Raw genomic sequence first — 120,361 nt, 5'->3', positions numbered from 1 at the left:
TTTGAACATGAAAAGGCCTAAAGCCCTAAACAAAGTAATATGTCCAGGAGATTTCCGCGTGGCTTCGTTATTTTTTGCACAGGCGTTTTGTTCTTTCTATATGTAAATTTCGAAAAGAAACATCATATTCACGAGCCTACTAGTCAAAAAACAGTTGATCAATTCCGTTGCAAATTTGATTTTTGTACAACTTGAGAGGGTCTTCTTTGCACATGAAAAGGCTTAAAGCCCTAACCCAAGGAACACGTCCATGGGATCTCCGCATGACTAGGTCATTTGCCAGCGATTTGCTTTTTCTGTATATAAATGTCGGAAAAAAAACACCAATTTTACGAGCCTACCGTTGAAAAGCCATTTGACCAATTCCAATGCAATTTCGATTTTGTACAACTAGAGATGGTCTTTTTTGCACATGAAAAGGCCTAAAGCCCTAACCCAAGTAATATGTCCAGGAGATGTCCGTATGGCTTGGTCATTTTTTGCACCGGCGATTTGTTCTTTCTCTATGTAAATTTCGGGAAGAAAAATCATATTCACGAGCCTACCATTCAAAAATCATTTGATCAATTCCGTTGCAAATTTGATTTTGTACAACTTGAGAGGGACTTCTTTGCACATGATAAAGCTTAAAGCCTTAACCCAAGGAATATGTCCATGAGATCTCCGCATGGCTCGGTCATTTGTCAGCGATTTGGTTTTTCTGTATATAAATTTAGGAAAAAACATCAATTTTGCAAGCCTACCGTTTAAAAGCCATTTGACCAATTCCAATGCAAATTCGATTTTGTACAACAAGAGAGGGTCTTCTTTGCACATGAAAAGGCCTAAAGCCCTAACCCAAGTAATATGTCAAGGAGATTTCCGCGGGGCTTCGTTATTTTTTGCACCGGCGATTTGTTCTCTCTCTATGTAAATTTCGAAAAGAAACATCATATTCACGAGCCTACCATTCAAAAACCATTTGATCAATTCCGTTGCAAATTTGATTTTGTACAACTTGAGAGGGTCTTCTTTGCACATTATAAGGTTTAGAGCCCTAACCAAAGGAACACGTCAATGAGATCTCCGCATTTTGCCAGCGATTTGCTTTCCAGTATATAAATTTCGGAAAAAAACGTCAATTTTACGAGCCTACCGTTCAAAAGCCATTTCACCCATTCCAATTCAAATTCAATTTTGTACAACTAGAGAGGGTCTTCTTTGCACATGATAAGGCTTAAAGCCTTAACCCAATGACTCAAGGGACACGTCCATGGGATTTCTGCATGGCTAGGTCACATGCCAGCGATTTGCTTTTACTTTATATAAATTTCGGAAAAAAAAAACATCAATTTTACGAGCCTACTGTTCAAAAGCCATTGACCAATTCCAATGCAAATTCGATTTTGTACTGGTAAAAAGGGTCTTCTTTGCACATAAAAAGGCCTTAAGCCCTAACCCAACTAATATTTCCAGGAGATTTCCGCGTGTCTTGGTCATTTTTTTGCACCGGCGATTTGTTCTTTCCCTATATAAATTTCGGGAAGAAACATCTTTTTCACGAGCCTACCATTCAAAAACCATTTGATCAATTCCGTTGCAAATTTAATTTTGTACAATTTGAGAGGGTTTCCTTGGCAAATGATAACGCTTAAACCCCTAAACCAAGGAACACGTCCATGAGATCTCCGCATGGCTAGGTCACTTGCCAGCGATTTGCTTCTTCTGTATATGAATTTTGGGGAAAAAAAACATTAATTTTACGAGCCTACCGTTCAAAAGCCATTTGACCAATTCCAATGCAAATCGATTTTGTACCACTAGAGAGGGTTTTCTTTGGACATGAAAAGGCCTAATGCCCTAACCCCAGTAATATGTCTAGGAGATTTCCGCGTAGATTGGTCATTTTTTGCATCGGCGATTTGTTTATTCTCTATGTAAATTTCGGAAAAGAACACTATATTCACGAGCCAACAATTAAAAAAGCATTGATCAATTCCGCTGCAATTTTGATTTTGTACAACTTGAGAAGGTCTTCTTTGCACTTGATAAGGTTTAAAGCCCTAACCCAAGGAACACGTCCATGAGAACTCCGCATGGCTAGGTCACTTGCCAGCGATTTGCTTTTTCTGTATAATAATTCATAAATAACAGAAAATTACGAGCCTACCGTTCAAAAGCAATTTGACCAATTCCAATGCAAATCGATTTTGTACCATTAGAGAGGGTCTTCTTTGGATATGAAAAGGCTCAATGCCCTAACCCAAGTAATATGTCCGGGAGATTTTCGCGAGGATTGGTCATTTTTTGCATCGGCGGTTTGTTTTTTCTCTATGTAAATTTCGAGAAAAACATCATATTCACGAGCCTACCATTCAAAAAGCCTTAGATTTATTCCGTTGCAAATTTGATTTTGTACAACTTGAGACGATCTTTGAACATGAAAAGGCCTAAAGCCCTAACCAAAGTAATATGTCCAGGAGAATTCCGCGTGTCTTGGTCATTTTTACACCTGTGATTTGTTCTTTCTCTATGTGAATGTTGGGAAGAAACATCATATTCACGAGCCTACCATTCAAACACCGTTTGAGCAATTCCGTTGCAATTTGATTTTGAACAACTTGAGAGGGTCTTCTTTGCACGTGATAAGGCTTAAAGCCCTAACCCAAGGGACACGTCCATGAGATCTCTGCATGGCTAGGTCACTTGCCAGCCATTTGCTTTTTCTGTATATAAATTTTGGACACATGAAAAAGCTTAAAGCCCTTACCCAAGAAATATGTCCAGGAGATTTCCGCGTTGCTTGGTCTTTTTTTTGCACCGGCGATTTGTTCTCTCTCTATGTAAATTTCGAAAAGAAACATCATATTCACGAGCCTACCATTCAAAAACCATTTGATCAATTCCGTTTCAAATCAATTTTATTTTGTACAACTTGAGAGGGTCTTCTTTGCACATGATAAAGCTTAAGGCCCTAACTCAAAGAACACGTCCATGAGATCTCTGCATGGTTAGGTCACTTGCCAGCTATTTGCTTTTTCTGTATATAAATTTCGGAAGAAACATCAATTTTACTAGCTAACCGTTCAAAAGGCATTTGACCAATTCAAATGCAAATTCGATTTTGTATAACTAGAGAGGGTCTTCTTTTACACATGAAAATGCCTAAAGCCCTAACCCAAGTAATATGTCCAGGAGATTTCCGCGTGGCTTGGTCATTTTTTGCACCGGCGATTTGTTTTTTCTCTATGTAATTTTCGGGAAGAAACATCATATTTACGAGCCAACCATTCAAAAACCATTTGATCATTTCCGTTGCAAATTTAATTTTGTACAACTTGAGAGGGTCTCCTTTGAGCATGAAAAGGCCTAAAGCCCTAACCCAAGTTATATGTGCAGGAGATTTCCGCGTGGCTTGGTCATTTTTTGTACCGGCGATTTGTTCTTTCTCTATGTAAATTTCGGGAAGAAACATCATATTCACGAGCCTACCATTCAAAATACCATTTGATCATTTCCGTTGCAAATTAGATTTTGTATTACTAGAGAGGGTCTTCTTTGAACATGATAAGGGCTAAAGCCCTAACCCAAAGAACACGTCCATGAGATCTCCGCATGACTAGGCCACTTGCCAGCTATTTATTGATTGGCTAAATAATGCTAAATCTAGTTATAGATATGGTACCTGATATGTTCAAAGCGTAATAAAATCAAAACAAGACGGTAAAAGTATGTAATATTTTAGAAGATCAACCAATATACTTTTTTGAAAATTTAGGAAAACTTTGAAAACAGGCACTCATTCGGGTAATTTTTAAGGAATTTGTTGGCTCCCTAAGTAGGAAAATAAATAATAAAAAATAAACACTTTTTTCTACCCAAAATGGATGGAAAGAAACATAAATAATGTTAAAAGAAAAAAAAGAAAGAAAAAGTTGACCCATTAGAGGTTTGAACCCATGGCCCTCATTTTCAATGTAGTTAACAGTAGTTCTAACCTATTTGAATACTCTTCAAAGTGGAGGTAAGGCATTAGGATGGTAATACCTTAATTCAAAATAATATTTTAAACATTCTCACGGCCATTTAAATAATTACTTATCAAATTCAGTGAATCTTTTTTAACATTCTCACGGACATTCCAATTTTTCTAATCAAATTAATGGACTCTCAATAATAGTTTGGAAAGCTCGTAACTTGTAAAATCTGTTTTTCTCATTCGATTAGATTACCTGTTGTGAAGGACTGACATAATTATAGAAACAATGACTTTGATACTGACACTCATATGATAAAACTAATTTTTCAATTTTAGAATTGTATGCATGTATACTATGTAGCATATGACTAAAATTACAACACAATGTATTGACCGAGGCATTAAGTCATTTCTATATTTTGAAGATAAAAAAATCCTTTCCAATTTTAGATCGTATACTTTAAAATCGTATACTAGTGATTTAAAACTACGTCGCATTCACTTATATATGCAAGACATACTACATGCCACTGACCTCATTTCGTATCTATATGTGAACACAATATTGTAATTTTAGCAATTTTTATGAAGTATTGCTCTAATGAAAATAGAAGAGAAAATGTTTCTGGTGTATATAATACTCAGTGTTATTCTATTTGGGATGGCAAAGACTGAAACTGGTAAGAAACAAAAAAGAATTTTATCGAAAGGAAGTATAATGATAAAAATTATTTAAAGTTTAATTAAGGAATGTGATATGTTTTTGCCCTTCTCACAAGACTCGAAGCCAAATATGTGTACATTTTATTAGTTGTAATTGAAATAATCATTTTTACGTTTAACTCATCAATTTATTTATTTATTTATTTATTTATAGAAACAGAAGCTGCTATTCTAAAACGGTTGGATATATATGAAGGTGTAATTCAAGAGCTTCTGCTTAAAGTGGATACATTAAGTTCACAAGACCAACTTCAAAAGGTGCAAATTGCCAGCTTGGAAAATAAGATGCAAGTCCAACATAAACGTACCATCCATTTGGAAAATCTAATTAGGCGACTGACTGTGAACCATAGAAAGAGAATGCAAAGAAGAGGAGAAAAGGCAACAACAGTTGAAGCCGAAGTGGAGACCGATGCCAACAGAGAAAATGGTATATTTTCTACATTTTTGTCAGGATAAATTGCAATAAAAAGGTAAAATTATGTCTATATAAGTATTGTTTTTTTGTTATTCAACGTAATCATAAGTTGCAACACATTGAAAGTGTAATTGAAGCACTTTTTTGTTTATTTTTAGTGACATTTGCATCGAACTAAGTCTATATTTAATCAAGTTAAATAAGATTAAGGTCGAAATGAAATGTTTCTTTTTAATTCTTTATAGGCCAACACATAAATAGGATAAGGAGACAAGAACCTGAAACACAAGTCGCCTTTTTCGCCAAGATGGAAAATCATTTAGAACATGCTGGCGTTCATCAACCTTTTATTTTTGAAAATGTCGTGACAAATATTGGAAATGGGTACAATCCGCATCTAGGATCATTCGTTGCTCCAGTGTCAGGAACATACGTGTTCTCTACGACGCTTGTTTCATTCTTCCATGTCAGTGGCAATGCTCAATTTGTCAAAAATGGAAAAGCAATCACAACAATGTACGTAAGTGGTGTAGAGTCCGGAAATGATACCACAGGCCAAACTATTGTTCTTCAGCTTCAAAAAGGAGATGATGTTACAGTACAAAACCTGGTGTCTGACAAGTCGTTCTATGGTCATGGACATAGCATCTTTTCTGGATTTTTGTTGTATGAAAACTATACAAGTCCTATTGTTGGGAAATAATATAATGAATACAATATATATGTAAGCAAGTAATAAAGTGCCTTATCCTTTTATCCACACTCTATTAAAATGATGCTAAATACTCCAAAAAAATTGTATGTAGACCAAGAGAAAATATGCATGAAATTTATATGTTATCTTTCCGTCTTTAAATATTTATTCAACACACACTTTATAAATATATGCAGATATGCACATTTGCAATATTTGTTTACTGCAACTGACGGAGTATCTCTAATACTTAATTTAAGAACCACCATTTTCAATGGTTTATGAACATATGTGTAAAAGTGTTCCATCTTGCATAACAAGGGAACCAAAATTTTATATACGTGATATTTCAGTGGTTACACTACTACGAGGCTGTAGGCCCTCCTAACGCGCTTCTAGCAGTTGTTTTTTAGGAAATAAATCAAAATATGATGGATTTGACTCAATTTCAGAGAGGGTATGGCAAACTTTCCATGTTATGTTACGTCAAATGTGACAAACTCATCCAGGTTTTTTAATGCGGTGTTGTCATGCGATATTAATTGAATAGTAAGTTTTTATTTTTATTGGCGATGATCACCTTTATATTCAAATATCTTTTTTTCGTCTAATTATAATAAGGCCCATGTGTTCCATTTTGTCGTTTCAGTTCGGGGTCATATCAAAATCTCATCTATTGAAACTTCCGTGTTAAGAAACAGATCATTGTCATTTTGGTTTATTTTCGGTAACCTTTTAGCAACATTCATTTTGCATGTTTCTGCTCAGGATTCAGAGCAGGGGGTATCCACCTATTGTAAATACCTTTACTGGACAAGCGGTTAAAGAGATATTTTGTGAGTCTGTCTTGATTTGAAATAACCTATGTTAAAGAATCATGCTTTTTTTCATGTTTTATAAGAAGTAACAAAATAAAGCAAAAGATAAAATAAATAAAAGACGTTCACTGCGGTTTTCTCCGAAAAAAATCTGTGGAAAAGTCTTGATATGAAACCAACATAGAAACTTAATCTTATTTTATAAAACAGATCTACCTGATGAAATATTGGTTTATACTTGATGTTTCTTGAGTAAAGTAAATATTATGTTTTTAATTATCATGACGCCTTATATTGTCCAATATTTTGAAAGTTGGATTGCAGAATTTTCAATTTTGAATCAGTAACATTGTTCTTCTGGTCAGATAACATTGACATTTTAGCTATCTGTGAAAATAAAAACGAAAATAAACGCGGAAACAAGTTCAGAAAAATCTTGAGTGAATCATCTTTCATCATATTTTAATTAGAATAATATTACTTTCTTAACGTTTTAAGCCACGGAGCTCACAATCAATGTTTCACTTAGACTTATATGGCCGTTAACCTTATTCATATATGTCTTATATGTAATCAAAATCAATATTTCATCAAGATAACAAATGTGTTTGTTGAAAACAAGGAATCCCTATAGACTTATAATTCTGGAAATTCCATTACGTGAAATGCTCTCCATTTATTGTCGTACGTTATCTACAACAAGGTTAACAGTACTATGAGTAATATCTGATTGGAAAGAGGTTATAGTATTGCAGAAAATGTCACTTTAATTGTTATTTGAAATGCTCAATTTTTCATTTACAAATATGTATAAAATATGTAAGAACACGAAGATGTATTTGAGACTTTTTTTCAAAAGCATGAGGCAATGATGCTGAATCAATTTTTAAATTGACGTCTTGTTCTCATAACATATATCTACTTATGAAATTCAAGATAATATCTTTAAATAAATATTTTTATAGTTTTTGGTTAATCGCCGGCCAAATGAAAGACAGAAGAGGGCATTTTGTGCATTGCTCTTTTCTTCAATGATTTATTTCAACTGATGAAGTTTTGATTTAGCATAAATAGCTTATTTCTAATCAAGTTTTTTTTCAATTATTTTTAAGGATGTTATTTTGACGCTTTTATCCTAATCTTTTACCTTATGTATAATAAAAAGGCAACTGACGAGTTTATGAAATAGAACAGAGAACATGAGTTTTACCAATACCACTTGTGGAGGTCCGAAGAAGACTCAGCTAAATAACAACTCGAACCACTGCATTGCTCGATTGACATATCCAACTTGCTTCAACGTCGAATTCTTGGTTTTGATTTTACGTCTAAATTCAAAATAAGGCCCTTAATGTTTATTTGTTTTATTTGTCAGCGTTATACGAGAACCTGAACCATATGTGATAAACAATTACAATATTCATATTTAGAATTAGACGAGGAGTTACAAAACATCAAATATATAAAGAATTTATAAAATTATATATTTGATTAAACGCAGTCAAAAAGATAATTAGTTTTAAAGATTTTATGACATAACATCGGACGCTTTTTACAGAAAATAAACGTACAAAATAAATTGAGTAAAGTATCGTATTTAAGGACTTGAAACGGACATGTATATATGCATTTATATGACTATAAATCTTTATCTTTGAATTTTTAGTTGTATCAAATGAAACAAATAATCTAATTTATGTTTAAAAACAGGCATAGCTAGTATAATTATTGCATGATATCTCAAATAAATATATTTAGGAGATTGTTAAAAATGAAATGGCAGGAGATTAATGACAAAAATTCTATTATCATAGTAAAGGTTAAGAAATATTGTTTTCTTAAAAATGCAAGTTATGTATAATTACAGCAGCCGTAGACATATAATAAAATTAATGTAAAGTACATGATGTTTTTTTATTTATTTATTTGCGGTATTAATTGAACCATAAGTTCTGATGGTAACCTTATACATATGATATATGTCTTACATGTCATCAGAATCAATATTTCATCAAGACAACTAATGTATTTGTTGGAAACAAGAACTCCCAATGGACTTACGATCCTAGAAATTTCATTAAGTTGAAACTCTTCGTTCATTGTTGTAAATTATCTACAGCAAGGCTTACAGAATTGTGAGCATTATTTGATTGTGTTGAGATTACATTTTCATCGTAAATGTCACATTCTCTGTAATTTGAAAACACTCAATCTGATAGCCAAGTGTAAATATTGGAAAGAAATTGTTTTGCAATACAACAGACATGTACAATTCATGACAGTTCAAATAAGAAAAAAATATATTTATCATGGTTTGCAATCAGTTTTAACTTAAATATGTGTGAGACATGTATATATATATCAAGTATATCGCTATATACGGGTATATTTTGAAAATTCTGATATCATTTATTTTTTCAAGTTTGTTAACTGATATATGCGCGTTTTTTTAGAATTGGTAAGATTAAGTTCTTTCTGCTATTCTATGAATCATGAATTGAAATGTTTGTTTAAATTACAATGTTGACCTTTTGGTTGTTTGTTTGTTTTGGGTTTTACGTCACATCGACACAGTATAGGTCATATCGCGACGTTCCAGCTTTACTGATGGAGGAAGACCTCAGGTGCACTTCCGTGCATTATTTCAGGCACGAACGGGCACCTGAGTAGAACCATCGACGTTCCGTAAGCTAGCTGGATAGCTTCCTCACATGAAAAAATCCAAAGTCCCTGTCAGGATTCGAACCCATAGCGGTGAGGGGCAAGTGGTTTGAATTGACCTTTTGAAGGCCAAGTCATATATAATACTGACTAGCCTGAGGATGCGTTTATCAATTAAAATAGTATTCCTCATGTTTATATCAATAAAAAAAACGTATATTTCATTTTTTAACAACGAAATGACATACTTCATTTTTATATCAATAGAAAAAGTATACATCATTCTTATATCATTAAAAATGGTATATATCATTTTTTAATATCAATGAAAATTATATTCTTCATTTTCATATTAATAGAAATAGTATACTTCATTCTTATATCAATAAAATGGTATATTCCATTTTTTATATCAATAAAAATGGTATATTTCATTTTTATGTGTATCTTAAATCCCGTTTGTTATAATTATTTAACATCACCTATTAATGGCATGCCACCAATGTACCACGTTATTCTCAAACTTAATGTATAACATTATGTATAAATATCAAGACCCTTGCAGACTTATTTATGTCAACGGGGTATTCGAACTATTACAAATTGACTTCCAGTGTATGGCTTGGCGGCAGCATTTCAAAATAGCCCATATTATTTGTTCCATTTATGATTTGCTATTTCAAAGTTCACTGATGCTTAAGCTATATTTTCTGTTGTAGCACGCTTGGTTCTTTAAAACGAAATGGTCAGGTTAGATTGAACGAATGCTTACAACATGCACCTTTCTCTGTATTTGAAATTTGCAAAAGGTTTAACGCTTGTCGAGTGTAAAATACGACACAACACTTTACTTAACTATTGAACAATCAAACGTCACAAGAAATACCAAACGAAGAAAACATTGCAGCATTAGAACTGACCAGAATAACAATATTCCTGATTCGAAATTTCATAAAACAATGGACTAATGTAAGGTTGACCTTTCACTTAACTAAATGAACGCCGGTACATCAATGTTGCAATTTGCTTTCTGTACTCTCATATATTTCATACATTCACAATGTATGTCTCACGTTCTGGCTCTTTATATTGTGATTATTAATAAATATTTCTGTTCCATCATTATGAATTGAGCTTTATAAATACAAGCTATATAAATGCAAATGTTTTGTCTGGGTACAAATTAAGACATTTGTTTCTAATCGGTTAAGGCAAAAATCAATATGCGCTGTAAACTTATTTTTAAAGACGCATTTGACAGTTAATCAATGTATGCGGTTCAATTATTTTCAAAAAGTCAAGAAATTAACGAATAACATATACATAAGAAGTATGCTAGTACTTAGAAACTATTTTGTCCGTTTTAGAGATAAAGATTCTGATAGAGGAAAGCACGGTTATCAATAAAACATTATAACTGACCAGAATAATGATGTTCCTGATTTGAAATTTAAAGAACAAATTTGTGGATCTCAATAAACTAAATGAAGAAAGAAAAACAAATCGTCCAGCAATGTTTCACTCTCTTTAACCTTAGTTAGTTCCTTCATTCATCACGAAAATCTCCAATCTTATTATTTTTTTCATCGCAGATGATATGTTCAGGATACTACGATGCGACTATAATTATCTTCAAAATTAAGCTTAGAGTCGTTTAATTTATTAGGATAAATTATAACGTTACACTGCTTAACTTATAACAGTATGCATGTATATTCGTAAGTCGAAGTTTCGATGTGACGAAGTTTCTACTCAAGTACCTTCAACTTCGACATGCTAAAGTTTTCCTTTCTATGAGACAATAGAGGGTATATGGCTAGAATTATCGATCCTCCAAGCATCTTACTAATTTCTAATGGATTCGGATCCATATTTGTAATAGTTTATTGACAAATACCTATTCATATCAGTATCAAATTCAAACTGCACATAAGATAAAGCTGAACTTTTATATATTATGTAGCTTATCATTATTGCTGTTATTTTCACAATAAACAAGTCAAAGAATGATTGATTATATTGATGATTGGCAGAAAACATAAATTCATTAAAATATGATCATCATTTTCTTTCTACAAATCTGCAAATTTACATTTAATTATATTTAAAAATATTCAATGAATGTTTTAGATTTTCATCATTCTGAAACTTTTAAAGATAGACCTTTAATCAATGTGGTTTAATTTTAAAGACACCTCATCTGGAGCATTATCTCTTGAGATAAAGCTACAATTTAACACTCATAGGATATGGGTTCAAACATTTAAAATAACACTGCAATTTAGACAACGTAGATGCATTAAAATTGTTTAATACCATTTGATCTTAAGTCGAATATACCGAAAGTTATTCCACTGATACACTTATATATATATATATATATATATATACATTTATAAATGTGGGACTATTGTTTATCATTTTAGAGTCGCATTTTCACACGGGGTTAAGTTATCTATGAGTACTCATGCACGAAGACTAATTTTGACTAGTAAGTATTGAACGCAAAGCAATGACAGCGTACATTGACAGATACTCAACAGTATTTTTTTTTAGCTATACTCGTACTTTATTTTTTTGTGATTCTTCTGGTTTCTTTTATTATCTTTTGAAGAAAATGATTGTGACATTGGAGATTTTTATATCACAGCAAACAAAAAGCATTAGAGATTGTGTTATTTAGTTTATTATTATTTATTTTATTTTTTATCTAGTATATATTCAGATTTTAAGAATATATATTCATCAACTTAAATCGGTATTTCATCAAGTTTTACTTTTTAAGATGAATTGCTACATTCAAGTGTCTGTCAATTTTTTACTCAGAGCGATAACACATTTAAAGGCACAATATGCCTCAGAAATGAATAATTTTTTCCTTTATAGAAAAGGCAAATATAAATTTCATAACATTGAAATCATAGTTTAGAGCTAGCTAGATGCTTATAAAATTTCAAAAATTAGCAAATTAAGTAGTAAATTGTAAACAAAGTAGTATTTTGACTTCCATACAAAATACTACGCTCCCTTCGCAGCTCACTGAATACACTCACGTTACTTGAGCGATAGTGGAACATTCGACCGATGCGCAGGAGAGTAACAAAATACTAAATCACTATACTGTAGTAATGGCCAAAAAGGTAACAGAAGCAAAAAAGGTTCAGGTTATTGGCTAATGAGTAACTAATTGAGGACATCAATAATCATAAGCTTTCGAGAAACAAAAGTATTACTGGGGCATAACGGGCCTTTAAGGACGAATCAGTCTCGTACAAGTACATTATCTAACGTGGCAATCTTCAAAATAAGTCCTGCGTAATATAAATTATTAATATAATATAAGGTCATAAATTGCGTAAATTATGATGATAACGTCCTCATTCTTGTGCTATAGCCGTATGTAGAAAATTCCTTATCATATTTCTATTTGATGTTACATGAAGAATATGGTTTAAAGAACCAATGATGCATCAAGTTTTAATTCTAATATGTTTAGCTGTGTCTGGAATGGTGACAGCTGAGTCAGGTAAGTAATGTGTGAAGATATGATTTTAAAATTATCAATTATATAATTTGTTTTAGAATAAGCATTTATATCTTCTTCCTTTTACTTGTGCTCGCAACCATATGCTCAAGTCGGTATAATTATTTTGATTCACCAACATTCTTCCTTAAAAACTTTACATCTTCTTCGACAATTTGATTAGACCTTTGAATAACGATTGTTATTCAATTCAATTCACATGAAACAAAATTTGCATTAGTAACATAACTTTCTAATCATACCCAGGTCGGATGAACACAGATTGAATCTTTGGAGACTTAAATACAAACTTGAGCGAGTACACAGCTGATTAGCATATATTTGACAATGACACGCTTCACATATACACACATATTCGTTGCTTTATATGTTATATTTGACATAACTAATACTAGCTTTAGGGATTTTATCTGCATTCATGTTCCAAAATAATAAAAAAATAATCAAGAAATTCAAACGTGTCTTCGCTATCTCTTATTAGAAACAGAGTCCGCTATTCTAAAAAGGCTGGAAGCAACAGAAAGACTCGTTCAAAATCTTTTCGATGAAGTGGCAAGCTTGAAAGCGCAGGACCAAATCCATAAAGAGCAAATTGTCGGCTTGAAGAAACAGTTGCACTGGCAGCGACAACGTAACAGTTACCTTGGAAAACTTAACAGGCTAAGTACCAGTAAACTAAAGACGGGTCCCGTGGAAGATAGTTTGCCAGTTAGCATTAGAAATCCGGATCATGTTGAAACCAAACATGGTAAGAGCATTTCTTGTTTTATTGATGACATTATAGGATTCCTGAGATTTTGAAAATGAAGTTTATTTATGCCATTGATAATTTTTTTATTACATGAAATTTTGAATTGTTGCAAGCATTTTCTTACTGATAAACATTAACTTTCAACTTAGGTTTTAGGAACATTGTATACATTTCTGAAAAATCGTTTGAAGTATAAAGAAAATTGAATTGATGCAATTTACAGATGCACAAGTAAACAGAATAAGGAGAGCCGAAAATGAAACTCCTGTGGCTTTTTTCGCAAAAATGGACAAAAACCTGGAACATGCTGGAATCCACCAGAATATCATCTTCGAAACTGTTGTCACTAATGTAGGAAATGGTTATCACAGTCATGTAGGAACATTCATAGCTCCGGTGTCAGGAACATACGCATTCTCCGCAACTCTTCTGTCATTCTACCATGTAAATGCACATGTAGCGTTTGTAAAGAACGGCCAACTCATCACAACAATGTTTGTTAGTGGAGGTGAAGCCGGTTATGATACAACAAGCCAAACAATAGTTCTTCAGCTGCAAAAAGGAGATGACGTAGTCGTTCAAAATAAAGAACTTGACAAGTCGTTCTATGGCACAGGTCAAGGTACTTTCTCTGGGTTTCTTTTGTTTGAGGATTTCTCCAAGTCCAAGTGTCGTTGGAAAATGAAATGAAATGTAAAGATTCAAGAAAGAATAAATAATTCTGAGATCAGTTTTATTATTTGTTTTCTTTAAGTTTTTCATGCAATATTATTACAAAATTATAATAATATCGCATTGATGTTGTTACAGACATAGTTTATATGTCAGCTGTTAAAAGTGATTTCCTCGAAAACAGAAGTTATTTTTAAAGTTAAAGAGTTTTGAGTTGAGCAAAAAGATTTGATTAAACTTTAAATCTCATAAAGCCTTAGAAATACTATCATTTATCATTTTTTCTTTTTTGTCTGCAACCTTTACGACACATAACTAAATGTTCAGTGCTACTCTCTTCAGTTGTTTAACCTCTTAAATGCTCTAAATCCATTATTAAGGCATTATTGAACAAATTTGACATCTCTAAAGAATTTAAAAATATTTGTTTTCTGAGGCATAATCAGTCTTTAAACATATCAATAGTGCTTGATATATATGGTAACAGTATGTTAAAGAATTATATATAAAATATTAGTGTATCATACGTTTAGAAATAAAAAATGAAAATGCATTTTAACCGTTGTCTACAACATACAAGTAATTATTGCTTAATTTTTAGGGATAAAAGTCTACCGAAGAAAAAAAAAACATCGTTACAGCTGAAATAATAAATAATCAACACATTCGAACATGTGATGTTAAGAGGTAATTTGCCAGTAAACAACTATGATACGATTTACAATTAAAACTTCAACGACCTTTTACAGTGCAACTTCATACTCGTACTTGTAAAAGATGATACATTTATACCAGATAGTTTTCTTAAAGTATTTCAAATTTTGATAAAAGAGAATAGAAATGTATCATTTGAAAAATCCTTCACAATATTTCTTGAAAAAAAATGACAAAGTTTTAAGGGATTTATTATGAACATTTATATGTTAACAAATAACACATTTTAATTATGTTATGGAGCTAACCATTTAGGTACATTAGATGGGTAATGTAGACAATTTTAGTACCAACAAGGTGTTCAATAATCATTTGATCCCAATTGACATCCAGTCTAATCTATACTTCAAATTTACTTATGAAAACGAATTATTTGATAATATATAAGTCTTAGAAGTTGGCATTTCGCATAGTTTGATAAACTTTTTTGTGGGTCAATCACAAATATAGGTCATTAACTCCGTGAAAGAATCGTGACGTATTCGTTATCGTATACATGTATAAATAGAACCTCATTCCGTTTCACTTTTAACCTGGATGTTAAAAGTAGGTGCTTTGTTTCGAGTTTCAATGATGTATCAAATTTTAACTTTAATTTGTGTGACTGTGTCTGGAATGGCATTAGCTGATTCTGGTAAGTAATGATTGAGGAAATACTTTTTTGATCTTATCTACAATTGATCTATTTAAGAAATAGATATTTTATAAAAAAAAAATATGTTTTTTACTTAGGCCTGACACATTCATAACAGTCTCCGTTAAACTTCATTCCTAACAACAAGCATCTTTCTCCCCTAATTGAGATAGGAATTTACATAATGATCATGATTTAATATCTTTCACAAAATATATGCAAGTCTTTTGATTCTTTTTTTATATATATTTTCTGGCGTAACTTGTCCAAGAAATGTTTCAAAGCTGGTTTATGCCTAGGTACGCTTCATAAAATTCCAGTCCATATCTATTGTTTTATTAAAACTCACCTGAAATATATACATGTATTAAAATTAAAGTATTATATGACGTCAGACGTTGTAAAAATGGTAACATAATGTTTTGGTCAGCTGAAATAACCAAACGGTACTCACACATATTATACACGGTTGTCGGATTTTAGTTACGTTATCCGTATCGGTTATCTCCTTTTAAGTTCGGTACATGATACATGATAACATGAATATCCCGTTTTATCTCTCTCAGTGGAATCTGATATTTGTACAATATATCGAATATTAGACCTATAATATAAAAGCTTTAAATACTTTACATGCAAGAACATTTCCAAACATTTCATTAAAAAATTAAAACATTTTTTCCTTTTTTAGAAACAGAGTCCACCATTCTAAAACGACTAGAAGCTACAGAAAAGCTCGTTCAAAATCTTTTCAATGAAGTGGCAAGCCTAAAAGCTCAGGACCAAATCCATAGAGAGCAGATTGTCGACTTGAAGAAACAGTTACACTTGCAGCGACAACATAACAGTCACCTTGGAAAACTTAACAGAAGATTAACAGACAGAAAACTAAAGATAGGATTTGTTGAAGATGAAAGTTTACCAGAAATCAAGAGACAGCCGAGCCACACCAACATCAAGCCAGGTCAGATATTAACTTGTTACATCAATGAAATACCTTTATAATGAAATTTTGTCTAATTTAAAATAGATTATCAAAGTAGCAAAACTGAGGTCAACAACAATTTTAAATTCTGACATATATCAAATATGACACTAAAAACGGAACATTTTTGCGAAAAGATAAGAAAATGATATGACCAGAATAAAATTCAAAATCAAATTTTTAAGTCATGACTCATCATAGCCTGATAATAGATTTTGCACACAATTTATTGTTCAACACTTATTTGAAGAAGAAAAAATCTCGGACAATAATATCAAGTCACGTCATGTCCGAATTTTCGAATAAAATAATGTATTTCTCAAACTGTTTTGGGTTTCTTCGGTGTTCATAAATTACCATATAGATCTACTGTAAAGTGTTATTTTGTGTTCTTGATGTTGATTATTTTCTTTTGTTTTTGGTTGTTCTTTTTTTTATTTGTTTTTGTTCTTTGGGGCGTTTTTTTGCTGTTTGTTATTTATCATTTGCGTGTATTTTCGTGTTTTTTTTTTCTTTTTGTAGTTGTTGCTGTTAGTTTTGTTTTGTATATAAAAAATATCTGTGTTCATTTTATTTTAAGATGCAAACAAAAACAGAATTAGGAGATTTGGAAATGGAACTCCCGTGGCCTTTTTCGCAAAAATGGACAAAAATCTGGAAAATGCTGGGGTCCACCAGAATTTCATCTTCGAAACTGTGGTCACCAATATAGGAAATGGTTACAACAATAATTCAGGAGCATTTGTAGCTCCAGTCTCAGGAACATATGTGTTCTCCGCAACACTTCTTTCTTTCTATAATACAAATGCATATGTGCAGTTTATATGGAATGGTCAGCCCGTCACACAGATGTACGTCAGCAACGCGTATCAATCGGGTCAGGATACGATAAGCCAAACCATTGTTCTTCATCTGCGAAAAGGGGATGTCGTTACGATCCAAAATGTTGATTCAGATAAATCCTTCATTGGCGGGGCCCGAAGTATATTCTCAGGATTTCTTCTGTTTTAGGATTCTACAAATCCTAGTTTTACTGGAAAATAAAATGTAAATTGAAAAGATAAATGAAAAGAAAATGATAGATCAGTTTTAAGTTGTGGTATTGATTGTTTCTGATAAACAATGTGCCTTTCCTTCCTAATGTTAAACTTATCCCAAATCTTTAAATTAGTTAAAGCTATATAAAAGGCCAATTTAACTTAATATACTACATGTATACAAGCATGATTATGCATTTGCTCAAAATACCGTGAACTCAAAAGTTTATCGGAAATGTTTTTAAGTTTATCAATCTTATTGGCATATGCTATATTATATGCCCAAAGTGAATAAATTGCACTTAATTGTGAACTATAATTGAACAGTTCATCGTGCTAATAAATAACTTACGATAAAGCGAAGTGAAAAATTAAATGAATACTATGATCAAGGTAAAATCTATACCTCCGACATTTTATTCAAGATTGTCACTGTCGAAACCTCTGAGTTGTTTCAAACAACTTGACTCTTGGTTGCTCTACGTACTCAGGTACCTGTTCTTGTCTGAAATAATGCACGGTAGGGCACCTGAGGTCTCACTCTACCACTAGCTTTAAAATCGCTATATTACCTATGCTATGTAAGTGTGACGTAAAACCCAAACAAGAAAAGTACTAAGACAAGAAAATAAGACAAAAATTGTAAATAAAAATGAATTTGAAATTCACGACAATACTATTATCTCATAGATATATCTGTCAAAGAGTCAATGAGCTGCGAGGTTCAGATCACATTGTGTCCTTTGTATTGAACTAAGGTATAAACCCCCCCCCCCTAGATTTGAAGAGTATTCAAATAAGCTAGAATTATTATCAACTGCATTGAAACTGGGTTCGTAGGTTCAAACTTCAGAAGAGTGGCCGATATCAGTTTAAACAGTTATCTACAACGTAATAATTGTTTGACCGGGACTTTTTAGGCATGGGAGTCTTTAGCCTAATTTTTTTTTAAAATCAACAAATTCGAACATATGGTATTTAGAAGTAATTGGCCAGTACATAAAAATGATACTATTTACAATTAAAACTGCAACGACCTTTCAAAGCTCCATGCCTTAGGATAAGGTAAAATAATTCAAGAAAATCAAAAAAGTAAAAAGATTCAATATTGAAGAGATAATTTACATGTTATTTGCGAATTATGGCTCATTTTGCAGTATTTATCAACATTTTTCTACAGTGTAACACACGCAGCAAGGGCTATTTTTCAAATTGTGATAATATAAGTGGTTGTAAGTGCCATTTGCAATGTGTAAATAACTTGATTCGTTCACTTCATTCTATCTTTTACTTTTAAATACATTTTTTAAATGTATTTCCCTCACATAACACTTAAAACAATGATACACTTAATTGTGAGTTTTAATCGGACATACGTTCGGATGGTAACCTTTTACAGTTATGTTTTACTTTACGTGTCATCAGAATCAAAATTTTATCAAGACAACTAATGTATTTGTTGGAAACAAGAACTCCAATGGACTTATGATCCTAGAAATTTTATTCAGTGGAAACTCTTCGTTTATTGTTGTAAATTATCTACAACAAGGATTACAGAAATGTGAGCATTATTTGATTGTGTTGAGATTACATTATCGTCGTAAATGTCACATTCGCTGTAATTCGAAAACACTCAATCCGATAGCCAAGTGTAAATATTGGAAAAAAATTGTTGGTTTTGCAATACAAACAAGTACAATTCATAAAAGTTCAAATCAGAATGGAATAGGTTTATGGTTTGTCATCAGTTTTTACTGTGCGCGACAAACATAAATCAAGTATATCACTATATACGGGTATATTTTGAAAATTTTGATATCATTTATTTTTTCTAGTTTGTTAACTGATATATGCGCGTTTTTTAGAATTGGTAAGATTAAGTTCTTTCTGCTATTCTATGAATCATAAAATGTGTGTTTAAATTACAATGTTGACCTTTTAAAAGCCACACATAATACTGACTCAACTTGGCATGTGTTTATCAATAAAACTGGTATTCTTCATGTTTTTATCAATTAAAATAGTGTACTTCATTTTTGTATCAGTTAAAATAGTATACTTCATTTTCATATCAATTAAATTGGTGTACTTCATTTTTATATCAATTAAAATTGTATACTTCATTTTTTACACCAATGAAAATGATATACTTCATTTATTGTGTGTATCTTAAATCTCGTTTGTTATAATTAAACTAACCACATTCCTCTCTAACTAAATGTATAACATTATGTATAAACTTATAGACTTATTTATGTTAACGGGGTATTCGAGCTACAACAAATTGACTTCCAATGTATGACTTTGCGGTAGCATTTCGAAATAGCTCATATCCTTTGTTCAATATATGATTTGATAGCTATATTTTCTGTTTGAGCACGCTTGATTCTTTTAAATGAAATGTTAAGGTTGGATTGAACGAATGCTTACAGCATCCACTTTGCATTTCAAATGCAAAGGGTTTAACGTTTGTCGGGTGTAAAATGCGACACACAACACTTTGCTTAACTATTGAACAATGAAGCGTCGCAAGATATACCAAATGAAGAAAACAATGAGTGTCATTGCAGCATTAGAACTGACCAGTATAACAACATTCCTAATTCGAAATTACATTAAACAATGGACCAATGTAAGGTTGACCTTTCACTTAACTAAATGAACGCCAGTACAGTGTTGCAATTTGCTTTCTGTACTCTCATAAATTTCATACATTCACAATGTATGTCTCACGTTCTGGCTCTTTATTAAATCCATATATATTTGATTCGTAAGATATATTGCGATTATTAATAAATATTTCTGTAGCATCATTATTCATTATGAATTGAGCTTTATAAATACAAGCTATATCAATGCAAATGTTTTGTCTGGGTACAAATTAAGACATTTGTTTTTAATCGGATAAGGAAAAAATCAATATGCGCTGTAAACTTATTTTTTAAGACGCATTTTACAGTTAATCAATGTATGCAGTTAAATTATTATCAAAGAATCAAGAAATTAACGAATAACATATACATAAGAATTTTTCTAGTACTAAGAAACTATTTTTGTCCGTTTTAGAGATAAAGATTCTAATAGAGTAAAGCATGGTTATCAATAAAACATTATAACTGACCAGAATAATGATGTTCCTGATTTGAAATTGAAATAACAAATTTGTGGATTTCAATTAACTACATGAAGAAAGAAAAACAAATCGTCCAGCAATGCTTCACTCTCTTTAACATTAATTAGTTCCTACATTCATGACGAGAATCTCCAATCTTATTATTTTTGTCATCGCAGTTGATATTTTCAGGATACTACGATGCGACTATAATTATCTTCAAAATAAAGCTTAGAGTCATTTAATTAATTAGGATAAATTTGAACGTCACACTGCTTAACTTATAACAATATGCATGTATATTCATAAGTCGAAGACCCGATGTGTCGAAGTTTCTACGCAAGTATCTCAACTTCGACTCACTGAAGTGTTCCTTTATTTGAGACAATAGAAGGTATATGGCTAAAATCGCCGATCCTTCAAGCATGTAACTAATTTCAAATGGAGTTGGATTCATATTTGTAAAAGTTTATTGACAAATACATATTCATATCAATATAAGATTCAAACTGCACATAAGATAAAACTGAAATTTTATGTACCTTATCATTATTGCTGTTTTTTTTTTCAAATAATCAAGTCAAAGGTGATTAGCAGAAAACATAAATTCATTAAAATATGATCATCATTTTCTTTTTACAAATCTGCAAATTTACATTTAATTATATTTATAAATATTCAATGAATGTTTTAGATTTTCATCATTCTGAAACTTTAAAGATAGACCTTTAATCAATGTGGTTTAATTTTAAAGACACCTCATCTGGAGTATTATCTCTTGAGATAAAGCTACAATTTAACACTCATAGGATATGGGTTTAAACTTTTAAAATAACAGTGCAATTTAGACAACGCAGATGCATTAGAATTGTTTAAAACCATTTGATCTTAAGTCGAATATACCGAAAGTTATTCCACTGATACACTTACTGGAAGTTAACAAGGATTACATGGAATATTCAAAAATGCCATGACTAAAATATGTTTCGCATCATGTCAGATTGAAGAAATTGTTTCATGTAAATGGCATATTCACAAACTTATATAAAACATTATATCATTATAAATATGTCATCATTTTTCTGCAATGTTTATGGTTTATTTCATCTTATAAAAATATAAATACCATAATTTTGTATAGGAATAAATATAACGTATAATGCTTACTGCTTAAGTGTTGTAAACACATGACAGGTGTAGCATTGAAAGATTAGATATGGTTTATTAACCTCATTTAATATTCATGATGATGTATTTGATGCACGGACTGTATTTTTCTACCAACGAAAGAAGCACACACCAAAATAAATACAAGTCAGTAAAATATGTTTTATCATACCAGAATTTAAGTTGTACGTAAAAAAACATAGCTCAGCTTTTTGTTTGCCATAAAAACTAAATTACAAAAATAATATAAATATTGAAGTACATATACCTTCTTATTGATTGGTTTTGGATTGAAAATGCACTAGTATGTGGAATGTCTCAATAATGAAATACATTTCTACCATTATGTTTAATTTTAACACTTATAGGCTTTTTTAAACAACACATTTGCTATAAATTTATATTTGACATTTCTAAATAAAAAAAATGAAATACGAGTATAATACAAAACAGTTCTGTGGTAAAGTGATTAAATGTCCTGTGGGTTTTTTGCTGTTTTAAATATATAATCAGAATTGTCTTAAAGAATAAACATTTATAAATATGGGACTATTGTTTATCAATTTTGGAGTCGCATTTTCACGCGGGGTTAAGTAAGCTATGAGTACTCATGCACTAAGACTAGTTTGTAATTATTGAACGAAAAACAATGACAGCGTATATTTTAAGATACTCAACATTATTTGTTAGCATTACTTTTTTCTGGTTTCTTAGATTACCTTTTGAAGGAAATGATTGTGAAATTGGAGATTTTTACATCACTGCAAACAAAAAGTCTTTGAGGTTATTGTTATTTGTTTATTTATTTATATATTTATTTATCTATCTATCTATTTTAATTTTCATCTAGTTTATACTAAAACATATTCATTACCTTTAAGTTATTTCATCAAGTATTACATATTATAGATGCATTGTTACGTTCAAGCCTCTGTCTATTTTTTATTCAGAATAATAACGCATTTAAAGACACAATATGCCTCAGAAATGGATAATGTGTTCCTTCTCTACAAAAGGTAAACATTAATTTTATAACATTGAAATAATAGTTCAGAGCTAGCTAGATGCTTATCACATTAAAAAAATTAGCGTTAAATATTAAATTATTTGTCATAAAAGTATTAAAATGTAAACGCAGTAGTATTTTGACTTCCATATAAAAAACAAAATCACTATACTGCAGTAATTGTCAAAAGACTACAGAAGCAAAAGATGGTTCAGGTAATTGATCAATGAATAACTTTTGGAAACTTTAAGAGGACATCAATAATAATAAGCTTTTGAAAAATAAAAACAAAAGTATTACTGGGCATAATTGGACTTTAAGGACGAATCAGTCTCGTACACATGGTGTCTACAAGTACATTATCTAACGTGTCAATCTTCATAATAAGTCCTGATTACAATATAGGTCATGAATTGCTTAAATTATGATGATAACGTGCTCATTCTTGTGCTATAGTCTTATATAGAAAAGAAATAATTCCTTGTCATATTTAAATTTAATGTTAAACGAAGAATTTGGTTTACAAAACCAATGATGCATCAAGTTTTAATTCTAATATGTTTAACTGTGTCTGGAATGGCGACAGCTGAGTCAGGTAAGTAATGTGTGAAGACATGATTTTGAATTTATCAATTATATAATTTGTTTTAGAATAAGCATTTTTTAGTGTTAACTTTTACTTATGCTTGCCACCATATGCTCAAGTCGGTTATAATATTTTGATTGTTCTTCCTTAAACACTTTACATTTTCTTCACCAATTTAATTAGACCTTTTAATAACGATTGTTATTCAAATCACATGAAACAAAATTTGCATTAGTAACATAACTTTCTAATCATACCTAGGTCGGATGAACACAGATTGAATCTTTGGAGACAAAAATACAAACTTGAGCCTGTAAACAGCTGTTTAGCCTATATTTGTCAATGACACCAGTCACATATACATATTGATATGTTATATTTGACATAACTCATACAACCTTTAGAGATTTTATTCGCAAGCATGTTCCAAAATAATAAAAAATAATCAAGAAATTCAAACGTGTCTTCACTATCTCTTATTAGAAACAGAGTCCGCTATTCTAAAAAGGCTGGAAGCAACAGAAAGGCTCGTTCAAAATCTTTGTGATGAAGTGGCAAGCTTGAAAGAGCAAGACCAAATCCATAAAGAGCAAATTGTCGGCTTGAAGAAACAGTTACACTGGCAGCGACAACGTAACAGTTACCTTGGAAAACTTAACAGGCTAAGTACCAGTAAACTAAAGATAGGTCCCGTGGAAGATAGTCTGCCAGTTAACAATAGAAATCCGGATCATGTTGAAACCAAACATGGTATGAGCATTTCTTGTTTTATTGATGACATTATAGGATTCCTGAGATTTTGAACATGAAGTTTATTTATGTCATTGATAATCATTCTATTACATGAAATTTTGAATTTTTGCAAGGATTTTCTAATATCATCGATAACATTAGTTTTTTCTACTTAGGTTTAAGGAACATTGTAAACATTTCTGAAAAATCGTTTGAAGTATAAAGAAAATTGAATTAATATTTAATATATATTAATTTATATTAATTTACAGATGCACAGGTAAACAGAATAAGGAGAGCCGAAAATGAAACTCCCGTGGCTTTCTTCGCAAAAATGGACAAACACCTTGAACATGCTGGAATTCATCAGAATATCATCTTTGAAACTGTTGTCACTAATGTAGGAAATGGTTACCACAGTCATGTAGGAACATTCATAGCTCCGGTGTCAGGAACATACGTATTCTCCACAACTCTTGTTTCATTCTACCATGTAAATGCACATGCAGAGTTTGTAAAGAACGGCCAACTCGTCACAACAATGTATGTTAGCGGGGGAGAAGCTGCTTGGGATACAACAAGCCAAACTATAGTTCTTCAGCTGCAAAAAGGGGATGACGTAGTGGTTCAAAATAAAGACCCCGACAAGTCGTTTTATGGCTCAGGTCTAAGTACTTTCTCTGGGTTTCTTTTGTTTGAAGATTTATCAAGTCCAAGTATCGTAGGAAAATGAAATGAAATGCAAAGATACAAGAAGGAATAAATTATTCTGATAGCAGTTTTATTATTTCTTAAAGTTTTTCATGCACTTTTATTTAAAGTAAAAGAGTTTTGAGTTGGGCAATATAATTTGATGAAACGCATAGGCTAGTGAAGCCTTAGAAATACTATCATTTATATTTTTCTGTTTTATTTATCTTGTTACAGTTTCCAAACAGTTACTCATTGGTTATATTCTGTTCCCATTTTCTGTTCCTATTCTCTTTAGCAATTTGTGTAATTATATTAATTAAGTATTTTGTATGGAAGTCGAAATACTACTTTTTTACATTTTACTACCTTTACTACACATAAATTCACATTCAGCGTTACTTTCTTCAGAAATTAAACATCTTACATGCTCTGAATCTATTATTAGAACATTATTAAACACATGTTTGATATTTCTTAAGAACTTATTGAATATGCATTTCCGAGGCTATATGTGCCTTCAAATTATCAAGGAGTCAACGAACGACATTTGGTTGCGACGCCAATTAATTCGGATCATTATAAAACTCCAACATGTGTCCCTTGCATTCTATATTGCTGACATATTTCCGAAAATCCAATATATAGTAATATAGTTAAGCAGAAGAAAAAGTTATTTTTATATTATTCCATTGATAACGTTACTAAGGCAAACCAAGTTAAATGAAGCAGTATTTTACCATTATTTTAAGTTTTCAACAAATTTCTTGCTCACGATATTGACAGTTATTAGTTGTCATTCTCAAACTCACTCTATTATCTTCCTTCATATAACAAATAATACAAAGATTTTATAAATAATTGAATGTACATAAAAAAGTTCAATTGCGACCTAAACATTTTACATACTTTGAGGCACAGCAAAACAGCTAGATCTAAGTTATTGTTAATTCTATCAAATGATGACAATAAGCCTTTAATGTAAAAAATATATAATTTTGGTGTAGCTATAAAAAATGAACTAAGTATTTTTTATTTAACAGAATATGTGACAAAATAAATGTAAATACCATCCACATGGTAACCTAAGAATGTATTGTATATATATATATATATATATATATATATATATATATATATATATATATATATATATATATATATATATATATATATATATATATATATATATATATATTCACACATATCTTCACTTACGGGGCCTATTTATAAGACCGAGTTGAGTGGCATTATTTCATGCAGTCAGTTTTTATATATGCCACTATGTAGGCATATAATGACATTTCCAAACAACAGAACTAAGGGGTACTAAGTTATATATATCAACTATATATTTAATTTTACCATAGGTGAAAACATATTGACCAATAACATAAAACCCCATTAAAAATATATACATTTGTGGGACATATATCATTTACTACTAAAACCGGCCTACAGGCACTATGTAAGAAGGGTAGCCTACGCCCCCATACATCGTTTTAAACATGCCAGAGTTGCGAGGCCTTATGTATGCCCCACATTAAATATACACATATTGTGTGTTCAAAATCGTTTGATCCCCATTGACTTTCAGTCTTATTTATACCAATAATATACTTATGAAAATTAACTGTTTTATACTAGAAACAAAGTCGGCATTTCAATTTTTTAATCACTTTAATTAACTATTTTATGTGCTAATCTTTGTCAAAAATATAGGTCATTAACGCCGTATAACAATATTGACTTGTCCGCAAAATCGTATATAAATAGAACCTTATTCCGTATCACTTTTAACCCTAATGTTAAAAGTAAGTGTTTCGTTTCGAGTTTCAATGATGTATCAAGTTTTAATTTTAATAAGTGCGACTGTGTCTGGAATGGCATTGACTGATTCTGGTAAGTAATGTTTGAAGAAATACTTTTTTGATCTTATCTACAAACTGATCTATTTTTAGAAATAGATATTTTATGAATAAATTACTTTACTTAGGAGTGTCACGCTTATGCTTAAGTCTTTTTGTTCTGGTTGGTTACCAACAGTCTCCGTTATATGATTGGTGATGTGTGCCATGTTGTCAGAGGGTATCATTTCGTAATGTAAAATCATCGTTTTTTTTGTTTTGGTCCGCTGAAATTCCAAAATGATATTCACGCATTAGCCTGAGTTCAAGTCTGTCAACTGTTTTATGTTCGGCAAATCGACACTATCAAAAACTCGTGTTAAGTTCGGCAAATCGACACTATCAAAAACACGAAGGAACACGAAATGGCGAACATATGTATAAGCAAAAACTATCAACGCCTGAACCTCAGGGTACTCACGCATGTTCTTATTTATGCCATTCGTATCGGCTATCTCCCTTAGATGCTTTAACATTTTCAAAAATTTCATCAAAAATTCAAAACATTGTGTGTATTTTGTTTGTTGTGCTTTTTGTAGTTGTTGCTGTTAGTTTTGTTTTGTGTATAAAAAATATCTGTGTTGATTTTATTTTAAGATGCAAACAAAAACAGAATAAGGAGATTTGGAAATGGAACTCCCGTGGCTTTTTTCGCAAAAATGGACAAAAATCTGCAACATGCTGGGGTCCACCAGAATTTCATATTCAAAACTTGGTCACCAATATTGGAATTGGTTACAACAATAATTCAGGAGTATTTGTAGCTCCAGTCTCAGGAACATATGTGTTCTCCGCAACACTTCTTTCTTTCTTTAATTCAAATGGAGATGTGCAGTTTATATGGAATGGTCACCCCGTCACAGTGATGCATGTCAGCAACGCGTATGGATCGGGTCAAGATACGATAAGTCAAACCATAGTTCTTCATCTGCGAAAAGGGGATATCGTTACGATCCAAAATATTGATTCAGATAAATCCTTCATTGGTGGGGCCCAAAGTATTTTCTTAGGATTTCTTCTGTTTGAAGATTCCTCAAATCCTAGTATTACTGGAAAATAAAATGTAAATTGAAAAGATAACTGAAAAGAAAATCATAGATCAGTTAAGGTTGTGGTATTGATTGTTTCTGATAGAAAACATGCCTTCCTTTCATGTTAGAATTATTTCAAATCTTTTCATTAGTTAAGTTATATAAAAAAAAAACAATTAAATTAAATATTCGTCGTGGTAAAAGATGGCCGGTAGCTGTTTAAACAGTTTAAACAGTTATCTACAACGTAATAATTGTTTGACCAGAACTTTTTAGGCATGGGAGTCTTTAGCTTCAATTTAAAAAAAATCATCAAATTCGAACATAATTATGATGTTAAGAAGTAATTGGTCAGTACATAAAAATGATACTATTTACAATTAAAACTGCAACGACCTTTTAAAGCTCCATGCCTTAGGAAAAGATAAAATAATTCAAGAAAATCAAAAAAAGTAAAAAAGGTTCAATATTGAAGAGATAACTAACATGTTGTTTACGAATTATGGCTGATTTTGCAGTATTTATCAACATTTTCTTACAGTGTTACAAACGCAGCAAGGGCTATTTGTCATATTTTGATAATATAAGTGGATTGTAAGTGCCGTTTGCAATGTGTAAATAACTTGATTTGTTCACTTCACACTTTTGTTTACTCTTAAACACATTTTTAAATGTATTTCCCTCGTTTAAAACAATAGTACACTTTATTGTGCGTTTTTAATTGAACCATACGTTCGGATGGTAACCTTTTACATTTATGTCTTACATGTCATCAGAATCAATATTTCATCAAAACAACTAATGTATTTGTTGGAAACAAGAACTCCCAATGGACTTACGATCCTAGAAATTTCATTAAGTGGAAACTCTTCGTTCATTGTTGTAAATTATCTACAACAAGGATTACAGAATTGTGAGCATTATTTGATTGTGTTGAGATTACATTATCGTCGTAAATGTCACATTCGCTGTAATTCGAAAACACTCAATCTGATAGCCAAGTGTAAATATTGGAAAGAAATTGTTGGTTTTGCAATACAACCGACATGTACAATTCATGACAGTTCAAATAAGAAAAGAATATATTTATCATGGTTTGCAATCAGTTTTAACTGAAATATGTGTGCGACATATATATATCAAGTATATCGCTATATAAAGGTATATTTTGAAAATTTTGTTATCATTTATTTATTTGTTCCAGATTGTTAACTAATATATGCGTGTTTTTAGGATTGGTAAGATTATGTTCATTATGCGTCTCTATGGTTCATGAAATGTTTGTTGAAATTACAATTTTGACTTTTAAAATGCAAGTCACACACAATACTGACTCAACTTGGCAAGTGTTTATCAATAGAAATGGTATTCTTTATGTTTATATCAATTAAAATTTTAAACTTCATTTTTTGTATCAATTAAAAAAGTATACTTCATTTTATATCAATGAAACTGGTAGACATCATTTTTATACCAATGAATTTGGTATACTTCATTTTCATATCAATTAAATGGGTATACTTCATTTTTATATCAATTAAAAATGTATACTTCATTTTTTACACCAATGAGAATGATATACTTCATTTCTTGTGTGTATCTTAAATCCTGTTTGTTATAATTATTTAACATCACGTATTACATTGTATTAATGGAATGCCACCAATGTACCACATTATTCTCTTACTAAATGTATAACATTATGTATAAACTTATAGACTTATTTATGTTAATGGGGTATTCGAGCTATAACAAATTGACTTCCAATGTATGACTTGACGTCAGCATTTCGTAATAGCTCATATCATTTGTTCAATATATGATTTGATATTTCAAAGTTCAAAGCTATATTTTCTATTAAAGCACGCTTGATTCTTAAAAATAAAATGTTAAGGTTAGATTGAACGAATGCTTACAACATGCACTTTTCTCTGTATTTGAAATGCAAAAGGTTTAACGCTTGTCGAGTGTAAAAAACGACACACAACACTTTGCTTAACTATTGAACAATCAAGCGTCGCAAGAAATACCAAATGAAGAAAACAATGAGTGTCATTGCAGCTTTAGAACTGATCGGAATAACAATATTCCTGATTCGAAATGTCATTAAACAATGGACTAATGTAAGGTTGACCTTTCACTTAACTAAATGAACGGCGGCACATCAATGTTGCAATTTGCTTTCTGTACTCTCATATATTTCATACATTCACAATGTATGTCTCACGTTCTTGCTCTCTATTAAATCCATATATATTTGATTCGTAAGATATATTGTGATTATCAATAAATATTTCTGTAGCATCATTATGAATTGAACTTTATAAATACAAGCTATATAGATACAAATGTTTTGTCTTGGTACAACTTAAGACATTTGTTTCTAATCGGTTAAGGCAAAAATCAATATGCGCTGTTTACTTATTATTAAAGACGCATTTTACGGTTAATCAATGTATGCAGTTAAATTATTATTAAAGAATCAAGAAATTAACGAATTATATATACAATGTACATAAGAAGATCTCTAGTACTTAGAAACTATTTTGTCCGTTTTAGAGATAAAGATTCTAATTAATAGAGAGAAGCATGGTTATCAATATAACATTATAACTGACCAGAATAATAATGTTCCTGATTTAAAATTTAAACAACAAATTTGTGGATCTCAATAAACTAAATGAAGAAAGTAACATAAATTGTCCAGCAATGCTTCACTCTCTTAAACCTTAATTAGTTCCTACATTCATGACGAGAATCTCTAATCTTATTATTTTTGTCATCGCAGTTGATATTTTCAGGATACTACGATGCGACTATAATTTTCTACAAAATTAAGCTTAGAGTCATTTAATTAATTAGAATAAATGTGAACGTCACACTGCTTAACTTATGACAATATGAATGTATATTCATAAGTCGAAGTCCCGATGTGTCGAAGTTTCTACGCAAGTATCTCAACTTCGACATACTGAAGTTTTCCTTTCTATGAGGCTGTAGAGAGGGTATATGGCTAAAATTGTCGATCCTTCAAGCATGTAACTAATTTTTGATAGAGTCGGATGCTAATTTGTAAGACAAATTTATTGACAAATACATATTCATATCTATGTCAGATTCAAACTGCACATTAGATAAAACTGAAATTTCATATATTATGTAGCTTATCATTTTTGTTGTTATTTTCGAAATAAACAAGTCGAATAAAGATAGAATTGATGTAATTGATTATTGGCAGAAAACATGAATTTATTACAATATGATCATCATTCCATTTGTGTTAATTTTTCTTTCTACAAATCTGCAAATTTATATTTGATTATATAGTATTTACTGATATATTTTATATGTTTATCATTCTGAAAATTTTAAAGATGGACGCTAAATCAAAGAGGTTAAATTTTGATAAAGACACCTGATCTGAAACTAACTATTCTTTAATTAAGATAAAGCTACAGTTTAATACTCATAGGATATAGGTTCAAACTTTTACAATAACATTTTCATTTAGATAACAGAGGTTTAAAACCATTTGATCTCAAGTCGAATATACCGAAAGTTATTCCACTGATACACTTAATGGAAGTTAACAAGGAAGACATGGAATATGCAAAAACGCCATGTCTAAAATATGTTTTGCATCATACCAGTTGAAGAATCTGTTTCATGTAAATGACACATATTCATAAACTTATATAAAACATTCTATCATTATAAATATGTCATCATTTTTCTGCAATGTTTATGTTTATAATATCTAATGCAAATATAAACAACATAAGTTTTTATAGTATAAATATTATGTATAAAGCTTACTATAGAAGTGCTGTAAACATATGGCAGGTGTAGCTTTGAAATATTTGGCATGGTATATTAACCTCGTTGAAAACTCATGATGATATATTTGATGAACGGACTGCATTTTTCTACAAAAATAAAAACTAGTCAGTAAAATATGTTTTATCATATCAGAATTATGTTTTACGTATTGATATTATTATTATTATTATTATTATTATTATTATTATTATTGTCTTAAAATAGAGAAAATCAGAATTCCTAAAGGAACCCGTAAAGGGCAAAATTGATAATGTTGCAGGCTCGGTTTGATTGAGCCTGTTCATTGACGATACTGGAAAAGTGCAACTTACCGTCACCGCCCGCTATCACCGGCTTAAGCAGAATTCTACATTTAAACACGAAAATGGTGACTAAACCTTTATAAAAATTAGACTTTTGTATCAATTTAGAGTCTCAATACTACGCGGGGTTAAGTTAACTATGAGTACTGATGCACTAAGTATAGATTGTAATTAAATAAACTGCAACAACAAAACAATGATAGCGTACATTTAAAGGTATTCAACAGTATTTGTTATCTACATGTATATGTAATTTACGTTTTTGTCATTCTTTGATTTCTTTGATTACCTTTTGAAGAAAATGATTGTGAAATTTGGGATTTTTAAAACATTGTTTGCACAATGATATACCAAAAATAACCCTTCTTTGATCTAGTAGATGTTTGTTTGTTTGTTTCATTTTACGCCTTTTCCCAACAGTATTTCAGTCATGTAGACAGGTAGTGTCCTAACCATCGTTCTTGGAGAGTAACACCAGTACTAGACTACCTTCCTCCGTGCTAAACTACCAAAACATCTCCCGGGGATTGATCCCACGCCAGAGAGGTAATTGGATTAGAAGTCATCGAAGTCATGGAAAGGCCTAAAGCCCTAACCCAAGTAATATGTCAGGAGATTTCCACGTGGCTTGGTCATTTTTTGCACCGGCGATTTGTTCTTTCCCTATGTAAATTTCGGGAAGAAAAAGCATATTCACGAGCCTACTATTTAAAAGTTCTTTGATCAATTCCGTTGCAAATTTGATTTTGTACAACTAGAGAGCGTCTTCTTTGCACATGAAAAGGCTTAACGCCCTAACCCAAGTCATATGTCCAGGAGATCTCCGCATGGCTAGGTCACTTGCCATCTATTTATTGATTGGCTAAATAATGCTTAATCTAGTAATTAATATGGTACCTGATATTTTCAAAGTGTAATAAAATCAAAACTAGACGGTGAAAGTATTTAATATTTTACAAGATCAACCAATATACTTTTTGGAAAAAGGGAAACTTTGAAAACAGGCACTCAATCGCGTAAATTTTAAGGATTTTTAGGCTCCCTAAGTAGGAAAATAATTAAATAATAAAAAATAAACATTTTTATACCCAAAATGGATGGAAAGAAACATAAATAATGTTAAAAGAAAAAAAAAGAAAGAAAAAAATGACCCATCTGAGGTTTGAACCCATGGCCCTCAGTTTTAATGTAGTTAACAGTAGTTAGCCTATTTGAATACTCTTCAAAGTGGAGGTAAGGCATTAGGATGGTAATACCTTAATTCAAAATAATATTTTAAACATTCTCACGGCCATTTAAATAACTACTTATCAAATTCAGTGAATCTTTTTTTTAAACATTCTCACGGGCATTCCAATTTTTCTTATCAAATTCATGGACTCTAAATAATAGTTTGGAAAGCAAATTCATGGACTTTAAACAATAGTTTGGAAAGCTCGTAACTTGTAAAATCTGTTTTTCTCACGAGTATGACATATGTACCATTCGATAAAATTACCCATCGTGAAGGACTGACCAAACTATAGCAACAAATACTTAGATACTGAGACTTATTTGATAAAACTATTTTTTCAATTTTAGAATTGTATGCATGTATTATATGTAGCATATGACTAAAATTACAACATTGACCTAGGCACCAAGTCATTTCAATATCTTGAAGATAAAAATATGCATTTCCAATTTTAGAAACGTATACATTAAAGTCGTATATTAGTACTTTAATCACTAATATATGCAAGACATACTACATGACACTGACCTCATTTCTTATCTATATGTGAACACAATATTATAATTTTAGCAATTTTTATGAAGTATTGCTCTAATGAGAATAGAAGAGAAAATGTTTCTGGTGTATATAATACTCAGTGTTATTCTATTTGGGATGGCAAAGACTGAAACTGGTAAGAAACAAAAACGAATTATATCGAAAGGAAGTATAATGATATAACATTTATTTAAAGATAAATTATACAATGTGATATGTGTTTGCCTTTCTCTTTGATTTTGATAACAAGACTCGAAGCCATATATGTGTACATTTTATTAGTTGTAATTGAAATAATCTTTTCTTCGCAAAACTCATCAATCTATTTATTTATTTATCTATAGAAACAGAAGCTGCTATTCTAAAACGGTTGGATGTGTATGAAGGTGTAATTCAAGAGCTTCTGCTTAAAGTGGATACTCTATCTTCACAAGACCAACTTCAGAAAATGCAAATTGCAAGCTTGGAGAATAAGATGCAGGTCCAACATGAACGTACCATCCATTTGGAAAATCTAATTAGGCGACTAAGTGTGAACCATAGAAAGAGAATGCAAATAAGAGGAAAAAAGGCAACTGTTCAAGCCGAAGTGGAAACCGATACCATCAGAGGAAGTGGTATATTTTCGACATTTTTCTTCAGGTTAAATTGCAATAGCAAGGTTAATTATGTCTTTAAAGTATTTTATTTGTCATTCAACGTTATCGTAAGTTGCAACACATTGAAAATAAGAATGAAGTACTATTTGGTTTATCTTTATAGACATTTGCAGCGCACTCAGTCTATATTTAATCAATTAAAATATATTTCATCCAAAATGAAAAGTTTCTATTAAATTGTTTTACAGGCCAACAAATAAATAGGATAAGGAGACAAGAACCTGAAACACAAGTCGCTTTTTTCGCAAAGATGGGCAAACATTTGGAACATGCTGGCATTCATCAACCATTTATTTTTGAAAATGCTGTTACAAATATTGGAAACGGATACAATCCGCATCTAGGATCATTTGTTGCTCCAGTATCAGGAACATACGTGTTCTCTACGACGCTTGTTTCATTATTCCATGTCAGTGGCTATGCTCAATTTGTAAAAAATGGAAAAGCAATCACAAATATGTACGTAAGTGGTGTAGAGTCCGGAAATGATACCACAGCCCAAACTATTGTTCTTCAGCTTCAAAAAGGAGATGATATAACAATACAAAACCTGATGTCTGACAAGTCGTTCTATGGTCATGGACATAGCATCTTTTCTGGATTTTTGTTGTATGAAAACTATTCTTCAAGTCCTATCGTTGGGAAATAATATAATGAGTACAATAAATGTAAGCAAGTAATAAGATGCCTTATCATTTTATCCACACTCTATAAAAATGATATTCAACATTCCAAAAAAATGGTTTGTAGAATAAATGAAAATATGCATAAAATTTATATGTTATCTTTCCGTCTTTTAACATTCATTCAACACACACTTTTACATATACATGTATGCAGATATGCACATTTTCAATATGTGTTTACTGCAACTGACTGAGTATCTAATGCTTAATTTAGGAACCAGCATTTTCATGAACATATGTGTGGAAGTGTTCGATCTTGCATAACAAGGGAACCAAAATTTTATATACGTCATATTTCAGTGGTTACACTACTACCCGACTGTAGGCCCTCCTAACGCGCTTATATCAGTTGTTCTTTAGGAAACAAATCAAAGTATGATGGATTTGACTCAATTTCAGAGAGGGTGTGGCAAAGTTTCCAAGTCATATTACGTCAAATGTGACACTCGTCCAGGTTTTTTAACTGCGGTGTTGTCATGCGATATAAATGCAATAATAAGTTTTTATTTTTATTGGCGATAACCATCATCATATTCAAATATCTTTTTCTTCGTCTTATTCTTATAAGGCCCATGTGTTCCATTTTGTCGTTTCAGTTCTGCGTCATAACAACGTTATCAAAATATCATCTATTGAAACGTCCGTGTTAAGAAACATATCACTCGCATTTTGGTATATTTTTGGTAACCAATTAAGATACATTCATTTTGCACGTTTCTGCTCAGGATGCAGAGCATTGGGTACCCACCTTTAGGCAATACATTAGAACGGGATAAACAGTGTAAGAGATATTGAGGCAGTCTTTCTTGATTTTGATTAACCTTTGTTAATGAATCATGTTCATTTGTCATATTTTATATGAAATAACAAAAGATAAAAAGAGATAACGGAAATAAAGGACCTAAATTTCACTTATGGAAAGAAATACTCTTGGAAAAAACGTCTTAGCATGAAACCAAAATAGCATGCTAAGCATCTTAGTCTTTTTTCATAAAAAAATGGACCTGATGAAAGATTTTTGATGTTTCTAGAGTAAAGTATATATTATGTTTTTAATTATCATGACGCCTTATAATGATGTCAAATATTTTGAAAGTTGTAGAATTTTCAATTTTGAATCATAAACATTGTTCTTTTCGTCAGATAACATTGACATGTTTGCTATATGTGAAAATAAAAACGAAAATAAACGCGGAAACAATTTCTGAAATCATCTTTCATCACATTTTAATTGGGATAAAATTACTTTCCTAATGTTTTAAGCCATGGAGTTCGTTGTCAACGTTTTTAACTTATATGGATGTTAACCTTATTCACATATGTCTTATATGTAATCAGAATCAATATTTCATCACGACAAACAATGTGTTTGTTGAAAACAAGGAATCCCTATAGACTTATGATTGTGGAAATTCCATTACGTGAAATGCTCTCCATTTCTTGCCGTACGTTATCTCCAACAAGGTTAACAGTTCTGTGAGTATTATCTGATTGGGAAGAGGTTATAGTATTGCAGAAAATATCACCTGAGTGTATTGTTATTCAAAAATGCCCAATATTCTATTAACACTTCTATGTAAAGTAGTGTAAGAACACGAATATGTATTTGAAACTTTTTTTCAAAAGCATGATGCTGAATCAATTTTTAAATTGACGTCTTGTTCTCATAACATATATCTACTTATGAAATGCAAGATTATATCTTTAAATAAATATTTTATAGCTCGGACAAATGAAAGACAGAAGAGGGTTTTTTGTGCACTGCTCTTTTCCTCCAGGATATATTTCAACTTGTAAAGTTTTGATTAAGTATAAATAGATTATTTCGATTTAAAATTTCAATTCCAATTATTTTTTTTATTTTAAATGATCTTATTTGTGTCGCTTTTATCCTAATCTCTTACCTTATATATAATTAAATGGCACCTGACGAGTTTATATGTTAGAACAGAGAAAATAAGTTTTATCAATAACACTTGTGGAGGTCCGAAGAAGACCCAGCTAAATGACAACTCGAGCCACTATATTGCCGATTTACATATATAACGTGCTCCATGTCGAATTCTTGGTTTTGATTTTGCGTCTAAATTCAAAAAGAGGCCCTTAATGTTCATTTGTTTTATTTTTCAGCGTTATATATCTGAACCATGTTTGATATACAATTACAGTATTCATATTTAGAATTTGACGAGGAGTTACAAAAACATCAAATATATAAAGAAGTTATAAAATTATATATTTGATGAATCACAATAAAAAAGATAATTTAGTTTTAAAGATTTTATGACATAACATCGGACTCGTTTTACAGAAAATAAACGTACAAAATAAATTTAGTAAAGTATCATATTTAAGGACTTGAAACGGACATGTATATACGCATTTATATGACTATAAACCTTTATCTTTGAATTTCTAGTTGTATCAAATGAAAAAATAATCTAATTTATGCTCAAAAACAGACATAGCTAGTAAAATTATTGCATGATATCTTAAAGAAATATCTTTAGGAGATTGTTGAAATGAAATGACAAAAATTCCATAATCATAGTTAAAGTTAAAAAATATTGTTTTGTTAAAGATGCAAGTTAAGTATAATATAGCAGCCGTAGACATCTAATAAAATGAATGTAAAGTACATGTTGTTCTTATTTATTTATTCATTTATTTATTTATATATTTATTGTATTTTATATTTTTCACTCAATTTGGTAAAATATTCGGCTCACAGAATTCATTTGAATGGAACATTTTAATAACAGAGAAAGCCTCTCTATAAAAACTAACCAGTTCCGCTTTATACATAAAATAGGTCAATTTTACATTACATTTATATTATCATTTATCATACAACATTTACAAAGTCACAATATCAACATTTGTTCAGTTTTAAATTTCCAACTTCCAAAGTGTGTTCGTTTTATAGACAATAAAATAAAGTTACTATAGTTACTAATTTTGACGATTTCCGTGGATATAAGATATCAAGAACACTTCATCTTCATAGTACACTTGTTTGACCTGATTTTGAAAATGAACGATAATGAAATGAATTATAATTATAAAGATTTCTTGCATATTACAAATTTAATTGATTTTGCAGTAGACGAAACATCCACATAATTAGCCTCTAAGTTTTCATTTTTTTATTCTGGAATTCAAAAAGATGTTTTTGTTTAAAAAGTTGTAATATGATTTATTACAGAATAAACTTTCTTAACAAAACGTTCCTCGCATTACACCTGGAATAATGGTTCACTTTATTGTGCGTTTTTAATTGAACCATAAGTTCGGATGGTAACCTTGTACAATTATGTCTTACATGTCATCAGAATCAATATTTCATCAAGATATCTAATGTATTTGTTGGAAACAAGAACTCCCAATGGACCTATGATCCTAGAAATTTCATTAAGCGGAAACTCTTCGTTCATTGTTGTAAATTATCTACAACAAGGCTAACAGAATTGTGAGCATTATTTGATTGTGTTGAGATTACATTATCGTCGTAAATGTCACATTCGCTGTAATTCGAAAACACTCAATCTGATAGCCAAGTGTAAATATTGGAAAGAAATTGCTGGTTTTGCAATACAACCAACATGTACAATTCAAGAAAGTTCAAATAAGGAAAGATTATAATTATGATATGTCATCAGTTTTTACTGAAGTATGTGCGCAACAAATATATATCAAGTTTATCATTTTATACAAATATATTTTGAAAACTGTGTTATCATTTATTTATTTTCTTCAGTTTATTAAGTAATATGTGCGTGTTTAAAGGATTGGTTAGATTAAGTTTTATATGCTATTCTATGAATCATATAGAGGATATTTGTTTGTTTGTGTGTAAGATGAAATTTTATTTCATCAAGTGGGCTTTAAAACAGTATTCTCACGAGTGGCGTAGCCACGAGTGAGAATATTGTTTTTAAAGTTCACGAGATGAAATAAAATTACATATTACACAACAAACAGACAAATTTTCTTTTTATTTTATGCTTTAAAACAAGTTAAAACGAAATCTCCATAATTTTAACTTTAATATTAAAATCTGTTTCCCCCATTGAGAGCCCCATTTAGAGGGAATTTCTCATTAAAAACAAGAAGTCTTGAGCTGAAAAATAAGTCCGCCAATCAAGGTTAAATGACGGTGATATTTATTCATTTTATTAAAAAAATATGAATGATCGCTTGTTTAAATAATAAAAACAAACATTTCTTGTAGGAGAAAAAGTCCAACCATCCATCCATATTTCTGTTACTTACTGCGAATTTATATTAGACCTGGCTTTGTAAAATGTAAGCGGCAGCCATTTTTTTAAAGTTGTGTATTTCATGGGAGGAAAATTATTGTGTAAGATTCAGAAGGATATAATTTGGATTTGTTAGTCATACACCTTTTTAAAAGAAAGAAAACTTATTTGAGGATTGTAACAGACAAAAAATAAGTGTTGACAGAAGTGAAAACATTCAGAAAAGGAGCTAGGAAAATGGAAAACTTGGAAGCTTGCTAAGGCATTGTAAGGAACGCTGGGTTGTTTTACTTATTTTACGAGTGATGGCTGTCAATGCTTTTCAATTTTTCATAAAGCATACGGCAGTTATTGCTCGTAGGATACTTTAATATGCCCAAATGTCATCAAGAGCAGTTTAGCATGGGGAAGGAATGTATTTTTCAAACTGTAAAAACGAAACAAAAAAATTAAGAGACGAAATTTTGTGATTGGAATTTGAAGGAATAGAAGTAAGTTTTCTCTCTTTATTACTTTTGACATTTAAGTTATTTATCTATTTCAGCTTTGCTATTTTTTTTAACAGCCATATATTGTCAGAATTGTTAGTAAAAATAAAATTGAGGTACCACATGGGGAAAATCTTAAAAAAGTAGTTTCGTCATTGAAAAAAGTGAAGTTATATTTTGATAATTTTCACTGTGAAATTATCATATATAATTTTCACGGATAAATCAGTAATCCACTGAAAAGCATAAAATAAGAAATGTTTGTTTAAAAATTACAATGTTGACCTTGAAAAGAAAGGCAAGTCACACATAATACTGACTCGACTGGGCATGTACATGTGTTTATCAATAAAATGGTATTCTTCATGATTATATCAATTAAAATGGTATACTTCATTTTTGTATCAATTAGAATGGTATACTACATTTTATATCAATGCAAATGGTATACACCATTTTTATACCACTAAAATTGGTATGCTTCATTTTTATATCAATTAAATGGTATACTTCATTTTTTTCATCAATAAAAATGGTATTAATCATTTCTTGTGTGTATCTTAAATCTCGTTTGCTATAATTATTTAACATCACTAATTAATGGAATGCCACCAGTAAACTTACCACATTACTCTCAAACAAAATGTATAATATTCTTTATAATTGTCAAGGCATTTGCAGACTTAGTTATGTTAACGGGGTATTCGAGCTATAAACAATTGACTTCCAATGGCGGCAACATTTCGGAAAAGCCATATTATTTGTTTCTATTATTTGTTCCATAATATGTGCTTTGATATTTAAAAGTTGACTGATGCTTAAGCAATATTTTTTGTTGCAGCAGTTTTATTCAAAATAAATAAAATGTTAAGGTTAGATTGAACGAATGCTTACAACATGCACTTTTCTCTGAACTTGAAATTTGCAAAAGGTTTAACGCTTAAGCAATACTTTACTTTACTCCTGAACAATCAAACGTCGCCAGAAATTAACCAAATGAAGAAAACAATGAGTGTCATTGCAGCATTAGGACTGACCGGAATAACAATATACCTGATTTATTTGAAATCTTGTTAATCAGTGGACCAATGTAAGGTTGACCTATCACTTAATTGAATGAACGCCGGTACATCAAAGATGCAATTTGCTTTATGTGCTCTCATACATTTAATACATTCATTAATGTGTGTCTCAAGTTTTGGTACTTCAATCTATATATAGATATGGATTAATTGATATATTTTGGTTATTACTAAATATTTCTGTAGCATCATTATGAATTGAGCTTTAAAAATACAAGCTATATAGATACAAATGCTTTGTCTGGGTAGAAATTAAGACATTTGTTCAAATCAATCAATATGTGCTGTTAACTTATTATTAAAGACGCATTTTACAGTTAATGAATGTATGCGGTTAAATTATTATCATAGAATCAATAAATAAACGCATAACATATACAAATACATAAGAAGTATTTTAGTACTGAGAAACTATTTTTGTCCTTTTTAGAGATAAAGATTCTAATAGAAGGAAGCATGGTTATCATTAAAACATTATAACTGACCAGAATAATGTTGTTCCTGATTTGCAATATAAACAACAAATTTGTAGATCTCAATAAACTAAATGAAGAAAGAAAAACAAACCGTCCAGCAATGCTTCACTCTTTTAACCTTAATTAGTTCCTACATTCATGACGAGAATCTCCAATCTATTATTTTTGTCATCGCAGTTGATATTTTCAGGATAAAACGATGTAACTATAATTATCTTCAAAATTAAGATTAGGGTCATTTAGTTAAATAGGATACATTTGAACGTCACACTGCTTACTTATAACAATATGCATGTATATTCATAAGTCGAAGTCCCGATGTGACGAAGTTTCTACTTAAGTATCTCAACTTCGACTTACTGAAGTTTTCCTTTCTATGAGACAAAAGAGTGTATATGGCTAAAATCGTCGATCCTCCGAGCATGCTACTAATTTTTCTAATGAAGTCGGATTCATATTTGTAAGACTTTATTGACAAATACATATTCATATCAATGTCAGATTCAAACTGCACATAAGATAAAACTGAAATTGTATATATTATGTAGCTTATCAATATTGTTGTTATTTTCGAAATAAACAAGTCAAATAATGATTGACTAAATTAATTATTGGCAGAAAACATGATTTTATTAAAATATGATCATCATTTTATTTGCGTTTATTTTTCTTATTTAGATTTGATCATATAGTATTTAAAAATATATTTAGACGTTCATCATTTTGAAAACTTTGAAGATGGACGCTAAATCAAAGGGGTTTAATTGAAATAAAGACACCTTATCTGGAATTAACTATTCTTTAATTGTCTGTTGAGATATAACTACAGTTAAGTATTCATAGGATATAGGTTCAAACTTTTTAAATAACAGCGGGATTTAGATAACGGAGGTGCATTTAAATTGTTTAAAACCATTTGATCTCAAGTCCAATATACCGAAAATTATTCCATTGATACACTTAATGGAAGTGAACATAGAATACATGGACTATTAACAATGCCATGTCTAAAATATGTTTTGCATCATGCCATGTTGAAGAATCTGATTCATGTAAATGACAAATTCACAAACTTATCTGAAACAATCTATCATGATTATAAATATGTCATCATTTTTCTGCAATGTTTATGTTTATAATATCTTATGCAAATATTAACACAATAAGTTTGTATAGTATAAATACTGCTTAAGTGTTGCAAACATATGGCAGGTGTAGCATTGAATGATTTGACATGGTTTATTAACCTCGTTGAATATTCATGATGATATATTTGATGAACGGACTGCATTCTTCTACCAACGAAAGAAGCACACACAAAAATAAATATTTGTTGGTAAAATATGTCTTATCATATCCGAATTTAAGTATTACGTAAAACCCCTTAAGTTAGCCCGATCAGCTTTTTGTTTGCCAAAGAGCTGAATTACAAATATAAAATAAATATTGAAGTACATACTATACAATTATTGACTTGTGAGCCATTGAATATGATGTGATATTCACCGGCAGATGACATATTGACCGAGGCGATAGTCAATAATTGTTTTATTATATGAATAGGCTAAGAATTAAAAAAAATCACGAAAAAGTACATCCTTATATACATGTACAAATTTTGCCTCGTTGAAGCGCGGGAAAAAAGACGCACGTGTTAGGCGTGCAACGACTACGCGAACGCTGCGCATACAAAAGAAATTCAAGTTTATACTCATCGATACGGTTTAGCCTTTAAGTATAACAGTAAAGTAATGATATTTCAATCGAGAAATATGCCATAAAGAACAAAACGCAACAATTATTTTTTAATTAACACACGTAATTAACAGTCTACGGTGTATGGTCATTGAATATGAGTCTCAATCTATATTTAGACTTGGAAAATCCAATTCAGCCAGTTAATATGATACTACACCCAGTGAATATGTTTTTATAAAAAGTTATGTTGACTACAGTTTGGACCAATGAGATTGCAGCTATTTTTAGATCATATAATAAACATTCTTATTGATCGGTAAATGATTGAAAATGTACTAGTATGTGGAATGTCTCAAAAATGAATACATTTCTACCATCATATTAAATTTTAACACTTATAGGCTTTTTTAAACAACACATTTGCTATAAATTTATATTTGACATTTTTAAATGAAAAAATGAAATATAATACAAAACGGTTCCGTGGTAAAGGGATTATTATGTTCTGTTGGTTTTTTTGCTTTTTATATATTATCAGAATTGTCTTTAAGACTAAACATTTATAAATATGGGACTATTGTTTATCAATTTAGAGTCGCATTTTCACACGGGGTTAAGTTATCTATGAGTACTCATGCACTAAGACTAGTTTGTAAGTATTGAACGCAAAGCAATGACAGCGTACATTGACAGATACTAGCTATACTCGTACTTTACTTTTTTGTGATTCTTCTGGTTTTTTTTATTATCTTTTGAAGAAAATGATTGTGACATTGGACATTTTTATATCACTGCAAATAAAAAGCATTAGAGATTAGTGTTATTTATTTATTTATTTATTTATTTATTTATTTTATTTTTTATCTAGTATATATTCAGATTTTAAGAATATATATTCATCAACTTAAATCGGTATTTCATGAAGTATTACTTATTTAAGATGTATTGCTACATTCAAGTGTCTGCCAATTTTTTACTCAGAGCGATAACACATTTAAAGGCACAATATGCCTCAGAAATTAATTCTTTTTTTTTCCTTCATAGAAAAGGCAAACATAAATGTCATAACATTAAAATCATAGTTTAGAGCTAGCTAGATGCTTATCACATTTCAAAAATTAGCGCTAAATATGAAATTATTTGTCATAAATATAGTAAAGTGTAAACAAAGAAGTATTTTGACTTCCATACAAAATATCAAATCACTATACTGTAGTAATTACCAAAAAGGTAACAGAAGCAAAAGATGGTTCAGGTAATTGGCTAATGAGTAACTTATTGAGGACATCAAAAATAATAAGCTTTCGAGAAATAAAAATAAAAGTATTACTTGGGCATAATGGGCCTGTAAGGACGAATCAGTCTCGTACATATGGTGTCTACAAGTACATTATATAACGTGGCAATCCTGTTTACAATATAGGTCATAAATTGCGCAAGTTATGATGATAACGTGCTCATTCTTTGTGCTATAGTCGTATATAGAAATCAGATAATTCCTTATCATATTTAAATTTGATGTTACACGAAGGATTTGGTTTAAAGAACCAATTATGCATCAAGTTTTAATTCTAATATGTTTAGCTGTGTCTGGAATGGCGACAGCTGAGTCAGGTAAGTAATGTCTGAAGAAATGATTTTGAATTTATCAATTATATAATTTGTTTAAGAATAAGCATTTTTATCGTGTTTCCTTTCACTTGTGCTCGCAACCATATGCTCAAGGCGGTATAATTATTTTGATTGACCAACATTCTTCCTTTAAAACTTTGTATCTTCTTCGCCAATTTAATTAGACCTTTTAATAACGATTGTTATTCAATTCACATGAAACAAATTTTGCATTAGTAACATAACATTACTATGTAATCATACCCAGGTCGGATGAACACAGATTGAATCTTTGGAGAATAAAATACAAACTTGAGCGAGTACACGGCTATTTTGTCTATATTTGACAATAACACGCTTCACATATACAAGTCATATTCATTGCTTTATATGTTATACCTGACATAACTCAGCTTAAGGGATTGTATAATGCAAGCATGTTTCGAAATAATTAATCAAGGAGTTCAAATGTGTCTTCACTTTCTCTTATTAGAAACAGAGTCCGCTATTCTAAAAAGGCTGGAAGCAACAGAAAGGCTCGTTCAAAGTCTCTTTGATGAAGTGGAAAGCTTGAAAGTGCAGGACCAAATCCATAAAGAGCAAATTGTCGGCTTGAAGAAACAGTTACACTGGCAGCGACAACGTAACAGTTACCTTGGAAAACTTAACAGGCTAAGAACCGGTAAACTAAAGACGGGTCAAGTGGAAGATACTGTGCCAGTTAGCAATAAAAATCCGGATCATGTTGAAACCAAACATGGTAAGAGCATTTCTTGTTTTATTGATGACATTATAAGATTCCTGAGATTTTGAAAATGAAGTTTATTTATGCCATTGATAATTATTCTATTGCATGAAATTTTGAATTGTTGCAAGCATTTTCTAATATCCCTGTTAACATCAGTTTTTCAACTCAGGTTTTAGGAACAATGTTTACATTTTTTAACAATCGTTTGAAGTATAAAAAATTGAATTGATTTAATTTACAGATGCACAAGTAAACAGAATAAGGAGAGCCGAAAATGAAATTCACGTGGCTTTTTTCGCAAAAATGGACAAACATCTGGTACATGCTGGAATCCACCAGAATATCGTCTTCGATACTGTTGTCACTAATGTAGGAAATGGTTATCACAGTCATGTAGGAACATTCATAGCTCCGGTGTCTGGAACATACGTATTCTCTGCAACTCTTGTTTCATTCTACCATGTAAATGCACATGCAGAGTTTGTAAAAAACGGCCAGGTCCTCACAACAATGTTTGTTAATGGTGCTGAAGCTGGTTATGATACAACAAGCCAAACAATAGTTCTTCAGCTGCAAAAAGGGGATGACGTAGTTGTTCAAAATAAAGACGCTGACAAGTCGTTCTATGGCACAGGTCAAGGTACTTTCTCTGGGTTTCTTTTGTTTGAAGATTTCTCAAGTCCAAGTATCGTTGGAAAATGAAATGAAATATAAGGATACAAGAAAAAATAAATAGTTCTGAGTTCAGTTTTATAATTTGTTTTCTTTAAGTTTTTTTTTCAAATTTATTATAATATCGCATTGATGCTGTTATAGACATAGTTGATGGCTGTTTTAAGTGATTCCCTCGAAAAAAAATGTTATTTTAAAGTAAAGAGTTTTGAGTTGAGCAAAAAGATTTGATTAAACTTAAAGGCTCATAAATCTTTCGAAATACTGTCTTTTGCATTTTTTCATTTTGTCTGTTTTATTTATCTAGTTATAGCTCCCAAAGAGTACTTATTGAACAAACTATCTTCTGTTCCTTTACTTTTTGGCAGTTTGTGTAATTATAGTAATTCAGTATTTTTGTATGGAAGTCGAAATACTACTTCATTCATATTTGCAACCTTTACGACAGTTCAGTGCTACTCGCTTCAGTTAAAGATTTTTTTAAAAATATTGTTTTCTGAGGCATAATCAGTTTTTAAACATTCCAATAGTGCTTGATATATATGGTAACAGTATGTTAAAGAATTATATATTAAAATATTAGTGTACCATACCTTTAGAAATAAAAAAAATGCATGTTAACCGTTGTCTACAATATACAAGTATTTATTGCTTAATCGGCATTTTTAGGCATAAAAGTCTACCGAAGAATAACAATCGTTACGGCTAAAAAAATAAATCATCAACAAATTCGAACATTTGATGTTAAGAGGTAACGGATAGTACACAACCATAACACGATTTAGAATTGAAACTACAACGACCTTTTTCAGTGAATTTTCATAGTTTTACTTGTAAAAGATGATAATTTTACACCAGATTATTTTCTTTCAGTATTTCAAATTTCGATAAAAGAAAATAGAAATGTATCATTTGCATATTTCTTGAAATACAAAATGACTAAGTTTTAAGGAATTTAATATGAACATTTATATGTCAATATATAACACATAATTATGTTATGGAGCTAAACATATAGGTACATTAGATAGGCAATGAAGACAATTTCAGCGCCCACAATATGTTCAAAATCATGTGATCCTCATTGAATTCCAGTCTTATCTATAAACTACCAAAATATTTATCAAAACGAAATATTTGATAATACATAGGTCATGGAAACAAAGTCGGCGTTTCCAAATCAGTTTAATAAATTATTTTGTGGGTCAATCTTTGTCACAAATATAGGTCATTAACTCCGTATTAGAATTATGACGTATTCGCTATCGTGCCTGAAAAATCGTATATAAATAGAACCTCATTCCGAATCACTTTTAACCCTGCTGATGATAAAAGTAGGTGTTCCTCCAGAGTTTCAATGATGTATCAATTTTTGCGACTGTGTCTGGAATGGCATTAGATGATTCTGGTAAGTAATGTTTGAGGAAATACTTTTTTTTTTTTTATCTACAAAGTTATCTACATTTGGAAATAGATGTTTTATAAATAAGTTGTTATTTTTACTAAGGCTTGTCACCTTATTCTTAGGCCAGATATTTTTCTGGTTGATTAATACTTCATTCTAATATCAGTAAAAAATGGTATACATCATTTTTTAAAATCAAATAAAATTATATTCTTCATTTTAATATCAATAGAAATAGTATACTTCATTCTTATATCAATAAAATGGTAAAATTCATTTTTATACATCAATCAACAAAAGTGATATGCTTCATTTTACATCATTTAAAATGGTATATTCCATTTTTATATCAATAAAAATGGTATACTTTATTCTTTATATAAATAAAAATGGTATACTTCATTTTCATGTGTACCTTAAATCCAGTTTGTTAAAATTATTTAACATTATGTATTAATGGCATGCCACCAATGTACCACATTATTCTCAAACTAAATGTATAACATTATGTATAAATATAAAGACCCTTGCAGACTTATTTATGTTAACGGGGTATTCGAGTTATAACAAATTGACTTTCAATGTATGACTTGGCGGCAACATTTCGAAATAGCCCATATTATTTGTTCCATCGTGATTTGATATTTCAAAGTTGACTGATGCTTAAGCTAGCTATATTTTCTGTTGCAGCTCGCTTGATTCTTTAAAATGAAATTTTAAGGTTCGATTGAACGAATGCTTACAACATGCACTTTTCTCTGTATTTAAAATTTGCAAAAGGTTTAACACTTGTCGAGTTTATTATACGACACAACAACACTTTACTTAACTATTGAACAATAAACGTCGCAAGAAATACCAAATGAAGAAAACAATACGCATTAGATCTGAGCGGAATAACAATATTCCTGATTCGAAATTTCATTAAACAATGGACCAATGTAAGGTTGACCTTTCATTTAACTAAATGAACGCCGGTACATCATTGTTGCAATTTGCTTTCTGTACTCTCATTTATTTCATACATTCACAATGTATGTCTCACGTTCTGGCACTTTATTAAATCCATATATATTTGATTCGTAAGATATATTGTGATTATTTATAAATATTTCTGTACTATCAGTATGAATTGAGCTTTATAAATACAAGCTATATAGATACAAATGTTTGTCTGGGTATAAATTAAGATATTTGTTTCTAATCGGTTAAGGCAAAAATCAATATGCGCTGTAAATTTATTATTAAAATCTGGAAACAAAGTGATCCCTCGGAAGCATTATCACAACAAAATTACATAAGAATTGCAGACTCGGTTTGATTGAGTCTGTACATGAGGGATTATGAATAAGTGCAACATCCCTCACGCCCCCTAGCACCGGCTTGAGCGGTACTCAATTCTCAACACTTAATAGTGCTGGCATCAATGATCCCGAAGGACCAGAAAAATATAACAACACTGAAGTGAAGTACGGGGCAACTTTTTACAGCTGCCACAGAGCACTTGACACCTGCTGTTGTGAAGTATAAAAATCTGGAAACAAAGTGATCCCTCGGAAGCATTATCACAACAAAATTACATAAGAATTGCAGACTCGGTTTGATTGAGTCTGTACATGAGGGATTATGAATAAGTGCAACATCCCTCAAAGTCGCATTTCACAGTTAATCAATGTATGCGCTTAAATTATTATCAAAGAATCAAGAAATTAACGAATAACATATACATTAGAAGTATTCAAGTACTTAGAAACTATTTTTGTCCGTTTTAGAGACAAAGATTCTAATAAAGGGAAACATTGTTATCATTAAAACATAAAACCTGACCAGGATAAGAATTTTCCTGATTTGAAATATAAACAACAAATTGGTGGATCTCAATGAACTAAATAAAGAAAGGAAAAAACAAATTGTCCAGCAATGCTTCACTCTCTTTAACCTTAATTAGTTCCTACATTCATGACAAGAATCTCCAATCTTATTATTTTTGTCATCGCATTTGGTATTTTCAGGATACTACGATGCGACTATAATTATCTTCAAAATTAAGCTTAGAGTCATTTAATTAATTAGGATAAATTTGAACGCCACACTGCTTAACTTATAACAATATGCATGTATATTCATAAGTCGAAGACCCGATGTGTCGAAGTTTCTACGCAAGTATCTAACTTCGACATAATGAAGTTTTCCTTTCTATAAGACAATAGAGGGAATATCGCTAAAATCGCCGATCCTCCAAGCATGTAACTAATTTCTAATTGAGTCGGATTCATATTTGTAATAGTTTATTGACAAATACATATTCATATCAATGTCAGATGCAAACTGCACATAAGATAAAACTGAAATTTTATATATTAATATGTAGCTTATCATTATTGCTGTTATATTCCAAATAAATAAGTCAAAGAATGATTGATTATATTGAGGATTGGCAGAAAAAATGAATTTATTAAAATATAATCATCATTTTATTTGTGTTTATTTTTCTTTCTACAAATCTGCAAATTTAGATTTGATTATACAGTATTTAATAATTTATTTTATACATTTATCACTCTGAAAATTTTATAGATGGACGCTAAATCAAAGTGGTTTAATTTTAATAAAGACACCTGATCTGGAACTAAATATTATTTAATTATCTCTTGAGATATAGCTACAGTTAAGTATTCATATGATATTGGTTCAAACTTTTTTAATAACAGTGCGATTTAGATAATGGAGGTGCATTAAAATTGTTTAAAACCATTTGATCTCAAGTCCAGTATACCGAAAAGTATTCCACCGATACACTCAATGGAAGTGAACATAGAATACATGGAATATTCAAAAATGCCTTGTCTAAAATGTGTTTTGTATCATGCCAGATTGAAGAACCTGTTTCATGTAAATGACACATTCACAATTTTTTTTATATAAAACATTCTATCATTATAAATATGTCATCATTTTTCTGCAATGTTTATGTTTATAGTATATAATCCAAATTTAAACAACATAAGTTTGTATAGTATAAATATTATGTATAATTCTTACTGCTTAAGTGTTGTAAACATATGACAGGTGTAGCTTTGAAAGATTTGACATGGTCTATTAACCTCGTTGAATACTCATGATGATGTATTTGATGCACGGACTGCATTCTTCTACCAACGAAAGAAGCACACACAAAAGTAAATACTAGTCAGTAAAATATATTTTATCATACCAGAATTTAAGTTTTACTATTATCATTATTATCATTATTATTATTATTATTATTATTATTATTATTATCATTATTATTATTATTACTATCATCATTATTATTATTATTATTATTATTATTATTATTATTGTGTTTAAATCAGAATCCATAAAGGAACCCCTTAAAAGCAAAATTGATAATGTTGCAGGCTCGGTTTGATTGAGCCTGTTCATCGACGGAACTGGAAAGTGCAAGTTACCGTCACCGCCCGCTAGCACCGGTTTAAACAGAATTCAACATTTAAACACGAAAATTGTGACTAAACATTTATAAAGATGTCTATTGGTTATCAATTAAGAGTCTCAATGCCACGCGGGGTTAAGTTTACTATGAGTACTGATTCACTAAGTATAGTATGTAATTAAATACTATAGTAAATTGCAACAACAAAACAGCGTACATTTAAAGGTACTTAACAGTATTTGTCATCTATATATAATTTACGTTTTTGTCATTCTTTGATTTCTTTGGTAACCTTTTGAAGAAAATGATTGTGAAATTGAAGATTTTTAAATCATAGTTTGCAAAACGTTATTACAAATGAAAAATCTTTCTTTGATCTAACGAGTGAATAATCATATGTTTTGAAAAAAAATTATCACCTTAATCCGGTATTTCATCAAGTATTACTTCTCAGAGATGTTTTTGTGACGAAACGACTCAGGACGAATTAGCCGAGGACACATGGTGCCTACAAGTACATTTTCCAACGTGTCAATCTTCAAAATAAGTCCTGTGTCCAATATAGGTCATAAATAGCGTAAATTATGATGATAACATCTATGGTCGTATTTAGAAAACAAATGAGTCCTTGTCATATTCAAATTTGATTTTAAACAAAGAGTTTGGTTTAAAGAATCAATGATGCATCAAGTTTTAATTCTAATATGTTTAACTGTGTCTGGAATGGCAACAGCTGAGTCTGGTAAGTCATTTGTGAAGACATGATTTTGAATTTATCAAATATATAATTTGTTTTAGAAAAAGCATTATTTCGTGTTTCCTTTTACTTGTGCTTGTTACCATATGCTAAAGTCGGTTATATTATTTTTGTTGACCAACATTCTTCCTTAAACAATTTAATAAGACCTTTTTATTACGTTTGTTATTCAATTGACAAATTTATATTAGTAAAATAACTATCGAATCATACCCAGGCCGGTTGAACACCGATTGAATCTTTGGGGACTTTACAAACTTGAGCGAGTTCACAGCTGTTTTGCCTATATTTGTCAATGAAACCCTTCACATATACACATATACATATCCATTGCTTTATATGTTATATTTGACATAACTCATACAAGCTTAAGGGATTGTATAATGCAAGCAGGTTTCGAAATAATTAATCAAGAAGTTCAAATGTGTCTTCACTATCTCTTATTAGAAACAGAGTCCGCTATTCTAAAAAGGCTGGAAGCAACAGAAAGGCTCGTTCAAAATCTCTTTGATGAAGTGGCAAGCTTGAAAGTGCAGGACCAAATCCATAAAGAGCAAATTGTCGGCTTGAAGAAACAGTTACACTGGCAGGGACAACGTTGGAAAACTTAACAGGCTAAGTACCAGTAAACTAAAGACGGGTCCCGTGGAAGACAGTCTATCAGTCAGCAATAGAAATCCGGATCATGTTGAAACCAAACATGGTAACAGCATTTCTTGTTTTATCCATGACATAATAGGATTCCTTTGATTTTGAAATGAACTTTCTTTATGCAATATATAATTATTCTATTACATGAAATTTTGAATTGTTGCTAGCATTTATAATATCCCTGATAACATAAGTTTTTCAACTTAGATTTTAGGAATATTGTATACATTTCTGAACAATCGTTGAAGTTTAAAGAAAAAATGAATTGATGTAATTTATAGATGCACATGTAAACAGAATACGAAGAGCCGAAAATGAAACTCCCGTGGCTTTTTTCGCAAAAATGGACAAACATCTGGAACATGCTGGTATCCATCAGAATTTCATCTTTGAAACGGTTGTCACTTATGTAGGAAATGGTTACCACAGTCATGTAGGGACATTCATAGCTCCGATGTCAGGAACATACGTATTCTCCGCAACCCTTGTTTCATTCTATCATGTAAGTGCACATGCACAATTTGTAAAGAACGGCCAAGCTGTCACAACAATGTATGTTAGCGGTGCTGAAGCCGGTTATGATACAACAAGCCAAACAATAGTTCTTCAGCTGCAAAAGGGGGATGACGTGACGGTCCAAAATTCAGACACCGACAAGTCTTTCTATGGCGGGAGCCATAGTACCTTCTCTGGGTTTCTTCTGTTTGAGGATTTCTCAAGTCCAAGTGTCGTTGGAAAATGAAATGAAATGTAAAGATACAAGAAAGAATAAATAATTCTGAGATCAGTTTTATCATTTGTTTTCTTTAAGTTTTTCATGCAATATTATTACAAAATTATAATAATATCGCATTGATGTTGTTATAGACATAGTTGATAGCTGTTAAAAGTGATTTCCTCGAAAACAGAAGTTATTTTAAAGTAAAAGTGTTTTGAGTTGAGCAAAAAGATTTGATTAAACTTTAAGGCTCATAAAGCCTTAGAAATACTATCATTTATCATTTTTTCTTTTTTTTTCTGCAACCTTTACGGCACATAACTAAATGTTCAGTGCTACTCTCTTCAGTTGTTCAACCTCAAAAATGCTCTAAATCCATTATTATTAAGACATTATTGAACAAATTTAACATCTAAAGAATTAAAAAATATTGTTTTCTGAGGCATAATCAGTCTTTTAACATACCAATAGTGCTTGATATATATGGTAACAGTATGTAAAAGAATAATATATCAAAATATATGCGTATCATACCTTTTGAAATAAAAAATGAAAATGCATTTTAACCGTTGTCTACAGTTTACAAGTAATTATTGCTTAATCGGCAGTTTTAGGGATAAAAGTCTACCGCAGAAAAACCATCGTTACAGCTGAAATAATAAATAATCGACAAACTCAAACATGTGATGTTAAAAAGTAATTGGCCAGTAAACAACTATGATACGGTTTACAATAAAAACTACAGCGACCTTTTAAAGTGAAACTTCATACTTTTACTTGTAAAAGATGAATAATTTTATACCAGATTATTTTCTTAAAGTATTTCGAATTTTGGTTAAAAAAATAGAAATGTATCATTTGAATATAATTATACAATTTTTTTAAATAAAAAAATGATAATGTTTTAAGTGATTTAACATTGGTATGTCGGTATATAACACATATGTTATGGAGTAAAACATATAGGTACATTAGATGGGCAATGAAGACAATTTCAGTGTCAACAATATGTTCAAAATCATTTGATCTCAATTGACTTCCAGTCTTATCTATACATTTAATATACTTATGAAAATATATAGGTATGAGGAATAAAGTCGACATTATCAAAATTTGTTTAGCATCAATTAAATAAACTCTTGTATGTGCTAATCTTTGTCAAAAATATAGGTCATTAACTCCGTAAAAGAATTATGACGTATTCGTTATCGTGCCTACAAAATCGTATACAAAAAGAACCTCGTTCCGTATCACTTTTAACCCTGATGTTAAAAGTAGGTGTTTGGTCCAGAGTTTCAATGATGTATCAAGTTCTAATTTTGATTTGTGCGACTATGTCTGGAATGGCATTAGCTGATTCTGGTAAGTAATGTTTGAGGAAATTATTTCTTGATCTTAGATACAAACTAAACTGATCTTTTTGCAGAAATAGTTATATTATAAGTTGTAATTTTTACTTAAGCGTTGATTATGTTTCTTGTGATTTTTCTGGCGTTACCTGTGCCATAAATGTTTCAAAGCTGGATAATGCCTAGATACATTTCATATAAGTCTGTCATGTTAACTCATTTAAATTAAAGTATTATGTGACGTCAGAGGGTATCATTTCTTAATGTAAAATGGTAACATCGTATTTTGGTCCGCTGAAAGTCCAAAACGTTACACACGCATTAGCCTGAGTTCAGGTGTGTCAATTTTTTTATGTTCGGCAAATCGACACTATCAAAAACACGAACGAACACGAAATAACGCACATATGAATACGGAAAAACAATCAACGCCTGAATCCCGGGCTACTCACGCATATACCTATTTATCCTATTCATATCGGTTATCTTCCTTGCTTAGATGTTTTAACATTTCCAAAACTTTCATCAAAACATAACAACATCGAAACATTGTTTCCTTTTTTAGAAGCAGAGTCCGCCATTCTGAAAAGACTGGAAGCAACTGAAAAGCTCGTTCATGATCTTTTCGATGAAGTTGCAAGCCTTAAAGCTCAGGACCTAATCCATAGGGAGCAGATTGTCGAGTTAAAGAAACAGTTACACTCGCAGCGACAACATAACAACTTTGGAAAACATAACAGCTTAACAACCAGTAAACTAGAGACGGGGTCTTTGGAAGATGTAAATTCAGTAATCAAGAGACAGCCGAGTGACGTGAACATCAAGCAAGGTCATACATCAATGAAATAATTTTATACATTTTTAACGAAATTTTGCCTCATAAGTATATTAAAGTAGCTCCAATAAGGTTGACAACAATTTAAATGTCTAACATTGATCAAATATGACACTTAAAACGTAATATTTTACAAAAAGATAAGAAAAATGATATAACCAGAATCAAATTCAAAATAGATTTTTTGTATGATTCTTAGCCCGATTATATCATATTAAAAAGGTTCATTTTGCCGTCATTTTGAGCAATAATATGATATTTCTGGAAGAAATGAAGTGAGCAAGTAAGCATAAATTTTGTGCACACAATTTATTGTTCAAGATAATGAAAAAATGAAAAATATGAAAAAGAAATCTCGAACAAAAATATCATGTCACGTCATGTCCGAATTTTCGAATAATGTATTTATCAAACAGCATATGGTTTCTTCGGTGTTCATTAACCATATGCTGTAAAATGGTGTTTTGTTTTTGTGTTTTGTTGGGGTTTTTTTTGTTCTTGTGGTTGGTGATTTTCTTTTGCTGTTGGTTTTTTTATCTATTTTTTAATTGTTATCTTTTTCTTCTTTGGGGATGTTTTTGTTGTTTGTTATTTGTGTATTTTCGTCTGTTTTGCTTTTTACTTGTTGTTGTTGCTGTTGTTGTAGCTGTTGGTTTTGTTTTGTGTATAAAAATATCTTTGTTGATTTTATTTTAAGATGCAAACAAAATCAGAATAAGGAGATTTGGAAATGGAACTCCCGTGGCCTTTTTCGCGAAAATGGACGAAAACCTAGAACATGCTGGGGTCCACCAGAATTTCATCTTCGAAGTTGTAGCCATCAATATAGGAAATGGCTACAACAATAAATCAGGAGCATTTGTTGCCCCGGTTTCAGGAATATACGTGTTTTCTGCAACCCTTGTATCATTCTCTAATGTTAACGCACAGGTGCGTTTTATGTGGAATGGTCAGCCCATGACGGTGATGATTGTCAGCGGCGCAGGATCGGGTCAGGATACGATTAGCCAAACCATTGTTCTTCCCGTGCGGAAAGGGGATGTCTTCACAATCCAAAATATTGATTCAGATAAATCCTTCATCGGTGGAGCTCGGAGTATGTTCTCTGGATTTCTTCTGTTCGAAGATTCTTCAAGTCCTAGTGTTGTTGGAAAATAAAATGTAAATTGAAAAGATAAATGAAAACAAAATGATAGATCAGTTAGAAGTTGTGTTATTGTTTGTTTCTGAAAACAAAACGTGCCTTTTCTGATACTGTGTTGGTGTGACGTAAAACCCAACTTAGAAAAGCACTAAGAAAATAAGGAATAAGATTTGAAATAAAATGAAATTGAAATTCACGGCTATACTGTAATCTTAACAAAATCAATTTCTTCTGAAAGATTTGCCTGGCGCACTGTCAAATGACCAACTGAACGGATAAGTGAGTGAGTGAGTGAGTGATTGAGTGATTGAGTGAGTTGGTGAGTGAGTGAGTGAGTGAGTGAGTGAGTGAGTGAGTGAGTGAGTGAGTGAGCGAGCGAGCGAGCGAGCGAGCGAGCGAGCGAGCGAGCGAATTTCTTATAATACAATTCTATACGTGATATATGATATATAATAAGTCCACCATCATCAAGAGTATTTGCATTTTCAATAATAATTGAGGCGTTTTTTATTCACAGTAACAGCTGTTAAAATTTATATTTCAATAACTGGTTTCATTTGACAAGTTATTATATGTGGGTTGTTTATATAAATATCTGAAAACAGCCTCTACAATACTAAGTAACAATACATGTATTTGTAAAATTATATCTTGACGTTTAGCGCAACCTCTCAATATAATTGTCGTCAGCTGAATGAATTTCAGGACTGCCTGGCAACGGATCAGCATTATGATTGGGCGATGTCTAACACGCTGGTCTAAATTATCCCAAAATGTGTTCAATTGGTTTTTAGATCAGGGCTTTTGGCAGGCCAGTCTTTGATAAATTTAATGTTATTCGACCTGAGGAAACTCGCAGTGTCCCTAACCGTATGGCTTGTGGCATTATCATGATGTTGGCCTATTTTGAAACAGTGTGATAACATGCCTCGCGAGAATTTCATCTCGGTAGCGTTGGGCATTCAAATTCACTTCGATAACGACAAGATTAGTGCGAAAGCTACGTGCAATGCCTGCCCAGACCAAAACAAAACCCCCACACCAAAACGATCTCGTTCATGTACGCAGCAGTAAGCAAAACATTCATTTCTCCTACGGTATACCCGAACCCTGTCATCAGCTCGATGAATGGAAAACCTCGACTTGTCTGAGTTAAGAACGCTATTCAATTGTTGTCTAAGCCAGTGTTGGTTTGTACGTGCCAAATTAACACGGTTTACACGGTGATGTCGCCTCAAAACACAACAAACGTATGGTTCGCGTCCACGTTACCCGTCCTCGCGCTATGGATTGCGCGCACTTTGTGCAGATATACGATTATTGTGGGTACCAGGGATGTAAGCAGCAGAAGCTGTGGCAGTTTGGAAGCGATTGCACAGGTGGGTGTTCCGAATATAGCGGCCTTGGCGTCTAGTACACGGTCGATCTTCTGTAAGCCCTAATGCTTGAAAACGTTGCCTAAGGTGTCGTTTAGCAGGTGTAATAATATTTGTCATATGTTGCAGTTCAGATCGGAATATCCCTCCCGAGGGACCCCCCCTCCCCCCTCCATTTGGCTGTAACGAGGCTTGCCGAGTTACCGCCCATTGGCGCGTTCCCGAGGGACGGACATTCCAAACCAAACCGCAAGCATATGTCAGATATTTTTTCTTGCATATTCTGCCATACTATTTCATATTTAAAATCGTTTACCCCACTTGGAAATTAAACACAATAATAAAATACAATAGCGTATGAATTTACAACTTTAATAACAACGGCGAAATGACGTCATCCTAAGAACATAGTTCCCTTCTAAAATAACGTCATGTTAACGCGGTTCATTCATAAAATGACGTTGTTGTATGACACGCGACTCATCTGACACCCCCATGCCAGATGAGATTTTCTGCATGGGTAAAACTCACGGAAATACCAGTCTGCTATGCAAGAATCTACTGGTACGTGCATACACGTGAAAATTGTGTTCAGCGAGTTTTTCCACTTGTTTTGTCGGAGACATAATCGTTCGCCCGAATATATGTAGCCCATTTGACATTCTGATTGTTTTCAAATAGTACTATATCTCCGCTTAAACACGTTTTTTGTTCAGTTCAGTTTATATTTGACAACAGAATTGAGAAAGATACATTTTTTCAGTAATAACTCATTCACATATGCATCTGGAAATAAGTTGAATTTTAATTCAATAAAAAAAGAAATAAAAAAATATAAGATGAATTATTTTCACTCACGCGTTTTCATTGATTTTTCTTGTCTTAATTATAATCATCTAATTTATATATTCAGGAGCAGAAGATTCGTGACTGTGAAAAATTCAATTATACATTAAATTTAATTTATAATTATTATTTTTAGATTTCATTGTCAAATAAAGTTCATTTAAAATGCTCGATTTTTATTTTATGTTTTTTTTTTTGTTTGTTTCTCACATTGCACACACTAACAAATACCTCGATACTAATAGAATGCTCTTATTGATACATACATTTTTTATTTCAGCAACTTTGGAAAACAAATCAAGTTTTTAATCTAAGTTCATTTTTTATTGATTTTTTTTTTTTTTTTTTTTTTTTTTAGTTAACGAACGTGAAAGTAGCTTTTCATTCATGGCAATACATCGTAAAATATTGACACCGTCTAATTTAGTTCTTTTACTCTAGAATTAGAATTATAAATGCACCAAGACCGACAGTACGCTACAAGCAATGGCGTCTGATAATTATCAACACCATATTGATATAGAATGAGATGTCAAAGATTCCTTGACACCAGAAGAGGCTATACTGTATAGTGTCAACTGATATCAACTTAACATTCAACACTACATGTCACCTTCTTTCATTAAAATGAAAACAAATATCTGTTCATGAATTATTTTCTTTGGATATGTGAGAATTGATTTTCTTATGTCCGTCCGTCCATTCGAGCTATCATCTGGATACTTTTAAATGTGGCTTTAGGAACAATAGGTAACTGTACTTTCTCTTTGATGTCATTCATTATGTAAGGCTTTTATGTGGCTATTTTCCTTTATGTGATTAAAATGAACAAACGAGAGAACAAAGGAAAAGCAACAAAAGTATCGTCCCGTTAGAAATTCCATTCATACATCCTCACATCGTACAATCAAATGGGAAGCAACTGTTCAACGAGACAGCCGTACTAGTATATACTCGTACATGTCAGTATAAAACAATAATGGTGGTGGTGGTGATAGTTTTCACTCCAGATCACGGCAGTAAGCCACATTGAATTCACCAGAGCACAGTTCAGCCCACGCATCGTTCCTGGACAGGCTGTCAAGCAGTTTACTAGTACTAGTTGCCTTCACCTTCGCAAGGAACTGAAACTTCTGTTCATATCAGAGCAGAGGTACAGTGCGAATGACCGTAGAAAAGATTTCATGATCAATCGCAATGAATGTCACCTGCGTCGTCCGGGAATCGAACCCGGGTCGCTCGATTCACAGTCCAACGCTCTACCTATTGAGCTAACCGGACGGTTACATCTCTGGCCCTGTGCAAACATTACACTTTACGTGAATTTTTATTGAAAATTAGCACACTTTATACGACATGTAGCTTTTTTAGAAGTCACACAAACTTATATTTTCTCATGATAATAAATCATTCGTAAACGTCAACATTTTGTCATAAAATATTCCAAACCTTCCCTCAAATATGTTTTTTTAAAGATATAGGGTACTTAAGTTTGAATGTCTTCAAAATGTGAGTAACGTCATCAACCGTTTGCCTTTATTTAATGATAACATCGACATCTACTCATCAGCTAGAATGAATAAGGCTGAAAACCGTTAAACGAAAAAAATACGGCTTTTGTGCTAAAGTAACTAGGAAAGAGTAGAACTTTTTTTGCACAGTTGGTTATGTTAAAAATAGATTAATTCTTACCGTCCGTCAATTATTTCGTTATACCGAAAACTGAATACGGCTGTCATCGCGTTGAACGATTGTCTTCGAATTTAATTGTACGGTGTGGTCCTGCCATCCAGTCATCAATACATCACTCTTCGGGCATTATCTGTCTTTTTACAATTTAGAATAAATGCTGTTCACCTTTTAGAGATTATCAACCTTATAACTCTCCGTTTCAGTAATCAGTTACTGAGCTAATTAAATATACAGACGCATGCTTATTAATTTACTATGATGAATAATAATATGCAAAATTACATTTTAATTATAGTTGCTCTGTCATATGAATATAATGGAAACAACTATGATTCAATTCAATCTTCAAACTAAAAGTGACTCCACTGCGGTTTATTATTACTTTTTTTTTGTATGTGCAAATTTTCAGATCATTTTCTCATTTGGTTTTTCCATAATAAGTAGTCTTATTGTGAAAAATGACCAAAATTGAAAAGAGTTGCAACGCTTTTCACTCAAATAAAGTTAGAGATAGGACTCAAATACTGTTTTTACTTATTTTAAGCATATTTTGCAATTATCTTTTGCATATCTTTTTGATTTAAGGTGCCCCAGGTCATCTTTATAAGAAAATCAAACTTTATATTTTCAGACTTTCGTACCATTAGTGGAGTTCTTTTTTATATAGTTGCAACATTCTTTTTACTTTTTTCAATTAATGGGTAATTATGAAGGATAAGTTTCCGCCACCAAAATGGTTCTCAGCTGAAATGAACCTATATCAATTAACCTGAATATCACAAGGATAATAAAAAGTACATTTAAAAAAGCATAACACCCCAATCTATACAAATAAAATCGTTTCTAAAAGCATGTGTCTGCAGCTGGTATAATAATTATCAAATCGGTACAATTATTGAATGTGGTATTTAGTACATGTTGAAATTTTTATTCTATAAAAGAATATTAAATCTTGTGCATTTCGGAAACGCGTTAAACTAACTCATTTTTATACATGTATATTCAAATGTTAGTATTAGTTAAAACTATTTGAATGTTGTTCTATTCTTCTTATAATAAGGAGTATTCGATCTATTCTATCGCCAAAATGCACAAAAATTCATTCTTATCATGAATTCAAAATATCTAAACGCTTTCACAAAAACATATGATAACATTATCTTAACTTAACCACAGCGCACGATGTCAAAAATAGGCGAGGACACAGATATTTTTCTGTAAAATTATCGTGTCGGCGGGTAGAAATCTTCGTATCGCCGCCTTATATTCGGTGTTAAGGTTATGACTAGAATACCAGAATGCCTGGATAAGTTTAATTCGTAAAATGACAAGGATGGTTGCTAAATACATTGATGAGTAACGTACGTTGGTCTCCCTCCTATACAATTTAGCTGCTCAGTTGATATAATAATGACCCTAACTGTGTCAGTGTAACCAAACTAAATAAAGTTATTCGTCTTGTAGCGAATTTCAATTTTTTCATAATAGTATGTGTATGCATTTTATCAATACACATTAGTTTTCAAAGAAAACAAGATAAGTATAAAAACACAAAGAAAAATGAGAACACTGTAAATGACGATTAAATGTCATCAAAATTAGCATGTTGATATTTCATATGATAACCGATTTTATCTAACAATTAGAGTGCATCTGAACTATTTTATATCATAATTTGGAGACTTTTCTATTGCAAATGTGTCATAGTTAAATCGTATACCAATGCATGCACAGCGCATTTGACAGTGAACTAATAACATTACATGTTAATATATACATTAGAATTAAATAACTTTGACTTGTAAATATCTGTAGTTTATGTCACTTAATATATAACCGAAGTTTGACGGAAATGACCGAAAAGTTGCGATTGTGTCAGTGAAATTTAAGATTTAGTATCACGTGTTAGATTTATACTTATACCCCTAATGTCATCACAAGATAAAATTCGGAACAGACTTGAATTCACATTGTGTATTTACATACATGAGTCGGTAGTAAGATAAAATATTCGTGTATTGACCGGACAATTTATACAAAATGAGGTACTTAAAATTATGTTAAGTTGACGTTCTTTCATTTTTTCTCTATCTTAAAACATTTCATTCGCTCTGCATAATTTGCGTTAGGAAGATTTCTTGAGATTATTCAATTTTATGTCCGTCATTTCAGCAATTTCGTTTCAGGATATTGAATTGTAGCTGGTCTTTGTCAAATGTTGAAACCTACAGATTGAAAATGAGTTTTTCATCCCTTAAATCTCATAGTGACATCGTCGAAATTTTCAAAAACTTATTTCAATATTGGTTATTTTATCTGATACTAATAAGATGTTTAGTTTAACACAACTATGTACATTTTTATACAGTTTGGAGAATTTAATTCTGAAATATTTTACTTGTAAATATTTTTGTATATTGATATCGTAATAAGCCTTCAAGTAATTAAGCATGTACTAATTTCAGTCAATTGTGGAACCCAGCAAAATCTCAACTTGATGGCCTTCCTGAAGATATGGCCTCAAAACTTTCTATGGACACCAAGGCGACATCGACACGATTCGTACACCCTGGCACCGAGCCGCTTGTCCCGCCAATCACACATTCGAGCACCTACCTCATGAGTAGCGTAGACGACTACCTCAGAATTTTGAAAGAGTCTGGCTATATCTATGGTCGTCTTGGTAACCCGAATTCAGACGCCGCCGAGTGCGCGATCAATGCGCTTGAGGAAGGGGCCGGTACTTTGGTTTTTGGTTCCGGCATGGCTGCCATAAGCGCGGCTCTCATCTGCTTCTTAAAGGCTGGAGATCACGTGGTTTGTCAAAATCCTTGTTATAGTGCGACCTTTGATATGTTGGATAAAATCTTAGCCAAATATGGTGTAGAAACGTCTTGGGTGCCAGCCGGCTGTAACGTGGACGAATACAAGAACAAGATCAAACCGAACACAAAATTACTTTACGGAGAAACTCCATGCAATCCTATGCTGGCAATTCTTGACTTGCAAAAGTTTGGAGAACTTGGAACTTCTAAAGGAATTCTTACTATCGTCGATGGAACATTTGCTAGTCTGTTTTGTCAGCAAAGCATCAAGTTTGGAATTGATATTTCGATGCACAGCTGTACAAAGTATCTTGGAGGTCATAGCGATCTTACGGCAGGCTGTCTAACGTTCAAGAAATTAGAGCACTGGAAAATGATGAAGAGATACCAGAGCACACTGGGTATGCAATTATCTCCACACGACGCCAGTTTGCTGTTACGTGGTATCAAAACCATTCATGTGCGTATGCCACGTCATTCATCTAACGCGGCAAAAGTTGCGCAGTATCTTGAAAAACATCCAAAAGTGAAAGATGTTAGATTCCCGGGTCTCGAATCACATCCTCATCACGAATTAGCCAAGAAACAAATGAAAGGCTATAGCGGCATGATAGCTGTGGAAATAAAGGGCGGGATCGACGGTGGGAAGGCGTTTGTAGAGGTAATGCTAATATGCATATTTATTTGATACGTCATAAAATGTCATCAATGAGCACTTCCACCACGAGATATGTCGATATAAATCATTATTTGCCCCAGTCTAATATTATTAAGGTTCGTTTTCATTTATCGAGTCCAATATTACTATCAATTACATATTCTTTCCCATCTAGCGTCGTTTTCATTTTCCGAGTCCACAAAATCAATATCAAATCCTAGTGGAAAGTGCGTTTGTTTCTTTGCATGAGTGTTTAAGGTTGCTGACCTTGAGATGTTATGAAACTATTGTTTGATGTTGAAGTTACTTAACTAAGAATCAGGTATTATTTCAACAACTAGTTTAAATCTTAGTATGTTTACTATGTGAAGATTGTGTTGATATATATCTTTATACATTATATTGCTGTAATATGTTGCATCGCCCGCCGCTAATTGCATTGCACTATTACCGCTAAATGTCGCAACTACCGCGAAATGTCCTAACTACCGCCAAATGTCGCAAAATATTATGTCGTTAAATGTCGCAATGACAACGTTAAATGTCGCTAAATTTTCTCGTGCCGATTAATGTCCAAACAATACCGTTTAATGTCGCAAGATGTATATTCATGATACAATAAACATTGAGTAAATGTTTGTATATATTTAGTAACCTTGGGACATAAAGGAATGTCCCGGTCTATCTGCCAACTCTAGGTAAAAATGCTTTTTACAGAGGATTGTTATTCAAGAAATATTAGAACAATAGAAACTTATCATTCGGATATTCTTACAAAATATTTCTTGAACATAAGCTCTACATGATTTAATTAATATGACATTCATATCATGAATAACTGATATTTTGTTCTATCAACATCCACATATAATTGTTGCATGGTTACTTTGCATCAAATACCAATTCACTTGTATTGTCCTTTTTGTTTGCAAACCATTGATTAAAGTAGAGTCTGCAACTACGATACATGTTAGGTACATATGATTCCCATCTGTTGTTTATTGCTTAGCCTACTTTTGCAAATATATACACTAGACTAGTGTCCTGTATTTGTCCCTACCGCTGTGGGTTCGAATCCTGCCAGGGAATTAGGCTTCCAACTACCTTACGGAACGTCGGTGGTTCTACTCGGATTCCCTTCCGTGCACGGAGGGTTACATGAGGTCTTCCTCCACCAGTAAAGCTGGAAAGGTGCTATGTGACTTTACTGTGTTGTATGTCCTAATTAGAAGTTTGTAAAGCTAATTAGGAGGTATAAAATTATTGCTTGTCCTTTTTATAACAAACTTAATCAGAAGTTTCATAATTCAAATCAAGTATTTTATTATTTTGGCCTTTAAAGCTCCTCATTACTAAGAAAGTCCTAACCAAGACTTAGTTTCTTAACTCCTAATAATTTTCCATCTAATTAGGCTTTAGAACTCCTTATTTAGAGTTACAAAGTGACTATTACTAATTATGATTAAGCATTCCTAATTAGTTTGTAACAAGTTGTTATTAGGTGTTTTATCTCTCCTATACTTCTTATTCTAAGTGAAGAAGTCCTTATTAGGCTTTTTAAACTCCTAACCAGAAGTAATGAACTTGATGGCCTTGATTGGCTATTAATCTGGCTATTAAATCTTCTTATTAAGAGTTTGTTTTTTTTTTTTTTTGAAAGTTGCTCACCTTAATTGTTCTAAACATGTTATCATTATAATAGAGATTTTCGACCATGCGACCACATACATGCATCGAGGACATGTTAGAAGGAAAGTGACCGTGCGACCACATACACGCATCACAAGCTTCCCCTTCTCCAACGAAAAGGGGACAAAGAGTTGTCCGCCCTTTTATTAAAGGGCAGACTTTAAAAACATGCCATATCCTTATTGTTAAGGAGGCTATTTTCATAGATATGTTTTGAATGGCTTTATATACAACAATAGTAATGCAAAACAAGCGGGTATCAGTTTACATCCTTTTAAGTCCGCTTTGAAATTTTAAGAAGATAATATATAATTCCTTGGAAATTTTTGAGTTTGCAGTTAAATTTTTTTTTCGTTCAATGTATATAATTAAAAAGTTTTATTTTACAAAACATGAACGATTCAAAAACGTTTTATATGGGAGATAACTTTCGCAAACTATGTTAGCAAATGTTAACCTGGGGGGCATTTTTGCTTAAGTATGCATTTGATTTCTACATGTATATTCGACTTATCTTACTTGTCATAGAAAATAATGTGATGAGCTGTAAGAAAAAAAAGATTAAACTTGAGCAGCCGACAATTCTGACACTGGTAAAACTGCACATATTTGCAAGCCCAATCTATGAATGCTGATTTTGTAAAATGCACTTTTCTAAGGTACATTATACCTCAGAAACAAACAAGATTTTCTTCCCGTTACGATTTGTATAATGTTTAAATAATGGTTTTAGATCATGGAACATGCTAATCAACTAAAAAAAGAAGTGCTGAATATAAAAGTATCAGTCTTAAATGTGACACAATATAGACATAGAATTATTTTGTCTTCCATACAAAATACTAAATTCATATAACTGAATTAACTTTTAAAACACTAGAAGCAAAACATGGTTCCGGTAGTTGACCAACTTGTATCTTTTTGGAAACTAAAACAGGACACAACAAATTAGAAACAAAATACAATCTTTTTGACGCATAATGGGCATTTAAGCTTCCAATGTTTTAGGCTGTAAATATCAAGATAGAATTTCCAGTCAGTCAGCCATAAGTAGAAACTCTGTTCAGTCTGCAGGGATGTGCAGCCTTTCTTATACAATGTACTGGTAAATTTATTTCGGTTCATACAGTATGATGTTTGCATATCTACTAGAGATCTAAGCTCATTAAAAGTTTAAAATTTTGCTGTACAGTTTTCAGTATGCCTTTATGGCTATGTAACTTGGGCATTCATTTGCTATATTATCTCAAGATTGAAAAAAATCAAATCGAAGAAACAATTTTTAATGACACAAGGTCAAGGTTATTTGAATCAAACGTGTTCATCAATTCAATTTCATTTCACATAACATCAAACTATGAAGAATAGCCCTACACTTACTTCTAGTGACATGACTACGAAAGACAGTTGGGGACATTTGAACATCATGAATTTGACTTCATTAATTAATGTTTTGAACTTCGCGATTCATGAATAAATGAAAATGAAATTATTAATTCGTGAAGATGAAATTGTGAAGTTGAAATAGTGAAGTTCAAAACATGAGTTCATGAAGTTGAAATGGTGAATTCGGGAATTTATGAAGTTGAAATGTCTCCACCAGTCTTTCGTAAGATATGCCATTCTTACATACGTTATGAGAAAAATATTAGGAGTGAGCTTGATTTTCTGTCAGAATGTTGAGCCCCATTTACACTGTCCAGGTAATGGCCGTGGTGAGCCGGGACAAAGCGGGGGATCGCCACGGTTATATTAAAATGTTTAATACAGGCGGGGCTCACCGGCACTCGCCGGGAAGGAAGCCCAGAACAGTGTTCTTTCGGCACCGGGAATCGCCGTGGAACCACCGTATTTTTACCGCATCCATACCGTGACAAGCCGTAGTTAACCAGGATGCGTGATCAGTGTCCACACGGCTAAGGCCCGGTAAATACACGATGTCGCCACGGTAAAAACAGGCAGAGCTACAGTAGAGCCAGGGGTACATTGCGGTTATTGGCGAGAACGGTCCGGTGGACCCGGTAATGTCACGGATATTGCCAACGAGTTACGGTTATACAACGGTGATAGACGGTGGCGTAACGATTTCGTGACGATAACAGACAATTAAAGAGTTAAAGTTTATATACACTTGTACTGCTACTTTTGGTCATTTTCTTAAAGCCGTTAGATTTTAGTCAGTCAGCCATGACCTCTTCCTTCTCATCTGTGAGATGAAGAGGGGCCGTTCTCTGCTTTTTACTTCTGAGGCGAGCTTTCCTTACTGTCCGGCTGATTCGACCCTTCCCTGCTATCTAGGGGAGTTATTTCCAAAGGTACCTCAACCTCAGTAGGCGTTGTATGCACATTTTTTTTTCTAAATTTCTTCCCCTTCCTTTGGTATCTCTGCTGTTTTTACCAAATGACTGATGTCAACGTGGTCTAATAAACTTGAATTTAACAGCATCGGCGCATTACCGGCGCTGCATCGGGACAGTACCAGCATCACCCATAACCGTGTATATCCGGTGTTATATCGGGTACTGAACTGGGAAACACCTGGGCCCTGTCGGGGATGTGTAAACGCAATTTGATTTTTCAGAAAAACACCACGGAACACCCCGGTTCACCGGCACAAGACACCGTAGCGATACCATGGTCATTACCGAAACAGTGTATGGGGCTTTAAAGCAGTACGCCTCCAGATTCATGCTAATTTTCATGAAAATTTTGAAAATGTATTTGAATGGGTAATATTGTGAATTAACCAAAAAGGAAGCAATTTGAACATTATCAATGGCACTTCCAAACAACGGGAATTACCAAAAAAGGGTCATAATATGCATTAATAGTCTTTACTGCGTTAGTAAGGCAGTAGAAATATAGTTGTAAACACTGAAAAAAAAATCAGTCATTAATCGCACATAATCTGTAAAATATTTCTTGATTCTTGATTTCCTTACATCTAAGTATAATTTTTCTCTAGTTTGATTTTATTGAAATATTTTGACTAATCTTGAGGATGTAGCTTTAAGACACACAATGGGTTGATATTTTGCTTACCTTACATAAAGTGATGATTGCATCAATGACATTTGTATAAGCAAAAAATAATACATTCATGTATACTATTACCTGTAATATTGATAAAACCGCAGACAAACAAGCTTCTAGGTGAAAGGCCGACACAAAATATACACAAATATAAACAATTCTGATTAAATGAATCTTTCTAGAATGAACTTCTCTGTGTGTTAGATTTATCTCAAGCTGATGCAGATCCAATTCACGACACCTGGGTTGCTAAATGAAACATTGTACTACTATTAGATATACAAATGTTTTTTATCACCAAGTGGTTTTTTGGCATGCATTATAGTCGTCAATCTTTGATGACTTCAATTTCAACCTTTTAGTTTGTATATGACAGAAAATCCTTTCCTATTAGATTGAGATTGCTGGGCTCCATATCACTTACATAACGTTAATACTAGCTGTTTTACATAACGTTTGATGTTTTAAACTTTTAGTGTTATGACATTTTACGGTTTGTGAAAATGATGCGATATTGAACAGTTATCGTTGTGACATTTAACGGCAAAATATTTTGAGACATTTAGCGGTGGTTGCGACATTTAATGGCAACAGCGCGACATTTAGCAGCAAGTGCGACATATAACGGCGTCGCATACATGCTTTCTGTTGGTACTGGTAGACACTTTACGCTTTGAATGCTAAAATACTTCTCGTCTGTCTTAATAAGATGCCGTCTGCATATTTTTTTTCAAGTTTTTCGTCTGGTCTTGAAATCGCTTACAGCAGACTTTGTGATATTGGCTCGGTTTTTATTTATTTTTTCCCATTTTTTTAAAAATAAAGTATATGTTCTTTTCTAATTAGATAAGTTGATATATTTATTTTATTTTAGAACTTGCATTTAGCCCAACTGGCAGTTTCATTGGGCGGTGTGGAGACACTTGTCGAGCACCCAGCAACGATGACCCACGGTCCAATGATCATGTCAGACGAGGAACGTGAAGAGGCCGGGATAACGCCAGGATTTGTTAGAATCAGGTTGACCGTCTTATGTTGATAAATTTGTATTTTCTATATTAACAAACAAGTCACACAAACACAAACATTCAGTAATTATTTATTGCATATTGCAGACGTTGCGGCTAGATGCCTTCATAATAAAATCACAGAAAGCGACGTCACAACTAAATATTTCTTTTTAATATTCTCAAACGTGTTGTTATGTTTCAATAATATTTGAGATAAAAATCAAGGTTTTTATTGGATAAATTTAGACGTCACTCGTGTTAGTAAATTGAAACTGCTGGCTTAAATCTGAAACCTGGCAAACCAGCCTAAAAAACTTGGTTCAATGCCGTTAAACACTATTAATTTGCGAGGAAAATGATTTGCGAATATTATACAATTATTCCCTAGAGAGCCTTTGTATATTGTCGAATATTATCCGAAAGCGAATAAAACCAGTTCAACAGTAATAAAAAATATGATTTATTTGCATTGCAGATAGTTTCAATACTTGATATCTGTCGGCTACCTCTTGATTCAGGATGCAGAACTGCTCGGCTGCTTTCGTTACTAAAATTAACCAGCGAGCACTCATCACAAAAAAAAATGAAAATATATGAGAAACTACATCTGCCCGTATCATATTCAAGTTATACCCCTTATTTAGTACCTTTTTGAGCTCACAATGGCGTGTACACCCTACATTTGTTACTCTGCTTCCTTAGAAATATTGTTACTGTATGGGTACATACATACAGTTTTTACAGTGAAATCCTACATTAACATTTATTAAATAGAGAATTTACTAATATTTCGAATATAAACAAGCAGAAAATGCGTTGTATACGTTGTATTTTTTTAATTAAGCATAATTAACAATGACCAATTTCTTTTCAATTTTCAGTATCGGATTAGAGGACCCAGACGATTTGATAAGAGATTTTCAACAGGCCTTAGACAAAGTTCCAGCGTGATTGGCAGATCAGCATGACGTCAGTAGTCACGTGAACATGAAAAACATGTGTCGCCAACATTTTTATTTTATATACTCCAGTCCAACAAACGGCACTCGTTCTGTGACCATAATCGTATTCTTTGTGATATTATACTTAGGTACAATACTGAATTCTTTTTGACAAGTACATACTACACAGCAATATAGCTTTTGCAGCAATGTACGAGTCTATATGGAGTACAATATGCTTTCGATACGGATTTGTTGGACTCGGGAAATGATGATTTGTGCGGAAATATCACGTGATGAAATGCTGGAAGATTATTGGTTACATTTTATAAGGTGTGAAATAAATTTATATGAGCCGCGTCACGACAAAACCAACATTATGGGTTTGCGCCCAGCATTGGATCCAGACCAGCCTGCGCATCCGCGCAAGTCTGATCAGGAATCCATTGCTGTTCGCTATCAGTTTTCTTAACTTTTCATAGAGTTTGTAATCGAACAGCATGGATCCTGATCAGACTGCGCGGATGCGCAGGCTGGTCTGGATCCATGCTGGTCGCAAACCCATTATGTTGGTTTTGTCGTGACGCGGCTCATACATGTATATTGTCGTATAGGTATGTACATATATATTCACGGACGATTACTCTACACATATGAAAAAGAAATATTTCCATTGTTAAGTATGTGTTTATATATCTAATATTAATAAACAAATGTAAATATTATATATACAGAAGAATATCTAACTTAAACGAATTATTAATAAATTTTGCCACTAGCAGTAGTGTACCTATTTTCGGTCGAAGATCGTTTAAAATCAGTTCGACTTCCTGTAAAATTAACCGGGAAGAACTGAATAAAGTAGAATTTTCATTGGTCATTTCAAAGTTAAAAATTATTATCTGGGAATCTTATTGGCCATTCTAAATAGGTTTGAAAGATGTCCAAAATGCTTTACGTGTGTAATTGTTAAAAATTAATCTAAAGAGTTCTGGAAAAGAAATGGGTTCATAAGTTTGCTACATTTTTAAGTTCTTTCACTTTCTAGTTAAGCTTTTCCAGATATTCAAGTTTAAATATATCATTTCTACATGAATACAAAAATTCGAAATGATTTTAGCAAGTATAAGCAGTTTTACCTCGGCCGGGTATCTTTTTTTGTTTAAAGATACTTCTTGTTTATAATCAGACCATATGAAAATTACTAATCATCACAGTCTAGTCTGCTTTTCCAGTTTAAAGACACACGGCATTTGTTACATGTCAATTAACATGTATCATGTATGCACAGCACACATCAGGCCGGAGATGAAAAGATTTATGCGTTATTTAAACAAACATTGCCGAGATACGATGACGCGTTTATTATGATTGAGGGTTAGACTATTCTGTATTTTATCTACTATCAATATTTTATTCATTTTTTTTATTTCGCACAAGTAAAGTTGTACATGTAGAATATATAAATATTGTTTCCGACATGGAGAACAGTAGCATATGGATTAATCAAAGCGCTGAAAGCACCCGTGCTCAGTACAGTACAACCTCAGCAACGTCCTTTAAGAGACAAAGATTTTTGTTTTTGGTTGCTCCTGAGAAGTGGTGTTGCTCTAGAGAGGGTAAAATAATATACAAATCATCAGTATATAACAAAAGCAAATGGGATTGTCGACAAGTTCTTGCCATATTAGATTAAACCCTTCCATTCCTTACTTCAGAAAGAATAGAATCTTTTGTTGTAAAGTGGGGATTGTTCTACAGAGCGCCGTTTTGCGGGGGTTAAACAGTACTTCAAAATGTCTAAATATTAATTTTTGGATCGATTATTGTTAGTCCGAAAGAATTTAGGGCTATATGTATTTCAATGTAACGCTGAACTATTCTTAAGGTCGGAAGTTTACGGAATACACACAACAGCCATTCAGATTAAACGAAAATAGTTCTCGACTGGAATCTTTGTTATTCGCATCGAATAATAAAACTTAAATTACCAATAAAGGATAGGATTACACAGTTTAATCACCTCTAAATTATGCTTATTTCTTTAACATAATACGCAACGAAATTAAGAAAATGTAAGTACATTGTATTACTACTCATCGATACAGTCTTTACTTAAAGATAAAATATAGATACTTTATAGATACAAAATTGGGACTTCTTAGAAAATTAATGATGATTGTTTAATGCTGAATCTGCTGAAGTTATGCAATGGCTTTTGTACTTTGAACAGTCCGTCAAAAGTATTCGGAGGTTTTAATATAGAGTCTGGACCGACTGCACAAAAGTTTAGGCATGTGCTGGTTCAGGATAATAACTTTCGGCTTAAGCAGGAAAGGGGTTAGGATTCTCTGCTTATACATGTATAATATATTCTGTAAACGCATCTTATGACATAAAGTATATTGAAGACCTAGGTGTCTTTGTTGGTAGAAATTAATACGGATGTATTAATCGGACAAGCCAGCCAGCCAATTTGCATAAAACTATAAACACTGGAAAGGTTCATTAGGCCGCCATCCCCTAGAGTCGAATGTGATTCAGTGGTTCTCTTCTGTAAACTAACAATGCAGTATCTCTACTTCACTTTGAGTTTCCGTCATACCGACATTCAGTGCAGTTTTAGGTGTTCAGGATAAAACTTTCATACATGTATATTAGAAAACACGCATGTCATTAAAAACCTATGGAAGCCCGTAACTGACACAGCATCCATTCATTCGTTCCCCGTACATGTAATCATACGAAATCATAACAAATAACAAATACTTTACATTTACAATAGATTTATTTTACTGGCATTGTTCTGTATGACAATTTTAACAGCCAGTGAATTACAGTTACATGTTACATAACAGAAATGTTTTTGTTTTAAATCAAATATTTTTAGGCACATGCACTGTATGCATATAATTAACATGAATAATGATAAGAAATCAAATTAAGTCTTTCTAACGCAGAGGTAGTGTTATTATTGTGTTGCTTGAAACCTAGTGGAAGTTAAAAACAAGCTAAACATATTATGACTCAGTGATATGGCAAATTCAAGAAACGGGATACAATATGCAATAAATTATGAACATATTCAAGTTTAATACATCTAAAATATTCAAGAATCATAATAATTTTATTCATGAAATATTCTAAGTACAATAAATCATGAACAAATTCAAGTACATTTACAATAAATCATGAAATATTCAACAGCATAATTCATGAAATATCAAAAATGGTGAAATATTCAAAACTGATGATTAATGAAATATTTAAGTATGATAATTCGTGAAATATTCAAAGATCATAACTCATGAAATATTCAAGCATAATAATTATGCAAGCATCATAAATTTTGATATGCAAGCATCATAAATTTTGATAATATGCAAGTATAGTCAATGCAAGTCATACTTGTTATGCGAGTACCATAAAATGTAATAACAATCATAACATGTATCATAAATCATCATAAATGTAGTTATCATAAATCATAATGATAAATGTAGTTATCATAAATCATGATAGATGAAGCAATCATAAATCATGATAGATGTAGTCATCATAAATCATGAAAAAAGTAGTTATCTTAAATCATGATAATAATTTGTTCCCTCAATTTGAGGCATGAAGAGTATTTATGAACGCTTATTTTTAATCCTTACCATGTTCTACATATAAAAGTAAATTTAAATTTGGCCTAAACCATTTATTATTTCTTAATGAAATTTTTAAAAGAAGTACAGAATGAGCAGCAGTTTGTTCATGTATTATTAGTTATGATTGATGAAAAAAGGGTCACTTGAAACTGCTTGAACTATGCAACTTACAGTAAATATAATGTTTAACACATTAACAACAAAAACACAAAAAATATTTTAACTTATTGTTATAATATTAATACCCGTTTAAAATTATATTTGCAAAACAAAATACCTGCAATGACCAATGAATAGCAAACACTTTAAAGAACTCCACTGAGGTCAAATCACACATATATAATTTGAAATTCTTACTTAGTTCAAGTGTGGCACTAACAATTGTAAAGTTTACAAACCATAATAAATATACTGAAAATTAAACTTTAGGAATATTCTTAGCCCCTTTGAGTGAGAAGCATTCTTTTTGGGGTGATTTTGCACAAAACAAATGATTCTGATCTGGAAACGGATTAAGAGCATAATCTGAAACTTGGCGCCCAGACCTACATCAAATGGTACACAAGTGTTGAAAAAATAATTCTAGTGCCTTCAAGTAAAAAAAAAAAAACCTCAGTGGTGTCCCTTTAAGATTGAAAAAAACAAAACAAACATACCATTCAAAATGACCTATTAACAAAGCATCTATCTATGATTACACATGTATATACATAAGTAATATGTTTACATAAAGAAAACAATTTTTCAACATAAAAGACAAACTCCAGGAATGTACACAACAGATAATAAAACGACATTCAGAAATATTTCTCAAAGTGCTAAGCCTTTGCCAACAGTATAGAACCAGGCGAGCCTGCACATCCATGCAGTCTGACCAAACTCTAAACCAATGCTGGCTAAGTTTTCATATTTACATACTGAAATCCCTTTATTTCCATATGGACTGTTCCACATTAAAAGCAGCAGGGCAAATCCATTACACTTGCATGGTAAGTGGGTAAGTGTTAAGGTTTTGATTGTGACCAGTGGTTAACAAGGGGGAAATTTTAAAGGATCATCATAAAAACAATCTGGCATGGAGTCCATCTAAGTAATATCCAAATATAATTATATAATTCAACAACAATAGAACATTTGATTTCAAAGTACAATATTGTAATGTAAGAAGCGTTTTTAAAAGCATGCAGTGTGCTCCAAATACTGTGTTATTATTTAAATGAAAATGCTGTTCTATCTCGTCGTTAAACCATGTAATGAAACATGACTGTGGAATAAGTAAAAATTGTTCAAATACAAAACATGATGTGATAAGATACATACAAAATGCAATTAAGTGATATACATGAAGTATGATGGGATATTAAAAGTGATAAAATATGACGGGAAATCTAGTGATAAAACATGATGAGCAAAAAAGTGATATAATATTATGGTGTTATAATCCATTTAATCTGAATCAGCTGATAAAACAGGATGCAATAATGAATTAATAAGCATAAATCCAAAGATAAAACAGGATGTGGTAATGAATTAAATAAGAATAAATCAGTCACTAAAACAAGATCTGATGATGATTTAAATAATCAAAATAAAATCAGTGGATAAAACATGATGTGATAGTGAGCTTAATAAAAATAAATCAGCCAATAAAACAGGATATGATAATGAGTTTAATAAGAATAAGTCAAAAGATAAAATATGATGTTACAGCATTGTCAGAAAGATAAAACATGTTGTGATAGAACCATTTTTAATACAAATAAATCAGAAGATAAAACATGTTGTGATAGAACCATTTTTAATACAAATAAATCAGAAGATAAAACATGTTGTGATAGAACCATTTTTAATACAAATAAATCAGAAGATAAAACATGTTGCGATAGAACCATTTTTAATACAAATAAATCAGAAGATAAAACATGTTGCGATAGAACCATTTTTAATATGAATAAATCAGAAGATAAAACATTTTGCTATAGAACCATTTTAATACGAATAAATCAGTAGATAAAACATGTTGTAATAGAACCATTTTTAATGTGAATAAATCAGATGATAAAACATGTTGCGATAGAACCATTTTAATACGAATAAATCAGAAGATAAAACATGTTGTGATAGCATTTTAGGACAGCAAGCAATATAGAAAAAATACAGAACAGGATATAAAAGAATGCATATAATAAAAGTCAAAACAGCTAAATAGACAAAACATGATCTGATAATATATTCAGATTAAAACAAGCCATTTTAGGCTGTTTTGTAAAACATCTATTTCAAATAAGCACCTTTTTATCTCATTTTAAAAACATACACATTTAAACAAGTCTTTTTGCATTTAAAAAATGCTTATTATTTTCTACTTTAAAATGAACATTATTTTGAATGACTCAACTACCTATAAAGTGATGAACTTTTACGATGTTAAGATGAATGCTAAATAAGCTTATTATATCCTAACACATAAAAACTATTTACAATATTCGTTGGCAGTTTATAATGATTATCTTAAGTTCAGAGATTCAGAAGAGTATATAAAAACACTACCATTATTAAAACTTTAACCTCACAGTCATGTTGATGATGTACATTGAACATGCTATTTAATTTGGTATAAATCTATTGGCTATTTATTGCTATTTTTAAGATATATCAGTTTGATACTGTTTGAAAAAAAAATGATTGTCTTAAAATTTAAAATGTTCATTTCAGTAAAAAAAATTGCCTTTATTCTTATTTAATCTACATGTATGCATCTACAGAAAACACTAAACATGGATGTAAACCTTAGATAACTAAGCATTAGCAAAAACCTCCCATCTTTAACTTATGAAGGTTTTGTTTCTTGTTGGTTTGGTTTTGTATGCCAAATTTAATACATAATTTAGTCATACCATGGTGGTGAATCAACCTTACTTGCTTTCCTGGACAACTAAGCAGCAATTACAAATTGTGAGGTGTTTATCACCATTTATACTAAAATGACAATTTCAATTTTTTTTATTCAAGCTATTCTACAAGTATATACAATACGAAAACAAAAATATTCAAAACACTAAGGGTAGAGAAAGGAAAAAAAATTGCAAAGCTCTATTCTAATCATTTTGCATTGTCTAATCTACATTACTTGACAGTAGGACATTTATTTTATTTTTTATATAGCAGTTTCACTAGCACACTTAAGATTCATGTATATAATGTACATGTATAACAATATTTTCTGAGATGACAATGATTATATAACAAACATGTATAGCTGTTCACTAGGAGAATAAATTGGGCATGTGATGATGTTAAATGTGTAATACTGATGCATGCCACACTATCATGCTCTGCCTCATTTTGAATATTTTGGAACCATGTGACTTTTACTTGAAAGATAATTACGTTAATTGCGAAAAGGATCTACTGTTAATTGTATTGGCTAATACATGTGGAATAATGTACAAGATAATAGCAAATCAAGGAAAGTTAAAGGAACTCCACTAAGGTCCAAAGGCCTAAAAACATAAAACTGCAAAATCTAACAAATATTAAAACTGCAAAATCTAACAAATATCAAATAAAGCACTTAAAATGGAAAAATCGGTAATGGATAACAAAGAAATGTACTCAGAATTAAACAGGAAATTGACTTTTTTGTACAATTCTTTGGCAGTTTTGAGCTAAAAGCTAAAAATGATCATTCTCGAAAAAAAATGGAGAGAGGCAATGACTTTAAAATGTGCACATAAATAACTGGTCTTGAGCTACATCACTTGGTACAAAAATCTCGGAAAAATATTTCTAGTCCTGTCATGTCAAAAAACCTCAGTGGAGTCCCTTTAAAGTTGAAATTTGCCGAGACAAACACACTAAACAACAATAGCTGTAAGTATAAAACAGGTAAGCAACTTACTATAGAACTGAGATAAAAGATAATGGAATCATTCAATAAATACCCTGATTACCTCAAATAACAACACATAGTTTTGAATATAAACACAGATTTCAACATTTGTATGCATGTAAATTATTTGTTTTATTTCATGAGGTCAAGCCAAACAAAGTTTTTACACCAATATAAGAAAGAATTTATCTTATTTTATGTCAATATTTAAATATTCATATGAGATACTATAAACATTTTAATTGCATCCAATAGATGTTACCTAGAACTCGGCAAATGTGGGTTTTTCCAAACTCACAGTACAAATAAACTTTTACCATTGTAACTTCACAGAGCACTTCCGTTCACAATAGATAAGCCAGTCATTTGTGCTTATTTTTGAAGTTGTAGCTATAAAAGTTTGTTTGTACCTTGGAATTAGCTGGAAAAACCTAAAGTATTCTTAATTCCAGCAAAAGTCTATTTCTTGGGACCTTTACATTTAATCAAGTACTAAAGATGCATGTTTTCTCTCCTTTGTAAACAAATAAACATTGTCTCTTTTAATAAGGAATAATACAAGATTTGTTTTTAACAACATGAATGCAACCCATCCTCATTTTGATAATAAACAAAAACAATTTAACTTAATTTGATAATAAACAAAACAATATAGCTAAATTTTCCAAATTTGAAAGATTGACCTTCAAGGACAAGGTCACTCAGAGATCAAGGTCACATAATTATAAATCTATCAAAATGAAGCTCTTGACAATAGTTAAGTTCAAATATAAAAACTTTTGTTTATAGAATGAAAACTGTACAGCAAGATTTACAATTTTCCACAGACAGATGACAGACAGACAATAAACAAACAGCCTGTCTAAAAAACAAACAATATGTCCCAAGTTAAATCTAAAAATACGAGGGACATAGAAATTACATTCGCACTACTACTATTTTTTTTTTTTTAACAGTCATTCACATTTTAGAGAATTTAAACTTTATAAAATGAAACCATTCCAAGAATAGTATTTTGCTCAATCACAAATATTCTTACAAACTAGGATATATGCCTGTAAGTGGCAGAGTTTATCATAAAATATTCATATTCAAATACTTCCGACTGTCGAAACATTTCCATGTAGAAAAATATATGAGATTTATGGATAAAGTACTTACATTATCACAGAGAATAGTCAACAACCTTGGATAATTTTTTCTAAATTCTTCTATCAACATTTCATATTTAATTTCACAATTGTGCAAATATTATAGAAATAAATCTTTTCAACTATTTAAAAAAATAAACAATAGTTTCTTTCTTAATAAGATTGTTTTTTACTAAAATTAAATGGTATTTCTGTAGTAAACTTAAATGAATTACAAAAGAAAAACTTTTAAAATCCAGTTGATTAGCTTTGCTTAAAATGTGCAATTAGAAATTGAAAAAAAAAACAACATAATGTGACATTCTAGAACGTATAAAATACTTAAACTGTATTTATAAATGAGTAAAAATAAAATAAAAAATCGTAAATTTATGAAATAAAAAAGTTAGATCTCATAGAGTATCAACATATATTTGTAACCTAACTTAAACATAAAATATAACTTTGAGACATTTTAGTGTTCTAAAAAAATCTGCAACTTATTTTAATCAATAAAATTCTTACTTTTATTTTCAATACATATTTATAAAATTAAGATTAAACTTTGATTCAATTCTGACTCAATTGAATACTGAGATAGTCAACATAATAACAAAGACATAACATCATAAAATAAAAACACTTACTTAAAAAACTTTTTCCTCTTGTTAATTTCTTTTCATAAAACCTTTCATTAAAACATTATTAATTTGCTTAAAAGTAATATCTGATTTTAGACAAAACTATTACAATTAACTTTTTTCTAATATCTTTAACGCTTTGAGATATAACAGATTTTACGACATTTACCAGGGACATAATATAAAGGGGCATAAAACTAGAGATTAGAGTCATGTAATATTTTCGTCAAATCAATTGTCTTATATTAATCGTTGCAACAGGTATATTTTTGTTTGTTCGCGGTAATCGTGTAAATAAGAGAAATAGAAGTCAACTGTTTGTTTGTTCAGTTTTACGGTGCACTGACACAGTTTAGGCTATATGGTGGCGGAAGAGGGGTTACCTTGGGTCTTACAATATTCAAAGCAAAACCACGGGACAAAACCACATCACCTGCTGGAGCTAAGAGATACAAAGACTCCAGAAGATTTTAACAGTCCTTACATATCCAAATGGTGTTTACGTGATTTTATGAAAATTTTATTGATCTTTTTTATTTCATTTTTCTTTTTTTTTAAATAATGGCATAAATATAATGATTTAAACATTACCCCATTACAGATTGATCGGCTATTAATAGGGCATCAACAAGCATGTAAGATGTACAGACTCAATGAAACCAAATCTCCAAGTTTCATTTTTTGTTGTTGCTATTAATGCTCCTGAGGATTCACACACACTTTATCCAGATTTTTTTTTTCTAGTTAGTAGTTGCTTGTCCCTTTATATTAAGTCCCAGATTTTACTATATAACAAACAATGTAAAGAATATGCAAATAAATCTGCTGTATAACATTATACACATAAAAACAAGTTTTAGTATTATACTATATAACAAGTTAAGTAAAACCTAAAAGAAATTCTACTACTGTCAATGATTTTTATTCACAGCTTCTATACTGTTTAAATAAAGATTTTTTAAAAATAGTATTCAGAGGAAATTTTGGAAACTTTTAAAAGAACATTTTGTACAAAATGAAATACAACTTTTTCTTTCAGATGATGTCATGATATACAAGTATCAACCATATCTTTCCTTTTTTCTTTTTCTTTTTTTTAAGTCATATTTGACTATAAGTAGAAAATTGAGTTGGTCTTAAAGAAATCTTCACAATTTTAGGAATTTTCAAGATTAAATTGACAAGTTTAGAATTTCAATTTGGAAAAGGCTCACAGTTGGCCAATATTTTTTATCAATGACAAAAAGAATAACTTATATACAAAATAATCACTGTACATACAAACAATAAACGAGATTTACATACATGTACTACAACATGGAATATTTTTACATGAATGAAAACTGGCGCAGTTTGGATACACAGACATAAAGTGGACACCAACAAGTGTGAAGGAAATACCCTTTCCTTATAAATTTAGTAAAAAATTTATTCAAAATGGCGCTTTTACAAATCCTCTAACAAAATATTCTATAACATAAAATATGCCCCCCAAAAAGCACACCTGCTTAGCAATAATATCAACATTATAAGCCTTTGCTATAACTTATAAATCACAAAATAAAATGCATTGATTGAACTTCATGGTCGATAACTTATTGTTAATACTTCAAACTGCGTTGTATTTGCAATATTTACATTTCTTTTTTCATTTGATTCACTTCTAATGTAACCTTGTAAGAAATTCAGGCTGTTTGAAACCAAAACTTTTTTTTCTTCTTCATAAATATCATTAAGTCTTTCAATGAAGGATTGCAAATAAATACTTGAAACAAATCAATGTATCTCTCCAATCAGCAATCCCTAAATTTAATTATACTGGCTAGAACTAATGGGAAATAATTTTGTTTATTTGTTCCTCCTTGGTGAAAAACAACAAAATTATTCAAAACCAAAAAATTTGTTTTTCAAAACCTGCATGAACATTTTCAAATATATTAACATGTCCCTCAATATCTAATCTATATTTTCCCTTTGTAAATTAAGGTTTTGTTAATTTTTGCAATATTCCAAATTTTTTGGTTTTGTTCCACTTTGGCTATGGTGAAAATTTCCATCCTGAAAAGCGGCTTCGCTGTACGATGGCAAAATGGTTTTGTTCCTATAATAGGTGTACTATTTAATGATAAGCATCATGAATTCTGGCAGCCTCCTGTACTATCACAGATTCATTTCCAAACATCTTCACATATGGTGACACTTCCTTCCATTTTGCGCTCAATCCCTACAAGAAAAGGCAAAAAATATGTAGCAATGATGGATGATCCATAATACTGCTTTGACAAAGATAAAACCATAGCCTCTTTATGGGCAACATAAGAAAGACAATGGCTTCAGTATGTACAAATTAGAAAAACTATGGCCACACCATGTACAAAAGTAGAAAAACCATGGCCTCACTATGTACAAAAGTAGAAAAACTATGGTCTCACTTTGAATAAAAGTAGAAAAACTATGGCCACACCATGTACAAAAGTAGAAAAACCATGGCCTCACTATGTACAAAAGTAGAAAAACTATGGTCTCACTTTGAATAAAAGTAGAAAAACTATGGCCTCACTATGTACAAAAGTAGAAAAACTATGGCCTCACTATGTACAGAAGTAGAAAATCTATGGCCACACTACATACAAAAGTAGAAAAACTATGGCCACAATATGTACAAAAGTAAAAAAGGGCCATATTATGTACACAAATAGAAAAACTACAGCTTTAATATTAGTATACTTGGCTTTTTAACACTATATTTGTATATAACATAAATGACATCACATCAAAGTGTTATTATGCTAGCGTGATATTACTTTTATCAAATTACTTTATTACAGCCCTACATCCTGGCTTATGTGATAAATCAAATATACTTCTAATACTTTGAAGGTTTTTCAATTTCAAAACCACACCTTTTACAAAAGTACATAAATATAAATGAATTTCAACTTACCTCTGCAAGTCTTAGGTCAAAGGTGTCCCCAATGTCATAATGGAAGTTCCAGACCTCTGTTTCTACCCAGGCATTATCTGTGTTCCTTGGATCATCCAGGTAACCTTTGTACAACAGTGATGCACTGAAACAAAAACAAGAAGATTGAAAACAAAAACACTCATTCAGAAATTAATATAAATAAATTCCAAAACTTATGAATAAGACATATGTAAACCATAAAGTGATTCAATAAAAGATTCAGCATACAGTACACCAATGGTCATATATAGGCATGAAAGTCTGTCTGCAAGTTGACTACTACAGAAAACAATTGCTTTCTTATTTTCCAGCTAGAAGAATGAAGTTTAAATACATAGGTAAATGTACAACAGAAAGCATAATGGCTTATGTGGAACAAACAACAAATCAACAAAATCAGCAAAAAAGCCTGAAAAGAACAATGATCAATTAGCCAGCATATTGGCTTTCAGTTAGCCAGCATATTAGCTTAATAGGAAGAATCAACCATCCATAAGCCAATAGATTGGCTTACATGGTTCAACTAACTATCCACTTGAGAGCAGAATAGCTTAAATGGAACAATCAACCATACATTAGCCAGGAGAATGGCTGATATAGAACAATCAACCATACATTAGCCAGGAAAATGGCTGATGAAGAAAAATCAACCATTCATTAGTCAGCAATATGGCTAATGTCATGAATGTAGAACAATCAAGTCAAAGAACCATGTATCAACCATTTGAGTGCCAGCAGTAGGATAGGCCTATACCGTCAGTGTAAAGCCAGGCTAGCATAAACATCCATGTAGACTACTAATTTTTGCTGAAATAAATCATACAATATAAAAACCCCATTAATAAAAATTGGACAGTTCCAAATCCAAAGCATGACAAGTATTTATAACAAATTTAGCTTAGTAAGATTTAAGCATAAGAAAAAAAAATCAGGCAATACTATGACATCTTTTATCATATTACCAAAATCCTTGGGCATCTGCCTCGGCCTTAAGATTACTTTTACTCGCTGAAATAAATGGCTGCATTCCAATTTGTGGACCTGACCGCATAGAAGATGACGTAAGATCTGACACCTGGAACGATGATCTCGAACTCGAGCCTCCTGCCACGACACTGGCAAACTGGGCAAAGAACTGTCAACATAAAATTAAAATAGTCAAAAAACGGCTAAAAGATGAATGAACAAAAATGAAAAAAAAAAAAAAAAAACCCCAAATATAACTGAAACCACAGCCAGTTCAAACATAGGTGTACAAATGTGTCTTTTATAAAAAGGTGCTCCTTCTTTTTTATATCTTCAGTTTAATGTCTACAAACATTTTAACATTTGATTTATATGACGATTTATTTTCTATTGTAATATGGCCAGGGTGAGTGAGAAAAATACTTTTTATCTCATTGACATTGTTAAATTTGTATATTATTCTTGCATTTGAAAAATCTTGAAAAATCAGAGAAAAAAAATTCAGGCATACATTATGTCTTAGAAATCAATATTTTTTTTCTACATTCTTTAGTAAGGTGAAACATGTGTTTAATAATATTTTAATAATGTATGTAGAGCAATCTTGATGTTAAACAACTGAAGAGAATAGCCCTGAACAAGATGTCATGTGTTGTAAAAATATTGAAATGTAAACAAAGTTTCTGTACAAAACACTAAATAATTGTAATCATTTATTTGTACCTATTGTCAAAGGAATATTGATAGTCAAATTCAGGAGATTTAGAGTTAAAATATAAATATAAACAAAATCATGAGATAAATTCAGGTTTATTTATAAATATAAACAAATTCAGGAGAATTAGACTTAAAATGTACGTATAAACCAACCTGTATCATGTCACTCTGGTCATTATGTTGACCGGTATCCTGCTCATCAAATACCTGGCTCATAAATGATTTACACAGAATACTATAGGGATTACTCATTCCATGAAGAACATCCTGAAAATAAATCCATTACTGGCATGTATTTTAATTCTATCAATTCTGTCAATTTCATAATTTTCTGCTGGAAAGTCCCCAATAAATTTTAAGTATCATCATTTATCTTCAAGCATAGATATAAATTTGTTATACAAATTAAATTATGTTGTAGGAAATAAATAAAGTCACGACAGGTATTGTAAAATCTAGCAATACCTAGGTCAGGGTCTGTATGGTCAGGGTCGGTATGGTCAGGTCTGTCAGTCAAACAGTCAGTCAGTAAATAAATAGATTAATATCAAAAGATGAATATTAACACTTAATATGCTGGAACAAATAATAAAACGCCTTTCCCATAAGTATATAATCAGTCCAGTCTACACATCAGTGATAACACTCTTAACAGTTGACTGACCAACTATACTTAAATTCTGTAACACAATGTTTTTAAATTTGAACTTGTACTTGGTTCTCAGCATTAAGAAGGTAAAGGGGGATATTCTGATTTCACATCTTACCCCAGGTAGAGAATAGCTTGAATCCACAAAGTTATCTTTTTGTACAGCTATAAACTCAAGTACACGTTTTCCTTCAACATACAGATAGTCTGTCATTGTATTTAGGTCCGGCCCGTATTTACGCCTCCATCTCGTAACGACCACTTTGATCACATGATTTGGACCCCAACGCCACAAGATTCCTTTACCTTTCATTCCAGTTCTTCCCATAGGATTTCTGGAATAAAACAATACAAAATATATAATTTGATACATATTTTCTTTTCATTTCTATGGAAGTCGATAGGTTAAATATTGTAAGTAAGCCAAGCACTAGTTCCGACCCTTATCATTACAAAAACTAGAACTATCGCTGAATGCGATTCATACCCCTACTAATGTCCTTGACAGAAGACAACTTGGAAAGGTGGTTAAGGGAATAACTTAAGTGACACAAATACATAAAAAGAAATTATCTCTGGTGAAAAAAAAGACTAATTGTACAGGTAAAAGTAAAATATTATTATCAAAATCATGTTCGAAACAGTTACAAATAACCTTTCATTTTCCCAATATACTAAACTTTTTATAAGTCAATTTTTGACCTTCAAGTGTGGCCTTGACCTTCAGCTGGCAACAAGGGTAAGATGGGTTCTGCACATCGCCCAATTGGAGTTAACATTTGAGTAAAGTTTGAAGAAAATCCTTCCATTAGTATAGAATTTATAGAGCGGACACAACATATTGTCTAGTATTGATTGTATGTAAATTTAAAGACTTAAAAAGGGGCATAACTTTGTCAAAATCCAATACAGAGTTATGAAACTTGACCTGCATATTGTAATTGTGACACCTCATATATCTTTTAAGTTTAAAGCAAATACCTATGCTAGTTTCCGAAATATTCAAGAACATGTTTTAATCTAAGAACATTTTCTAAGTCAATTTTTGACCTTCAAGTCTGACCTTGACCTTTAGTCTGCACAAAGGTGACATAGATTCTGCACATAACCTTGTTAAGGTGAACATTTGAGAAAAGTTTGAAGAAAATTCTTCCATTAGTATAGGATTTATAGAGCGGACACAACATATTGTCTAATATGTGATTGTATGTAAATTTGAAGATTAAAAAGGGGCATAACTTTGTTAAAATGCAATACAGAGTTATGAAACTTGACCAGCATATCTTAATTGTGACACTTCATTTATATTTTAAGTTTCAAGCAAATACCTTTCCTAGATTCAGAAATATTCAGATATATGTTAAAATTAAAGAACATTTTCTAAGTCAATTTTTGACCTTCAAGTGTGACCTTGACCTGAAGCCGGCAAAAGAGTGACATGGGTTCTGCACATAACCTTGTTGAGGTGAACATTTGAGCCAAGTTTGAAGAAAATCTTTCCATAAGTGTAGGACTTACAGAGCTGACACGACATACTGTGTAATATTTGATTGTTTGATATTTGACCTTCAATTGTGACCTTGACCTTGAGCTGACACATGAGCAACATGGGTTCTGCACATCCCATTGTTGAAATGAACATTTGAGCCAAGTTTGAAGAAAATCTTTCAATTAGTGTAGGACTTACAGAGCGGACATGACATATTGTGTAATATTTGATTGTTTGAAATTTGACCTTCAATTGTGGCCTTGACCTTAAAATGACACATAGGCAACATGAGTTCTGCACATCCCCTTGTTGAGGTGAACATTTTAGCCAAGTTTGAAGAAAATCTTTCAATTATTGTAGGACCTACAGAGCGGACACGACATACTGTCTAATATATGATTGTGTTTGATATTTGACCTTCAATTGTGACCTTGACCTTGAGCTGACACATGGGCAACATGGGTTCTGCACATCCCCTTGTTGAGGTAAACATTTCAGCCAAGTTTGAAGAAAATCCTTCAATTGGTATTTATAGAGCGGACACGATAATGGAGACAGACGGACCGACCGACCGACCGACGCGACAAAGCGAATCCATTATAGCCCCCCCCACATTTTGTGGTGGGGGTATAACTAGTTTGAGAGGGGTAGACTGACTGACAAAATTAGGATTGTTTATTTATTAATGCATCTGCTTTTTATGCCCACATTAACATATTTTTGGTCACATCTTGGCGGTCGGCCCTCTTAACCAACTTGACTTGATAATTATCCAGTAATTACTGATCTCTCTGCATTTGACCAGCTACTTATCCTACATGATTTCTGAATCAGCTGTGAGAGACAAATGACCATAAGACTCAATGTCCGAGATCATTACAGTCATATAGAAAGTTCACCTCATCTTAGGATAGAACCAATACTATCGGGATTTCGAATCATATGCTTCCTTTAGTGAGCTTAGTGAGTAGCTATCTGGAAACGATAGTGTTGTAAAACTAGGTTAAATTGAAAATATTGTACACCCAGCTTGAATGAGCCTGATTATGTATTGTAGTGGTTTCTATAGTTACTATAAAAGCAAATACGCAATACAATTTTGATGGATGTTTTTTCCAAAATTTGAAGGAAATAATATATAACTTTTCTATACAAACATATACATGACTTTTTCTATAATCAGTGCATCACAAAGGATCAAACTATTTTACAACTCATACAGAAATTAATAAGTAAAAAAAAAAAAAATTAAAAATAGGAAAATATTAACTTACTGCGGTAGACCTAAAGAATCTATGGTATAACGTAATGGTTGGTTATCTACGTTAATCCACGATCTACGATCAATCTCTCGTCTTTCACCGTTCTCCTTGAATGTGGTCACGGTATTCCACTTAGCCGTGAACTCCGGTATAGGTGTCAGTCGATCTAACTCCTCGCACATTCCGGTACCGCCTGCTGCAGCGGCTGCTGCTGCTATAACTGCCTGCCTCTCCTCTTTACATCGTAAAATTCTTTAATGAAAAAAAATAGTCTTGAAAGTTTTAAAATATTCAATGAAAACAAGTTAATTATACAAACCATTTGAATAAATTTCAAACCTCCCTTTTATAATAACACAGAAAACAATTATCAATAATTTCTCAGACAATTAAAAACAATAACCCAGCAAAAAAGGCCACTGTGATAAAGACCAATTGGTGAACATAATAGAGTTTTTACTGCACTAATTCCTGTAAAGTGACCAAATTTTTATAGCGATCACACCTTTAAATAACAAAACATATGAAACAGATAAGTACAGATATAACAAAATGCATTCCTGTAACATAATTTTTAACTTATACCTGTTCACTTATATATATATATATAAGAAAGCCTGAAATTTTCTTAAGAGCACCCTAGTCAAAATGTATGTTGATCAAAGAATAAAGGTCCTTACTTACAAAGGGAAGATGTTACAGCCAAAATTCAAGTGACCTGTAGAGTGACAGACAGGTTCATAAACAACAATGACCTTCCTTCTACCCCCTCACCCCATAACTATTACTTTCCGAGTTTCGTTTATAAAGTATCTCTTTTATTATGATTGTGCAGGAGAAATAATAAGCTTTGACAAAACCATTAATCTCTTCCTGAATCAACTAGTAATAAGCAAGGATTTTAAATTTTCTTTCTCAAAATAATCAACGGCTTGTCCTCCACTCAATTTGAACCCGTGTGACTATGAACAATCCTTAGATTACTTCTGTGTTGTATTAACCATGCAGCAATGCCACTATATACATGTATATTGATATCAAGGTAGAAAAGGAACAAAAAGTTTCGGAACAGACTGTATAAAGGTATACTTACTCTAGAATGTCGTCATCGACATACATAATCTCATTCTCCGGGAATTTGTCCGGACTTAGTGTAAATGTCTTAGGATCATAAACATCATACTGTGTCTGTATGAAAGAAAATATCTTATTGTCAAAATTCCTGAAGTTAAATGAGCCGCATCACGACAAAACCAACATAATGGGTTTGCACAGGCTGGTCTGGATCCATGCTGGTCGCAAACACATTATGTTGGTTTTGTTGTGACGCGGCTCAAATGTCTTATATACATTATATTGTGTATGTACAAAAGAAAATAATATCTTAAAGTCAACATTTCTGCAGTTAAATGTCTAAATAAGTATATACATCATATTGAGTCTGTACAAAGAAAATAATTTCTTATGCTCAACATATTAACAATTAAATGTCCAAGTATATGTAATTAAATGTCTGTGTATTTGTAGTTAAATGCCTGTGTAAATGTTGTTACATGTCTTTGTTTGTTTGTTTGTTTTTTATTTTACGCCTTTTCCCAACAGTATTTCAGTCATATAGGCGGGTAGTTTCTTAACCATCGTTCCTGGAGAGTTACACAAGTACTAGACTACCTTCCTCCACCCTAAACTACGAAAGCATCTCCCAGGGATCGAACCCACGTCAGAGAGGTAACTGGATTAGAAGTCATCGACTCTAACCCCTCGACCACGGAGGCGGGTTTAAATGTCTTTAGAGATGTAGTTAAATGTATGCTTCTTCTCATTGACGATATATCAGTTTAATATATAATTATACAAACCTCCCACGGAACATATTTATCAAACACTGGGAACCGTGTTAAACTTGTGGATGGGTAAGGTGATTGTCTTGCTGCTACGTGTATAAATCTTCCCTTAACATTGGTAATACCCATTACATCTGAAATACAAAACAAAATATTTCAATAACTGCTATTTTTGGAATTGGGTCAAGATCATTTGTAAGCACTATATATGGCAATGTTACATTTCATTTTGAACCTATAACATATAAACTTTGAAAATAATTTTCAGCACTATTACATATAAACCTTTAAATTCATTTAAGACCTATTACATATAAACTTGTGTTTTCTTGTTGTTGCTTCTTTGTGTTTTTTTGTTTTGTTTTTTTGTTGGGTTTTTTTTTCAAAATTTATATAAAGAAGAAAGTATTTCTGGAATAAAGATACATTATATATGTGTACAAGAATTTTTTTATCAGGACTAAATTGTTTGAGGGCACAGCAAAATTTAACTTAAACTTATACAATACATTATAATTCAATCAGAATTTTCTTCTATTGTCTACTCAGGACAGAAAAATTATAACAGCCTTGACAACGGCTTTAACCCTTAATCAGTGTAAAAGATTAACCCTCCTTTGCGTCTGGAACAATCCATTCAAATTCTAAGGGATCTGATTACGAAAATACAAAAAAATGAGCAGCATAAAACCTGGTCAGACTTCACGGACCTGCAAGCTCGCCTGGATTTATACTTCTAGCAAAAGTCCAAGAAATCCATGGAAAAAATGGGGCAAATTGTGCACCTTGTGTACAAAGTCTAATCAATTTTAAGTCCCGGCAGCAATTCAAATTTTCATCCATAATTTTGTTTGTTTGTTTAGATTTTATGGCACACCAACATAATTTAGGTCATATGGCACCAAAACAGGTTTTTGGCTAACCCTAGGTGTTACAAACTCAAAGCAACACAGGGGGGTCAACAGATGCATAACCATCAGTAATTCGAACCCATTTAGTCATCTCTTACGAGCACGCAGGGATAAACAGTGGCTGCAACTCTGATGCCTCACCCTTAAAGGCAACCCAAGTCACAAGGGGGTTCATTCATCATACAGTGAATAAAAATCTCATTAGCTACATGTATATTAATATATTTTAAGCAATGTCTAGCTGATTATGTAATTACTAAGGAATCATTACAAGGGCAAAGCATCATATACTAGGAAAACAACTTAAGGGGTATCTGTTTTCTAATTTAATGACATACCTGCAACCCTATCTGCAATTCAATAACGTTACATGAATGTTATGTTTGTTTCATTTCATGCCTTTTCCCAACAGTATGACAGTAATATAGGCGGGTAGTTTCCTAACCATCGTTCCTGGAGAGTTGCACCAGCACTAGACTACCTTCCTCCACGCTAAACTACCAAAGCATCTCCCGGGGATCCAACCCACGCCAGAGAGGTAACTGGATTAGAAGTCATCGACTCTAACCCCTCGACCAAGGAGGTGGTTTTGTACCATATTTCTCCTAATGCAAGAGATCAGGTGCCAATATCATCATGAGACCTAATTGATAAGGGTTTTTTGGGGGTATTTTATAGACCAAAGTTTCCTTACTTGAGACTAAATATTCCTTCTTTGAGAACAAATATTTCTTATCTGAGACCAAACGTTTCTTATTTGAGAATGCAATAGTAATCAAATCATGTACGGCAATTATCACAAAAATGTACAAATATAACTCTCTTATGTTATGATATAAAATTTGCCTTTCATAACAACATGCATTAATGTTACATGAATATAATTCATTTAAGATTCATTTATCTATTACTTTTATTTTTAAATATAATTTTTTGCAAGTTGACATGAAGATAAGGAGTCAAGGAAATGTGGATGAAAATTAGGAACCCACCAAAAAGTATCTTTTATAGCTGTTAGCCAACAATAAAAGCTCATAAAACTAGAAATGTGTCCATAGGACACTGATGCCCCCACACACCACTGTTCTGTCAATCTTATGACTCTAGGTCAAATATTTTTTGGACTACATGTGCCACAAGTTGAAAACTAAAAATCAACAAAGGGCCATAATTCTGTTAAATTTGGTCGCAGCAAAAATTCCTACCTTTACTACCATCTACACATTAAGGTTGTTAATCCCTGGAAGTTTAAGCAAAATCTGCCATCCAGTTTAAGAGGAGTTGCGTTCACAAAATTTCTACATAGTATATAATGAAAAAAAACAACAAAGGGCCATAATTCTGTTAAATTTGGTTGCAGCGAAAATTCCTTCCTTTACTGCCATCTACACATAAAGGATGTTCATCCTTGGAAGTTTAAGCAAAATCTGCCATCCGGTTTAAGAGGAGTTGCGTTCACAAAATTTCTACATAGTATATAATGAAAAAAAACAACAAAGGGCCATAATTCTGTTAAATTTGGTTGCAGCGAAAATTCCTTCCTTTACTGCCATCTACACATAAAGGTTGTTCATCCTTGGAAGTTAAAGCAAAATCTGCCATCCGGTTTAAGAGGAGTTGCATTCACAAAATTTCTATATAGTATATAGTGAAAAAATCAACAAAGGGCCATAATTCTGTAAAATTTGGTCGCAGCCAAAATTCTCCCTTTACTGCCATCTTCACCTTAAGGTTGTTCATCCTGTAAGTTTAAGCAAAATCTGCCATGCAGTTTAAGAGGAGTTGCGTTCACAAAATTTCTACATAGTATATAGTGAAAAAATCAACAAAGGGCCATAATTCTGTTAAATTTGGTCGCAGCAAAAAATTCCTTCCTCTACTACCATCTACACATTAAGGTTGTTCATCCCTGTAAGTTTAAGCAAAATCTGCCATGCGGTTTAATAGGAGTTGCGTTCACAAAATTTCTTCATAGTATCTAGTGAAAAAATCAACAAAGGGCCATAATTCTGTTAAATTTGGTCGCAGCGAAAATTCCTTCCTTTACTGCCATCTACACATTAAGGTTGTTCATCCCTGTAAGTTTAAGCAAAATCTGCCATCCGGTTTAAGAGGAGTTGCGTTCACAAGATTTCGGGACGTACGGACGGACTGACGGACGGACACTCGGACGGACAAGTGCAACGCTATATGCTCCCACTCTGTGGGGGCATAAAAATCAAGGCAGCAACTTAAATACAAATGTACTCATAAGCACCTCATGCGGTGTTAATGCTCATCCGTCAAAAATTCAAAGTTACAAAGGCCCTGATGCCCCTTGACTAACTACTGCACCTTGTCAAACAAGTTTTCCAAGTTTCGTGGTGATAACTTTTAAAATATTTAAATAATTTGGTATGTTAAAGATTTTGCACAACGAGAATGATGGCGGCCGCTGCGGAGATTGTAATAGTTGTAGATTTTTCTTTGAAACAGACAAGCTTATAGATGAGAGAAAAACAAACCGGATTTTTCCAGTTTGTGAGCGATATCTTCCAGATACAGACGGCTCGACTGCATCATCCTCTCCAGTTCTACAACTCTGTCGTTCAAACGTTTCATACTCTTCCTGTGGGTACGTAAATCTTCTTGTAACATCACCAATCTTGAAAAATATAAGACAGAATTATACATTATCATGTTATAGTTTAATAATGACTTCTCTTCAATATTGTACTGCCCGCATGATTCATTATGAATTTTCTATAGCATATGTTATGACTTTTCAGTAATTTTGTATTTCTCACATGATTCATTATGAACTTTCTATAGCACATGTTATGATTTTTCAGTAATTTCGAATTTCCCACATGATTAAATATGAATTTTCTAAAGCCTACATTTGTATGTTATGACTTTTCAGTAATTTTGTATTTCCCACATGATTCATTATGAATTTTCTATAGCTTATGTTTTGCATTTTCAGATATTTTGTATTTCCCACATGATTCATTATGAATTTTCTATAGCCTAAATTTGTATGTTATGACTTTTCAGATATTTTGTATTTCCCACATGATTCATTATGAATTTTCTATAGCCTATGTTATGACTTTTCTGATATTTTGTATTTCCCACATGATTCATTATGAATTTTCTATAGCCTATGTTATGACTTTTCAGATATTTTGTATTTCCCAAATGATTCATTATGAATTTTTTATAGCCTATGTTATGACTTTTCTGATATTTTGTATTTCCCACATGATTGATTATGAATTTTTTATAGCCTATGTTATGACTTTTCTGATATTTTGTATTTCCCACATGATTGATTATGAATTTTTTATAGCCTATGTTATGACTTTTCTGATATTTTGTATTTCCCACATGATTGATTATGAATTTTCTATAGCCTATGTTATGACTTTTCAGATATTTTGTATTTCCCAAATGATTCATTATGAATTTTTTATAGCCTATGTTATGACTTTTCTGATATTTTGTATTTCCCACATGATTCATTATGAATTTTCTATAGCCTATGTTATGACTTTTCAGATATTTTGTATTTCCCAAATGATTCATTATGAATTTTTTATAGCCTATGTTATGACTTTTCTGATATTTTGTATTTCCCACATGATTCATTATGAATTTTTTATAGCCTATGTTATGACTTTTCTGATATTTTGTATTTCCCACATGATTCATTATGAATTTTATATATCCTATGTTATGACTTTTCAGATATTTTGTATTTCCCAAATGATTCATTATGAATTTTTTATAGCCTATGTTATGACTTTTCTGATATTTTGTATTTCCCACATGATTCATTATGAATTTTTTATAGCCTATGTTATGACTTTTCTGATATTTTGTATTTCCCACATGATTGATTATGAATTTTCTATAGCCTATGTTATGACTTTTCAGATATTTTGTATTTCCCACATGATTCATTATGAATTTTTTATAGCCTATGTTATGACTTTTCTGATATTTTGTATTTCCCACATGATTCATTATGAATTTTCTATAGCCTATGTTATGACTTTTCAGATGTTTTGTATTTCCCAAATGATTCATTATGAATTTTTTATAGCCTATGTTATGACTTTTCTGATATTTTGTACTTCCCACATGATTCATTATGAATTTTATATAGCCTATTTTATGACTTTTCTGATATTTTGTATTTCCCACATGATTCATTATGAATTTTATATAGCCTATTTTAGAATATGAATGGTGAAGATATTATTATGAAAGTGACTTCAAGTTTTGAACGTAAAACAATGAGTATACTTTGTTTTAGAAATGTATTTCAATTTAACATCATGTTTGCCAGATGTGAGAGCATTTTTAGACAGTAGACTGGAATTTCTACAGACTCTATCTATCTTGTTTCAAAAGTGTAAAAACCTATAAACTTATTGACAAATTCTCTAATCTATTCCTGGAAACCAATCAGTACTGGGCAATGGGTGTAAAGTTTCTTGCTAAAGTAAACAATGGCATGCCCCTGACAGGGTTTGAACCAGTGCAGTCAGCAAACCTTTGTTTACTAGTCCGACCTTTTAACCAGAAAAGATTGAAAATCATAATTTAATTTGATTACCAAATATGATTTTCAAACCATTACTAAACAAGTATATACATCTAAATCAAAAAGAAAGTTTCCTCATTAATGAAAATTGATATTTCAAAGATATTACTGACCTAAGTTGAAAATGTACTAAAATTTAAAACACAAAGGCTACAAAACATAAATATCTTTGTATTATGTACAGTAATATTATAGTGATTCTGTGTGCTGAAAAATCAGCAAATTTCAAAAATTTCATTTCAGGAAATATGAGCAAATCCTGGAAAGGTAGAATTTAATGAAGGTTGGATAAGATTAACGCTACAGGAAAGTTAATGAATTTTCATCATTTAACGAAATTCGTCAATATTTCCGCTCGGCTAACTTAACCACTTATACAGTATGCCTTAATTATCTTTTATTCAATTTGCTTCCTTCTTCATGACTGCACATATTTATTTCCAAAAAAATAATTTGTAAAATTCCCTTACATATCGCCTTGTTTAGATTGCATTGCCTCTTTCTCCAATGCAGCCTCTTCAATTGACATATATTCCCTCGCCACTTTCTTCCAGAACATTGTATCGTCAATCTTGCTCTGTAGTCTCAATGTACTCTTACCTCGGTTTGTCATCTTAGACTGTCAATATATACAGAAATACAACTGCAATAACATACAGAAATATACTTGCAATATTACAAACAAGCCAATCTGACTTAAGTTCACATCTACTTAAGTAATATCTTGCAAATAGATCTGGGGCCGTATTCATAAAGGATCTTAAGTTTTAAGGGAAAAATGTCCTTATCTTGAAGAAAACTCCCTAAGGTAAAATTTTCCCTTAACTTTGAAGTCAAAAATCCCTTAAGTGAATTCCTTAGGCAAGAAATTCCTTAACTTAAATTTTATCATAAGGCAAAAATTTCGTTTAATATCAGTTTTTCTATTTGTAATTACCGACTGGAGAGCACTGACTGTGCTAAAAATAGTAACAAAAACAAGATGGCTGACCTAGAGCAGGAAATGCGCGACGTTTCAGACCTTTTCATGGATATTTGTTGTATATCATGGAATTATTCGGACAGTCATCATATGAAGCAGGCAGAGGAAAAAGATTGTGGGTTTAACACTAGTGGCATGGTTTGAGACTGACGTTTTTAAACATTATCAGTTTCATTCGCATGTTGTTCTTGTTTACCTAACTCGCTTCGAAATTTTCCGAAAATACAAAGTGAAAGTAGGGCAAGTGTTTACTATTTTAGTAAAAATTTACCGATAAATTATGCCGATATGAATAAACATACGTAATAGCATGTTTACTAAAGAACCAATGTTTTACTCCTAATTGATTTCTTGACGATACATTTGACAATTATTCTGATCGAGACGGAGTCAATAACTCAAATTATTCGTCCCCTGATCACTTCGTGCACATTTTGCCTGTTTTTGGTAAATTGTTGGAAGTTGATACTTTTTTCTGAAAAAAAAACCATCTTGGTAACAAATTAAGAAGCCGTGTAGCAAGGGGGTTATTGGACGATTGCCAAAGTTTTTAATTTTAAACATCATCAAGTCCAAGGTACATGTAGATCTATGGAAGTGGCTAGCCGTACGGGCCCGTACGGCTAGCCAAAAGTTCTAGCCGTACGTGAGTCACGTACGACTAGCCAGGACTCGCTGCATTGTCTAGCCGTACGGCACTTTTCAAATTTATATAAAAGTCGAAAATACATATGTTATTTCATGACTTTAAGCGAGGATTTTAACCAAGAAATAGTAATTGTCTTCGTATATTTACTTTAAATAGAGATTAATCGCCTTGTTGGCTACAGTAAAAAAAGTACGAATATCGATCTTTATCATCTCAAGACATCGAGAAAAAATAGCGTTAGGTCGCAGTTAAATAACATCAATTGAAATAGTTTACAAAATTTTGATAATAATCCTTTTTTTGTTTCATAAAGTTTAATTTTCGACACTTTTAAAATGAAAAAAAAAGAAAATAATTATTGTTATGCTCTGATATTTGCGTCAATTACCGACGGTATAGAAGTTAATCCATCATTAAGGAAAGTTTGCATGTTCTGTGAAACGCATACATTTTAAAATTCTATTGTCAGTCCCTGGGTAGGCTTTATTTAAGGCTTATTAATTGATTGTGCTTTTATGTTCGATATTTATCTACTGTATTTGAAAATTATACAATTATTTTTGCTTTTCATCTTTCTTTTTTTCAATGTTCTTTTTATTTATTTATTTATTCCACTCCGATCATTATTTATTCGATACATGTGCTTAATTAACAAAAAATCATCTTTCAGTCAAATAAAACAACAAATCATAATCATGAGGCACAAAATAACATATACATGTTCGACTTCTATATAATTTTGAAAAGTGCCGTACGGCTAGACAATGCAGCGAGTCCTGGCTAGTCGTACGTGACTCACGTACGGCTAGAACTTTTGGCTAGCCGTACGGGCCCGTACGGCTAGCCACTTCCTAGATCTATATACATGTACATCATACATGTAGCCCTCCATGTTTAATATTATCTTGTCTCTTAATTTTGTTTATAATTATTTACTTTTTTTTTTGCATAGTTACAAGAACAAAAAGTTAGATATACATATTTAAAATAGGTAAATAATGTTTTAGCAAATACAATATCATTAATTTAATGCTTTAATACAATTTGAATTTACATATACATGTAATAGATAAATTAAATTATGGACCTCAGTATGTTAGCTTATTCTATTTTGACATTTAAGACATAGGTTACTATCATTAATTGCATGGTTTACTGCCCTAGAGAATAAAAACTCAAACAAAAAAAAATTCCTTAAAATCGTAGATTTCATAATTATTATATGATCCCCTTTCGAAATTCCATTTTATTTAGTTCCCCCCATTGTTTTCTCGTTTAGAGCACACAGATTTTTTTACCATGGGACCATATGCCGCTTTTCATGGAATGGCACTTACATGTCACATTGAAGGTTCCATGATGACCGCCATATGAACACATCTGCAGATGTTTCAGCTAGTTTCAAAATTGTACTGCAGTTCATGTTAAATGTTGAATTCCGCTTAAGCCAGTGCTAGGGGGCATGGACAGTGGTTTGCACTTGACAGTACTATCCATGAACAGACTCAATCAAACTGAGCCTGTAACATTTTCAATTGTGTCATGTTGGGCTTTCTTCAGGGATTCTTATTTTATCCATTTTATTTCTGTTAATATATATGCTTTTAATTCAGCTGGTATGTCTGCTTTTAATTTATCATATATAACATAAACAAGCTCATATCAGCTTTGTCTGCTAAATTGATATCAAAAAGACAATAGTATGCTATTCTCTATTGCAAATTTAAGTAATTGATGTTATTTCATTTGGTATTTGATTAAATTAAGATCTGTGACACAAGGGAATAAAATAAATGATGAACAATTGTTTTAGTATGACTGGTCTTAGTTAAATTAACTGAAGGAAAAGGACATAAACATTTGTAGTTTTCATGTTTAAATTGAACTGAATATTACATTGTACATGTAGATTTTTTCGCAAAGCTTCATTTGTAGTTTTGGGCTTTTAAAAGTAGATATTACTTTACAGTAATCTAAAATTTATTTAGCTTTCATTTAATATTGAGAGCACCTGAATTACTGTGCATACCAGCCTTTACACATGATACTGTCTAAACCTGTCATTTTAGTTGTCAGTAAGGGGAACTGAGCAAAAATAACCACCATTGCAAAATGGTTAAAATAATAATTGCTGCTTGCATATGGTTATTATAATCAGATTCCTGTGCTGTAACTTTCTTATTTGATACAAATATCTTTGAAGCCATGAAAACAAAACTGTCAATGTATTTACTATTACAGTGATTGTTTTCCAATTTTAAAAATAACCTGTGGCTTTCTGAAGGGGAAAATATAGTGTGATAAACCAGAAAACAGGGAAATCTGACAACTGAAGAAATGGAATTTATCCACACATTTGATTAAATTTTCAATTTCAATTCAATTTAACATGCATGGTACATAGCAGAGGCTATTTATAGGGACATGTTATTGATATAAGTCTGCCAGGCTACATGTATCTATAGGGACAGCTGTCAGATATAAGTGAGATGCTGTTAAGTCATGGTTCTGGTAAAAAAGTGCACAGGGCATTTATAGGGGGAAATATTATTAACATTTTTAGGGGAAAATATACTTATTTTGGGCTAGGGGAAACAGCCTTTATTCAGCTGTAAAATGTAGGGGGGGGAAGGGGGGGGGGGGAAATCACTGTCATTCAAGTATGCCAGATTCCTTTCACTAGGAACAAATTGACAAAAAGAAGTAAATTAAGTATGCAAGTATGCCCTTATAAGGATCTTACACTATACTGACTGCAATTTCCTGTATACCTATACAATAGCCAATTTATATTTATTAATTTAAACACATAACTTATTTTAATTTACAATTTGCCCTACAACACATAGAAGACTGGAATTTTTGTTTGTTTTACCCATGCCAAACTAATTCTCAAAAACTACTACTGCAATTTCTTTCAAAATTTACAGGAATGATCAGTACCAAGTCTAGTTGTACATATCATTGGTTTTATGGTTCAATAAGTTTTGTTGGAGTTATGGCCCTGTAATTATATTTTATTTTTTAAAGTTTGTCCGGACTACTCCTATTATACCACTAATGCAATTTCCAAGAAACATTACAGGATTGATTGATAGGTCAAGTACTTGCACAAATTACACAGGTTTTCCGCTTGAATGATTTTTGGCCAAGTTATGGCCCCTGTTGAATGAAAAGGATGTTAATAAAGTTTGTCAGGACGACTGATCTTAAACCGTTTCTGCAATTTCAATGAAACTTTACAGGATTTATTGGTAGGTCAAGTACTTGTGCATAAAGTGATAATACACAAAATTTTCACTTCTATGATTTTCAGCTGAGTAATTGCCCTTGAATAAAACAAGTGTTTTGCCCCGTTCATGATTTTTGGGTCTCCTGCTACACAGTAGCTGCAACATGTGATTGGCTATCATGAGGTGACACATGTTACACTGATGGCCCTAAATGTTATTAGCTTAGAAAATATTCCACAAAAAACCTGACCAAAGTGGCTACTGCTTTAGTGTTAATGAATGAATTTTCATACATGGAATAACATTCTGTGGATTGTTCTTTTAAGATGGCCTGACCTTGAGTAACAAATGACCTTGTCCTTTAAGGTCAAATAACTGAATTTTGCTCTCTTCTTTCTGTAACTGGCTACAAATTTTGTATTAATGAATTGTCTTCATATTTAGACTGAATAACCATTAATGAAGATCAAATTATCTTTGACCTTGACTTTTAAATGACCTTAGCCTTAAAGATGCAATTACTGAATTTGTTAATTGTTTTTGCTTTGAATGGCGATTAAACTTTGCAATGAGTATATGGAAATTATTAAAATTACAATGCATCTGTGTGTCAAGTTTCATAACTCTGACTATTTGTCTTTTTTAACTTAGAAAATATCACAAAAATGTACCAAAGTGGCTAAAATTTAATTATTCATGAATGAATTGTCCTTGTAGATAGACCTTCAAGATGATGAAACTTACATTGATCTTAATTAAGTCATAAATGACCTTGACTTTCAAGGTCAAATAATAATTGATTTTTTTTTGTGATGTAACCGACCGTCCCCATCTCAGGAACCAGTAGCAATATTTACTTGAACTTGAAATATCCATGCAATATCACAAAGAAACCTTTATCTTTAATGGTGGATAAGAATATAAATCAGTGTGAAAGTTTATAACTTTATTTTACAAAATATATTGAATTCAGGATGAAAGTTTATTTCATGAAGAATGAGTTCATGGATTTATAAAAGTGATAAAAACATAAAGAGTCTTCCAAGATTATCACTGATGTAATAAGTATTCACACTTCCAAAGATTATAACTTAGTTATGTTGTCACTTAGTATTTACACTTTTCAAGATCTTCAATAGATCACTTCTGTCTGTAATTGCAATCACACTTTTTCAAATGATGTCACTTTTTCACTATTGCAAGGATATCAATACCATATGTTAGTATGTTGTTTTTTTGTTGTTTTTTTTTTTCAAATTGTCAACAAATGTCATTGATTTCACATTTATAATGAGTATGACGTTTCATTAACTAAGTCAATGGCCAATAAAAAAATTCTGTTTTGTTGTTTATTCCTTCTGTTAATGAGAGTTTCCAAACCAATCTTCAATATCTTGAGTATGCTGAAAAAAAAGCAAATGTATTTTAATACTTAATTAATGTTAATTTAAACACAAAAAAAAAGTTTAAAAATCAGAAACTGAAGTTGTGAAATAAAATGCAAATGACTTTTTTGTGCTGAATACTAAGTAAGAACAAAAGTATTTTATCATTTGCAAGTACAAACCACCTGACAATGATCAATGTCAAACAGAACCAAAGGCAATATTTCAGAATAAGAAACAGAACACAATTATCACTTATGTTAGAATATATACAATGTAGGTATTAGTGTAAATATCTAGGTTGCTCAAAATCCTATCCTAAACAGTTCCCATCAAGCTAAATATTCCTGTCTGTACTAGGGCTGTCATTGATGGAAAATTTTGTATTGATATATCAAGAGACAAATATTGAAAAAAATATCAACTTTGAAAACATTACTAGAACTCCGCGAGTCGGATGTGTCGCCTTGTGAACAATGTAGTTTAGGGGAAATGGCCAGGACAAAAATGAAATATGAAAAATAACAAAGGGCAATAACTAAAAAAATAATAAGTGCAGAGCAGCAGTTTCTGTACACTGCACTTCTTATCAATAAGATCTATCATTCTATGATGTTTCAAGTCCATAGCTTTCATACTTGAGGAAAAATGACCAGGACAAAAATAAAGTAAGAAAAGCAACAAAGGGCAATAACTCAAAAATAAGAAATGCTGAGTATCAGTTCTTATGCACTGCACTTCTTTTTAATGAAATCTATCATCCTATGAAGTTTCAAGTCCATAATTTTTATACTTTCAGAGAAATGGCTTGGACAAATATTAAGTATGAAAATAAACAAAGGGCAATAACTCAAAAAGTAAGAAATGCAGAGTACCAGTTCTTGTGCACTGCACTTCTTCTTAATGAGACCTATCATCCTATGAAGTTTCAAGTCCATGGCTTTTATACATTAGGAGAAATGGCCCGGACAAAAATAAAGTATGAAAAATTAACAAAGGGCAATAACTCAAAAATTAGGAAGTGCAGAGTACTGGTTCTTTGTGCACTGCATTTCTTCTTAATGAGATCTATCATCCTGTGAAGTTTCAAGTCCATAGCTTTTTTAGTTGAAGAGAAATGGCCCGGACAAAATTAAAGTATGAAAATTAACAAAGGGCAATAACTCAAAAAATAAGAACTGCAGAGTACCGGTCCTTGTGCACTGCACTTCGGGTTATTGAAAGAAGCATGCATACCAAGTTTGAAGTCAATCAGACTTATAGTGACTGAGTTATGCTCCGGACAAGCTTTAGCGGACGCCGACGCCGACACCGACAACGACGCCGACACAGACGCCGCCGCCGCCGACACCGCCGACAAAAGTAACCCCTATATGTCACCTTTTCAAGGCGACACAAAAATATGCACTATGAATTGGGACCATGGTGTTTTGCATGCTTGTATTAGACATTGCAAATACTACACACTAACAGAAAGTTTTTTCTGTAATTTTTGTCACCGACATTTAACAAAAAGTTAGCCAAGAAAACTTGAAAAAAGTGACGTCTCTTATTAGGCAAAATAGAGAGATATATACCGGTAAATAAATTTTAGCTTTTATTGATATTTGAAAGTGTGTATCGAAATTGTATTGGATGATATAGCGATATTTAATGACAGCCCTAGTCTGTACTAGTAGTCGGTGAAAGATTTTTATTTTAACTAGAAATGTGTCCATAGGACACGGGTGCCCCCAACGCGCCACTGTTCTGTCAATCTTATGACTCTAGGTCAAATATTTTTTGAAAACTAAAAATCTTTTGCAAGAACTTTACAAATACTGAATAAATTCACAAGCAAACCCCTAGGTACATAAGTATACATGCTGACCAACATTCTTGTAAATTTTCAGGCCAACAAGTGAAATACTTTTTGAGCTATGCATGAACAAGTTGAAAATTGCAAATTTATACAACTGTAAGTCAAGGGCAATAACTCTTAACAAAACTGGAAAAAAATCCACATGCATAGCTTCACAGTGATGTGAATTATTATTCCTGTAATTTAGTGATGTTGATCATTATTCCTGTAAAGTTGGTTGATTCTAACTCAAGCACTCAAGGAACAAATAACAACATAATGAAACGGTTTTTACTATGTCAAGGGAAATAACTCTACAAATACTAAATAAATCCCCAGGTGCAAAACTAAATATGCTGAGCAACCTTCCCGTAAGGTTTAATGACTCTATGTCAAATCCTTTTTGAGTTACATGCACAGTCCCTTGAAATTCGAGTTACTGAGAGTCAACTGTATTGTAAATAAATATTGTAACATCTGAAATTTTGGCTGCATGCGGGGCCATCCGTGGCGTGACGACACATTTCTAGTTTATTTTCTTTTTATTAACTTAAATATTTTATACTAATTTCAATTAAAGTGAAAGTGATATAACTAATTAAATGATCATTCTATTGAAATGTTTGAACCTTCTTTGATATATATATTAAGTAAAATACATGTACAATGTATATAATGACAGTACCTTGCTTAGTGGTTTGAAAGCAAAACAATAATACAAATGTAACTGGCAACACATAGCATGTGATACCGGTAAGTTTACTTAATTTGTTAGTTACATGTAGGTAAATACAAATTGTTCTTTTTTTAGCTCGACTTTTTTTTTTGAAATAAAAAGTAGAGGTATTGCTATAGTCGCGACGGCGTTGCCATTCCCGTCCGCAAACTTGTGCCTGGATCATAACTTTTCTTGGTGTATTGTCTTCATACTTGGCCACAGCAACCCTTGGGACAAGACCTTTCAGTAGACTACACTAACCTTGACCTTCATCCATAAATGACCTTGACCTTGAAGGTTAAATTACTGAATTTTCTCAAATTTGTGCATTAAATGACCACGTGTCACAACCATGTGACACCACATGTGCTACCACCATGTGACACCATGTGTCACCACCACGTGTCACCACCACCACATGTCACCGCCGCCACGTGACACCACATGTCACCAACACGACGTGTCACCACTAGGGCCCTCACGATAACAAGTTTAAACGGATTCGTTTCGATGTTCATTCATAAACGTTTAAAATATTGTTTAATCGAAAATGACCATATTGTCTTACAAAATTTCTTAATCATTGCCTGTGATCATTGATTTTATCAATTCTAGTGGTTTATTCCAATGTAAACAAACGGAAAATGGGTGTTTACAACCCTCCACACAGCATTGCCATGCAAAATTGCTGGTGACATAATACATTTTTGGTAAAAATGGGGTAATAATGCAAAAAATGTGTGCTGACTCAATTGTGATGCGAGCGTTGCCCCCGCCAGGCGGTCAGGCTCTTGTTATTTATTACAATAAGTGGATAAAAAATTTATGTAGATTTCATTCATTCATTCATTTCTAGTCATTTTATGTTTACTTATTTATTTATTTATGTATATTTTTATCTTTCATACAATATTATTTATTTTACATACAATATTATTCAGTCACTTAATTTAAAAGTTATTAATAAAATAATATTAAAAATAATGAAAAAAAATTGGATGAGGGGTGAAGTGCCCTACTGAATTGGGGGGGGGGGGGAATTGTCTTGAGGGTTGAAGTGTCTTGGGGTGAAGTGTCTTGCTACCCTTCAGACAATAAAGCTCTATTTTAAACAGTAAATATAACCCTAGTCGCTAGTTGCATCATGTCACATTACTACTTTTAAATCTTATATTAATATTATGCTTAAATCCCTTTTATCTGAGTGTATACTAAAGAAATACATATCAACTTACATCTACTTACCGTAAGTTTTTAGAAGAACAAGTCCTGAATCCAGGTGAATGATTTGTACCCATCTTTTTCTTGAGTGTATATTTGTAAATTGGAGGTTTTTAACTGTTTTGAAACCTCATCAGCAGTGTATTGAATATAAATCTTCAATTTTCTTCCATATTCTCTTATTATTACTTGATTGCATTAATTATAATGTTGATTTTTGTAGATGTCAAACCGTATCCGAAATATCAGTCCGAGCACTATTATACTTCTAGCTCTCCGATTAATCGCATGCTCCCAACATCAATGTAAGGATTGGGCTATCCAGGATAAAACTATTTCTTCTGTCAGACAATAAAAAGTCAGTTCCGCATTCGTAACATAACTACTTCATACAATAAAGCATTTATTTAAGTTGTAAAAATATTCAGAAAATTGCCTCCACTAGCACGGAAGTTGCCGGTTGTTTCTAGATACGGCTAATATACGTACGAATGATTTTCATCGGATAGGCCTATTATGATTGAAACTGCGTTGATTCCAAAATGGAAAGTAGCTGGATTTGTTATTTGAGAAAGGGAATGAACAAATCGTCTCCTAGTCGGCCATTTTATTTCTTCATTTTTATCCCTTAACCTTTTCCCTTAAAAGTTAAGGGAGCTCATGGGGTACCTTAATATTTAAGGGAAAAATCGACCAAAGTTAAGGAATTTTTATCCTAAGGAGTTTTATGAATAGAAACTAAGGAAATTCTTAAAAACTAAGGGAAATCTTACGTTTTTTAAGGGAAATCTTAGAATCTAAGGGAAATTTTTCCCTTAGGAGCTTTATGAATACGGCCCCTGATTGCCACCAAATTCGCTGAACCTTCATTGTAATTCAGATTTCCCTGAGGAAAGCTATTTTAACTAGGCAACCAAAAAGTCTTTTATTGTTTGGCACTACACAAACCAATAAAATATTGTAGTCCATGGGATAAAACAAATTGTAGATTGGAAAAAAATTGACTCAATTTTTCATGGACAAGCTAATTTACCTGCTGCCTATATTGACAAACACAATATTTGTTCTCAAAATCACAAGAATTACCTACTTAGTATTGGTTTTTCAGAGGTTAAACTTAGAAACCACAGCACTTTCAAAATTGAGATAGCTCGCTCGCAGATGTTTGACTGTTTGAAAGGTCACAAGAATGTGACAACCTTTTGGTGGTCATCAGATCCTTATGCATATCCTTTTTGAATCTGATTGATAAAACATGCTAAGCACAAGAGGGAGAGCAACATATTTGTAATCAATCAGTTGGTGATTAAAAAACAACATGTAGAATTTGTAGCTGGTTACTTTTGGTAATAATTTGTATTTACTCTTTGGTTGTCCAGGAAATCGAGATAGGTAACCAACCACAGAGATACATGTATGATGAAATTAATGGTTTTAATTTAAATAAAAAAAAAGACTTGACTTTAAGTGGAAATCATACTAAACTGGATCAAACTTGTACTACATTCTGATTAAATAATGTCATTTACTAATGATTTCTTTGTTTTTGGTTGGGTTTTAAGGGCACAAGCACAGGAGAGGTCATATGGTGACTTTCCAGCTTGACAAGAGGGTGTCATCTGAGTAGAATCACAAACATTATGGAAGCTTGTTAGATAACTGAGGGATTCAAACTGACAGCAGTGAGCGGCACATAATTTGGAGTTAATTATCATATATATTTCCATACTTCAATGGACTTTGGTGATCTGTTATAGGGTTTTGTGTATTTTAACACCTCACAGTCATGTACGACTAAAATAAAGCTTTTTATAATATAGTCAGCATTGTACTTAAGTCCACCTTTATTAAGCGACTTTATTCCCTCCTGATGATTTTTACTATATAAGTTAATTCCATTAAACAACATTTTTATATTGCAGCCAGCCTCAACTAAATGTCTGCCAAAATATACGAAATTAGTTGTTAAAGTATCTATTAAACGACCGTCACAAATAATTGTCGTTTAAAAACAAATTGAATAACAATTGCAATCGTTTCAAAATCAGAAAGAAAGAAACAGTTTTCCGATCATAATATTTATTGTGACATATTTTGCCAGAGCAATAACATATCACAACACCACATTTGCACAGTTTTGTCATGTGCTCAGAGTGATCTCCCTTCCAGAAAATAAAAACCTTATTGAATTTGAAATCGGGTAGTGTAAAAACTAATTGCTGAAAAAATCAAGAAGTTTAAAACTCATTGCATGAAAAATTATCTTGAGCTCTGGCTGATGATTTGAAAGTATGTTCAGCAAGAGATATGTATGAACATATTAACAATATAAGACAATATGCTTTGTTTCATGGTCAAAATGACCTGTTGAAAGTATTATGAACGTAGATCACATTTGTACACAAATTTTTACTAAAAAACAAAAACAAACACATATTGATGACTTTTTTTAAAAAAAAGCATAAATGTGATTATGAAAATGTAATACATACATAATATTGTACAGTTTTTGTTTTATAAAAACAAACGGTATTATATCTATGACTTGTAACATAAAAAAGTCTCGAATTTTCCAGAATTCTATCGAGAGACCACTTTATTAAGCGACGACTTTTTGGCAGTCCTTTGAGTAGTCTCTTAATACAATGTCAACTGTACTTGTAAATGAAATACTAAGAATCGGAGAGATTCAAACTGACAGCAGTGAGCGGCACATGATTTGGAGTTAATTATCAATTATATTTCCTTTGTTGACCTGTTTATAAGGTTTTGTGTATTGTAACAGCTCACATGTACTACATAAATAAAGCTTTTTATAATATACAGTCGGCATCTTACTTGCGTCCACCTTTATTAAGCAACTAATTTCCCTCCTGATGATTTTTACTATATAAGTTAATTCCACTAAACAATGTTTTTATATTGCGGCCAGCGGCCACAAAATGTTGGCCAAAATATACGAAATTAGGTGTCAAAGTATCTATTAAAAGACTGTCACAAATAATTGTCGTTTAAAAATGAATAACAATTGCAATCGTTTCAAAATCAGAAAGAAAGAAACAGTTTTCCGATCATAATATTTATTGTGACATATTTTGCCAGAGCAATAACGTATCACAACACCGCATTTGCACAGTTTTGTCATGTGCTCAGAGTGACCTCCCTTTCGAAAAAATAAAAACCTTATTGAACTTGAAATCAGGTAGTGTAAAAACTAATTGCTGAAAAAATCAAGAATTTTAAAACTCATTGCATGAAAAATTATCTGGAGCTCTGGCTGATGATTTGAAAGTATGTTCAGCAGGAGATGTGTATGAACATATTAACAATATAAGACAATATGCTTTGTTTCATGGTCAAAATGACCTGTTGATAGTATTATGAACGTAGACCACATCTTAAACAAATTTTTACTATAAAACAAAAACAAACACATATTGATGACTTTTTTTTAAAAGGCATAAATGTAATTATGAAACTGTAATACATACATAATATTGTACAGTTTTTGTTTTTATAAAAAGACGGTATTATATCTATGACTTGTAATATAAAAAAGTCTCGAATTTTCCAGAATTCTATTGAGAGACCAATTTATTAAGAGACGACTTTTTGGCAGTCCCTTGCGTGGTCTCTTAATACAATGTTGACTGTACTTGTAAATGAAATACAAAGAAATATTGATGAACAAAATGTGTAATTTAACTTTCCGTAGTTGCACTGTATAAATTTATTTTTCACTGCAGTGAAATATATTTTCTGTATTTTCACTGGTATGTTGCTTGACTACTTTTTTTTAAATTAAGCCAATACTCAAAATTAAAGGGGAAGTCTTTTGAATTGTAAGGTAAAAAAAGAGAACCATGATGGCCCTGAAGTCGCTCACCTGTATATAGGCCCCCGGAGCGAGGCCAGTTTAAACCCCAGGGCTTTTATTTGAACTTGGTAGACACCCATTAGAAGATGTTTCATGCTTAATATCTAAACTCTAGCTATTCGGGTTTTTTCAAAGAAGATTTTTAAGTTTTTGCTATACACATATAAGGAAAATCAATGTCACCGAACGGGGCCAATTTTGACCCCAGGGCTTTTATTTGAACAAACTTTGTAGACATCCATTAGAACATGTTTCATGCTAAATATCTTAGCTCTGGCTCTTTGGGTTCTTTAAAAGAAGGTTTTTTTAAGTTTTTACTATATGCATATAGGGAAAATCAATGACCCCCTGGGGCGGGGCCAATTTTGACCCCAGGGCTTTTATTTGAACAAACTTGGTAGACATTCATTAGAAGATGTTTCATGCTAAATATCTCAGCTCTAGGTCTTTGGGTTCTTTAAGAGAAGATTTTTTAAGTTTTTACTATATGCATATAGGGAAAATCAATGAACCCCGGGGCAGGGCCAATTTTGACCCCAGTGCTTTTATTTGAACAATCTTGGTAGACACCCATTAGAGGATGTTTCATGCTAAATATCTTAGCTCTAGCTCTTTGGGTTCTTTAAAAGAAGATTTTTTAAGTTTTTACTATATGCATATTGGGGAAATCAATGACCCCCTGGGGCGGGACCAATTTTGATCCCAGGGCTTTCATTTGAACAAACTTGGTAGACACCCATTAGAGGATGTTTCATGCTAAATATCTTAGCTATAGGTCTTTGGGTTCTTTTAAAGAAGATTTTTTAAGGTTTTACTATATGCATATAGGGAAAATCAATGACCCCCTGGGGCAGGGCCAATTTTGACCCCAGGGCTTTTATTTGAGCAAACTTGGTAGACACTCACTAGAAGATGTTTCATGCTAATTATCTAAGCTCTAGCTCTTTGGATTTGTTAGAAGAAGATATTTAAAGTTTTTTCTTTTGGTTGCCATGGCAACCAGTTCTGCATGGAATTAAATTCTTTGAACAATTTTCAAAGGTGACCACCAAAGGAACATTCATGTGAAGTTTGGATGAAATTGGCTTAGTGGTTTATGAGATGTCATTTAAAGTAAAAATTTACGGATGACGGACGGACGCCGGACGAAAAGCGCCCTGTCACTTTGTGACAGGTGAGCTAAAAAGAGAAAAAAGTATATAATAAACAGAAAATTCAAGTTTTTTTTCTACAAATCCTGGACTTATTTCATCCTGTGGTATGAAAATTATCATATTTCACTTGTGACTTCTGCCACTAATGAAATATCTATTTTCATATCACATGAAATTTGTCCCTTATTTACAGAAAAAAATTGAATATCCCCTTTATCTTACCTTTCCCTTTGAGCAACAAGTACTCTTTCGTTGACACGTCTTCAACTTGTTATATATTGCTTTCAGAAACAGATAGAGGAAACTAAATACTGTAAATGGTGGAGGTAGACTAAATCTCTCGATGAAATCAGCTATAAGAGCGTATCTCTGAAACTTCCACACTTCACTCGCCACCTTATCAACTTTCCCTATTGTCAGTCTGGTGAAACAAATAACACAATTGATAAACATATTGGCAACAAATGTAGGTAGGTCAAATTTGAAGAGATATGGTATGAATATGTATGAAGGAATTTTAAAGGGGCCTCAACTGAGAGACTGGAATCTTTTTTTTCTGAGATATATGTTCCTTTTGATGTACTCAAAGACCAACTTGTGTGCAAAATTTCAGATCATTCACTCACTCAATTCCAAAATTATAAAAATATTCTTATTATTTTCTAGTATCTTTTGCAAATTTGTCAGTTTTAACAACTCAAGCAGATCTATGTAAGAAATTCAAAGTTTATGTTTTAAGGTTTTTGGACCTTAGTAGAGTTTCTTTAAAGAAGGATGTAACATTCAGGATGCTGGATTACAATTTATTTCTTCTTTTTTTTCAAATACAAAGAGTTCTTTCATTACAAAGATAACTTTGAGGAATTAATGTTGAAATATCAAGAATAAGAACTTTCAAATGTGCCAATATGAATAAAGGATAAACATATTTTGCTGCTACTAGTAAAAATCCTATTAACATTTTCAAGAAGTACAGGCATGTGTATAATATAATTATTTCTTTTTTTTTCCAAATGGATTTTACATCACACCAACACAGTATAGGTCATATGGCGACTTTCCAGCTTTATTGGTGGACAAAGACCTCAGGTGCCCTCTTGTACATTATTTTAGGCATGATAATTTATAATGAAACAAATAACATATAAAGGCAACAACAAATAGACACAAAATTTTGACAGATAAATTATATTTATACTTTCTTTGACATTTGGCATCCTATATAAAGATCTTACTTCCTAATGGGGATTAACAGCGTGAGATTTTAAAAAAAAAACATCTTTTTAAAAGGCAACTACAATAACAATATCAAAAGGAACAATCTATGAGTATATCAGAGCTGGGACGAGAAAAACAGTAAATATAATACTTACGCAAACATAGCAAATAGAAGTGTAACCAGCACAAGTTTACAGATGAGTAAATATTGTAGTGTGATGACATAAGCTGAAAATGTGGACACAGGGCACTTTTGTAAGTCCTTTATCTGCTGTGCTGTAAGAAAAAGTAGTACACAGATAAAATATACATATACAGTAGAACTTCGGTAAGTCGAAGTTGAAGGGACTTGCGTAAAAAAATCGACACATCGGGAATTCTACTCATGAATAGGTCTCAATTTGATGACAAATTAAGAGCCGTTCATGTATACAAGCAAGTTACAAAAGGCATAAAACAAAAGGAAATGGAGATAACTAACCCAGCTTATAGTAAATATATCCCAGTGTGATTATCATGCGACACCGGGTCACGGAAGTTCTCAAATGAAAGTAGTTCTTCTCGTTTACTTTCAAATACCACTACAGCAATTTAAATGGTAACAATTAAAGCACTTTATCACACATTAAAACGCAAATAAAGGCTGTTAGAAAACATGGCTATGTAATTAACACCTGTAACACAAGTTGATCAGAAATCATCTTCGTGCCTAGAAAAGTTCGACACATCGAAAAATTCGACACATAAAATTTTGTCTCATATAAAGGTTTTTATAAGGAATATATAGGGGAAAAAATCGAGACTTCCATTTTACTTAGACAAATTGAGAAAATCAACTAAACAAAGTTCGACTCATAGAAGTTCTACTGTACTTAGAAATGACAAAAGCATTTTTCTGACAACATTAACACTAGTCTTTATGGTTGAAAGTACATCAATAGAAAATACAAAACAAACTTCCCAATGTTTTTACTTACATTGATGTGTGTAGATAGCGCCGCTGTAGTAAGTTGCTGAAAAAGAGATAAACAACAATCTATAAGCAAGAGTAACGAAGACAGTAATGTTAATATCATAATAGTATTGTAATAAAGTGGTCTGCTGGCAAGTGCTTCCATACAATTATCTGAATTGGAATACATTGATGACATGTTGTTATGTTACTCTATCTAGTTACTTTTAATGCTCTTTTAATTGTGCATGTATTTCATAAACAGACTCAATATAACCTAGTCTGCAAGACACCAATTGACAGTTCTCGAAACTAGCAGACGACAGGCTATTGTTATCAGTAGAATTACGAGAAAAGATAACCAGTTATGTACCTAACTGTATAAAACATATGTAAAATTGTCTGACTTGTGGCCTGTTTAACCGTCAATTTAAATACTTTTAGTGTCAAAAAATGTGTTGAAATATATTCTGAGATATTGATTTTACTCAAAGATAAGAGAAACAACTCGTTTTTCACTCGATATACTGCTGTTATTTACGTAGTTTATATAGAGACTGTCAATGGGTGTATTTCAAAAAAGACCTCAAGATGATAAGCGTTTAAACTCTTTCAATAAAATTTGGCCAAAAATCGCGAAAAAGAAAATTAATTTTGATATATATTCATCCTCTGCAGACTTTTCCATTTTAAGTGCCTCGGTAAGAATTTCAATTTATGGTTATAAGATGAGACCCCTTAGGAGCTCCTTTGATATTTCTAACTGCCCTCCAAATGATTTTTTTTTCCATCAAGCTCCTTTAATATTTAGAAATGCCCTCCACATGTTTATTTTTTTTTCATCCAGCTCCTTTAGTATTTAAAATTGCAACAAGAAACATGGCAATGCCATGAAACCAGGTTTTCAATTATCACCATTGTAGATGAATATGTTGCATTTGAAATACAAATACAAGAAACAAACAATGTAACTTTGTGCAATGTAAAACATGAATAATGTAGGAGGAATTGCCACAGAGGAAGTGTTCTTCTGTATAAGGAAAAAAAACAAAGGGCCATAATTAAATAAAACAAGAGCTGTCCGTAAGACAGCGCGCTCGACTTTTTTAGTGCTTGCCTATAATACAAAACATTGACAGTTAAGGGCCATAATTCAAATAAAATCTTTGACAGAATTACCTTCTCCTGGACATGTTTGGGAATCATGATTGTAAACAAGTATTCCAACTTTCAAATTAATATCTCAAACAGTTCAGTCAAAAAGTGGACTGGTACTAAAAACTTAACCAAGATTCTAAGTCGATAAAAGGCCTTAATTTTTAAAACAAATCCTTGACAGAGTTACCTTCTCTTGCGTACAGATGGGGGTAATGATGTGAAATAGCATTAAAAGTTTCAAAGCAATATCTCAAAGGTTAAGGCAATAAGTGGATTTTACCCATATTCAATGTATTTTCTAAGTCAAAAAGGGGCATAATTCTGTCAAAAACCTTGACAGAGTTATGTCCTCTTGTCTGTTGATGAAGGTCGTGATGGTAAACAAGTATGGTCAGTTTCAAAGCAATACCTCCAATGGTTTTGAAATAAAGTGAGGTGGTACAAAAAACTTAACCAAGCTCAATACACTTTCTAAGTCAAAAAAGGGCCATAATTCTGTCAAAAACCTTGACAGAGTTATGTACTCTTGTCTGTAGATGGAGGTTATGATGGTGAACAAGTATGGTAAGTTTCAAAGCCATACTTGTAATACTTCTGAAATAAAGTGGGGTGGTACGAAAAACTTAACCAAGGTGTGACGCCAACGCCGACGCCGGGGCGAGTAGGATAGCTCCCCTTTTCATAGAAAAGTCGAGCTAAAAATTATTCAAACACAAAACCTCGACAATGTGCCCCAGGGCACTGGATGACAAAGCTACTGTGAAAGTTTGAACAAAATCCGTTGAGAAATGTAGGAGTTCAGCACAGAAGAATTTTTTCACTATATATTCTGTATAAGGAAAATTAACAAAGGGCCATAATTAGGTCAAATATTATCCAATCACAAAACCCCAATAATGTGTGCCAGGGCACTTGATAACAAAGCTTCTGTGAAAGTTTGGTCAAAATCTGTTGAGAAATGTAGGAGAAGTTGCGCATAGTAAAAATTGTTCACTTTAAAATCTGTATAAGGAAAAACAAGATTGCATTTGAGAAAAATGCTATGCCACCGCATGGTTCAAATTTCATAGCTGTACATCAAAGGACACGAAAGTAGGTCACATCATCAAAATCTAGGTCACCTGATATCAAAGTTCAATTTTACAACTTAAACTGTGCACATGGTCAAAATGTCATTGCTGTACATCAAAGGACAAGAAAGTAGGTCACTGTCCCCTTGGGCAAGGCATAATTTTGACCCAAGGGTTTAATTCAAAACAATTTTGATACAGGTCCACCAAACAACATTTCAAGTCAAATATCTAAGCTATAGCTTTCTCCCATTCAGAAAACATTTGTTTTATTTTCTGTTTTTACTTTGTGTACATAATGAGAATCACTGCCCCCGGGCATGGCTAATTTTGACACCAGGGGGCAATTTTGAACAACTTTGGTAGAGGACCTATAAATGATATTATATATCAAACATCAAAGCTCTATGCCTTGAACCTTCAGACAAAAATATTTTTTATTTTTTCACTATATGTACATAATGAAAATCAATGACCCCCGGGGCGGAACCAATTTTGGCCCCAGGGCTATAATTTGAACAATCTTGCAAGAGGTTCACTACACAATGTTTCATGCAAAATATCTTAACTCTAGCCTTTGTAAATTTAGAGAAGATGATTTTTTAAGTTTTTACTATATACATATAAGGAAAACCTATGGCCACCGGGGGCGGGGCTAATTTTGACACAAGAGGCAAAATTTGAATAACTTTTGTAGAGTACCTTTAGATGATATTATTTAACAAATATTAAAGCTCTAAGCCTTGTACCTTCAGACAATAAGATTTATTTATTTTTTACTATATAAAATATTGAAATCAATGACCCCAAGGGTGGGGGCAATTTTGACCCAAGGGCTATAATTTGAACAATCTTGCTAGAGGTTTACTACACAATGTTTCATGCAAAATATCTAACCTCTAGCATTTGTCAATTGCTAGAAGAATTTTTTTTGAAGTTTTTACTATAAGTTTTACTATATACATATAAGGAAAACCAATGACCCCCGGGGCGGGGCCGATTTTGACCCCAGAGCTATAATTTGAACAATCTGGGTAGAGGTCTGCCAGACAATGCCTTATGCAAAATATATAATCTAGGCCTTTTGGGTCTTTACAAGAAGGTGTTTTAAGTTTTTACTATATGTACATATAGTGAAAATCAATGACCCCGGGGCGGGGCCGATTTTGACCCAAGGGCTATAATTTGAACAATCTTGGTAAGGGTCTACCAGACGATGCCTTATGCAAAATATCTAAGCTCTAGGCCTTTTGGGTTTTTACAAGAAGGTATTTTAAGTTTTTACTATATGTACATAGTGAAAATCAATGACCCCCGGGGCGGGGCCAATTTTGACCCCAGGGCTATAATTTGTACAATCTTGTTAGAGGTCTACCAGACATTGCCTTATGCAAAATATCTAAGCTCTAGGCCTTTTGGGTCTTTACAAGAATATTTTTTAAATTTATTCTTATAATTCCTTTTGGTTGCCATGGCAACCAGATTTCTGCATGGAATGAAATTCTTTGAACAACTTTGGAAGCCCTTCACCCAAGGAACAATCCTGCCAAGTTTGGTTGAAATTGGACTAGTGGTTTTTCACAAGAAGATTTTTTAAGTTCACTATATAATCTATATAACACACACACAAACACACACACAAACACACACACACACAGGTGAATCGCTATATGCCACCGCATCGCAGATGCTGCGGTGGCATAAAAACAAAGGGCCATAATTAGGTCAAATATTAAACAATCACAAAACCCTGACAATATGCTCTAAGGCACTTGATGACAAAGCCTCTGTGAAAGTTTGGTCAAATTCCGTTGAAAAATGTAGTAGGAGTTGCGCACAGAAAATTGTTCACTATATATCCTATATTGGGAAAAAAAACAAAGGGCCATAATTAGGTCAAATATTATCTAATCACAAAACCATGACAATATGCCCCAGGGCACTTGATGACAAAGCCTCTGTGAAAGTTTGGTCAAAATCCATTGAGAAATGTAGGAACAGTTGGGCACAGAAGAAATTATTCACTATATATTCTATATAAGGAAAAAAAACAAAGGGCCATAATTAGGTCAAATATTATCCAATCACAAAACCCCGACAATATGCGCCAGGTCACTTGATGACAAAGCTTCTGTGAAAGTTTGGTCAAAATCTGTTGAAAATTGTAGGAGGAGTTGCGCACAGAAGAAATTGTTTACGCCCGCCCGCACGCCCACCCGCCCGTCCGCCCATCCGCCCGCCGACATACCTCAATCTAATAACCAGTTTTTTCCTTCGGAAAACCTGGTTAACAAAAAAAGGCTTACGTGCATGGCAATATCCTGTGGTATTCTCGTACTCAAAGGAACAGCTTGGATCACCTAAAAGACAAATATCAAAACATTCTTTTTCCAATCACAAAAAATAATTCTATTATAACATGATGTAAATATAAATTTTCAGTAAGCTATCTTATTTCATAAATGTCTCTATCTTACACTTGCTTAACATTTGGCATCAATTTCTGCTACAGTAATGACCTTGATAATGACGTTCAAAATTTCTGAAAAACGTCTTCTTCTAAGGACTTAGTTTACGGGTATGAAGGGTCATCACATGAAACCAAAACAGAACTCCTTTACTCAATATACTTTCACACTTTTTATACAGGTGGCCAGTTCATGACTTCAATCGTTCAGCAGGAGCAACAACAAATTGTTCTTTTTTGCAGATGAAGTAGCAAAGAATTTATCTAATTTCAGATAAAGAGCAAAGAATTGATGTAATTTCAGATGAAATTAAACAGAACTGATCTAATTTCTGTTAAAAGAGCAAAGAATTGATCTAATTTCTGTTAAAAGAGCAAAGACTTGATGTAATTTCAGATGAAGTTAAACAGAACAGATCTACTTTCTGTTAAAAGAGCAAAAAATGATCTAATTTCTGTTAAAAGAGCAAAGAATTGATGTAATTTCAGATGAAGTTAAACATAAACTGATCTAACTTCTGTTAAAAGAGCAAAGAATTGATGTAATTTCACGTGAAGTAGCAAAGAATTGATGTAATTTCAGATGAAGTTAAACAGAACTGATCTAACTTCTGTTAAAAGAGCAAAGAATTGATGTAATTTCACGTGAAGTAGCAAAGAATTGATGTAATTTCAGATGAAGTTAAACAGAACTGATCTAACTTCTGTTAAAAGAGCAAAGAATTGATGTAATTTCACATGAAGTAGCAAAGAATTGATGTAATTTCAGATAAAGTTAAACAGAACTGATCTAACTTCTGTTAAAAGAGCAAAGAATTGATGTAATTTCACATGAAGTAGCAAAGAATTGATGTAATTTCAGATGAAGTTAAACAGAACTGATCTAACTTCTGTTAAAAGAGCAAAGAATTGATGTAATTTCACATGAAACAGAAAATTGATCTATCCAATAACACTGCTTTAGCAACAAACTAATATTCTCAAGGAATTCATCTTATTTCAGCAGGAGTTGAAGTAACTGATTCTGCCGTCCCTAACCTACTTAAACTGTTTTCACTGTAAAGAATAAACATAAATCCAAAGCTTACCACTGAGGTCATCGACTTGAGTAAGGAACATGCCATAAATTGGTCTCGTAATGACACGCTTGATGAGTTCCTTCGTGAGTGGCCAATGAGGATACAGTACAGCCTGTATAGTCACACCCCCAGCGATCATAAAGATGAGAAACATTCGTACAAATGCCACAAAGTCGTGTTTTATCTGTATTAAAAAAATAAACAATTAATAAATGACTTTTTTTTTTGCAACAAAATAGAACACATCATCATCTGACCAAAAAACTAGTGATGTAGGGAGGACAGTATGCGGACAGTTCGTAACACTATCCTCGGAAAGCCATGCATACTAGACTTGTGCCTATATACAACTGGTTGCATGACATTGATAACTGCATTACAGCAAAACATTTAAATTAGCTGTATCAGATTTTAACAAAATATTGTTTTTGGTAATTCATGTCATAATGATTTCCTATCATCATCATAAATGTAAAGTGTTGCTGAATGAAGACCTATCTTCACATGAAGATTATTATCTATTTATCATAACTTTTAACTCACAATGAAATGAAAAAATAAATCTTACACGAATAAAACCAGTATTAGGTAAAGTACTTATTTTTTCTTCTTTCATAACAAAATTACTTTATTCTTTAACATACCATTCTACTTATTCTGAGTAACATTGGTCCGAGGGTAGGACTTATAGGCAGGTACACACCTAACAGCCGGTAGAAGAAGTAGATGAGACCAAAACACATGAAGATTCGTGCGTAAATATAGTCCGAGACGCCCACCCACGTCTGCATGATCCTCGTAACCAATAGCAGTACTAGAAACATCATTATCAGGAATATGTCTACACAATTTCCAAGCAGCGATAATGTCTTATATTTCTGAAAGGTAAAATATAAATCATAGCATTGATAGTCAGCTGTCTCTAAAATATCCACCTCATCATAAAAGACATGATTATTATTTTCAGGAATAAAAAAAAGGCCTTTACCCAGCACTACTGCAACAGAAAAGTATATTAAAACTAGGGTTGTTTCCCCTGCTATCCCATGGGTCAATTGAGGGATTCAGTATTACAAATATCACAATCTCCTACTTTCTATTTTTTTTTTTTTTTTCAAATAATTCAGCTGATTATTGTATATCTATTTATTTGTTACAATCCCTCATTTTTTGGTAGTAATATACAGCAGAACTTACATGGTATTTTCGGTACACTCTACAGACCAACTCCATCTCAATAACAGCAGCCCAGAACCATAGTATCATATCCAGCACCTGGTTCCCACATGTCGGCCACAACGTGGCCAGACAAAATATACCCAGGAAGGCAAAATAAAACACTTGTGTCAACCAGAACTTTGTAATGGGAGCTGTCCATAATAAGTTTATCTTGGTGTGGAATGGTACGTCCCTTTTAGGTCGGAATGAAAGAACCGTCCTTAAGGTGTTGGTTAGAGGTGATGTCTTTTTCTGCAAAAATAGTAACAAAAATGGACTCGCTATTGAAGGAAAGTTAACAAAAATATAGGACAAATGATTTTACATGGCATTACATATATACATATTTTGCTTGTTTATATAGCCATATGATATATAAAGAAACATGACTGTTACTTTGCTGCTACAAATATGTTTGTTAATACAGAATTTGTTTTACATTGACTGTGTAGGAAGCTATAAGCTTATGGAAATACTCTGGAATCCCTTCTTGGAACTAACCAGTTCTGAGCAATATGCATCAAGTCCCTTGCTCAAGGAAACAATGTCTTGCCCCTGACTGGGTTTGAACCCACACAGCTAGAAATCCTTAGATTACTGGTCCACTTGGCTAAACTGTTTCATTTCACAAATGCAACACAGTAAAATAACAAAGAGTACCAAATAAAAAATTCTGATCCATTCTTCTTACTTTGTTTTACCAACTGTTTTTAACTTCTTTTTCAGAACTAGCCAGAAATCACCCTTTTCGGTATGGGATAGTAACTAAAGTTTTCGGTAAGAATCCTCGGTATTACATAATTATCTCTGGAAATCAATTCAACAATCAACAAGAGCTGACAGTGGAGACAGCACGCTGAACTAGTTAAATACTGATAAATACCTTGTGTAAATTATCCATGGTTGATTTCGTGAAATGTGGCATCTCGTCTT

The 120,361-nt window shown here is 32.0% G+C and overlaps 10 protein-coding genes, 1 long non-coding RNA gene and 1 other non-coding gene across 12 annotated transcripts; 9 read left to right on the top strand and 3 right to left on the bottom strand.

Moving 5' to 3' along the window:
• Positions 1 to 4,470: 4,470 nt before the first annotated feature.
• LOC132755931 (caprin-2-like) lies at positions 4,471 to 5,829 on the top strand. Its single transcript, XM_060746870.1, has 3 exons — positions 4,471 to 4,638; positions 4,836 to 5,111; positions 5,345 to 5,829. Exons 1-3 carry the CDS (start codon positions 4,560 to 4,562, stop codon positions 5,800 to 5,802), a joined length of 813 nt encoding a protein of 270 aa, XP_060602853.1. The 5' UTR covers positions 4,471 to 4,559; the 3' UTR covers positions 5,803 to 5,829.
• Positions 5,830 to 12,645: 6,816 nt separating this feature from the next.
• On the top strand, positions 12,646 to 14,297 carry LOC132755930 (uncharacterized). Its single transcript, XM_060746869.1, has 3 exons — positions 12,646 to 12,798; positions 13,298 to 13,564; positions 13,791 to 14,297. Exons 1-3 carry the CDS (start codon positions 12,735 to 12,737, stop codon positions 14,255 to 14,257), a joined length of 798 nt encoding a protein of 265 aa, XP_060602852.1. The 5' UTR covers positions 12,646 to 12,734; the 3' UTR covers positions 14,258 to 14,297.
• Positions 14,298 to 15,485: 1,188 nt separating this feature from the next.
• Positions 15,486 to 17,613, top strand: LOC132755929 (cerebellin-3-like). Its single transcript, XM_060746868.1, has 3 exons — positions 15,486 to 15,587; positions 16,279 to 16,551; positions 17,153 to 17,613. Exons 1-3 carry the CDS (start codon positions 15,491 to 15,493, stop codon positions 17,581 to 17,583), a joined length of 801 nt encoding a protein of 266 aa, XP_060602851.1. The 5' UTR covers positions 15,486 to 15,490; the 3' UTR covers positions 17,584 to 17,613.
• A 5,722-nt stretch (positions 17,614 to 23,335) lies between these two features.
• On the top strand, positions 23,336 to 24,981 carry LOC132755925 (caprin-2-like). The gene is made up of 3 exons (XM_060746863.1): positions 23,336 to 23,489; positions 23,964 to 24,230; positions 24,485 to 24,981. The coding sequence occupies exons 1-3, from the start codon at positions 23,426 to 23,428 to the stop codon at positions 24,943 to 24,945; spliced, it is 792 nt and encodes a 263-aa protein (XP_060602846.1). The 5' UTR covers positions 23,336 to 23,425; the 3' UTR covers positions 24,946 to 24,981.
• An 8,751-nt stretch (positions 24,982 to 33,732) lies between these two features.
• Positions 33,733 to 35,857, top strand: LOC132755928 (multimerin-2-like). Its single transcript, XM_060746866.1, has 3 exons — positions 33,733 to 33,889; positions 34,098 to 34,370; positions 34,601 to 35,857. The coding sequence occupies exons 1-3, from the start codon at positions 33,811 to 33,813 to the stop codon at positions 35,059 to 35,061; spliced, it is 813 nt and encodes a 270-aa protein (XP_060602849.1). The 5' UTR covers positions 33,733 to 33,810; the 3' UTR covers positions 35,062 to 35,857.
• An 8,699-nt stretch (positions 35,858 to 44,556) lies between these two features.
• Positions 44,557 to 46,208, top strand: LOC132755923 (heavy metal-binding protein HIP-like). Its single transcript, XM_060746861.1, has 3 exons — positions 44,557 to 44,715; positions 45,206 to 45,472; positions 45,702 to 46,208. Exons 1-3 carry the CDS (start codon positions 44,655 to 44,657, stop codon positions 46,160 to 46,162), a joined length of 789 nt encoding a protein of 262 aa, XP_060602844.1. The 5' UTR covers positions 44,557 to 44,654; the 3' UTR covers positions 46,163 to 46,208.
• Positions 46,209 to 52,331: 6,123 nt separating this feature from the next.
• Positions 52,332 to 53,169, top strand: LOC132755924 (complement C1q-like protein 4). The gene is made up of 2 exons (XM_060746862.1): positions 52,332 to 52,433; positions 52,663 to 53,169. The coding sequence occupies exon 2, from the start codon at positions 52,725 to 52,727 to the stop codon at positions 53,121 to 53,123; it is 399 nt and encodes a 132-aa protein (XP_060602845.1). The 5' UTR covers positions 52,332 to 52,433; positions 52,663 to 52,724; the 3' UTR covers positions 53,124 to 53,169.
• A 1,134-nt stretch (positions 53,170 to 54,303) lies between these two features.
• Positions 54,304 to 56,490, top strand: LOC132755927 (multimerin-2-like). The gene is made up of 3 exons (XM_060746865.1): positions 54,304 to 54,461; positions 55,014 to 55,277; positions 55,981 to 56,490. Exons 1-3 carry the CDS (start codon positions 54,365 to 54,367, stop codon positions 56,439 to 56,441), a joined length of 822 nt encoding a protein of 273 aa, XP_060602848.1. The 5' UTR covers positions 54,304 to 54,364; the 3' UTR covers positions 56,442 to 56,490.
• Positions 56,491 to 59,858: 3,368 nt separating this feature from the next.
• Trnah-gug (transfer RNA histidin (anticodon GUG)) lies at positions 59,859 to 59,932 on the bottom strand. Its single transcript has one exon. It is a non-coding gene; the product is annotated as a tRNA-His (tRNA).
• A 2,376-nt stretch (positions 59,933 to 62,308) lies between these two features.
• Positions 62,309 to 70,876, top strand: LOC132755926 (L-methionine gamma-lyase-like). Its single transcript, XM_060746864.1, has 4 exons — positions 62,309 to 62,386; positions 62,807 to 63,827; positions 69,421 to 69,566; positions 70,438 to 70,876. The coding sequence occupies exons 1-4, from the start codon at positions 62,382 to 62,384 to the stop codon at positions 70,505 to 70,507; spliced, it is 1,242 nt and encodes a 413-aa protein (XP_060602847.1). The 5' UTR covers positions 62,309 to 62,381; the 3' UTR covers positions 70,508 to 70,876.
• A 2,390-nt stretch (positions 70,877 to 73,266) lies between these two features.
• Positions 73,267 to 119,053, bottom strand: LOC132755921 (transient receptor potential cation channel subfamily M member-like 2). The gene is made up of 16 exons (XM_060746859.1): positions 118,914 to 119,053; positions 118,220 to 118,394; positions 116,971 to 117,024; positions 112,462 to 112,497; positions 111,640 to 111,760; positions 110,489 to 110,687; positions 95,678 to 95,826; positions 93,121 to 93,260; positions 89,721 to 89,839; positions 88,955 to 89,049; positions 87,874 to 88,113; positions 85,229 to 85,445; positions 84,615 to 84,728; positions 83,741 to 83,913; positions 82,758 to 82,881; positions 73,267 to 82,037 (listed from the first exon to the last, which is right to left on the bottom strand). Exons 2-16 carry the CDS (start codon positions 118,362 to 118,364, stop codon positions 81,933 to 81,935), a joined length of 2,031 nt encoding a protein of 676 aa, XP_060602842.1. The 5' UTR covers positions 118,365 to 118,394; positions 118,914 to 119,053; the 3' UTR covers positions 73,267 to 81,932.
• On the bottom strand, positions 101,005 to 105,729 carry LOC132755922 (uncharacterized). Its single transcript, XR_009629261.1, has 2 exons — positions 105,260 to 105,729; positions 101,005 to 101,474 (listed from the first exon to the last, which is right to left on the bottom strand). It is a non-coding gene; the product is annotated as an uncharacterized LOC132755922 (long non-coding RNA).
• Positions 119,054 to 120,361: the final 1,308 nt, after the last annotated feature.

The sequence above is a fragment of the Ruditapes philippinarum genome, unplaced genomic scaffold, assembly GCF_026571515.1.
Source record: "Ruditapes philippinarum isolate M1 unplaced genomic scaffold, ASM2657151v2 ctg1610_1_1_1_1, whole genome shotgun sequence".
Classification (NCBI taxonomy): Eukaryota; Metazoa; Mollusca; class Bivalvia; order Venerida; family Veneridae; genus Ruditapes; species Ruditapes philippinarum.
This window is presented reverse-complemented; position numbering and strand designations above follow the sequence as displayed.

Bases quoted from the DNA above. Each gene is read 5' to 3' on its own strand.
- LOC132755931 (XM_060746870.1), top strand. From the start codon at position 4,560: ATGAAAATAGAAGAGAAAATGTTTCTGGTGTATATAATACTCAGTGTT. The intron at 4,639-4,835 runs GTAAGAAACAAA...ATTTATTTATAG, and splicing joins GATGGCAAAGACTGAAACTG to AAACAGAAGCTGCTATTCTA. The intron at 5,112-5,344 runs GTATATTTTCTA...AATTCTTTATAG, and splicing joins CGATGCCAACAGAGAAAATG to GCCAACACATAAATAGGATA.
- LOC132755930 (XM_060746869.1), top strand. From the start codon at position 12,735: ATGATGCATCAAGTTTTAATTCTAATATGTTTAGCTGTGTCTGGAATG. The intron at 12,799-13,297 runs GTAAGTAATGTG...ATCTCTTATTAG, and splicing joins AATGGTGACAGCTGAGTCAG to AAACAGAGTCCGCTATTCTA. The intron at 13,565-13,790 runs GTAAGAGCATTT...TGCAATTTACAG, and splicing joins TCATGTTGAAACCAAACATG to ATGCACAAGTAAACAGAATA.
- LOC132755929 (XM_060746868.1), top strand. From the start codon at position 15,491: ATGTTAAAAGTAGGTGCTTTGTTTCGAGTTTCAATGATGTATCAAATT. The intron at 15,588-16,278 runs GTAAGTAATGAT...TTCCTTTTTTAG, and splicing joins AATGGCATTAGCTGATTCTG to AAACAGAGTCCACCATTCTA. The intron at 16,552-17,152 runs GTCAGATATTAA...TTTTATTTTAAG, and splicing joins CCACACCAACATCAAGCCAG to ATGCAAACAAAAACAGAATT.
- LOC132755925 (XM_060746863.1), top strand. From the start codon at position 23,426: ATGATGCATCAAGTTTTAATTCTAATATGTTTAACTGTGTCTGGAATG. The intron at 23,490-23,963 runs GTAAGTAATGTG...ATCTCTTATTAG, and splicing joins AATGGCGACAGCTGAGTCAG to AAACAGAGTCCGCTATTCTA. The intron at 24,231-24,484 runs GTATGAGCATTT...ATTAATTTACAG, and splicing joins TCATGTTGAAACCAAACATG to ATGCACAGGTAAACAGAATA.
- LOC132755928 (XM_060746866.1), top strand. From the start codon at position 33,811: ATGAGAATAGAAGAGAAAATGTTTCTGGTGTATATAATACTCAGTGTT. The intron at 33,890-34,097 runs GTAAGAAACAAA...ATTTATCTATAG, and splicing joins GATGGCAAAGACTGAAACTG to AAACAGAAGCTGCTATTCTA. The intron at 34,371-34,600 runs GTATATTTTCGA...ATTGTTTTACAG, and splicing joins CGATACCATCAGAGGAAGTG to GCCAACAAATAAATAGGATA.
- LOC132755923 (XM_060746861.1), top strand. From the start codon at position 44,655: ATGCATCAAGTTTTAATTCTAATATGTTTAGCTGTGTCTGGAATGGCG. The intron at 44,716-45,205 runs GTAAGTAATGTC...TTCTCTTATTAG, and splicing joins AATGGCGACAGCTGAGTCAG to AAACAGAGTCCGCTATTCTA. The intron at 45,473-45,701 runs GTAAGAGCATTT...TTTAATTTACAG, and splicing joins TCATGTTGAAACCAAACATG to ATGCACAAGTAAACAGAATA.
- LOC132755924 (XM_060746862.1), top strand. From the start codon at position 52,725: ATGGACAAACATCTGGAACATGCTGGTATCCATCAGAATTTCATCTTT.
- LOC132755927 (XM_060746865.1), top strand. From the start codon at position 54,365: ATGTTAAAAGTAGGTGTTTGGTCCAGAGTTTCAATGATGTATCAAGTT. The intron at 54,462-55,013 runs GTAAGTAATGTT...TTCCTTTTTTAG, and splicing joins AATGGCATTAGCTGATTCTG to AAGCAGAGTCCGCCATTCTG. The intron at 55,278-55,980 runs GTCATACATCAA...TTTTATTTTAAG, and splicing joins TGACGTGAACATCAAGCAAG to ATGCAAACAAAATCAGAATA.
- LOC132755926 (XM_060746864.1), top strand. The intron at 63,828-69,420 runs GTAATGCTAATA...ATTTTATTTTAG, and splicing joins GTGGGAAGGCGTTTGTAGAG to AACTTGCATTTAGCCCAACT. The intron at 69,567-70,437 runs GTTGACCGTCTT...TTCAATTTTCAG, and splicing joins CCAGGATTTGTTAGAATCAG to TATCGGATTAGAGGACCCAG.
- LOC132755921 (XM_060746859.1), bottom strand. From the start codon at position 118,364: ATGTTTCTCATCTTTATGATCGCTGGGGGTGTGACTATACAGGCTGTA. The intron at 95,827-110,488 runs GTAAGATAAAGG...ATATATTGACAG, and splicing joins CTTGTTGCTCAAAGGGAAAG to TCTAAGATGACAAACCGAGG. The intron at 84,729-85,228 runs GTAAGATGTGAA...ATTTATTTTCAG, and splicing joins CAAGCTATTCTCTACCTGGG to GATGTTCTTCATGGAATGAG.